Here is a 137,533-nt window from a genome sequence, read left to right on the forward strand (position 1 = left end):
GGGATTACAGGCGTGAGCCACTGTGTGCAGCCATATTCTTTCATTTTTAATGTAGACCCTACTGACTCAAATAGCAAGGCATAAGAGACTTAGAAAATCACCATGTCATTTGTCTAAGGAAATGTTCTACCCCATCTATCATGTTCCAAAAATCAAATAAATAATTTTATTTCTTGAGTTCAGAAAGAAAACATTAGTAATGATTTTCACAGTTGTCTATTAGTTTTTCCATTTCCCAGTTTGGGGTTACGCAACCACCAACACCATTGTGTTTGTCTCCAGACCCCTGAATTTGCACATGCAATCCTTTAGTTGCTTAACTGCCCAAGTGAAAAGAACAACTGGTCATTTACAAGCACAAATTTGTGAGTAGGAAGAGAGATTTCACCAAAATTAGGAATGCAAATATGTAAAGTAAAATTGAAAACTGACCTCAGTGATCACAAATGACTAGTTAGAAGTAGCTGCTGCTTCAGTCAATGGATAGCCTCTCTATCACCTAATCTCCCAACCACTTCTGCCTACTCCCTAGCATGGGCCCTTCACTTCTGCTGTCTCTAACATCTGATGGTGGCCCAGATGCACAGGATACTGGCGGAGAGCTCATTTGCAGCCGTAGCCTCAGGCTCCCAGAAAACTTTGTTTTTAACTTTTTAATAGCATAGTTACATTCTGTCTTGCATCTTAGCAGTTTGTAAAAAGCTCTCTCTCTCTCCTTCTAGATAATAAACCCCTTGAAATTAGAATCCATCTTATATTTGTCTATTTCCTACAACACTTACCTGGCTCATAATCAAAGTTTACTATTCTTTTAATTTGAATTACATCAAGTTACAGCTTAATCTGGGCTCAACCCCTACAACTGAGGCCATCTTCAGATGGTGCTTCCAGCAAAGAAGCTGTGGGATGCCCATGTTGCATTCATTAGATTAGGCACGTCAGGGTAGCTAATTCCTCTCCCATAATCCCTCCACTTCTGTCTGCCTTTTCACTAAAGATGCTGATGTCATTGAATCTTGCCTGTAGAGTTTCACATCCTAGAAGAGGAACTCAAGAAGGAAAGGGAAATCTGTCCTGCCCTCAGCCCTAGCTTCCTTTTTTCCTTACTTAGTTTCCATGTTGGTCATGCGGCAGCCATAGGAGGATGTGTTGGGGTTCTCACTCTGAGGCTTTTGAAAACACAGGAAAGCTGTCCTAAACTTCTGGGTCTCCTTTTTTGTCTCTCCTAGCCCCACTCCGATTCATAAACCAAAAAGATCATCCTGCTCATTTTAATTCTTCAGGAAATTGGAGCCTAAAGCCAGACAGATCTTTTAGATTTTTCTACTGTAGATTTAACACATCACAATAATATCTGTGAAGAAACCATAATCCTGACTTTACAACAAAGGAAGAGAAGGAATTGCAGGAAATGTCCTGGTGTGGTAGAAAGAACCATCCATCAGCCTGGGCAACACGGCAAAACTCCATCTTTTTATAAAGTAAAGAACAAAAGTAGCCAAGCGTAGTGGCATGTGCCTGTAGTCCCAGCTACTTGGGCGGCTGAGGTGGGAGGATTGCTTGAGCCCAGAAGGGAGGTTGTAGAAAGCTGAGATCCACCACTGCACTCCAGCCTGGGCAACAGAGCGAGCAAGACCCTGTCTGGAGTAGGAAGGGGGTGGGGGGAGAGAGAGAAAGAAAGAAAGAATTCATCCAAGTAGGAATCAGAAGATCTTGCTTTTGAGCTCTGGCTCTTTTCCTTTTCACCTGGCTGACCCTGGACAAACCAGGTTATGCCCCTCTGGATCTCATTCCTCAGTAAAGGATGAGCAGCCTCAATTAGGATACCTCTAACATCTTTCCCAGGCCTGGAAGTAGGAGTCACTAACATGGCAGGTTGATGCTATTATAATAGAGCCACTGTTTTCAATCTGCTAGAGATATGGTTTTCAGCCCAAGCATTTACCATCTGCCTCTTTTGAGTCTTGGCTGGCAATCCATCAACTGTGCTAGATATAAGATCTTCTCCAGTGAATTAAGTGATATTTCTTCCATTTTTCCATTTAGAAGAGGCACAAAAGTACATATCCCATCCTAATAAAACAGACTTCCATTTTTTAATAAAATGTGACTAGCAGCACAATCCTTTCCTAGCATACCACCTGGCATTCTCTCTCCAGGTGTTTACTGTGGGCGGGAGGCTAGCAAGACCTAAGCTTCCTCTTCTATTTTAGAGTTGACTAAAGGAAATAATGGCTCTAAGTAAAGAAAAAGCCCTAATTTCCAGCTCTAGTTGGGGTGTAGGGTTCTGCTGTTTGGCAAGATGTTCTAATGAGCTTCTCACAGCAGGAGTTAGAGTATTATCTACAGGAGAAACGAACTGAAAGTGTTCTGCATAAAAAATGTAAAAGCCTAGCTCCCTTGTGGGCATAGGAATTTGACAAATACTCCCAGTTGTGTTTAGAAAAAAAAAGATTTCTTGCCCTTGATTTAGACTATTCAGTCTCTGAGAATTGTTGCTTTTTCTTTGTGCATGCTTGCACATGTGTGTTTGCAGAGTTTATGTGTGGGAAGGGAGGGGTGGGTCGGGAGAGGGAGGTGAAGGAGATGTTCCATATTCACCCATCCAAAGGGAGAATGAGAAACTTCTACACATCTCAGCAGTGAAGAAACCTTGAGGGGACCTTTCCTGAACGGCTGGAGCTTGCCGTTGACTGTCCTGATAAAGTGCCCGTGGGGCTATTCTTGATCAAATAACTCATACCTTCGGAAATGCTGTTGTGGTCTCATTAGACTACCTGGTCAGACAAAAGGAGGGAAGCATCTGGTACTGATTTTAATATAATTTCCCCCTTTGGCAGAGTTTCATTCCTGAAGTCAGTTGGTAAGGAACTAAGAAGGAAAACAGAGTTGTAAATTTCTTAGGTGGCTTTATTGTTCCTCTTTCTATCACTTTCTAGACCTGAGGGTAAAAGAATGGGATAGGGTTCTTCTTAAAAGGAGAGCAGCAGAGAAGCAGTACTAAAAAAATTGAAGACTAGGACATTCTCAAGCAGGGGAGACGAGAAGTCTTGGTAACACCGGAGCAAGGTTGAGAAGGGCAGTGTGCCTACAGAGGAACCCATCAACTGTTTCCATTGTTTGCTGATTTTACTTTGCTCGACTAGAAAATGCATTTTCAGTGGGAATGTTATCAGATCCAAGGCGGCAAATACTGGTTCTTGGGAGATGAACAAAATTTTAGATATTATAGTGGTTTGTGGCCCTCCAAATGGCCACAGTAAATAAACAAATATATGGTGTATCTGTGGAGTTTAAATTTCATGAGCCGAGTAAAGGTTGGGGTGGTGTGCAATTAGGAAGAAAAAATGTCCAAAGGTCTCCTCTGGGGGAAGGGTAATAAGGAAAAAGGTTGAGGAACAGTGTTCCAGAACAATTATGTTTAGCTTCAGTTTCACATTATTTACTCCTGCTTGTAATTCCCTCTTGTTCTCTATTCTTTCAATTGAAAACATGTAAGTTTTGTGATTGAGCAGGTGTGGGGGAGTTAGGCCTCCTACACATTAGCTCCCAGCTGGGAGCTCCCCGAGAGGCCTGGGATCCAAGTGGAGACAGGCAGTGAAGGAACCAAGAGCCCAAGGCAGAGATGAAGGCTGTGAGGGGATCCACCGCCACCAAGGCAATTCAGAAACTGACAGGAGGCCAGTTCCCTCTGTGGGTCTTACACTGTGGTGCCTGGACCACCACCACCAGCAGCAGCAGCGGCAGCACTGGGAACTTGTCAGAAATGCAAATTCTCAGGTCCCACCCCAGACCCACTGAATCAGAAACCCCGGGGGTGGGGCCCAGCCTCCAGGTGAGTCTGATCCTCCCACAAATTTGAGAGTCATCGGTTTGGAAGCAAAGCAGGTGATCCAAAGAAATGAGGAGCCACCCTTTGCGAGAAAGTAGGAAAAAGCAAGCAGAGGTTCAGTAAGCTAAAACTTTCCACTCTCTAGTTTTTAAATCATCTTTTGAAAATTTTCTTTTAGACCTTAGCAATATAAATATTGCTCATTTCCACCAGGGAGGAAAACAACTCTGCAGTCAAACTTGCTGAGCACAAAGTGAAAGGAAGTCTGCAATCCATTGGCTTATTAAGGCCATGTAAGTAATCAAGGCAGACAAGTCAAGGACAACAAATCTCAGGTTTGTCTTGGCTGATTCTGCCAACTTCACTGATCACTTAAAACAAAAAATCAGCAATCACTTTATTTTGTGTTGTGTAAGCATAGTAGAAATGTTCATAAAGTATTCCTAATGTGTGCCAGAAAGACTGTTACTTAGTTTCCTATGTAAGAAAGCTAAGTTGTCTATTCAGGATCACACTGTCACTGAGGAACAAGATCTAAGCTCTCAGGTGCTGACCCTAAACTTTCAAATGATCGAGGTCAACTTTTTCTTTTTAATTTTCTCCTTCCTTATGAACTACAGCAATTTGATTTTAACTTTATTTTTTTCTATTTATGAAGCATTAGCAATTATTTGCCCTGAAAACATTTTTAATAAGAAGAAAACAAAGGTTGAATGCAAACAATTTGGTAACAACTTACTTCAGTTTGGTCCTTCTGTATGTTGGGCTGCTGCCAGGTGTATGAACTTGCAAAACCCTAGATTAAAACCCAGGCTCTCCACAGTGCTTTTTTGCAGAGTTAATTGCTGTCAGAGGCATTATTAATGATAGACTTTAGAAGAAACACCAAATAACAGTGACTTTCCAGTAACTTCAGTACTAGTTCTGCCCCTAGGTTACCCTATGAAGCTAGATTCTAGTGAAAATACACCAACAATTCTTTTCCTGACCAAATCCATAACTAAGTCTCTAGAAAAGTTTGCTTGCTGTGATTTATATTTTCAATATAATAATTATGCCTCCATGCTATTCCTGGTTTATATCTAAAGTGACTTTGCACCAAGTGTTTTGACTACTCTGGCAAGGAGAGTAGTCAAAAGTTAAAGTTAACCTGTTTAATGTTAACCTAACCTTAGTTATCTCGATTAACCTTAAATGATTAACATTTAAGGTTAATCTTAGCTATCTCATAAGAAAGTAAGTCCCCACTTCCTTATGATTTAAATAATCCAAAAAACATTTTTAAAACAGTATTGGCCTCCTTCTCTTACTGGACCCATTAACGTATCACATTTACAGTAACTCTTGTCTGTGTTCCTCAAAAGCCTGTGCTGGTCTTGATCACAAGTCAAATTTCAGGTCCTATGAGTTCTTGACGATGTAGTTATTTGAAAGCTCATAGCATCTTTCTCCTTCTGGTGGGCTTTTAAATCATATCTCTTTGTAGATTTGTACAGAGAGGTCTGTTTCAAACCAACACCCTCCCAACCCCCAGATGCAGGCTGAACTGAGATCTAATGAGAAGGCATTCCTACAGAAGAAAGGAACTGCTCTCAAGATATGCACAGCCTCCGTGTTTTTTTTTTTTTCTTTTTGCAACTGAATGTTTTATGAAGTTCTTTAATTGCCTTTTTTTTTAAACAAGCCAGAGAGGGAGACACTAAGTGTCCTATTATATTATCAAGTGAGTACAGATGTAAGGAAAGTCGTTTTTTCAATTGTTTTTGTTATTTGTAACACTGAACTAGAAAACTAATTCTCACTTAGTGGCAGGTGTAATCCTTCTTAAAGACATTTCTTAAAGATCTCCAAGCTTTCTCTGAAAGCGTACATTTTATTCAAACTATGAAGTACTACCCAGTAGAGCCTCTCTGGGTATTCCAAAACACTAGATGTTCCAAAAGAGCCTTCTCTTAGTACAAACTGTAGGTAAACTAATGAAACCACTTCATAAAAGCAAGCCTAAGCCACGGATACTAAGGGCTAATGTTTATTGAGCCCTTATTATTTGCCAGGCACAGAACTAAATGTTTTACATATATTTATTTGGACTTCATTAAGAATCTGATGACCTAGGCACTCTCATCATTCTCATTTTACAAATGAGGAAAGTGAGGCCCAAAAAGTTGAGTTACATACCCAAGGTCACCCTGCTGGTGAGTGGTCAGGTCAGTTAACAAGAGATCTCATATACAGCTTGAAAAGATCTTCCCCAGGCCCCTGCCCAACACCCAACACCCTCACTCTTTTCTTCTTCTTCTTTTTTTTTTTTTGAAACAGAGTTTCACTCTTGTTGCTCAGGCTGGAGTACAATGATGTGATCTCGGCTCACCACAACCTCTGCCACTCAGGTTCAAGTGATTCTCCTGCCTCAGCTTCCTGAGTAGCTGAGAGTACAGGCATGTGCCAATACACCCAGCTAATTTTGTATTTTTAGTAGAGACAGGATTTCTCCATGTTGGTCAACTGGTCTCAAACTCCTGACCTCAGATGATCCACCCATCTCAGCCTCCCAAAGTGCTGGGATTATAGGCATGAGCCACAGCGCCCAGCCCACCCTTACTCTTTTATCCCACTGCCTCCCACTCATCCTTCTTCCCACTTGCCTCTTTATGCATTTTATACTGTGGGGCTGGTTAAGCTAGAGCTCTGGTTACCTTCAAATTCCTTTCTTTCCCTACACCCTGTCTTAACCTAGCCACAGCCCTGCCTCTGTGCATATCTTGAGTCACACAAAAACCCTGAACATCTGACACGCATTGGTCACGCTTCCTCTCACTAGGGACTCATTTCATGCTGTGCTTAGAGATGCATGCAAGAACATTATCTTCTGCTGCAAGCAGCAGCCCCTAGGAGATACATGTGCTCTCTGCTGATGGCTACATTTGGGGAAGCAGAGGCACTCGAACACAGCAGGAACAACTTAATTTCTCAACTGCTTACATTAAAGATGAGACCAAGGATGAACATATGTGAACTTTTTCAACCTGATGATTCATCTATCATGCTGCCCCTCCTCCCAAGACTTTCTCTCCCTGAGGACCTCTTGGTGAGAAGTTGCTCACCCCAAATCCAAACCAAAGTGGACTGGCAGAGCCCTGCCAGAACACCAAGCAAAGTTTCTATTAAAGGCAGGTGGCTAGTGCTCCTTCCTCTTTCTCCTTATCTGAGATGATTAGGAGTCCAGGTGCAGGGGGCCTGACCCATGTGTCCTACCTTGAGGACCCTACAGTGTTAGTTAGTTATCATTAATCTGCAGAATAAAAAAGAAGAGTCTGTCCACAAACCGCAAACAATACCCTGTCCTCCCCACCCCACCAAATACTTGTGTTAAGAGCAACTGGAGGCAGCAATTGTTCTATTCAACATTTGTCTAGTTGAGACCATCTTTGGATCTGCTTTATCTCTGCCAGAGTTCAAATCCATGGGAGTTTTAGGAGATCCAACAATAAAACTGGAGCAAGTTTATATTTGCCACATACAACTTGGATCATATCAAGGTTATTATCCAAAACCTATCTGAAGAATGTTTCATAAAACATCCAGGAATTTGACAGCTTGTTAAGGGAAAGCTTTCATATGTAAGAATAAACACAAAGCCAGACTCCTGGTATGGCTAAACTGTGGCAAAGATAATTTCCCTCTCATCCCATAGTCAACACAGGTTTATGGTGAGAGCCAGAGACAAAGACTCCTGTCCTCATGAGACTTTCCAATGGCTTATTTTGGGAGATTCTTGGATACCAGCTATTTACTTTCAAAAAGTTCAGTGGGAATTATTTTAATGTAAGAAATACTCATGACAGCCGGTTCGGGGGCAACTTTTCCAAACATGCTGTAACAAAATTGGCACTTTTAGCTAAATCACACCCTGTTCTTCAGACATTTGACTCAGATTTTTCTTTACTACAGTAAACCTGCAGTTGGATCATGGAAGCTTGCAGGGACTAGCCATGCCAGTCCTACCTTAAAGACAGAGTTCCAGGCTGGAGTGCATTTTCTAGAACAAATTCTTTAAATATTTTCATTCAATGAGAAAAGTAATGACAGCTTCTAATAATCCACCTGAATATTTTAGTAGAAGCTTTTCTAGGTGTTTGTGTTGGAATAACTTAATGGAACTAATAGATTTAGGAAATGCCATAACTCCTAATTAAGTCCAGGATACTGCCTCAAATTCTGAATGACTGAATATTTTGGGCAGTTTATGCCTCATCCTTCATGTAATCCAACAAACATCTCTTCCTTCTGTGCCAAGCACTCTTCTAAAAACTTTACTAATACTACATTTTTTACTTAAGATCTTCTTTAGAAAACTTTCCAAATTTTATAAATTGTATACATTTTTTGATGCTGCTATTTCTATAGATGTCTTCTGGAAGTTGTGCCTGGAAGAATATTTTCTTACTACACCACTGGAATGAGTGTTACCAAAAAAGTCTCTGTACATTCTGCATGCCTTGATTAAATGTATTAATTTTCCATCAGATCACTATTCCTGTGTTTAAAATAAAAATGAATATGGTCTTTGAATGTTTATTCTTCTACTACTAACTCTTCCACTTTCAAAAACTCCCAGTTACTAAAAGTTGCATATTTCTCAGATTCTGTTATATATGATTGCAATGGCAGTTAAGTGATTGAAAGACATTTTCCCTAAAGTTTTAAGTCCTTTTCTATGCAAAGTTTCAACAACAAAAAAAATTTTTAATAGAGACAGGGTCTCACCATGTTGCCCAGGCTAGTCTCAAACTCCTGAACTCAGGCAGTCTACCTGCCTCAGCCTCCCAAGTGCTGGGATTACAGGCATGAGAGCCACCACACCCCACCCGTTTCAAAGAAATAATGAAAGTTAGGCAGCACAACAGAAACAAAGAATTCCTCTTCCATGTCAGAAAGACTCAGGATCAAATCTTCTAGTTAGAGCCCTAGCTCTAACTAGCTGTGTGACCTTGAGCAAATTTTCTAGACCTTAGTTTTCTAGACCTTAGTTTTCTCATGAGCAAAATGAAAATATTAACACCATCCTCAAAGTTACTGTGAGAATGAATTAAAATAATACTTGTATCCTGCTTAATCCAGTGCCAGCACATAGTAAGCTCTGAATAAGTGGTTGTGAGACTTATTACCAACACAAGGGAGGACCAATGAGACTACACAAGAGACAGTGCTGGGAAATCTCACATATGCTACCTCATTTAATCCTTCACCATCCTGAGAGGAAAGGAAAATTCTTTCCATTTTTATTGATTAGGAATGTAAGGATCAGAGAGGCTAAGTAACTTACTTAAGGTCATATAGCAAAGGGACAGGGCTGGAATTTGCAGCCAGGTCTGCCTGATTCTAAAGTTCATTTTCACATGGAAGTTCATCCTTTCCAAATTTCTTTTACTATTTCATGCAAAATATAGATTTCTATTTTCAAGTTTGTGTTCTTTAATACATAGCTGCATGAAACTGCTTCTTTTATCTTATATTATCATAAATAGCAAATATATCTTCTGCCATATTTAGTTCTTTCTTCATTCAATTTGAGATAAACATATTTTGCTGAAAGGTTTTATTGGCATTTGGAAGAAACTCAAAGTCTGTACTTAATTAAGATCTATAAACAGAAGCCAGATCAAATCACAGAATAAAGAGATTCCCAGTGCTGGGTGTGGATTGTCTTGATCTAAATTTGGATTTTAATCATTGTAACCTATCTTTATACATTCCTTCCTTCATTCAATAAATATTTATTGAATGCTGTATGAGTTAGTCATAGAGCCTGCCTTCAAGGAGCTTGGGGTTCAACAGGAAAGAGAAGATATATGAAAAGACCTGTAATTCCAGGCAATAAATGGTAGGTACTAGAAGAAAAATCAGGAGAAAATGCTGGGGAGTCTCAAGGATGACTGTTACTTCCTACTAGGGAGCAAAGGATCAACGAAGGCTTTAGGGGAAAAATGGCCTCCTCTATTACTGCTCCATCTAAGTGCTATTCTTGAATTTGTTTTAAAATGCAGCAGGTCCCCAGATAATGTTGTCTCATTCAATATTGTTTGGTCGTAACGTTGATGAAAAAAACTGACTCTGCACCAGGGCCCCTGTCTGTGTGGTGTTCATATGTTCTCCCCATGTCTGTGTGGGTTTTCTCTGGGTACTCCTCCTGTTTCCTCCCATATCCCAGGATGTGCACATCAGGTGAACTGGTGCATATAAACGGTCCTCATGTGAATGAGTGTTAGAGTGTGTGTGAATGTACCCTGTGATGGGATTTTTATAAAATGAAAATCTAAAAAGTCTACAATAATCACACAAATGCACAACAATAAATGATACAGCACAAAATTACTTAGCAAGCCCACCAGATTTGTTCTTGTTTTATTTTTGAACCATATTGGTGGGAGAAAATGCTCCTTACGATTTGCACTTTGCAAACATTTATTCTTTGATTTAACCCACCCACTACCTCTATGACTACCACCTCTCAGTGATTCATCAATATTGGGTAGTTATCTTGTTTCTATTAATCTTCCTTAAATGTATATATAGCTCACATTTATTTCAGTGTTTAATATTAGGAGTGTTTGGGGTCTTAAGTCTGGTGATGTTTCTGTGACCAGAAATATGCCATAGAAACTTAACTCTTTCTTTAAAAATGTTATTTTTATACATTTAGGGAGTACAGATGTAGATTTCTTATATGTATATAATGCACAATGGTGAAGTCTGGGCTTTTAGCACATTTTCAACCCTCATCCCTCTCCCACCCTTTTACCTTTTGGGGTCTCTAGTGTCTGTTATTCCACTCTGTATGTCCATGTGCACCCACTGTTTAGCTTCCACGTGCAAGTGAGAACATGTGGTATATGACCTTCTGTTTCATTTCACTTAGGATAATGGCCTCTGGTTCCACCCATGTTGCTGCAAAAGACATGATTTCATTCTTTCTTTGTAACTAAGTATTCCATGGTATATATACATCATGTCTTTATCCAGTCCTCCATTGTTGATTCCCTATCTTTGCTATTGTGAATAGTGCTACAATAAACATGCGAATGCAGGTACCTTTTTGATGTAATGATTTATTATGATTGATCCCCTTTGGGAATATACCCAGTAGTGGAATTGCTGACTGCAATGGTAGTTCCATTTTTAGGAATGTAAGTCTTGTTTATAGGTCAATTACCCTATGACAAAATTGGTTTTCTTACACATTGTTTCTCAGTTTCCAAGAACCTATGAAGACTTGCTGTGTAATATACAAAGGGGTGAGTAGTTGGGGCCATAAATGAAACAGGACTGGCCATGAGTTGATCATGTGAAAGCTGAGTGATGGAAGTACATACAAATTCATTACACTAGTATGTCTGCTTTAGGATATGTTTGAAATTTTGCATTACAAAAAGTTAAAATATTCGACAAGCTAACTTACCTGTAGGAATTCCACAAGTGATTTACATGTACACATGTAAGTGGCCACGGAATGTATGATAATGGTTTGGGCCTGGAGGGACATTAGTGACCACCAGAGTGAAATGAACTGAATCTCCCTGCCTCCCCTTCCATACACACAAGCCTACTCAACAAGATCTCTTTAATGTAAAGCCACAAGTCAGAAAGGGTGAACACAGGGTAATAACCCAGGGACTTGCCTAGTAGCAATGTCTACCTCTGGGCAAGGACTGAGCACATATCCTAATGAAAACAATTCCTGTGTGTTTGAAAGAAAATTGAACTCGGTACAAGCAATAACGTTTAGAGGCTTCAGGGGATCTGCAGACATGGACTCATAGAGCAGCAGCCTATCATTCCTATCACTCATGGAGATTTTACACATAGGCCCGGGAAACCACGTGATGTCAATATTTGTCTCATGTGGATGAGATAAAAGCATTCAATACTGCATCGACCCAAGAGTTCTCACTGGCTCTATGTGCTAATGTTCAGGTATATTATGTACTGATTCCTGCTCAATGCAATATAATTTTGTTATTATGCATGTCACTTAATTCACATACTCAGCCATACCAAGAAGGGAGAAGAAAGGGTAAAGGATAGAGCTGATAGAGCTCAGACACCTGGCAGCATTCCATAAAAACTGGGCAGATTCATGAAATATTACAGTGAGGGAGGTGCTCAAAATACTTTTTGCATGCTTTTGAAGATGAGAGAGCATATCTGTCTTAGATATTCTGCCCGAATATTTCACTAGCATCAGGATGTTTTGAGGAGGCAGTGACATCATGACTCCAATCCCAAATTAAAATTGCAGCAGGCAAAATTAGAGTGTCACATGCTACTTTAATTCTGTGCTGCGGTACTTCAGCGGCTTCTCATTTGAAAATGTATAATTAGTTTTAAATTATCATGTATCATTTCATGGTTAAATTAGATTATCAGCTAGAACTTCAAGAGGGATTGGAATTCTACATGGAAACAAGATTTTAATCCCTATTTATGATCATTTTGGACAACTTTGTTTCCTAAACCCTCAGATCAGCTATTTTCCTGGATGACCCTAAGGCACTGAGAAATATCTGAATGGAAGAGATCAGTGCTATTTCTTAACAGCATGTTTGCAAGAAACATGCTTTTTCTGTGTCAGAAACCTAGCTATTCAGTAGGGATATATTCTTCCAAGAACTTCTCAAAGTAGTTCTTTAAGAAAATGTAATTCACGTGACCCCTTTCTTCTCAATTACACTCAGCTGCATGTGTGTGTGAGTGTGCGTATGTGTGTTTTCTATACCTTATTTCAATAACAGAGGAGGAAGCTCTTAAGGCACCTCTGCCTTACATACTATGAGTCAAAATGACTTGGAAACTCCCTGGCTACACTGGGATCAGTTGTTCGACTTTCAGTTTTGTCAACTTTTAATAATTCTAAGCTGCCATGCTCCTAATATTCGTCTTTCTAAAGAGAAACAGTTGTTTTGTTTATATATGTAATCGGTATGATAATTATCTAAATTTGTTCCTACCAACCTTGTTTGATCTCTGTAGTGTCAGCTGATAAAATCCATCCATTTTGTAGGGCCAAACATCTTTTAGATCTCAGGTCACAGGTCATTTCCTGGGGGAGAATCAGAAGACTTTAAAGAGGTTGCAAAGCCTGGACTTCCTCACAGAAATCAGCCACACAGGATAATCTTACAACCTTCAGTTCTAATTTCTACCAGCTGTGTGACTGTTTGATTGGTATCCATCTATTCCATAAGACTATATAAATTCCATGAGAGTAGGGCCTTGGTCAGTTTTGCCATTATATTCTCAGTGCCTGGGACAAAGAAGGCCGTCAATTAATATTTGTAGAATGAATAAATGAATGTAAAAATATATAAATGTGTCCATGAATAAGTGAGTGAATTAAAGAAACTTCTCAAAGAGGTTTTATCAGTAACACTTTAGAACTGCACTGTTCAATATAGTAGCCACGAGTCATATGTGATGATTTAAATTTAACCTTAAATTAATTAAAATTCATAAAAACTAAAAATGCAGTTCCTCAGTCGCATGAACCACATTTCAAATGCTCAATAGTCACACATTGAGCATTTGTGTTGTAGTATATTATAAAAATGCTATATATTCTAGAATGTAGTATAATTCTAGAATTATAGAATGTATAGAATGTATGTAATATACATTCTAGTATTATAGAATGTATATAATTCTAGTATTATAGAATGCTCACACATTGACCATTTGTGTTGTAGTATATTATAGAAATGCTGTATATTCTAGAATGTAGTATAATTCTAGTAAATGTAGTATATTGTAGAAATGCTGTATATTCTGCACTGTCAAATGTGGTAGCCAACAAGGGTGGCTACCACATCTGACAGTGCAGAATATACAGCATTTCCATCACTGTAGAAAATTCTATTAGCACAACTCAAGCAATTCTAAAATTCTAGCCCAAAGACAGCATTTTATTTTTCCAAAATGAGTCAGATCATTATTATTAGTGCCACTGATAATATTAATTGTGCAACTTAAACCTCTTTCCTCTAAAAAAATTCCCCCTTGATGACTGAACTTAAACCAAATATTTCACCACTTTTTCCTCCAAAATATATAACAAATAATTTGTCCACTTTGATTTGTAGGGGTCTATATATAGTTTTATATACTTTCCTGAGTACTCAACAGAATCCTGGAAATTGGAAATATATACTTTTCTAAAAGTGCATGGTTTACACAGGCCAGGCCTCTATGCACACTATACCTTGGATAAAAATGGGAAACATATAATGTGCTCTAGAAGCCATCATTAGTGTATGAGGAATTGGGATTTGTATTAATTTACCTATTTATGTTAAGTGCATGATTGCACACATTCTGGAATTGTAATTATGTGTTAAACTGATATAGTCTTCCAAATGAATAATATTCAATATGTTTGGTGAGGTCCTTTAATTTCAACAATCAAGTTTTTTAAAATAAATCGAAGACTCTAGTTGTAGTCATCTTATTCTGTAAACTATAAACAAGTATTTGGTTTGTGAAAGCAAAGATTAGAACATTGCCAGGGGTTAGGAAAACAAAATTATAACTTCTATACTTAATTTAAAGCAATAATTTAATTTAAATACCCATACAAGCAAAAGCATCTTTAATTATACAAATTTCAGAGGATAAGAGAATGGTGAAGCTGTGAAGGAATGGGGCAGATGCTCAGATTCAGGTACACAAACCGGGAAACTGAGCACACCAGGAGAAATTTGCAAATGTAAATTTCTATGAGGCTTCTCTTAAATAGAGCAAGGTTTTATGTCTCCTTTCAGCAAGCTAGACTCTATAATCCCATTTATCTCCATATCGTCATAAAAAAAAGAAGATTCCACTTGATAAATTCAGTTACCTTAAGTACACCAAGGTGTATTAAATTATGCCACAAATTTTTGTCAATTTCTTTACTATAAAATACCAAATCCAGCTTTTGCTTGTCAACATAGCTAAAACATTATCATTTATCATATTCTAGTACCTTCAGGTTTTCATACCACATGTGTTCCAAACTTAGGAACTCAAATATTTCCCTAATACCACACTTTAAAACTTCAAGCCCTACAAATTGAGAAGTACACAATTAACCCCTTTTCAAGTGTATTTGCAGGGATTGCACCTGTGCCTTCTTATGAACAAATCCTAAGATTTCTATCTCACTCTTTTGGATCTTAGCCTTTATGTCTCAGGATTTTTCACTTACAAAATGTATGTCACATCTGACAAAGGTGAAATTGTATGGTTTCATTACTTGGCCTTTTTAGTAATTCAGGTCTTGCTTCTTAGAAGGTAAACCTAGCAGTTGTCAGAATGCCACACAAGTTCATCCATAAAGAACTTGAAGGAATGGGCTGAGAGGGGAGGGGTCAGATGAGTAGAAAACAGAATTGGGAAGATTCATGCCCCTTGTCTTTGATTTCCATGTGGAAATTCAGGATCAGCCAATTCCTTTGAAATCTGTCCTCCTAGAAATCATGACTCTGCAGGAATTGGAAGCTCACATGCCTTCCAGATTGAGGCACGTAGCATCAGTAAGTGAAGGAAGGCTGGGAGAGAGATAAGGAGAGATGATTAGAAACTGTGATAAGCCCCCTCTGAAAACATTTAGATTTTCTCTTTTTTTTTTAAGTTTTAAAAGACTGCACAAGCCCACTCAGTACAATCTGTAGAGCTGCCAATTTGGAGTTTCTGCTTTAGGAGACAACTCGACGTTAAGGCAAGGGCAAGAGAACTACTGGCTGTAATAATTTAAGAAACTTTTTGTTCCAGTAAAAGTCACAGGCCATGCTTTAAAAGGGCCCAGGAGTCTATTTGGAGCAAGTTTTTCATGTTTTAATTAAAATTATATCAAATTTTGAGCCAACTTTAAATTTTCCTCAACTTTTCTCCATCTCTCTTCCCAAATACTTCTACCTTTTGTTGGCTTGAGCAAGGCTACTTTGTCAAACACTGCCTCATACCAAGTTCTTTCTGACCACTGGTATTACTGCAAACCATAGAGGGCAGATTTATAATTTGCCCAGATTTTGTGTGAAACTATAATAACAAAAAAAGGAACGCTGAGATCTGATGCAAGTTTTGAAGGTGCTATATTTCTGAAGATAATCTTCCTACAGGAGGTTTTCCTATTCTTAATGGAAACAGATTGTTTGAAATGGTTGGGTTTACATTACTCTAGTGTAAACTGGCACTGTGTTTAATCCTGTGTAATTTGGGGCAAGTAAATAATCTCTCTAATTTCCTTGTGTTTTAATGTGAATGATGACAGTCACAAGATTGCTGTAAGCATCATGTGGGCTAAAGCACATAAAAGTACATTATATGTTAGCTACTAAGTACTCAATAAATATCTATTTTATTGTTACACATCTCACAATCATTCACCAATTATCCTGAACATTGATGATACCACAGCAATGAAATTGAGAAATTTGGTAATGGTGCTTAGGTAGAAGAGTATCATGAGAGGAAATGGATTGAAAGCAAAGCATAAATGACAACATTTATTGCGTGCTTACTATGTGTCAGACTGTGATTAGTGCTTCCTTTGCGTATATTAAATCTCATTTACTTCTCACAACATCCCCATGAGCTATGAACTCTGAATAACTACATTTTTTAAATGATTTGCATGGTAATTTTTACTCCTTCAATCAGTTAAGGATTCTGGGATCTCCAGAATCCTTTCTTCCATGTGATTCTGGGGTTGATTTTGCCAAAAGTAGAATCTGCAGGAGATTTGGAAAACAAACTAAAGCAGCAGCCATTTCTTTCTGAAGACTGTCATCATTCAATAAAGCAGTGGTCAGATATAGAGGTGCCAGGGGGCTCTAGGTGTCTGCTCTCTTCCACTCCATGTCCTGCCATTCTGGGGAGCCTCTGGCACCTTATAATGAATGTGAACTTTCTGTGCAACAGCTCCCCATGGATTTCTCCACCAGCTCCCTATTCGCAGTCCCATTTCAGCAGCTGGACATGTCTGCCTTCTCAGATGAAATGATGCGTGGCCCCTCTGATCTTCCAGCTCCCTGTTCAGACCCTCTCTTCTCCAGTGCCTCCCACAGTAGTGGCTCTGTTTCTCTGGTTGAACCCTGATTGATAACATGCTAAGATGAAGTAGCTTACCCAAGATCACTCAGTTAGTTTGAATGGCAGAACCAGCACTGGAAGCCTTAATCAGCTTCCAGAGCCCATGCTCTTCATAACCACAAAGGCAGCATTTCCTGAAGGAGAGAGGAGGAAGAAGGACTTAAAGAACAAAGAAAAGAGAGAAAGCCCGAAGACTATAGAGAAAAAGGGAAGAAGCAGAAAACAAAAAGGCAAGGAGGATAGAGAAGGCCAGAGGGAGGACTAGATGATAAGCAATGGGGAGTGGGAGAAAAGTGAAAATGAATAAAAAATAAAGGGAGGTAGGATAGTATATTCCCAGCTCTACTTGCTCTGCCAATGCTTCCCTTTAGCACAAAGTGGGGAATTTTAAGCCTGGCTAATACATGCCACAGGACTGCAGAGTTCTAGTGCTCAGGTGTTGGGGAAGCAAATGCCCTTTTGGAATAACTCTTCTCTTAGGAACTAAATCTAAATTTTCATAAAAGTTTGGGTTGTTTTTTTTTAACAGCAGATCTAATGATTTCTCTAAGTATTCACTCTTTTTTTTTTTAGCCATTTTTAATCTGTTTTTTACAACCTTTCATAAGCCAGTGATAAATAATGACTTGCAAAGCGGCAATCTTTACTACAGATTTTACCCCTCAGTTGAGAAATCAAATATTTTTAGGCAACAGAACAATGGCTAATAGCTTAATTATATATCATAATGTTCAACTGGGGTCATTATCAATTTAAGTCTGCTCAACAAAAGAGATGTGGCAAATTTTGCACGTAATTCCAAGATAGAGGTGTGAAATCTCATTTTCCCATGTGATTATTTGGTTTAACCTACATATTTACGATGTATATTAGAGCTGCCAGGGAGACATAGAAATTAAAAACAAACAAACAAAAAACTCTTGTTGAGTTTTATTTTCTACTTTGGGGCAGCTAACTTTTAAAATATCCTGCCCCGGGCACAGGAAGTGCTCCTCAGATGTCCTGATGTACATGGAGGCAAGAGGACTTTATGCCTGACTTTAAGGACAAATCATCTTACCACTGTCATCCCACATGACTGTCCATGCACTGCTTCTGACTTGCATTTTAAGCACTGGTCAATTTGCTTTTGGCAAGAGTGTGCTAGAACAGGTTTTATGAGAGGACAGTGATAGAAGATGTGACAATCTTGTCCCAAAATGTCCCTTCTCTCCTTAAGGCCTTGTCTCTTGTTGAAGCTTCAAGATGCCCCAGTCCCTGACCAAAGGATCAAGCCATATTAGAGGGAGAAGGGGGCACCAAACTTGCTCTTACAATGGGTTACCTTCTTCCTGTCCCAAGATAGGGTTGGGTAGGGCAGGCTTGGCTCAATATATTATTTAAAAGGCAGTTATTTTAAAAGACTCTCATCTAAATTTACTCCACTAAATGGCAGTGAATTTTTTCCCTTAAGAGGCTAACTCCAGGCTCAGAATGGTATCAGAAGGTAAAAGTTGGATTTTTTATTATGATTATAAATAATATAGTGATAAATTATAATTATTATATTATATATGTTACATGTATAATATATATATTATAGATAATATATACTATTACCTATAACTATATATTTTTATAATATATAAATATATATTTTATTGATTATATAAAACAAATATATTTTTATGATATGTAAGATATGTAACATATATCATTATATTATATAAATTATAACAAATAATTGTTAATTATTTATTATCACTGTGAATCAGAGAAGCAATGTTAGTTACCCAAGACATCTAAGGCTGGGCCTGGGGAATCCCCTCAAGCCCACTCCCTCAGCCATCACCACATGTAACTGTGCACATAGAGCACTAATACCCTCAGCTTTTGTCTTACTTTGTAAATACCTTCCTGCACTCCATTCCCTACTGGTTCTCAGTCCTGCCAGATTCTGGCCTCCTGGTTTATTCTCCTCTCTGTTGCCTTGGACATGACTGAGGTTACTGCTTCTGGAACCCATGCTTTCACTACCCTGCTCTGCCAGAAGGCTCTCTCTGACTAGTGATGGCTGGGGTGAATTCTGTTAGGATTCTTATCCTCTGTCCCCAGAATAATGAAGGCTCCTCAAGCTTCAAACCAACTTCAGAACCACTTGGGGCAGAGATGACACATGTCAGCCACTACTGCTTCTTTAGCACTGACTTCACACCATCCCCTAGCTATGAAAGGGAATCCAGATTTGCAAATAACCTGTAATTATTATGCAGGTGCATTACTATAGCAATGGGTCTGGGTATTTTAGCTGCCTTAGATTATCCCCTAAGGAAGCATTTTACCCTTTGTTGCAATCAGCCTTCTCACACTGGGTTCCAGCCTTCTGCCATCAGTTGAGATTTTGGTTTCTGTGAGAAGCTGGGTTGAATAGTGTGTCTTCAAGACAAGAAGTGGTTTGTCAAGGCAAACCACAAGTCACAAATGGATATTATCTATACATTTTCTTCTGGACCATCAACATATTTACTGAGCTTCTCTTTACCTACTCCTTAAGTATCTAACAGCTTTGTCCTCAGATTTGCCCCACACTGTGATTCTTCCATTTGCCCTACAGTAGTCAAGATTCTTGGATGCAGACAACTGAAATGGATTTTGTCTGAAGCAGATAAGGAATCTGTTGGCAGACTAATAGGTAGCTCCTAGAATTGATGAGAAGCCTGAAGAACCAGCAGCAAGAAATGATCCAGAACCAAGAGAGATTAACAGATCAGAATAGCCAAATCTACATGTCTGTCAGGGTACACTGGACTGCTGTCACTGACAACCTCTCCCCTACTTGCACAAGACATAGAAATGACACTGGAAGCCCTGTGGACACTGTTGTCACTAGACACTGGATGCTGCTGCCACTTTCACTTCTGCCAAAATGAGTTATTTCTCGGCCTTGCTTCTCCAGTCTAGAGTTCTTAGTGGTCTAGATCACTTGGCATGCCCTTATTGCCATGAATATGGAAACTGAGTCATTGGTTTTGCACTTTAGTGATGGAAAGTGGGTCCTATAGAAAGGGGTTCGACATTGAACACTAAAAACAAAACTATTATATACCTCTACTCAGACATTCTATTTTGGCCCAACGTTAAGCCCCAGAAGACTGCAGACTACAATTTTGTATTATGTATCAGGTTTGGGCATTCCATATTCCATGAAGCTCCAACCTGTGCCCATCCTGCTTTTCAGAGTTTACAACTCTAGCTAGACATTTATAGCTTGTAATGACTTTGTCCCAGTAGGCATCCCAAATTAAGACTATTTTAGTTCCTGTTTAAAATTATCAGGTCAAATTCTGCCCCTAATATACACTTAATTTATATTGAGTTATTTGAGTATTTTGTATGATTACTCAAGGGTTGAGAAATTATTTTCTTTTGTGTTTTAGAGTTTGAATAATAGTAATATATTTATTAAAGGCCTATTATGTATAGACATTATAATTGTTACTATAATCTTGTATGATCACTCATTTTCACAAATGAGGAAACTGAGGCTCAGTGAGGTTGTTTGCCCACAGAACTAGTAAAGCCAATTATATTCTGATTCCTCAGCCTGTCTTTTCCCCACTGTGCCATGCTACCTCACCAGAAAAACTAAGAGTTCTATAGATGCATTATTCCATATGCAGGTAGAGTTAAAATTATGCCTACCAATTTTGCTTCAGATTTTAGATGTGTGCTTACTGTTTCTTGCCTGACAATTTGCTTTCTATACTTGCCTGACAGAGAAGGTAGCAGATGCACCGTGTGAGCAGAAGAAAAACAAAATGTGTCCTCATGCCAAAGTCAAAATTAACTCTAACAAGAGGGAAAAGTTGAAGAAGGCAATTTGCTTTGTGATAGAATTTACTTTAAATCATCCATGTTTCTACAATATTTTACAAATCGTAGACACTATTGGGAATCTACCTTTTAAAAAATTGTTTAATGAAAAGGTTTGCAATTTTTTTCAGAGCAATACTTTAACACTTCTTACTTATTTGTTTACATTTTTTCTTTCCCTACTTGACTCTGTGATCCATGGAGACCATATATCTTATTCATCTTTTTATCGCTAGCACCAATAAAAAGTAGGAACTCAAAATTTAATGATTTAGTGAAGGAAGGAAGGAATAATAAGCAAATTATTATCAAGGCAATAATAGTATAAAGGAGGTTGGGCAGACAAGGCTAAGATCTTTTCTCTCCTAACCACAGAGTTCTTTCTAGTCCTCTATCAATCTCCTTAACAGGACAGGAGTCCCTTTCCTGAAGTGTAAAAGGTTCTTTTTTTTTTTTTAGATGGGGTCTCACTCTTGTTGCCCAGGCTAGAGTGCAATGGTGTGATCTTGGCTCACTGCAACCTCCACCTACTGGGTTCAAGTGATTCTCCTACCTCAGCCTCCCTAATAGAGGGGATTACAGGCATGCGCCACTACATCTGGCTAATTTTTTGTATTTTTAGTAGAGATGGGGTTTCTCCAAGTTGGTCAGGCTGGTCTCGAACTCCCAACCTCAGATGATCTGCTCACCTCAGCCTCCCAAAGTGCTGGGATTACAGGCATGAGCCACCATGCCCAGCTTATAAAGGGTTCTTAGAAGGAGGCAGATTCAAATTCAGCCAACACCCACTGAGCACCTGCTGTGTGTCAGGAGCTTTTCATGTACATTACCTTATGTGAAACATCTAATAAGCTCCAAGCTATTATTATCTCCACTTTTCAAATGAAAATGTTTGGACTGAGAGAGGTTAAATGCTTTGCCCAGGGTTACACAGCTAATTAAGGGCAGGGCTGGAAGTGAAATCTGGTCTCAATGAAAGCTCAGCCCTCATTCTACGCCTGCCCTGCTCCGTCCCCATAGTTTATCAACCCATGTACAGTCACGTGTTATTTAACAACCCAAATACCTTCTGAGAAATACATCGTCAGGCAATTTTGCCATTGTGTGAACATCATAGAGTGTGCTTACACAAAACTAGATGGTATAGTTTACTATGCACCTAGGCCATATGGGATAGCCTATTGCTCCTAGGCTACAAATCTTTACAGCATGCTACAGCCTACTGAATTGGTAGGCAATTGTAACGCCATGGTAAGTATTTGTGTATCTAAACATAGAAATGATACAGCAAAGCCGGGCATGGTGGCTCAAGCCTGTAATCCCAGCACTTTGGGAGGCCGAGGTGGGTGGATCACGAGGTCAAGAGATTGAGACCATCCTGAACATGGTGAAACCCCATCTCTACTAAAAATACAAAAAATTAGCTGGGCATGGTGGTGCGTGCCTATAATCCCAGCTACTCAGGAGGCTGAGGCAGGAGAATTGCCTGAACCCAGGAGGCAGAGGTTGCGGTGAGCCGAGATCGCGCCATTACACTCCAGCCTGGGTAACAAGAGCGAAACGCCGTCTCAAAAAAAAAAAAAAAAAAGAAATGATACAGTAAAAATACAATATTATAATCTTATGGGACCACCATCATATATGCAGCTTGTTGTGGACCAAAATATTGTTATGTGGTGTATAACTGTATCATATTTCAGTAGAATTTTTGGCACATTTTTTTCACAGCTTAACAGCCCTGCAATAGAGATGAGTTTTATAAATAATAGTCTCTTAAATTATATGAAATATGGTCAGGGTTTCCCCCAAGACATATTAAGTCCACCATCCCTATTCTATACCATTACCTCTGACCAGGAGTTAGTGTTGGAGACCTCCATTCAGTTTGTACTGTTAAAAGGAATCAGGAATGTCCTGTAATACTTTTTTTTTTTTGAGACAAAAATCTCGCTTTGTCGCCCAGGCTAGAGTGCAGTGGTGCGATTTTGGCACACTGCAAACTCCACCTCCTGGGTTCAAGCGATTCTCCTGCCTCAGCCTCCTGAGTAGCTGGGACTACAGGCGCATGTTACCATGCCTGGCTAATTTTTTGTATTTTTAGTAGAGACAGGATTTCACTGTGTTAGTCAAGATGGTCTCCATATCCTGACCTCGTGATCCACCCACCTCAGCCTCCCAAAGTGCTGGGATTACAGATGTGAGGCACCGCGCCTGGCCTGACCTGTAATAATTTAAAGACTGTTGGGAAGATATCTCTGATTTTTAAAATATTCTTTTTTTTTTTTTTTTTTTCAGATAACTACCAGAATCCTGTAGCTTAGTGTATAGTCATTTAATTGGTCTATTTCTTCTTAGTCCCCCAATGGAGATCACTTCAGAGGCAAAGAGAATTTTGATTGGTAGTTAGATGCAGATCAATTAGGGCACTGAAGCCATTTGAGAGGGCAATGGAGTACTTTGGAAAATATAAAAGGTGCCTCAAAAGAAGGTTAAACAAGAAAGGATTGGGTCAAGGAGTGGAATTTAAAATGGTAGTAAGCATTTTAAGAAGGTAAATAAATATATCCTAAACACAGACTAACTTACATTTAAAAAATTATTCATAAAGAGATCATGGCCACTAGGATGGTGACATTAAGAACAAAGGGAAGCTCTAATTTCACATTTATGAGTTAACCAAATGCCCAAGGTAAAGTGAAACAGTCCATAAATTATATTTTAACATCAAAATAATTTTAAGTCAATGATTATTACACTGTCCTAAGAAAAAGCCTTTTCTGCATATTATCAACCAAAAACATTCTCAAAGTTGACTATTTAGGTTATGACTAACAAGTATCCAAAAGGCAAGACATCTGCATTTGACCCTGGGTCACTGGGTCCAGTTCCTGTCTCATCTAGGAAGACTTCTCAGTTCAGCAAAAGTTTTGTCCCAACCCAGAAGCCACGGGCCAATTTCCAGGTCAATACCAAGACATTTGTATAACTAGTTCCAGGCCAAGCAGTCACAGTGATAGAATAATAGCCTCTCATTTGCTGACCTGAAAAGTCTGTATCCCAGTTTACTGAACAGGCCAATATGGTGCCTACCATATTGACAGCTCCTATCTAATGGGACTCCAACCTACAGCTCCTGATAGGAAGAAGAAGCCCCAAGGTTTCCTCAAAGATAACCATGGCCAAAGATGGCCATATTGTGTATTTCAGGACCCAACTCCATGGTTGTTACTAATTGGACCAGGGGAAGGTACCTGAAAGAAAGTGCATTTAGATTCCCCAGTAGCCTATGAAGTAGTCTGGTTCAAGAGCACTTTCTGATTTAGTATCCAAATTGTACTTACTGTGTTGTTTCTGTTTGCAAGATATGTAAAATACAAGGATGCAGGAAAAGACAACTGGCGATTGGAAGCAGAAGCAGAAGTAGACACAGAAAGGAGCAGATCTAAATGGAGAAGCTAAGTTACTTTAGTGTTGGAGCAGTAAATCAACAATGATCATAAATAAACTTCCAGTTCTGTTTTCTGAGACAGTTGGCTGCGTTTCCTGTTTTTCCTGAGATACATTATTTATGCAGATTATCCTGAGATCTCCTGAACCCCAGTGCATCAGTTAGAAATGCCTAATTTTGTGGTGGTAATAAGTAACATGAATATTTCAGAGTTTAATACAACAAAAGGTTATTTCATTTTTGCAGAAAAATCTGCTCCAGGTCTGGGACAGTGTCAAGGGTATACATCCTTCAATATTTCTAGCTGGGAACTGCTCACTGGCTCTTAAATACTTCTTCCTACATGTAATATATTACTTCTACTCTCAGCCAATTGGCTGGAGCTCATCATATGGTTCACCCGATTGCAAGGGAACTAAGAAATGTGATTTCCAAATGAGAAGAAGAAAACTGGATATATGGGTGAATCAGTGGGATGACTTGCTACCATCCTTTTAACTCTTCACTGGGACCTTATGTTAATCATTTTAGCTCCTCTTACACGTCAGTGAAACCCATCAGGTAGTATTACATTCATGTGATTTACTCACCTTTAATTCAGTCTCAGACACACCTAGACACACCCTTGCCACTAGCAAATTTGATGCCTCATGATAAATAAAATTTATAGCAAGCAGGGACTTGCATTGTTGAGTAGATTATTTCAGCTGCATTTTTTTTCCTTCTAAAATAAGAATAGGAGCAGAGAATGATGGATTTCTGCCATGTGGGGGAAAAAAGATAAAGAGAGCTATTGAGATAATCTCAGTGGGACCAAACTACTATAACTTATTTCTTTGAAAGTTATTATAGGAGGGTGAATTCAATCTAAAAAGGAGAAAAGGAGGAAGGAAGCTAAAATTTACTGAGTATCTACTATGTGCCATCACTTTACACAGCTATTATCTCATTTATTTACCACCAAGCAGTATCTTGGGCTAGAGAGTGCTGTTTTTCAGTTAATTAAACTGAGACATGAAGAAATTATATGATTTGCCCAAAATCACACAACTAGTACATGGTGCTCCAAGAATTCAACCCAGGTTTCTAAATCCAGACCTCCAAATCCATGCTTCTCATAATTTCGTGAAGCATGAAAAGCAGCAAACCTAAAATACACCCTAGGAGAGATGACCCAGATTTTCTGGGGCCATTCCAAAAAGAAATAATGTTCAGGAAGGACTGAGCTGATTTTAGGAAAGCCCCCGAAGCTTTTGAAGATGGCAATCTCTCATGCATTCATTTATGCTTTCATTTATTCAAACAGATTTAATGAGTCAGGATAAAAAGGAAATAAGGATAAAAAGACAAGATTGAAGTCCCTTTTCTCGAGTTTGCTCACTATATTTAGGCCTAGACCCATGAGTAAACAGACAATTATGATACAGAGAGATAAGAGCTGTAATAGGCGTAAACAAGTGCCGTTAAGGGTCCTAACCCAGTGCTGCTATTCAGTTCCCTAGGAAACAGACCCAGAGGGATATTTGTGTGCAGGAGGCTTGCTTTCAGAATTAGCACCCATACGGTGAAGTGAAAACAGCTGAATTGGGCAAAAGGAGAAGTTGGATTATGATGTAGTTGCCACAAAGACTTCAGCCTTTCTATGGGAGAATTATGGAGCTAGGATGGCCTACAGAGTTGTCCCAACTGGGGCAATGGGACCAGGTTTATCAAAGTAGAAACTTATGAATCAACTAATCATTGTATTCATTCCTGGGCTGGCTCTAGGAAGGAAAGCATGACCCTAACCCAGGCGTCCCCAAACTTTTTACACAGGGGGCCAGTTCACTGTCCCTCGGACCATTGGAGGGCCGCCACATACTGTGCTCCTCTCACTGACCACCAATGAAAGAGGTGCCCCTTCCTGAAGTGCAGCGGGGGCCGGATAAATGGCCTCAGGGGGCCGCATGCGGCCCGCAGGCAGTAGTTTGGGGACGCCTGTTAACCTCTCTTCAACCAAGGGCAATCTCCAGAATAAAATGTTGCCAAGATCTATCCATTAGCAACACTCCCAGCAGTTAGTGAAATCTGTGCTTCAGTCCTGAGGAGACAGAGGAATGCAAGCAGCACACCATAGCATCCACTACACCCAGCTTCAAGGAAGATCTCCTGGAGAAGATGGCCTTGGAGCTGAGTCCTAAGGGACTAGAAGGAGTTGTACCTGCCTTTGCCAGGTACAAAGACGTGGCCAGGTCTGAAGAAAGTATATCCAGGGAGGTTTATTATGCCTGTGGAAGCACATAATGCGTAAAGGAAAGTAGCAAGTGCTGAGGTTAGAGAGATGAGTAGAGGCCAGATCCTGCAGAACGATGGCATGCTCTGCTAAGAAGTTTGGGTTTTTTTTCTTGAAGCCAAAGGGAAGGCATTCAAAAACTATTCAGAAAGTGACATAATTGGATTTGCTTTGTAGAAAGATCATATTGGCAGCAAGTGGAGATTATGTGTGATGAGGATAAAACTGAAGGAAGATAAGCAGACTCATTAGGAGGCTGTGACAGTAATCCCGGAAAAAAAGAATACTACTTGAGCTGACAAGTAGCAGTAATGCTGAGAATGGATGGATAGAAGAGAACAGATTTCAGGGATATTAAGGGGGTAAAACTGAGAAAACTTAAGAAATCAGTGACATGTTATGGGTAGGAAAACTTAGACTTAAGACATAGGATAGTTCCAACCATTTTTGTTGATACAAATCTGGAGGGAAAGATGTTAAGTTCAGTTTTGAACACCTTGTCTGTGGAACATTCATGTAAAGATTTCTAGCAACCCTTTCCTGAATCTCAGGAGAGAAATCAGAGTTGGATAAAAAGTCAGAGTCAATAGTAGGTAGAAGCCACAGAAATGGATGAGATCATTGGAGGAGCATATACTTTAGAGCGTACAAAGACACAGGAGAAAAAAAATATTTAAGGTGGAAAGGAGTCCACAAAAAACTGCTAGAAATGTAGGTAGAAAATCAAAAAAGAGGAAAATAAGAAGTGAAGAGAGAGTATCACAAAGTACCAAGTGTAGATGAATGCTACTGAAAAATAAAGGAAGACATTTTCCCAGAGTATTGAGGAAGTAGAGGGTCATGTGTGACCTTGGCAAGGAATGTTTCAATGACATAAAGAAGACAGGTCAAAATAAAGAGAACACAGAAAACATAGATGAACCTTGAAGACATTCTGCTAAGTGAAACAAGCCAGTCACAAAAGGACAAACTACATGATTCCACTTATAAGAGCCATTTAAACTTCTCAAATTCAGAGACCGAAAGTAGAATGGTGGTTGCCAGAGGCTGGGTAGAGTCAGAATAGAGAGTTATTGTTTAATGAGTAGAGGGTTTCCACATGGGAAGATGAAAAGGATCTGTAAATGGATTGTGGTGATGGTTGTAGAACAGTGTGAAAGTACTTAATGCCACAGAACTGTACACTTAAAAATGGTTAAAATGGAAAGCTTTATGTTATGTACATTTTAGTACAATAAGAGAGATACTAAAGAAATGAATGAGAGATGAGAAAATGGAAGGACTGAATGTAGCCACATCTCAAGAAACTTGAGTGGGAAGAGAAGGAGAAACAGGGTAATAGCTAAAGAAGAGGGTAGGATTAAGGGGTGCCTTTTTGGGAGACAGCCAGTAGAGAGGGAGCTATCAAAGGTACAGCAAAGAGAGATGCAGAGTACTGTGGACTGAGCAAGACAAAATGATGGTGAAACAGGTCCTTGAGAGCTGCCTCTGAATCCCGTTTTAGTGAACACTGAGGGAAGTAGGATGACATAGTGGAAGCATGACCATAAACAATGGCAAAGATCTTGCTCTGCCTAGATGAACTTAAATTGGGAATATTTAGGAAACCACTAATGTTCTCTTTAAGTTTAAAAACAACATCCAGCTTGTTGTGAATGTTTTAAACCCCAATAATGGCCCACACAAGTCACAGATAAAACTGATCAATTACATAAAGTAGTGCCTCATATACAATGAATACAATGAACAATATTATCATTGCTTCCATTGCAATATATGTAAGTTTTTATTTTCCAATTACATGTTAGATAATGTTTTATTTAAGAAAAGGAAAAGATATTTCTAAATTTTGAAGCTCACTATCAAATTTCAAGAGAAGAGGCCAGACGCAGTGGCTCATGCATATAATCCCAGAACTTTGGGAGGCTGAGGTGGGTGGATCACCTGAGGTCTGGCGTTCAAAACCAGCCTGGCCAACATGGTGAAACCCCATCTCTACTAAAAATACAAAAATTAGCTGGGCGTGGTGGCACATGCCTGTAATCCCAGCTACTAGAGGGGCCTGAGGCAGGATTGAACCCAGGATATGGAGGTTGCAGTGAGCTGAGTTTGCACAACTGCACATCACCTGGTGCGACAGAGAGAGACTCTGCCTCAAACAAAAAAATTTTCAAGAGAAGAATACTGTCTAAATGTGGCATTCTTTTTTTTTTTTTTTTAAGATGGAGTCTCACTCTGTCACCCAGGCTAGAGTGCAATGGTGCCATCTCGACTCACTGCAACCTCCACCTCCAGAGTTCAAGTGATTCTCCTGCCTCAGCCTCCTGAGTAGCTGGAATTACAGGCACCCAACACCACACCCAGCTAATTTTTGCATTTTTTGTAGAGACAGGGTTTCACCATGTTGGCCAGGATAGTCTCGATCTCCTGACCTCGTGATCTACCCATGAGGGTAAATCAGCCTCCTAACGTGCTGGGATTACAGGCATGAGCCCCTGGGCCCAGCTGAGAGGTGGCATTCTTAATTAAATACTTTTCTACTTAAATTTGAACTTACTACATGTTATTTTTATGGCATATTATTTAAAATACCTACAAGAAAAATATATACAAATTGTGGAATCCTTTGAGTCAAAGAGAAAAGTAGTTAAATAAAAGAATGAATTATTTTTTTCCAGAGTGAGAAAAGAGGGTAGGAGTTTCTTTAGAAGCACCATATCTAATTCATGTATTTTAGGTCTGTCTAAATGGTCCTTACAAATTATCATTACACACATAAAAAATAATTCTCAAATACTGTACTGTATTTTCTTCTGTCTAGACATAAAAGTTTGTGAATTACAAATATAGGAATCTTTAACATATCTATTCATGAACATGCACATACACTCAAAGTGCCTGTGGAAGATTTGGCTGTTAGTTATGGTTAAATGAATTTGCATAATTTCTTAGTTATATAAAGATACAAGACCAAGAAATCAGATACAAACAGAAATGCTCTCAATTTCAGAGCCCTGACATGAACTGAGTGTTGGGCTTTCTGTGGCAACCTTTAGAATATACAGATGGTCACAAGAGATCTCCTGTTTTGGATACATGTGTCATCTCATCATTAAAGAAAACCTTCAGAGTCATAACATGAGTCCATAATAATAATACGAATATACACACAATCTGTGCAACTATAGAGTATACATTAATCCTAGAGAATAGGTACATTTAAAAATCTTGATGTTATATATAAGAAGTATGTCACAATGGCCACAAAACATATGTAATCCAAGTATGACACAAAAGCAAGTATGTTTTAGAAGTCACCTATATTGTACCCAAAGAATAGGCATTAAGATGTTAAGGATATGCCACATTAAAAATGAAAGATGGCATTATCCTGTGAAATCTTAAACATATGAACCAATTAAAAGTTGTAAGAAAAAAAGAAAAGAAATTAAAAGATTGGTCTTTTCTAAGAGGATGTCAAGCAAGTGAAGATAAGGTCTCCTTTCAACATTTTCTTTAATTAGCAAGAAATAGGGATGTTCTGTATTTACACTGTTACTGTATTTACACTGTTACTGCTAAAATGCTTCATTTTCTTTAAAAGAACAGAAAACAGAACATTATGTTCTTTTAATAAGTCTACTATCTGAGCATCATTGAAGTGTGCAAAGTACTTTCTAGGCCAATTACTCAACTGTTGCTTTGACAAGGCCTGTCACACCAATTCAATATTCAAATAATTATTTTCTCTCTCTTTTTTTTTTTTTGGAGACAGGGTCGCATTCTGTCACCCAGGCTGGTGTGCAGTGGCGTAATCTCAGCTAACTTCATCCTCCATCTCCTGGGCTCAAGCAATCCTCCCACCTTAGCCTCCCAAGTAGCTGGGACTACAAGCACATGCCACCACACCCAGCTCATTTATTTATTTATTTATTTATTATTTTTTAATAGAGATGGGGTTTTGCCACATTGCGCAGGCTGATCTCAAACTCCTAGGCTTAAGAAATTTGCCGGCCGGGCACGGTGGCTCAAGCCTGTAATCCCAGCACTTTGGGAGGCCGAGGTGGGTGGATCACGAGGTCAACAGATTGAGACCGTCCTGGTCAACATGGTGAAACCCCGTCTCTACTAAAAATACAAAAAATCAGCTGGGCATAGTGGTGTGTGCCTGTAACCCCAGCTACTCAGGAGGTTGAAGCAGGAGAATTGCCTGAACCCAGGAGGCGGAGGTTGCAGTGAGCCGAGATCATGCCATTGCACTCCAGCCTGGGCAATAAAAGCGAAACTCCGTCTCAAAAAAAAAAAAAAAAAGAAAGAAAGAAATCTGCCCACCTCAGCCTCCCAAAGTGCTGGGATTACAGGCATGAGCCACCATGTTTGGCCTAAATAATTTTTCAGAAAATATAATTATAAGCCTGGCATGGTGGTTCACACCTATAATCCCAGCACTTTGGGAGGCCTAGGTGGGCAGATCACCTGAGGTCTGGAGTTCGAGATCAGCCTGGCTAACATAGTGAAACCCCATCTATAGTAAAAATAACAAATTAGCCAGACGCAATGGCACACACCTGTAATCCCAGCTACTCGGGAGGCTGAGGCTGGAGAATAGCTTGAACCCAGGAGGCCAAGGTTGCAGTGAGCCGAGATCGAATCACTGCACTCCAGACAAGGTGACAGAGTGAAATTCCATCTCAAAAAAAAAAAAAGCCAGGCGAGGTGTCTCATGCCTGCAATCCCAGCACTTTGGGTAGCTAAGGCAGGCAGATCACAAGATCAAGAGATCAAGATCATCCTGGCCAACATAGTGAAACCCTGTCTCTACTAAAAATACAAAAAATTAATTGGGCATGGTGGTACGTGCATGTATTCCCAGCTATTCAAGAGGCTGAGACAGAAAAATCACTTGAACCTGGGAGGCAGAGGTTGCAGTGAGCTGAGATCATGCCACTGTACCACAGCCTGGTGACAGAGAGAGACTCGGTCTAAAAAAGAATATGTGTATATATATATATATATATATATATATATATATATATATTCATAGTAAATGTTTTAAAAGGAGAAATATATTCTACATTGTTGAAATACTGTCCTAGTAATGATGATAAATTTTTTCTAACTTACATATTAATCAGTATATATGTGCTATATATATGAAGTCTTAAGTTGGAAGAAAGAACTTTCAGAGTAGTTTTGGCACAATGAAGCTTCAAAAATAGGTCTCTCTGTGGTTTTATAAAGCCAAACCATAGCTCATAAAATTTCTGAAGCCAATGAGAAGACCTATCCAAAATCAATTATTCTTTGTTACTTAAATATTCTAAATTTTTTGGAACCCACCTTCGGAAACTCTCTGGTATTACATTTGGAATCAAAGGAAAAGTAAGATTTTCCTAAAATTGTCAGATTATTACCCACAATGGTGTCCAAATATTTTCAAACAAAAATGAAGGTGAATGGTTTAACATGGTTTCAAAATGTAATATTAAAATTTCAACTGTCTTGAAAAATCTGGAAAAGTAGTTGCAGCTACATACCCTCCATCTATCCACCAGGTAAGTGTCTAGGAAGAAAATAATGTTTTTCTTTCTCTTGTACTTTAAACTACACTCATTTCTTTGATTTCTTTTTTTTAACTCCCCACAGTTAGCAAATTAAGCTTGGTCAAAACTAAGCCTATTGCCTAATTACTTTTCTGTCATCAACATAAAGTGCCACTTTCCAGTGCACATATATTCAGATCTAAATTAATTATCTCCAACACAAAATTTTATTGCAATACAATTAAAATATCCAGTATCAAATGGCTTTTTTTGTTTGAATGTTGTCTGTCTATGATCATTAACCAATTGAAAAATGCTTACTATTTTTAAATTGTTAATTTTTTTTAGCGAGGCACAGTGACTCACACCTGTAATCCCAACACTTTGGGAGGCTGAGGCAGGCAGATCACCTGACATCAGAAGTTCAGGACCAGCTTGACCAATATGGTGAAACCCCATCTCTACTAATACAAAAATTAGCTGGATATGATGGGTCCTACCTGTAGTCCCAGCTACTGGATAGGCTGAGGTGAGAGAATCTCTCAAACCCAGAAGGCAGAGGTTGCTGTGGGCCAAGATCAGGCCACTGCACTCCAGCCTGGGTGACAGAACGAGACTCTGTCTCAAAAAAAAAAAAAGAAAGAAAACTTTGTCATTAAAAATATGTCAAACTCCTAAGCAGGACATAGGACTTTAAAGTCAATGGAAGTCAATACAAGTAACTGCAACCAATGAAAACATGATTTTCTTACATTTCTAGGAAAATGTTCCATAAATTTTTTTCCCAAAAATTTCCATGAATAGTCTAGATTAATAATATTTGAGTTATCTGAAAGCTACCAGATAATCAATAATTGACTAATTTTTAAATATAGAAATCAAATATGTTTTTATATATTATATATTATTGAATGTAGTTTATCTTTTTTGTTCCTTTATAGCTTAGAGGACAGAAAGTGTATCATGATTATCATTATGGGACCAATCTCAATACAGCACTATAGATGGGGAAAGTGTAGGAAATGGAGTTAAACATGCATTAAGATGTAACATATATACTATCCTTTTAAGTAAATGATTTGTTTACTTGGCTGAATACCTGAATTTTAGTTTAGAGGTTTTCTGAAGAACATCTCGTGTCCTTTCTTTCTCATCAAAGTATACTACAAGGGAAAATCCAATTATTTCACCTTTATAATAATTTTTGAATTCCTGATAAATTATAGTATCTTAAAATTTGTAGAAACATTTAAAAAATATTGTATGATTCATCATTAACACATAATCTAAGTTGATAATAAAGGGTTGGGACTACTTTTGTTTTATTTTTTATTTCTTCTAAGAAAACATGAAACAAGGAGGGACTATTTTTTATTGGGCCCTGTAACACAAAATAGCATAAACCTTTATTTAATATGTCTATTTGTACTGTTTCCCTACATTGAAAACTTTATCTGGTATCATTAGAAAAGAGATATTCCACATTAGAAGAATTTTTTAGGTACTTAAAACTCATCACTTTAAATCTACAGATTAGTTTTATTTTAACCATATCTATTTTTAGACTTTAAAAATATACCATACATTACCCTGTTTTCTTAAACAGAGACTAATCAACAGAATGCAGTTTTTTCTTAATTAGAGTCTTAATTTTACATATTCATTATAGTGTCATTTTTATATTCGACCATTTATGCATTCAACAAAGCCCTCAATGACTAGCGTAGTACATTCAGGACCGTTTCCTTCTATACGAAGTGGCTCACACTGAAATGTTTTTTAAGCACCTGTGTTTGTAGTTTTTCATTAGAGCAGTGAGGTATAGTGAGAAAAAATTAAGCTTTGGTGTCAAACAGACCTGTATTCAAACTCCAGGTCCACTGTTTACTAATCGTGCAATTTGGGGAAATGTATTTGACTTTTTGAAGCCTGAATTTCTTCATCTAAACAATGAGGATGGTAACTTGCAGAATGGTTGTAAAGAGTAAACAAAGTAATAACTGTAAAGGTTCCAGTGCTCCCCTATCTTCAGCTCCCATCACTGCTGTTTTGCTCTTCATAGTTCTTGCTCCTGCTGCCAGTTCACAATTCTCTCTCTCTCCTTTTTTTTTTTTTTTTTTGAGACGGATTCTCACTCTGTCACCCAGGCTAGTGTGTAGTGGCACCATCTCAGCTCACTGTAACCTCTGCCTGCCAGGTTCAGGCAATTCTCCTGCCTCAGCCTCCTCAGTAGCTGGGACTACAGGTGCATGCCACCATGGCCAGCTAAATTTTTATATTTTTAGTAGAGACAGGGTTTCAACATGCTGGCCAGGCTGATCTCGAACTCCTGACCTCATGATCCACATACCTCAGCCTCCCAAAGTGCTGGGATTACAGGCATGAGCCACTGCGCCCGGCTGCAGTTCTTTTACTGTTCCCTGTTGCTTCTCTACTGTGAAAACAGGAACCTTCACTGCCCTGTTCATCACTGTATCCATAGCCCCTGCTGTTTGCCAGTAACACCTGAAAGTATAGACACCAGTAGAAAATTTGTGTTTGAACCCTGACTCTACTACTTTCTACTATGTGAATTTGGCCAAAACAGTTAACCTCTCTCCACCTCAGTTTCCTCATATGTAAAATGAGGGTAATCATAACACTTACCTCAGAGGATTAAATCAGTTGCTTGTGGAATTATTCCTCACACATAGTTAACACACAATAGATGTTAGAATCTATAATCAATGGAAAATTTTTATTGTTCCTAATCTTCTATGGCCTGAGGAGTGAAATAATCAGGTTTATTTAAATGAGTTTAAAACAATAAATTTTTCTATTAATCAGGTTTTTTTTTTTTCTAGTTTGTTCTGTTTTGTTTTGAGATAAAGCCTCCCTCTGTTGCCCAAGTGGGTGTGCAGCTTGGGCTCACTGCATCCTTGCCCTCCCAGGCTCCAGCAGTTCTCCCACCTCAGCCTCCCAACTAGGTGGGACTACGGGCATGTGCCACTGCACTCAGCTAATTTTTATTTTTTTTATTTTTTTTTTATTTTTTGGAGGCAGGATCTTACCACATTTTTAAAGAGAGCAGGCTGATCTGGAACTCCTAGGCTCAAGCAGTCCTCCCACCTGGCCTCCTAAACTGTTGGAATTAGAGGCATAAATCCCCATGCCTGGCTCTTTTTCTTTTTTTCTTACGATATGATTGGACTCCATTTTTTCTGTTCCACGTATATAGATTTGCAGTTTTCTTCTAAGCCAACCAGTTTGCCTGTGTTCCCATGTACAAATGTTTGCCTTTTATTCAGATAGCCAACTATATCAATAGCCAAGTCCACAGTTCACCATATCAGTAAAGCAGTGATATTTATAAATCTTAACACCTAACTCATTTAATAATCTAATAAAACTGTCAAATATTTACATTGTATATTCCATTTCTTTGTGTCAATTATCACCTATTTATCTTCAACTACTAGCCCAGTCTAATCCTCTAGCTGAATAATCTGTTGGAATTTGGAAATGGAGAATAAAAGATGAGGGTAAATCGCTCTTGTTGAGTAATGAATAGCAACAACTTGTTTAGGATAGCAAAATTATCTCATAAATCTTATATAGTCATGGTTCTAATTGAACAATTAAATCTAGATATTGAATAAACAAACATTTTAACTGAACTTCAAATTACAAAAGGGCTTATTTTCTTATTTTGTATCAGTCTCACTGCTTTATACCTATAGAACAAGGTTTCTACTATTCCTTTTTATGCTTATTTATCGATATATGACTATTGATTCTGACATTAGTAGCATTCTAACGGCAGTGTTTTCTCTCTGTTGTGTCAAAAGTCACACATAGGCATGTGTATCTGTGCTGTAATTCTCTTCAGTTCCCTGGACATTTTTGGTTACCCAAGCAATCTAAGGGACTGCTTGAACTACACACTTGTCAGGGTTGGTTGGCCAGGATTTAGGTGTAGCATGCTAGAGACTAAAAATTCTAAAACTTTCCCACACAGTGCAAGACAGCTTGGGGGTGGGGTTATTCTTGGCAGTATCAGACCTTCCCAGAAGGCATTTGGCATTTGCTTAGTGATTGCAACATAACAGACATTTTTCCAAGGGGAAAGGTGAGATGCAATAATGACTGCCAGCTAAACACCATTCCCAAATCTTAACATTACATGCAATCACTAATCTGGCCCTTTGTTACCTCTCAAAGCTGTACATGGGGATCTGTCTTCAGAGTAATTTGACACGTTCTGATTTTATTATTAAGTATAAACCAACAATGATCTGCAACCCCTAGCCCACTCTAATACTCCAGATGAATATAGGAATTTGGAAATGGAGAGTAAAAGATGAGGGTAGATAGTTATGGCTGAGGAATAAACAGCAACAAGTTGCTCAAGATAGTAAAATAGTGTCAAGTGGTAATATATGGTTGTAATGGAAGAATGAAATTTAGAAATTGAATAAATAAAACTTCAAGCTTAACCTGAAATTATAAAAGGGCTTAGTTTCTTGTTTTATATTAATCCTACTACTTTTATGAACAAAACAAGTTTTTAACTGAATTCTGTTTTGTTCTTATCAATCAGTAAAACTACTTCTGAATGACAGGCTTTCTTGGATGTCTAGTGTTCTAAGAAATAAAAATTACTTCTCAAAAATTTCCTAAATGTTAAGTCTGGTCAGTGAGAAACTAAAACGTAGGTATCTATCATAGTAATGATAATCTGATTAGCCAAGTTGCTTTCTTTAAAAATATATACTGGTGGCCTTTTCAATACCTTTTCTCCCCCACATCAACGGATTTCTTAAGCTGTCTTCACATAGTCTTTAAAATTCTCATATCCCGATAGAAACCAGTGAGTGCAAGCAAAATATCCAATAAGCAAAGGAAGACCCAGGCTATGGCTTAGGGCATGCTGTTAAAAGTTCTCAGGGTAAGAGCATCTTAGGAGCAGGGATTATAGGAGAGTTTTACAGGAATTCTGGTTTGAGGTTAGGAAAGAGACTCGAATCTGTCAGCATAGAGATATAAGCGTTGTAGTCAAGGATCCCAAGATAGCGCTAGGATAGCTCTACAACTTGACTCCAAGAATTATCTTAGGTTGCATATCTGACCTAGAGGGAAATTTTAAGGGTTAATGTGGAACAAAAGTCTGGTGACTTATTTTCTGTTATCATCATCAAAGAGAATAGTAGTAAAGGTTAGAGGTTGGAAAAGATTTGTTATGCTAATATTTGGAGAATATGACCTTTACCTTACGCATTTCTTATAGTATCCTTGATAAAGTTCTTTAGTCCAGCTCTTGCTTAGTAAGTCAAACACAGAGCAAAAATATATGACTACAATTTATAAAGATCTTGGGGGGATATAAAATCTATTTTCAAATGTAAATCACAGATACTTAGGGTTTTTTTTAATAGAAATTTGATATTGATAAGTTAATTATTCAGACTTTGTTCTCAAAGGTGCACAACCAGGTTGATACAATTTCCTTTACTCATATTCTGGAATCACTTGGTCTGTTCTTACTAGGGCTTTCCATGCATATGCCTTCAAGTTGAGGTCAGGACTATTTTCCCTTTCATTGGTGAGGCAAAGTCATTTCTATTTATGCCCCACCTCTACCCCTCAGCAACCAGGTAAAACTGATTCTTGCAGTCATTGACATCTGCATTAGGCATGTCTCTCATTTTGCATTCATTGGAATATCTTAGAACTGCATCCTTTATCTTTATTGAGTATACAACTATCAGTATCCTCTTTCTTTCAAGTCAGGTTTTTAGTTTAAAACTTTTATATTTCTCTTTCTAGAACTCATGTCATTTCTACCTCTATATATCATATTTTTCCTCATATTGGCAGGAATCTTTGTTAGTAAAAATGTTAGCATATCTAAAACCCAATTTATTTGCATTTTCTCCTGTCACAATGGCCTATGGTTACCCTTGCATCCACACATATTTTGGGGCAGGATATCCCATCAAGCCCAAGTCTCCTAGAATATAGCCTCATGAAGTTTACTGAAGGCAGGAAGCTTATTCTTCTTTTTAGTTTCCAAAGTTCAAGATAATAGAAGTAGATGATAACCTTGTTTTAAATCTATGAATGTACACAGATACTTCTTGACTTCTGATAGGGTTATGTCCTGATAAACCCATTGTAGTTTGAAAATGTAAGTCAAAAATGCATTTAATACACCTAACTTACTAAACATCATAGCTTAGCCTAGCCTACCTTAATTGTGCTCAGAACACTTACATTAGCCTACAGTGGGACAAAATCATCTAACACAAAGCCTGTCTTGTAATAAAGTGTTGACTATTTCCTTGATTTATTGAATACTATACTGAAAATAAAGAACAATGGTTGTATGAGTACTCACCATTAACACACACAGCTGAAAGAACACTGGGCCTCAAGAATGAAGTATATGGCCAGGTGCAGTGGCTCATGCCATAATCCCAGCACTTTGGGAGGCTGAGGAGGGCGGATCACGAGGTCAAAAGATCAAGACCACGGTGAAACCCTGACTACTAAAAAATACAAAAATTAGCTGGACATGGTGGCACATGCCTGTAGTCCCAGCTACTTGGGAGGCTGAGGCAGGAGAATTGCTTGAACCTGGGAGGCAGATGTTGCAGTGAGCCAAGATCATGCCAATGTACTCCAGCCTGGCACCTGACAATACAACAAGACTCTGTCTTAAAAAAAAGTGAAATATTGAACTAAAATTAATTGCTGGATGATGAGGAAGCTACAGCAACAGGCTCATTGATTTCTCTCTCTTCTGATGAGGCTGGAGAATCACTGGTAGAAGGCACTGGGGCATAGACACTTGTTGATATTAAATTCAAAGTATGGTCTCTACTGAATGTATATATCTTTCATACCACCATAAAGTTAAAAAATCATGTGTCAAGCCATCATAAGTCAGGGACCATCTGTACATATGTAGATATACATATGTATAGTTGCTCCTCGTTATTCATGAATTCAGTACTCGTGAATTTGCCTGATCACTAAAAGGTATTCATAACCTCAAAATCAATACTTTTGTGTTCATGCATGGACACTCACAGAGTGGCCAAAACTTCAAGTTACCTGATGCATATGTTCCCAGATGAGGTCAAACAGGGCAGTGCTCTGCTTACTTGTTTCAGCTCTCATACTGTAAATAAACATCTTTCTTGCAGTCTATTTAGTGCCATGTTTTTTGCTTTTGGTTGGTAATTTCACTGTTTAAAATGACTCTCAAGTCTAATGATAAAGTGCTGCCAAGTGTCCCTAATCACAAAAAGGCCGTGATGTGCCTTATAGAGAAAATACATGTGTTAAATAAGCTTCATTCAGTCATGAGTTACAGTGCAGTCAGCTGTGAGTTCAACATTAGTTGATCAACAATACCTATTAAATATGGTGCCTTTAAACAGAAACATATATGAAACAAGGTTATGTATTGATCAGTTGACTAAGATGTTGTGACCAGAGGCTCACAGAAACTTAACCTTTGCTTCCCCTTGTAGGAATTTTTCCTTATTTATCAATTCAGTGTTCACAGTGACTTTATACAACATAACTATTGCAAATAGTAAGATTCAACTGTGTTTGTGTGTGTGTGTGAATATTTTCATACAGTAAAATTACCACAACTGAATATCTCACTAAGCAGCATATTATGGTTTAAAATAAGCCCTCCAAAACCCTATAAATCAATCTAGCAAAATTATATACACATTTACCCTTTAATACAACAGTCATATTTCTAGAAATCTATCCCAAAATTACACTGGCAAATAAAAGAACATTAATAACTATGAATCTTCTAATAGAAATGCCCAACACCACCTTTCAGTCTTGTCAAAATTGAACTCAAATCTGATTATGCATCTGGATCTAACACACCACTTTACAGAAGATTCAAGGGACAGAAGAACATGTGAACATATGCAGATGCAATCAACAGAATCTAGACCAAAAATTCTACTGGAAAAATGACCTGTTTTTTTTCAACAACCAATAACCCTCTACATCTCTACACACACACACACACACACACACACACACACACACAGAGTTTGTGTAGAGGGGTGACTCATAGATTAAAAGAGACTTGGTTTGGCGTGGTGGCTCATACCTGTAATCCCAGCATTTGGGAGGCTGAGGTGGGCAGATCTCCTGGGGTCAGGAGTTTGAGACTAGCCTGACTAACATGGCGAAACCCTATCTCTAAAAAAGATACAAAAATAAGCCAGGCATGGTGGTGGGCACCTGTAATCCCAACTACTTGGGAAGCTGAGGCAGGAGAATCACTTGAACCTGGGAGGAGGAGGTTGCAGTGACCTGAGATCACACCATTGCACTCCAGCCTGGGCAACAGAGGGAGACTCCATCTTAAATAAATAAATAAATAAATAAATAAATAAGAGACTTAAGGACTATTGGCAAAGGTATGCAGCTAAACATAAGATACATAGTTAAACATAAACCTATCCTTTGACCAAGTAATTCCATTCCTAGAAATTTATCAAAGATTAATTTCTTAATCTTTGATAAATTATGTATCTACAAAAGACTTTTGTAAGAATGTTCATTGCAGCTTTATTCTCAACTAAAAAAACTAAAATTAACTAAATGTTCATCAACAGGAGAAAGAATAAATGTAATAGTGATAGCAATGAAAAGGAACAAACTAATCCAATGACATGAATAAATCTCACAGACATACAGTGAGAAAAAGCTGGATATAAAAGAGTATAAAGTGGTAGAACAGTCACTAATCTAAGGTTAAACAAAATCAAAACACTAGTTGCCTCTGAAATAGTAAGAGACATGAGAGAAACTTCTGGAGAGATGAAAATGTCCTGTGTTTATTATAGCGTTGTGGGTTATATTGGTATATCCATTTGCCAAAGTTGTACAACTAATACACATGCTATCTCAGAAAAAGTTAAAAACAACAGTTGAGTTGGGGAGTGGGTGAAAGCTTAGATGATAGAAGAACAACAGACAATTGATCATTGTTGAAGCTAGATACAGAGTACATATTCTGTTTGCTTTGTATATGTTTGAAATTTTCTATAATGCAAAGTTGTTTTGTTTCTTTTTTTAAAAAAAATGAGATATAAGAGATATATCAACCAATGTCATGTATATTCTTTATTTGGATCTCAATTTTTAAAACCTATCTGGGTATTTGGGAATATTGAGAAAATATTTGGGGTTTTTACTTTTAGGCGTGATAGTATTATTGTGCTTATGCTTTTAAAAAAAAAGATATCCCCCTTTTTAGAATCACATATAAAAATACAAAATAAATTTTAGGGCATCTGGGATTTGTATCAAAATAAACCAGTGGGTGTGGTGGAGGTAGAGATAAAACAAGATTGACAAAGAATTCAAAGTTTGTGTGTTTTGAAAGTTTTTGTAACAAAAAGATTTTAAAATTGTGCCTTAAAAAAAAAAATTCTCCCATCAGTTGAAAAACTCCAGGCTGGCTAAGTCTAGCCAAAGGGATGGAACTGTACCTATGCTAATACTATATGATACTGATTTTATCTGAGAAGAGACAAGACACAGAGCAGAAGCCTGAGCTGGTAACACTAGAAAGGGGCATGGGGTGACTCAGGTCGGGAGGCTGGAGCCTGGGTGCTTTGTATGTTGATGCAGTAGGGTGGAGTTGTGAAGAAATATCCCTGAGAGGTAACTGTGGAGGCAGAAGGAGCAGCAGCGGGAAACACAGGATGATCAAGACAAATCGTGAAACCACTTGGAGGGATTACGTGACAAAATATTAAAACCAGTACCATTCGGGAAAGCTAGTTCTGAGGAATCAGTCTCCAAAAAGGCAGAAATCAAATAGGACAGTTTAATTGGTTGCTGGGTGTGGTGGCTTACCTGTAATCCCAGCACTTTGGGAGGCCGAGGTAAGCAGATCACGAGGTCAGGAGTTTGAGTCTCGCCTGGCTAATATGGTGAAACCTCATCTCTACTAAAAAAACAAAAATTAGCCAGGCATCGTGGTGGGGTGCCTGTAGTTCCAGCTACTCAGGAAGCTGAGGCAGGAGAATTGCTTGAACCTGGGAGGCGGAGGTTGTAGTGAGCCAAGACTGCGCCACTGCACTCTAGCCTGGGCAACAGAGAGAGAGACTGTCCCCCCACCCCAAAAAAAAAGAAAGAAAAAAGAAAGTTTAATTGGCAAAATCCAGGATTCCTGTACTCAGGTCTATGGAGAGATTTAAAACAAAAACTGGGGCATTTAGGGCATTACTTGCTACTTTCATTTCTAAAGAAACTTGGAGAACTAGAGGAAACTAACAAGAAAGGATTGGATTATGTGGACACTGAGCTGGAGGGACGAAATAGGGAGAATTAAACTGAGCTTTATGAACTTATATTCTTTTACTTTACCAAATTTAAATATAGTTGTTGCCCTAAGCTCTGTCCCCCACCTGTTTCAGATCTCCAGGATTCTCTTAACAATGTTATAAGAGTTTCTATACTACCAATCTTGAGATGGGGATGCCTAACCAACAGTATGTTTTTTTTTTTTTAATTAAACACTTATAACGTAGCATTTTAGAAAGTCAGATGTGTTCTTACAAGTCTCCCTAAAATACTTTTAGAAAAAGAATAATGTTGGTGGTTATGGCAAAGTGTCTGAAATCTTCAAAAATGAATGGAAAATATGTTCCTGCATCATGGCAGACTGAACTAATGGAAGCCACCTTTTCTGACACAAATATGTAGAAATGCTGGGATGCTGGGTAAATATAACCACTAAAGCAACAATGAAATACATAACTGGGCTTGAGAAAAAGAGAAATTCCTGTTGTCAGAAAAAAAACAATGCTGGGAATGGAAGAGTGGGATAGGGAGAGGTTCACAGCCAGAAGGCTGAATATATATGCCTTGGCAGCCGGGAGCCAGGGTTTTAATGCCCACATAGGGACAAGACATGTGCTCTTACATCTTCAGTGCAGGGGCTACAACTGGGATTTCTGCTAATTCCAGGACATAAAGTCCTATAAAAGCTACACGGTCAGTGAGAAGGAGCCAGAAAAGTTTAGTCTATCAGACTGAACAAGTAGCAAGCAGTTTGTTGTCTGTCCTGAGCTCTAGAGAGAGAGAAAATATTCTCCTGGGAGAAATCTAAACCGAAAGTTGCATAATTGGTAAGTAATTGGTGGTATAGGGTCTAAATTTCCATTGCCTTTGTGGTTAGAGAATCCAAAGTTGAGAAACCTACGTAAAAACTAGTCCAGGTAGGAGAAAATATTATACACACACACACATACATTTGATGAATGACTGGTAACTAGAATATATAAAGAATACCTGTAAATCAATAAGAAAAAAAGACTATAAAATTTTTAAATGGGCAAAATTTAATTTAAACAGCCCTTCAAAGACAGGATTTCCAAATGACCAATATTCTTATATAAAGTTACTCAACTGCATGAACCATCAAGGAAATACAAATTAAAACTGCAATGTCAGGGGCGGGCACAGTGGCTCATGCCTGTAATCCCAACACTTTGGGAGGCTGAGGTGGGAAGATCACTTGAGCCCAGGAGTTTGAGACCAGGCTTGGCAACATAGGAAGACCCTGTCTCTACAAAAAATTAAAAACTTATCTGTGTATAGTAGCACAAGCCTGTGGTCCCAGCAACACAGGAGGCTGAAGTGAGAGGATTGCCTGAGCTTGGGAGGCCACTTCATTCCAGCCTGGGCACACAGCAGGACGCTGTCTCCAATAAACAAATAGGAAACTACAATGGGATACTACATACTTACTAAAATGAAACCAACAGAAAATAAAATGTTGGTAAGACTGTAAATGCATAAATATAAGTAAGAACTGACTGTAAAAAGGAATAAAAAGTTGCTTCTCCTCTATACTAATGAATAACTATAATATGTAATGCCTAGCTACAAGACCAGAAACCTCCAATGATTCTTCCTTTCTCTTTCCTTCACCTCTTATATCCAATCAACAATCAAGTCCTATTCATTTTATCTCTTGAGACATCTTTGGTATCTGCCCCCTTCTTCTTTTGATTCCCCAGTTACTTGGTTTGTCCATCATCTCTCACCTGCATTACTGCATATTCTCTTAGCTAGTCACTCTGTCAAATACTAGTATGATTTTATATCACACCTCTGCTTAAAATCTTTCAACAGTTCCTCATTGCCAAACCCTTTGTCATGGCATGGCATATAAGACTTCTATGATCTGGTCTCAGAAACTTCCCAACCTGACCCATGTCACACTCTATGATCTGGCCACACTAAACTGCTTGTAGTTCTTTAAATGGGTTGTTACTTCACTCTTCCCATGTCTTTTTTGACATTGCAAGCCTGCTGAAATGTCTTCGTTCAGCTTGTGAGCACCTACTCATTTTTTAGGATTCAGCTCAATTGCCACCTCCTCTTTGAAATGCTTTTCTGACTTTATTCTCATGTAAAATTGGTTATTCCCTTCTCTACATTTCCCCTTTCCTAAATCTCAAAAAGCTCAGGATGGGCCAGGAATGGTCTTCACACCTGGACAAGGCAGAGGCAGACAGATCACGAGGTCAGGAGTCAGAGAACAGACTGGCCAACATGGTGAAATCCCATCTCTACTAAAAATACAAAAATGAGCTAGGCACAGTGACAGGTGCCTGTAATCCCAGCTACTCAGGAGGCTGAGGCAGAAGAATTTCTTGAACCTGGGAGGCGGAGGTTGCAGTAAGCCAAGATAGCACCACTGCAGCCTGGGTGACAGAGCAAGACTGTCTCAGGAGAGAGAGAAAAAAAAAAGCTTAGGACCAAGACTAATTAATCTTTGTATCCATAGTCTGGCACCATAGTATGTGCTCAGTAAGTATTCCATAAACGAATACATGAAATTTCAGATATAAAAATTTAAGTAATTAGTCCATCAGCAAATACATCAACTTTAGGGATGAAAACACAATCTAACTTCTCTTTATGGGTTTTCCACTTCTCTCAATTCACAGTATTATTTAAAATTCCAGGCCAGGTATGGTGGCTCACACCTGTAATCCCAGCACTTTGGGAGACTGAGGCAGGTGGATCACCTGAGGTTAGGAGTTCAAGACCAGCCTGACCAACATGGAGAAACCCCGTCTTTACTAAAAATACAAAATTAGCTGGGTGTGGTGGCATATGCCTATAATCCCAGCTACCCGGGAGGCTGAGGCAGGAGAATCGCTTGAACCTGGGAGGTGGAGGTTGGAGTGAGATGAGATCGCACCATTGCACTCCAGCCTGAGCAACAAGATCAAAACTCCTTCTCAAAAAAAATAATATAAAATAAAATTCCAAAGTAACTGCTTGTGTACATGTTGGTTGTATTAATACTGAGAATTTATAGGCTGCCTTCTTTGGTGTACAAGCAGACTACTTTAAAACACTGAAATTTTAACTGGCTTGTCTCTGACATTTTCCAAATATATCTAAAATGTCAGAGCCAGCATTTGGGGCCTACAAATCTTTTGAGTGAAAGCCCAGGCCTTCAAATTACGTGCCATTCACAGGTTTAAAATAGGAACATGTTCTATGTTGACTATGAGCTATTTGGAGACTTTGAGAACATTAGTAGAGAATAATTTTATTTTTGGGAGAAATATTGGAGGTAAGAATTCTGAAATAACCTACTTATAATCTGAATATTAAACACACTCACATATGCACACACACATACAAAACTTTATCACTCTCAAATCCAAGAATGTCAGTAAGAGTCCAATAGGCAGTCTAGAGTCAGTATAAACTATGAGAAATTTGGACTAAACATCTGAAGATATGTTCATTTGAAGTGGATGAAATATTTGCAGTGAAAGGAGAAAATACAAGTTTGCAGCAGTTTCTTCAAGTTATAAGAAAAAATGTGTATCTAATTTCCTCTTCATCATTTACTAGCAAATTATATTTATTTCCTGTTGTTTTAGGAAATGAGATCAATATTGTGATTTTTCCTTATGTTTATATCCCAAACACTGTTTTCATGTCTGTTTGAGGGAAGAGTAGAAATACAGTTTTAGTTGATTTTGGTATAGTCAGATGGTACAGGAAACTTGAATTTTACTGAGCAATATCCACAGATCAAAAACTTTTTAGAATTTAAGAGATCCAAAAAGCCTTATCCCACAGGACTTACTTTCTTACTGAAATGACTAGATAGTTGAATATACGAAACTGAAAACGGCAGATAAGCAACTGCAGATAGCCCCCGTGGTCAAAGAAATGAGATACCAAATTAGATACGTAGACTGAGCATATGGTAATTGGAGGTATACTCATTTTTCCTGAGTGAACTGTCCTGAATTCAAAGAATTGTAGATTTTGAAGAAATGAACAGAACTGTATGGTGGAGGTAAAGTCACAATTTCACAAAAGCATCTACAGATTTTGATATATAAACGAATGCCACCATGATTTTCTACACCTGACTTTGGAGAACAAACCTGAGCATATGTCTAAACTGTAGGCCAACTACCTTATTATTGTGGTTTGGTTTCAAAGTACTACATATTGACTGAGCATTTGCTGTATTCCAAGGGTAGGCCAAGCACTTTACATGTATTTTCTCCTTCAGGAAAAACTAATTAAACTAATAGTAAATGATGCCCATATGAAAGATACTGCATCCCTGGAATTTTAGTGACAAATACAGGAACCTCAGAACTATGTTGAAATTGCCAGCAACACGTGGGTCTACCTGATTCTGAGAAATATGCTCTATTTCATGAAACTTCTATAGGCTTGTAAGTCTGATTAGGTTCAGCTACACATAACACAATACAAAATAGCAATGTCTTTAAACAAGATGGAAATTTGTTTCTTGCCTGGGTGTGGTGGCTCATGCCTGTAATCCCAGCATGAGCCACCACATGCTGGGAGGCTAAGGTGGGAAGACTGTTTGAGCCCATGAGTTTAAGACCAGCCTGGACAATTTAGCAAGACCCTGTCTCTATTTTCTTGTATATAAAAATTTTTAAAAAAATAAAAACAAAAGAAGTTTGTTTCTCACTTAAAAGAAGTCAGAAGGTAGAGTCCAGAGCTGGTATGTCTGCTTCACGGTCACTAGGAACACAGATTTCTTTCATATTTCTGCTTCTCCATTCCAGCTTTTTAAGATTTCATTTTATCTCCACTATTGACTTACTGGCCATATCTGTTTTTTGTTTTTTTTTTTTAATTTTTGACAACTGCTCTAAGGTTTAGATTATGCATTTATAACTCATCACAATTTACCTTCAAATAATAGTATCATACTTTGTGCGTCACATAAGACCTTTCTATATAATTTCACTTCTTCCTTCCACCCTTTGAGTTATTGTTATTAAACTTTACATGTTTATAGACTTCAGCTGGAATTTTGTCCTTTATATATAAATGCTGACAGAAATCTTTAATTATGAACCTGATAAAACAGTCTTGTCATTTTTATTTTAAAGTCAGTTACCTTTCAAAAAAAATTTTAAGTGTGGGGAAAAGTTTTTTATAATTATTCATATATTTACCATTTCTGGCACTCTTCATTCTTTAATATATATCCAAGTTTCCACGTGATATTCTTTTTTTTATGCTTAAGAAGTTGCTTTAACATTTCTTGCAGTGCAGTTCGGCTGGTGACATCCTCACAGCTTTTGTCATCTTAAACTTCATTTTTGGAAAATATTTTCTCTAAATATAGGATTCTGTGTGTCAGGGTGTTTAGTTTATTTGGTTTTTTGTTTTGAGACAAGGTCTCACACTGTCACCTAGGCTGGAGTGCAGTGGCACATTCACAGCTCACTTGCAGCCTCAACCCCCTGGGCTCAAGTGATCCTCCCACTTCAGCCTTGGGAGTAGCTGGGACTACTGGCATATGCCACCATGCCCAGCTAATTTTTGTAATTTTTTTGTAGAGATGGGGTTTCACAACATTGGCCAGGCTTGTCTCGAACTCCTGGGTTCAAGAGATCCACCCACCTTGGCCTCCCAAAGTGCTGGGATTATAGGTGTGAACCACTGTGCTCAGAAGGTTTTTTCTTTCAGCACTTTGGAAATGGCTTTCCATGGTCTTCTGACTTGCACAGTTTCTGATTAGAAGTCTACTGATATTTTGTGTTTGTTCCTCTATACATATTATGCCTTTTCCTCTGGCTGCTTTCAATATTTTCATATTACTGGTTTCCAACAATTTAATAGTGATGTCTTTTGTAGTGTTTTTTGGGAATGTGTGTTTACCCTGCTTAGGGCTCACTGAGCTTCTTGAATCTGTGGGTTTATAATTTTCATCAAATGTGAAAATATTTTCAGCTATATTATTTCAAATAATTTTTTCTGTCACCCCTCTGACCCATCTCTCATCTGGAACTCCAATTACACAAACATTAGATCACTTGGTATTATCTCATAAAGCACTGAGGCTCTGTTTTGGGGGGTATTTTTTTAGTTTTTTTTTTCTTTCTGTGCTTTCTTTTGGCTACATTCTACTGCTATGTCTTCAAGTGCACTAATCTTTTCTTCTGAGTATCTCTAATTTGCTCTGTGTCTAATCTGCATCTGAGTGTTAATCCTATCTAGTGAAATTATTTCAGAAGTTGTCATTTTAATTCTAGAAATTCCAATCTTTATATCTTTCATTTCTCTCTTTCAGCATACTGAGCATACTTATCATAATTGTTTTAATGTTGTTGACTGCTAATTCTATCACCTCTGTCATTTGCGGCTTTATGTTGACTGACTCTCCTCCTGGTTGTAAATTACATTTTCCTGCTTCTTTGTTATCTCCTAGTTCTCTTGCTACTTCCCAGGCATTTTCACAATCTTCCTGCCTACACCTTAAGTGCTGATGTTCTCTAAGGTGCTATTACTGACTCTTCTTTTACTGCTGTGCATACTCTCCATGGGTGATCTCATCCATTGCCATAATTTCAACAGCCATTTATATGATGGTATATTCCAATTATATCTTCTACTACTCAAATCTGTCTCCAGAGCCCAAGAGTCATATACATAACTGATCACTAGTCCATAAGCACACAATCCAGAAATCTGTGATCCATCCTTCGCTTCCTCCTTGTCGTAGACACTGTGGCCCACTTCTCAGACTCCATGCTTTTTCTGTAAAATCAACTCAATTTTCACTGGGATATACGCACCTCCTCATCACAGCTTTGGGAGAAGCTGACTTCTGTGGCTCCAAGGTAGACACATGTTTTCATCCTAAGACAATTATACTTGTGCCATCTCCTGGCAGCCATTTTTGGTTTATATATGGACATGTGACTAAATCACTGAGGCTTCTGGGAAAGGAGCTTTCTTTCCTTTACAAAAGCGCTTCCAAAGGTGATTCTTTTTCCTATCTCTTCTGGACCCAAAAAACGAAACTTAAAAGATACAGGAGTTGTTAGCAACCATCATCTGATGATAAAGCTAATACTAAAGAAGAAAAAAACAATTAAAATGAGAAAAAATGCCTTTAATGACATCTCTGAGTTGTTGAATCAGTCACCCTTATAGCCTGCCTTTTTCCTGAACTTTCTAGCCAGATGGTTATAAATCTCCTTTATTGGTTAAGCCAGTTAGAACTGGGTTTTCTGCTGCTTTCAACTACAAGCATCATAATTCAAAACTTTCCTTTTCCCTTCACCCCAAACATAGGCAATTAGTCACTATGTTCTATTCCCTTGAATAGTGTCTGATTACCCTCAGTTTTCTCTTCTGCTGCTGCCAGGTCTTGGCTCAGTCTCTCATTGTTTTTTTCCCCTGTAATACTGTAACTGGCCCCATACATACCATACTCCACATAGTGATCTTTCTAAAATGCATTTCTTATCAAAATTTCATCTGCTTACAATCCTTGTGTGGCTCCCATTGTTTCTAGGAAACAGTCCATGTTCCTTAGCATATTGCACAAAATCCTTCATTACCCTAAGCTGTCTCCCTTACCTTTTTCAGTGTCTCCTCTGGCCACTCGCTCAACTCTATTCAACTACCAGCAATGCTGAACTATTTGCTGAACCAAAATACGTTTTGGTCTCACATCTCTAGGTCTATGTACTTGCTGCTCTCTCCAACACCATCCCCAATGTTCTCACCCACCTCTCTCTTCTCCTCCCCTACCAAAATACACAAACACGCTAATTCCTAGTTATCTTAAGTGATCTTTGAAGCATTTTCTAATTTTGCCCAAATCTGGGAGTAGCTGTGCACTTTCCTATTATAGTACTTCTCATATTAGGTCTATTTACCTGTCTCCTCCTTTGCATAGTAAACATTTTGAAATTAAGAATGTTTCTTTTACATTCTTGTATCTCTACTTCTGGGGCTCGTTACAGTGTCTAGCACAAGTAGACACCCAACAAGCATTTTTCTGAATGAGTGTATAATTATATAATCTGATATAAGAATTTCTGATCTTGAGACTCTATCTGAAAACCCTGCTCCAAATGTGTGTCTGATTCCTAAGTATTAATCTTTTTCTTCCAGGGTGTGGGGTTCTAGGTAGGCGGAGAAGGAAAACAAAAGAGCTCAGGACGCATTGCCTTCAGCACTCCGGAGAGCCAGTCTTGTGTTCTGCCTTTCTTCACCCTCCTCCCTACCACCTATCCATCCACACCTCGGTGCCCAAGATGGGTGTAGACTTAGCTGACCAGCCCAGCAACATACTCATACCTTGGTTCAGACTTCACTTATTACCAAACTAAGGTTGGCCAATACATACAAACAATTTTCAACTTGTCTTCTGAACTTAGACTTTATGAAATTTGTATGCCTTAAAAATTGTAGGCCTTAAAATGAACAAATCCGGATTCTTTTATAGTAATCAAGTAAAACATAGAAATCTTAATTCTGCACTTTGCCTTTGCTAAAGTTAGACGTGTCTAATTGAGCAAAGTAATTAATTACAAGATTTTTTTGATAGTGGTGATATTCCTAAGTTTTATAACCTAATTGTTCAATTACTGAAAGCAACTACATTTTGACAAGTCTTAGGTTAAAGAAAACTGAATTTAGACAGAGAAGATTCAATTGAGGGAAGCAAGGGACAGAGGTATTTGTGACTTAGGGCTTGTGAAAGATAAATTAGGTAGCAGGCGACACTGAAATATCGACAGGAAGTCAGATCTCACTGGGCACTTATGAGTGGTGAGGCTAGGAGTGGGGTGGAGCGAAGCAGGAAGGACAGGCTAAGCGCTGGATCCACAGACAAGACCGCCCTTGTTCAGTCAACAGCAGCACTGAACACGTTCGCTAAGTGTGACCACAGTAATGGTGGGAGGGGCGGCCCAAACCTCGCCCTCGAGCATGCTCAGTGCAGAGCGAGCCTGGTCGGGTGCTGGACAACAATGCATCCCTTTTTTCTTCAGCCGGAGAACTACAATTCCCAAGAGCCCACTCGGCGCAGCGACACCGCCTCCCGCTGTGGCACTGCCCTGTCCCCTCCCTCAGTCCCCGCCTTCCGGCTAGTCCCCTCCCCTCCCTGAGAGTGTGTGTCAGTGACCCAGAGGCGGTGTGAGGCGGACGAACCGTCGGGGGGCGCCGCCGCCGCCTCCACCAGCAACAGCAGCGCCAGCCGAGCGGCGCAATCGAATTGGTCCCCAGCCCTCGGGAAGCGCACCACAAAGCAGCCCCCACACCTCTCCTGCGTTCGCGGCTCCTCAGCGCTGGGCTCTGCGGTCAACTTCCCCTCACAGGGCTCGGCCGGCTGGCGTGGAGGGCAGCAGCGGCGGAACAGTGGGCTGTCTGCTCGCGCTCTCCGCGCACAACACTTCGCCCTTTCCCCTCAGGTCTCGGGGGCCGCGCTGGGATTCCGGCCACCAGCAATTGTCCGGTGAGTGTGGCCATGGGGAGCCGCGGGATGGATGGCGGGGGAGCCGAGGGGCGCGGGGAGGGCGGGAGCGCAACTTCCTCGGCGGCTTCCCCCGGCGACCAGCCAGCCGGCTCTCCCCGCCCGCCTGCGCGCCCTCGCGGCGGCAGGGAGCGGAGTTTGCGGCGCCTCCATCCCGCGCCCTGGCAGGAGGAAGCGCCTTTGTCAAGAGCCGGCCCTGCGCGGCCTCCCCCTCCGCCTGGGAGCGGGGTGCGAGGCGGCCAACTCCGAGCCCGGCGCCTGGCGGGCCGCGCGCTCCGGCTGCGAGAGGAGAGCTCAGCGGGTGGCGGGGAGGAAAGGGAAATGGGAGAAACAAAAGGGGCGGTGGGTTTCCCTTTTGTTTGTGAGGATCTGATAACTTCTTTTTGTCCCTTACATAACGCAGACTTCCAAGTTTGTCATTCTTTTTATTATGATTGTTGTCATCATCTCTGCGCGTCTCTCACATTTCCTTTCATCTTTGGGTCTCAGAGCATTTTAAACAGGCTAATTAATTTCACCCCCGGACCCCCTAGGAAACAAGTGAATACGCCCGTTTCCCTAAGTGGGTAAACTGAGGTCGTGGAAAGCTCTCTAACTGAGGTATACGCTTGATCTTCGACCGCGCCTGGTGTCTGAGGATATGAAAGCATTTATGAGGAGGAACCCGTTCTCCAATGCCCCGTGGAAAAGTTAAAGATGCTCATTTTACTTGCAGGTTAACTGAAGTCCAAAAGAAGTCTATGTAATTGTTACGTGGTTCAAACCATAATTCTTACATAGTGTTTGAATCTTAAAACCATAAAAGACTTATTGAAAAATGCTCCGAGTAGGGAAATTAATGTAAATTATAAACTCACGTCACCATCTACTTTTATTTTTGTACGTGCAGGTCTCTTAGAGGCAAGAGAGCAAGAACGAAACAGAGGGCAGAGGTTTTTTTTTAAAAAAATGTCGAGTACATTTAACAGATTTTCATCACTACACACAAGGAAATGTGCCTTGGTTTTAACAGCACCGACTATATTCCTGTAGTTTAGTCATCAAACAGTATATCAACAAATATTATTGAGCACTTTATTCATAAGGTGCTGGTTGAGCTAAAAAATGAAGCTTTGTATATAAAAAAAAAGGTCATCTGTTTCGGTTCACAGACTCTACTTTTTCTTACTCTGCAAAATGTTACTTTGTTTTCATTGCACATAATCTTTTGTTTCAGAAATTGCATTGTCCCTTACTATGTTGAATATGTATTACTCTTATACTTAAGGAGATACGAATTCATTATTCAGTTTTCATAATAGGGTGAATTTAAAATTTTTGAATTGTGGAAAATGTTCACTTGATTCAATTCCGTTTCAGTTTTGCTGTTTATAGCCAACAGAAAATATTTTTTGAGTGGTCAGATTTACATGTCTCGAATCATAAAACGTTGTTCTTATTAACAGCATATGAATTCCTTATGGTTATTTTTCTCTTTTTTTGAGACAAGTCTTACCCAGACTGGAGTGCAGTGGTAGGATCTCAGCTCACTGCAACCTCCGCCTCCTTGGTTCAAGCATTTCTTTGCCTCAGCCTCCCGAGTAGCTGGGATTATAGGCACCCGCCACCACACCCAGCTAATTTTTGTATTTTTAGTAGAGACAGGGTTTCACCATCTTGGCCAAGGCTAATCTTGAACTCCTGACCTCGTGATTCACGTGCCTCAGCCTCCCAAAGCGCTGGGATTACAGGCATGAGCCACCGTGCCTGGCCTCCTTATGTTTTTTAATTTATACCAACAACCTCTTGTGGAGAAAAATCTTTAACTCTGAGGACCTTATTTATTTTGTGAGTTTTTATTTCCTCAGTACCAACTGGAAAGTACCAAAAAATTAAATCAAGCAGCACTTTTACTAGCTCTTTCCTCAGGTGAATAATGATCAGAACTGTATAACAGTGAATTTCACTTACTCTAAATTCTCTTAATTTTGTACTGTGTATTTGTCCTTACATTTTAGATTTTGGTGGTTGCATCAGAAAATGAAAATGAGATGTTCGTTATTTTGTTATTTTTTTCCCCCAAGCCTTCTAACCTGTTCCCTCTCTATGGTATGTTAAAAGAGATCTTGAGTTTAAAACAAATAATTGGAAAGTAAAACAGTTATATGTATAGAAAGTTGCATGTAGTGAAGTGGTATAATGTCTCATCTAGTGAACTTAACAGGTTTTAAAGAGAAAACTATCACCTAGCTTTTTATTAGCGTGGTAGAAGTGCTGTAATGTAATAGTAGTAGCATTTATTGACTTCTACAAAGTAAGCTGGAAATTTGCCTCAGTGGAATTTGCAGGGGGAGTAACTCCATCCTTTCCTTAAGATTGGCATTTAAATGTTCTTACTGTTGGTTATGTTGAACTTTTTCTTTCATATTTGCAAGCCAGATTTACCAGGGACATTTGTACTTTAAGGAAGCTACTAATACTGTTTTGACTTAAGTCACTGGAGTTTGCAGGCAGAAGTTAGTGTTGATTGGCAAAGTCTGGCTGTGTAAGTTTCATAATTTCTTTGAGACCCCTGAAAGGAAATAACTGAAAAGTATGGGATAGGAAGCTAGTCTAGTACTGCTGAATGCCACTGAGGCAAGTTTCAAAGGGGAAGCCCAAGGATGTTTCCATTTGATTTAGCTTCAGCCTCTTTCTGGGTTGTCAGAATGTCACTTTTGTATTTTAAGAATTCTGTCATTTCAGAATATGATTTATTAAGGTTTTCTAGTAGGTCAGGTGATAAGGACTATTTTATTATGCTTTGCGGACAACTAATGTTTTTAGACAGAACCTCCTGTAGCTGTTAAAGATTTTAAGCCAAAAGACTTAGAATTGAAAACTAACATATACATATAATTTTACCATAGTACATCAATGTAAACCTATCCTGTATTTATTAAGTTAGAAAGGCTTATGTGGATTATTTTATTATACAAATATATTTAACTGTATATATTAAAATTTCATAGTGACCAATATATGATAGCACTGAGGTGGCTTTAGGAGTTTCTTTGGGGGGAAAAAGGTGTTATTCCAAAAGTTACATTTATGTTTTTGAGGAGAATAAAGCAGATTTAAGAGCCAGTGGAAAACGGAAGAAAGTCAACAAAGTGAAGAAACCTGATGAAGATGTTTTTAAATAATATAATATGAAGATTCCTGGCAACATTTATATATAAAGGACAAAATTCTAGTTGAAGTCTATAAACAGTGAATTCCACTTAGCACTTTCTGTTTATAGATTTCTAGCCATCTTTTCCAGATTCCCTCTGAATATATTACACAGGAAACATAAATAGAAGTCATTCTTTCAAGGGACTTGGGTTCTTGGAGATTTTTTTTGCACTTGTGGTAGTGGGGGAGGGGAGGTACTTACTACATTTTCTTAGTTCAAGTGTGACCTCTGCCATAGAAAATTTCCCCAGACTAATGTGTGGCAACTTCAAGACAAGAAATATTGGTCACTGAAAGATCTGGATATGATTTCAAGTTCTGCTACTAGCCTTTTTTTTTTTTTTTTGGTATGTTGTCTTGAATAGATCACTTCTATTTTTTCTTCAAAGGTTGAAAATAACTGCCTAACATATTATGTTTAGTAGGTCCTAAATACTTTGCGTTGTTTAATGAATTTACAGGTAATAAAGAGAAGGCACAATGCTTCTTGAATGTCAGGGACTTTCTAATTTTTTTCTTTTTTGATAGAAAAAGTAATCAAAACATGAACATCTGATTGGAGTCCTTTTTTTTTTTTTTTTTTTTTTTTTTGAGGCGGATTCTTGCTCTGTTGCCAGGCTGGAGTGCAGTGGTGCAATCTCAGCCCACTGCAACTTCCACCTCCCGGGTTCAAGTTATTCTCCTGCCTCAGCCTCCGGAGCAGCTGGGACTACAGGCGTATGCCACCACAACCAGCTAATTTTTGCATTTTTAGTAGATCTGGGGTTTCACCATGTTGGCCAGGATCATCTTGATCTCTTGACCTTGTGATCCTCCCATCTCAGCCTCCCAAAATGCTGAGATTATAGATGTGAGTCACCGTACCCAGCCTGGAGTCTTTTTATTAGCATAGCTACCTTCAGAAATAAGCCTAGAGAAAAAGAGCTTCATCTGATAGTTTAACAGAAATGAATTGTAAATGACTCTAAGAAGAATTGACAGTTTTTTCAGAACGTTGTACCAGATGTTTCAGATTCTTTTTGCTACATAAAGTCCATTTCAGAGAAATGGCATTCTACATAGTACTCTTATATCACCCCTGTAATACTTTTACACCTCAAAATACCAGTTGCAGGAAAATAGAATGTGTTGCTGATGCCTATAAATAGGAAAATCCTGACATCTGTCTTCATCCTCCAGTTAATCTTGACTGTTCATGTAGTTTTTTAAAAAATTAATTCAATGCAAATGTAATTTTATCCTTTTCAGAGAATTTGTTGCTGATTTTTATTTTATAATGAACCTCTTGGGATGTTGCTAATTCTAAAAATATGTAATACCCCCCTTTTCCCACCATCTTCTGCAGTTTCTTTTTCTATTATTTTTTTGGCTACAGTTTTCTTTTTCCCCTAAACTGTCTAAAATAAACTAAGAAATGTTTAAGTATAGTTGACAAGAAACATGGTCAGTAATTTATCATGCAAATGTCCGCATACAAGGTGCAACGAAATCTGTTTTAGAGATAGAACACTTCTGAAGGGGGCTAAAGCAGGGACAGCAAATAAATTTCATTTGGGGAACCATATCTGATTGTTTAGTGGTGGCTGCTTAGAGTGCTGTGTTGAGAAAACTGGGAGTCCTTGTTCAGACTTAGCAGGAAAGAGTGCTGTGATTAGCAATTTCTGCTGTTGGTGAGCAGTGGACTTTTGGCATGGATGTCAAATACATTCAGTATTCATTGGATGCCTTTTACATGTCACAGGTCTAAATGCTGGTACCTCACAGACTAATCTCTACCTTCATGGTGTTTACATTCTACTAACAAGACACAAACCATAAAATAAAATACTTAGTGTTTTAAGATGGCTCACACCTGTAATCCTAGCTCTTTGGGAGGCTGACGTGGGAAGACCCCTCTTGCCCAGGAGTTCAAGACCAGCCTGGGTAACATGGTGAGATCCTGTCTCTACAAAGAAATTTTTTTAATTAGCTGGACATGGTCCCAGCTACTCAGGAAGCTGAGGTAGGAAGATCACTTAAGTATGGGAGGTTAAGGCTGCAGTGAGCCATGATTGCATCATTGCACTCCATCCTGGGCAGCAGAGTGAGACCCTGTCTCAAAAAAATAAAAAAAATTTAAAAAATAAATAAATAAAAATGACCTAGTTTCTTCAAAAAATTAATAGCAAGAAATAAGAGAGGGAGGGAAAACTTTAAGATTGAAGGAGACTTGAGAGGCTTATCAACCAAATGCAATGTATGAACCTTAGTTATATCCTGCTTTGAGCAAACTAACTGTAAAAAGACATTTATTCAAAATTGGGGAAATTTAGACTCTGGATATTTAATGAAAAGGATTTGTCAGTTTTTTCAGGTGTGAGAATGTACTTTTTTTTAAGTGTTCTTTTAGAGATGTATAATAAAGTGTTTACAACTTAAAATGTGATGTGTGGGTTTTTACTTTAAAATATTGAAAGGGAGAGGAGCATAGACAAAACAAGATTGCCCATATATTGAAAATTGCTGAAGGTAGATGCTCTATGGATACATGAGAGTTCTCACCTCCTCTTTATTTTTGTGGATATTTGAAATTTCCCCTAATAAACAGTTGTACACACAAACAGGAAAATAAAGCAGGGAAGGGGAAGGGGGAATAAATGTGATATGAGTATGGGGTGGGAGGAGGATGCAGGTTTTTTTATTTTTTATTTTTTATTTTTGAGATGGAGTTTCACTCTCATCACCCAGGCTGGAGTGCAATGGCGTGATCTTGGCTCACTGCAACCTCCACTCCTGGGTTTTCCTACCTCAGTCTTCCGAGTAGCTGGGATTATAAACATGCACTACCATGCCCAGAAAATTTTTGTATTTTTAGTAGAGACAGGGTTTCACCATGTTGGCCAGGTTGGTCTCGAACTCCTGACTTCAGGTGATCACCCACCTCAGCCTCCCAGAGTGCTGGGATTATAGGCATGAGCAACTACGCCTGGCCTGCCAAAACGCAGTTTTAAAGGGTAGTCAGAAAAGACTTCATTGAGAAGATGATAAATATTTGAGAAAGTGAGTAACGACCTGAAGGATATAACAGAGCAAGCCTTGTAGGTCATCTTGGAGCAAGACATTATACACAGAGGGAATAGTAAGTACAGTGGCCCTTAGGTGGGAGCGTGCCTAGACTGTAAGAAACTGCAAGAAGGGTGTGAGCCAGGCATAGTGGCTTGCACCTGTAGTCTCAGCTACTCAAGAGGCTGAGGTAGGAGGATCACGTGAGCCCAGGAGTTCCAGACCAGCCTGAGCAACATAACTAGATCTCGTCTCAAAACAAAACACAGCGTAACTAGATCAGGGTGAGCATGAGTAGTTAAAATCAGCATCAGCATGGTAAAGGAAGTGTAGAGGAGTCTCAATTGTGTAGGGCTGGTTGTCCATATTGCTTTAAAGTAAAAATATTTTATACACCTATCTAAGTCTTCTACTTTAGAGTAGTCACTGTGAAAGCTATACACTTATGCAACAATACTAACATTACTCAGTAGTTTTAGAAATTTTTTTGTCGTCTAAGCCAGTTTAAGAGCTGCACGTGAAAATAGCTCATTACTTTGTATTTTCTTCCTGTTTTTAAGGAAAAACGGGGTGATTATCCATGTGATATTTCATGTTATTTATCACATGTGACTCACAAAGGATCTTGACAGAAAGAAAATGAGAAGTAACAATGCTATTTCTAAAAATCAGAGCCACTCTGAGAAAGCAGTTATTGTTTGTAAAAGTCAGACCTACCCATAAACTAAAAAGGAATTTTAATAATGTTGTGGACAATTATAGCATCATTTGGAATAAGGGTATTTTACCTCTAAGAGTGACTAGTACGGAAGGCACCATACTCATTTGGATATTTAAGGTCTCATAAAACACGTGTGCGCGCGCACACACACACGTACACACAAGATCATATACAGTTCATAATACTAAGTATTCAAAACAGTCATTTCATGTTTCATTTATATCCTGCATTCAAGACTGAAGAGATGGTATTTAAAATGTAGTGAAATTGTGTAACTCTTGCTATGACATACACTTGGGGAACTAAAAGACTAACACGTGTTAAGAGATGAATCTGGCTCTTAAGTCTTATATTCATGATTCATTTCTCAGATTAGTAGTTGTTTTGAGAACATTCTGATTTACCATAAAGAACTGTTTTTAATCTTCATTATTAAAGGCATAGAAAAATTTGGATCTCATCTAAATGTTTAAATGCCCCCCAAAAACTTTGATAAATATGGATTGTAAAAATCTACTCTTAGGACAATATGTATGTAGGATTACTAATTTTGAACAATTACTATACTAGTTCATTCTTTAGAGGTACAGTTTTTCCAACCTGAGAAACTAAACTTATTTCAGTGATTTTTACTCTCCTGATAATATTGAGTAAAGAAAGGCATTCTTTTTTTAGTTATTTATATGCAATGGTGGGGGAGCACAATGTTTTTATTTGTATTTTTAAACAATCATATTTAAAACTTAATGGCATTAAGTAGAACTTACAAACTTTTATTACGTAGTAAATTACATAGTAACCACTAAGAATGTAAGTATATAACCATATAAGGAATACTTCAACAAAGCTTCCTATTTTAAACATTTTTCAGTAAATTGTTAGGAATCTAGTTATTTAATTCACTCAGAGTTTTTGTCCCTTTAATGTATATAGATGTATATATTTATGTGAATGTATAGATAGATAGCCAGACTCTTATCATATACTGCACATAATCAGGACTGAGCTGCTAGACCAGGTTATTTAATGTATTTTAAACACTAGTCTATTAACATAGAACAACTGAGCCTATATTTAATTCCTGGGCTTTCTATTAACTCTGAAAGTCTTTTAAAAGCTTTGATTCTTCTAAAAAAAAAAAAAGTAGCAATGGTTTTTCATAAAGGTTTTTGAAGTTCTGTGATGATGACCATACTGAAGTGTGACTTATTTTAGAAATACCTTTAATTCAGGCTGTTGATTTACTGGCAGGATGATTTTTTTTCATTTCCATTTTGTGGAATAAATAAATAACTTAATGATTGAAGAGAAAGAGGGGGAAGGCAGCAAAAGAAGGAAGGAAAGGAAAAAAAACTGTTCTCACAAAATCGTAAATATGACTATGGATAATTCTCTTAACTTGGATCTACTTAAGTGTCTGTGACCTAATGAGCTAAGCCTCAAATGTGTAAATTAAGTAGAGAATAGAAGTAATAATACAAGTTTCATTTGGAGAGAAGTTGCTTTGCAAAAGGGCATCTTACATTTCATGTTGAGTTAAACTTTATGATAAAATCTATACTTAATTTTGGAAATAATAATGAGTAAAAATCATTGAGAAATTATTTCAAAATTCAATATATTAAGCTTTGTAGATTTTTGCAGCAACAGGTTCAAGGTTATTCTTCTCAGCTTGTGCATTGCAAGATACTGTAATTTCCTGCCTGTCTCACTTTCATCTCTTTATTACTCTGCCAATAGTTCTCTTTATCATCCTTTGGCAGCTTTGTTTATGCCTATTGCTCTTCAACAGTGTTTTCTATGTTTGTCTGCCAGTTTTATACTTATAAAGTAGACTTGGAATGAACTAAGGGCATAAAGAAGTAACCTATGGAAGGCAAGTATAGTACTTTTCCTATTTGTGCCGTACTTCATCTTTTTAAACTTTCCTTGCCTATTTCTGATGTGTGTCTTGATAGAGATCTCTCATCAGACACTAAGAGACAACTACATGACCTGTAGGGTACAATACTTTCTAAACCCAATAATGTAGGAAACAGTTTGAGTTTAAACTGAAACTCCTTGAGTTAATCCTGCATCCATCCAGAACCTACATACCTAAACTAGCAAAGTTTGATAATAAAATTAACAGCCTAGTAGAATTTCAAAAGCTTTTTTCAGCTCTTGATGTTTATTGTCTTTTCCAAAAATGTCCAAAAACAATTGGGGACTTCATCATTACTGTAATAATAATTATATATGACCTTAGGGGGAAACTGTACTTCTGTTGAGCTTCTATTTGACAATCAAGAGGAAAAGATGAAAATATCAGTAATGTGGCAAAGAAGTTTTTAACTTCTTCCTTCCACAAGAATGAATTATGAAGTGACTGGCCCTGATATTTTTCTTGTAGTCCTCAACATATCATTTGGCTTAATCTTTAGAAGGCACAGTTTAATTTTATTTTTTAACAATAAATGAAAACAATGGAAGTTGCTTTGTTGGTTCTTCAAAACCTTAATGTTAAATTCCCGGTTCTTGGCAGATAGTATGGATAGTACTTCATGTTCCTCTGGGTTTATTTCAGGTTCTTAATGAACCGCATGTACTGGTAGCACTAAAAGCTGATTTGCTTTGATTTTAAACTACTATTAGCATGATGGATTTTTCTTTGAATTGTTTCTCACTCCCATTCTTTAAATTTACCATCAAAGGATAAAAACATCCAAATTACAAAACTAGTTAAGTTCATCATTCATGAGAAAATGTGTTAAATATGTATCTCTTGTAAAGTAGTGGCTGCTTCTAATTAGAAACCTGTCCTATAGACATACCTCTTGTATCAGAAAGCTTTTTAACTATGCTTACTGCTTTACTGTTATTTTCATTTAGAATAGGATGATTCACTTTCTGAAGTAGCCCTCTTTGTTCACCAAAGGAACTATGATGAATTTTGAGATGGGCTCTTAAACTGCTGAACATTGAGCAGATCTGTAACTTCAGTGAGAGCAGACATTTTTAAAAATTCATCACTAACATTTATTCAACAAAAATATCACATTTTGCTAAAGCTTTTTGGTTGTGTCTCTTTTAGAAATGACATGTTGATTTATTTCAATATAGTTCAGCTCTTAAGGACCAATTTTGTAAAGCTTTAGCCAGAATTTGTCTCCTAAAGCTGACTTTACAATGGCTTCCAAAAGGATTTGTTGAGTTTCAGCACTGAGTAGGCTGCTAATGATTCAGTAGGCCCCCTCATTTTCCTCCTACTCCTTAAATTGAAGGCTCCTTCATACCATCTAGGTACCCTGAGTCATCATGGCTAAACTCTAAAGAAGAATTGTTACATGGAAAAACTCTCGATGAAGTGAGAATGTCAGAAAGCAGTCTGAGTCAGAGATCATTCATTGATCACAGTGATACATTCCATAGGTTGTGGGCTTCATTTTAAATCTTTTAGTGTACTTCCATATATGTCCTTATTATAGGATTGTAAATCCTTTAATGCCCATAAAACCAGCTGAGGTGTTTATTCCCAGTTAATTTCTAATTGGTTAGGTTTTAATTATCTATTACATGAAAAGGATTTTGTATTTTTTATTGAATAAATAAAGAGGAGAGGCAGTATGATAGAGGATAAAAACCACTATATCAGAAGTTGGGGGTCTGAAGCTCTGGTTCATCTTCTCAATATGTGACCTTATATATTTCATTTAACCTCTTTGGGCCCTAGTTTCCTTATCTTTACAAGGTCAGTAACTCTGGCGCTCACACCCTCTTTGGAACCAACCCATTGCAGATTTAGCTAATAGCTGATCCCAAACCAGCTTCAGATAACTTTTTGATACAGCACTGTCAGAAACCATATATCTAATTGCCATTATGATTAAATCTGTTTGTCATCTCAACTATATTGGGTCTCTTCCAGCTCTAAGATTCTGTGACTTTAAATAATTTGCCTATAGAAAATCTTTCTTTTCTATCTGTACTATCTCTTCACATTGGGTGTTTAGGGTTGAAACTGTGTGAGCTTAAGAATTCTTTGTAGTCAGAGAGAGCATGTTTATATTTCATTTAGCGATCTTAAAAACAAATGATTGTAGAAAACTCAGGGGGCACTTAAAATTCCAAATGGAATGGAGACAAATAAAAATGGTGCTAATTTGATGGAAACTCGTTTTAACTTCTAAATGTTTATGGCACAGACCTCAAGTTAGTGAAATTTGAAGTGTTGTATTTGTCTGGAGGGCTCATAATGAAGACGTAGGAATCCTAGATTGAGAAATAAAGAGGCCTGAGTTCTAGCTTTGCAAACTGTTTTTTTAACCTGGTTAGTGTCTTCATCTATTGTAATGGTATCAGACCAGTGTTTCTCATTAATGTATTATACAGATTACCTAAGGATCATATAATGAATATGCTAATTCAGTAAGTCTGGCTGGGGCTTGAGATTCTGCATTATTTGCAGGTTTCTGGGTGTGCTACTGCTGTAGGCCGTGGACCACACTTATAAAAGTTCTCTGTAATCCCAGCACTTTGGGAGGCCGAGGCGGGTGGATCACGAGGTCGAGAGATCGAGACCATCCCGGTCAACATGGTGAAACCCCGTCTCTACTAAAAATACAAAAAATCAGCTGGGCATGGTGGCGCGTGCCTGTAATCCCAGCTACTCAGGAGGCTGAGACAGGAGAATTGCCTGAACCCAGGAGGCGGAGGTTGCGGTGAGCCGAGATCGTGCCATTGCACTCCAGCCTGGGTAACAAGAGTGAAACTCCGTCTCAAAAAAAAAAAAAAGTTCTAGGCCATTTCCAACACTCCTTCTGGTTTCAAGTGTCTTTAAATCATAACTTCTTCTTTCTCTCCAGCTCTTTCATATCACTATTAAACATGTACTTTTTGAAGCCTCATATTCCTAGACTCATTCCCTATTTTCTCAGTTTGAGAGCTCCATTAGTTTTGCTGTTTTTCTCTTTCCAGAATGAACTTGGTCATTCAAGTTAAACCTATGGTAGTATAATAGAAAGAGGCTCTGATAAGAAGAAAACTGTTAATTCAGATGCCTCCCTCACTGATTAGTAGCTCTGTTGTCTTGGACAGTTGATTCGGTTTACTTAATCTCAAGGTTCTGAGTACAAGCATCACCAGGGACTTAATAAATTCCTTATCCAAAATGCTTGGGGCAAAAAGTGTTTCGAATTTCAGTTTTTTTCAGATTGTGGAATATTTGCATTATACTTGGAAGAGCATGTTAGCACTTGAAAGTTTCAGATTTTGTAGCACTTTGGATTTCAGATTTATAGTTTAGGGATGTTCAACCTGTATCTTCCTGGTAAGGTTGTGAAAAGGAATAGAGATAATATATAAAGCTCTCAGCATGGTCAGGCATCAAGTAGGCACTCAGAATTGGAAACTATTTTTATTATTCTTACTGGCATCCTGACTTGGTCTAGTAGAAAGAGAAAAAGGAGTGGGAAAGATCTGTCGCCAACTCAGGACCTCTCTCTGTGTGCAAACTTAAATTTTCAACTGCTTATTAGACATGTTAACCCAAATTCTTCAAACTTAACACTGTGAAAAAGACTTCTATTTTCTTTTCATATCTGTTATGTCTCCTTCAATACTGGTAGAGATTACTGTTTCTGGCTGCACTCGGTGGCTCATGCCTGTAATCCCAGCACTTTGGGAGGCCGAGGTGGGTGGATCATTTGAGGTCAGGAGTTCCAGACCAGAGTGGCCAACATGGTGAAATCTTGTCTCTACTAAAAATACAAAAATTAGCTGGGCATGGTGGAATGTGTCTGTAATTTCAGCTACTTGGGAGGCCAAGGCAGGAGAATTGCTTGAACTTGGGAGGTGGAGGTTGCAGTGAGCCGAGATGGGACACTGCACTCTAACTTGGGCAATGGAGTGAGACTCCTTCTCGAAAAGAAAAAGAGATTACTGTTTCACTCTACGTGCCGGTTAGGAACCTGTCATTTCTGCCTTTATTTCTCAAATACAGTTGGCCTTCCATATCTATGGGATCCACACCTGAGGATTCAACCAAACATATGTCAAAAATATTTGGAAAAAAGCATAACAATAAAAAATAACAATACAACAATAAAATAATACAAGTAAAAAGTACTATATAGCAACTATTTTCATAGCACTTACATTTTATTAGGTATTGTAAGTCAGGGGGCCCCACCCCCAGGGCTTTGACCTATTCCTGTCTATGGGCTGTTAGGAACCAGGCCACACAGCAGGAGGTGAGTGGTGTGTGAGCAAGCATTACTGCCTGAGCTCTACCTCCTATCAGATCAGCAGGGCATTAGATCTCACAGGAGTGTGAACCCTTGTGAACTGCACATGCAAGGGATCTAGGGTGTGTTCTCCTTATGAGATTCTAACGAGTGCCTGATGATCTGAGGTGGAACAGTTTCATCCTGAAACCATTTCCCCACAACCACTCACCCCCAACCCCTGTCCGTGGAAAAATTGTCTTCCACAAAACTGATCCCTGGTGCCATAAAGATGGGGACTGCTGTTATAAGTAATCCAGAGATGACTTAAAGTATACCAGAGGATGTTTGCAAATACTGTGTTCCAGTAAAAATCCCATTTTATATAAGGGATTTGAGCAGCTGCAGATTTGAGTATTGGAGAGAAGTCCTAGAACCAGTCCCCTGCAGATACCAAGGATGACTCTGTATATTTGTTTCTAACTCTCCCCATGGATGTCTCAAAAGTACTTCCCATATCCATGCTCAGGGGCAAACCTATGGCAGCCTCAAGAATACCACACTACAGAAGTCTTCAAAATGATTTATTACCCTTAATAGAAATTAATTTCCAGCATTGTCCCTTTCCCAAAAAAATTCTCTTTAGCAGAAAACAGTTTGTATACTGAAGTAATAATTTCTAAATAATTGATAATAGAAATATTCAGGTAATTCAATAGGAATTTACTGTCAGAAGAACTCTTAACAGTAAACCTTTATAGATCTACTGCTATGTACTAGACATTTGTTTAATGTCCCATAACAATCCTTTGAGGTAGGTAATATTATATTAAAAGGTAATAGGGTTTAATGATTGCAAGTATAGGCTCTTAACCAGAACTTCTCGGGTTCCAATCCCAGATGTCAGCCCTTAGTAGTTGTTTGATCACAGGCAATTTACTGAACTGATCTGAGCCTCAGTTCCCTCCTATATAAAATCAAAATAATAATATCACTTCTCTCATAAGAACATTATTAGGAGTTAAAGAATTTTTAAAAGGCTCTTTGAAAAATACCTGGCATTTATTATGATAAGCACTGCATATATGTTAATTACTGTTATTTATTATCTTAGACTTTCAGGTCAAAAAACTGAGACTCAGTGAAGTTGGTTCAAGTTTCACAGCTATTAAATGATAGTGCTAGGAGTCAGACATCATTCTATTTTACTTCATCTCAAGTAATAATAATTTATCTTATCCTCTTGCATACAGCCTCCATATTAATGGTCTCATTGTGATGATAGGAGTAATATAATTCATTCTAGTGTCACATATGGTGCTTAAAATGCAGAATTTCGGCCCGGCGCAGTGGCTTACGCCTATAATCCCAGCACTTTGGGAGGCCGAGGCGGGTGCATCACGAGGTCAAGCGATCGAGACCATCCTGGTCAACATGGTGAAACCCCGTCTCTACTAAAAATACAGAAAATCAGCTGGGCATGGTGGTGCGTGCCTGTAATCCCAGCTACTCAGGAGGCTGAGGCCGGAGAATTGCCTGAACCCAGGAGGCAGAGGTTGTGGTGAGCCGAGATCGCGCCATTACACTCCAGCCTGGGTAACAAGAGCAAAACTCCGTCTCAAAAAAAAAAAAAAAAAAAGTAGAATTTCTAAAATATGCAGGTAAAAGCTCACTTTAATATGATCTGAGAAGCATAAGAATATATGTTTAATTCTATTTTATGTTTTTCTCCATTTCTGTTAACAGTCACCAAAATCCCTAGAAAGTGGAAGTACCAGTTTTACATTACTATATAGTGACTTCAGTTGTCGTGATTTACTTACTGTGTTAAATCTTCTTTTGCGAAACATTTTCAGAATGACTGAGGCTCATTAGCATGTTGTAACTACATAGTGTGCTTAAAATCAAGAACTTTTATGAATATGATTAACCATTACCTCTTGAAATTATGTAGTGATTTGCCTTTTAGTTTTTCTGTGAATTTTAATTTTATCAGCTGCTTTTTGAATAGAATCTTTGAGTTTAGTATTTTGGTGTCTTTGTATTAGATGCTGTATATAGTTGAATCTGCTTAATTTTATAAGCTTTAGACTGTGACACTCATTTAGGCCTTTAGTAAAAATAAAAAGCATATCTGATTACTATTTGAAGCTTCTATAGATGATCTGCTCACTCCCCAACCTCATTCTCCATTACTTATTATTTTCTTTTTTCCATTGTTAGTATTTTATTCCTTTGTGGAAAAAGAATTTTCTCTGTATTAAGACAGTATAAAGACAGAAGATAGAAAAATCTGTAGTCTTTGAGAAGAGGGCAGATTTGAAAAACCAGAATCATCTGTGATGAAAGGTCTGTTTTTACCTTGGTTTTGAAACTAGATTCTGTGACCTAATATATTTGCTTTTGGGGAAACAAACATACTTGAAATAGTTGTTATGTCAGTTAAGACACACTGTTGTGCCAGTAACAATTTAAACAGGCTTAAAGAGAAAAAAGGAAATGTATTGATTTGTGTACATTGGTACAGGATAGATGTGGCTGATAATGGCTCCACCCAAGCCTCTCATTAATGTCAAGACTCAATTTCTGTACATTTCTTAGTGCTGCTCCTTGGTGTTGGCTTTCTGATCCATCTGTACACAAGCAAAAGATAGCTTCAATTCCCCTAACACCTAAATCCACCCAGTGTCATGTATAGCTAGAAAGAATGACTATCTTTCTTAGAAGTCCCAGCAAAAGTTTCATTGCATTTCATTGACTCTGACTGGCTCACTCCCTCGTGGCCAGAATATGAAGCTCTGATTTTTGAGACTGAACCATAAGTCCAACCATCATGTTTGAGGGTATAGTCAACTCCAGAGATACATAAACTAAGAATAAAAGAGGAGTTTCCTCCAAAAAGGAAATGAAGATACCATTATATGAGAGAAAGGAGGAATAGTTGTTGGGCAGTGGAAAACAGATGCTCATAATGTTCAATAGAGCCTTTTCTATTTTAAGAGTTAGCAGTCAATTAGAAAAGAGAACTGTTCATGTTTTTTTTTTCTTATTTAGTATTTAGTGCTAATTTGGGATGTGAATTCACTTTCACATTGCTGTTTTAAAGAAATATATATAAGTGAGAATTGCAAGGACTTTTTGACCCCTGAGGGCTTTGAGAATGTCTCAAAATTTAAAATTTGGCACTGCTTTAACAAATTTAATATAATATCTTATTAATTTTCCCATTAGCTTTAGTAATGAAATTTGTTAATAGCGAGTTCTTTAATGTCTGAAGCAGATTGTGCATTTGGACCAAGAAATTCATAAAGAACCATGAAAATGAAGCTTCTCTCCTAGATACTCGGGGCCTCAGGGAGAGATAGGAGTAAAGGTTATGAAAGGCACTAATGGAGGCTTTATGTGTGATTTCTAAAACGGATTTTAGTCTGAAAATTCAAACCCAATTCTTACCAAAAAGGAAAACAAGTTACCCATTGTGTTTTACTCTTCCTTTTCAACACCGAAAATATGAAATGAAATTAAAAAATAATACATTATGGCCTCTGATATAATCATTTAGATAGCTTCTCCTGTTTCCTCTGTTATATTACTGTGTATATGAATGAGCACATCTATTCCCAAAAGGCTTTAACATTCTATAGTCTCAAGAAAATTTTATTTTTTTCTTTTAAATATCTTGAATAAATTCTATAGAAATATTTATGCCTTTTTATGCATCAAATTAAAATGAAGACTTCATAAAATCTAATTTAGCCAACTATTTTTAATGTTTTTCCCTTCATTCAATATTCAGTGCTGCAAAATGAGCAAGACAGTTTCTCCTTTGGAGGAGTGTTCAGCTTTAATAGAAGATAGCACAAGATCATATGTAACAGTAACACAAAACTGGATACAAAGCACATGAAAGAATTGCAGATAAACTATGGGAACTCAAAAAAGATTATACCCATTTTAGAATATAAGGAAAAACTTCCAGACTAGGAAAAGAATGTCAAATGGGTCTTGAAATATTATTAGGATTTTTAAAAAGTGAATAGTGATAATGTTAACCCTTTTTAGCTGAGCGTTTATTACATATTCAGTTTCATTTTTGTCAAAAATGTCTAATATATGAGCAGAGCATAGTGGCATGTGTCTGTAGTCCGAGCCACTCAGGTGGCTAAAATGGGAGTGACCCAGAAGTTTCAGACTAGCCCAGGCAACATAGCCAGATCCTATCTCGAAAAAAAAAAATCTTTTTTTGATAATATGTGATATAGAGAGGAACAGTCATGTCACTTTAAATTGGGGGAGAAGTTGGGAAAGAATCTAGAATTATGGTAGATTCAAAAGACACATGATTTGAAATTTCAGAATCAAAAGCTAGGTAGCTTATTGGGACACATCAAAGGAGAAGCTTTCTACTTCAGCCACTACGATAATTAGTCTTAGTATATGCTAGAGTTGCGAATCATTTCAAACAAAAATTATGTTGTGCCTCTGGAGAGGTAATGAGCAATTTGCATGAAAACTGAATAGTACATGCATTGCCTTAAAAGGTGCTACTTTAATCTTCTATCATTTAAGAAATTTCTGTGACTTTATATGGATCAGCAACACTAGCAATTGTAGACTATATTCTATTATACATATTCTAGAATCAGCAGTGTATTTATTTGTTTGGTGTTTATATATGTCTTAGCGTGTTTTATAAATAATAGGATGGTTTGTTTAAAGAACGCTTTTGAAGATACAATGTGACTTTAAATTAATGGTCTTAGAAAACTTATAGCCTCAATATGTACTGAAGAACAGTTTCATAATCACAAAGGAATAATATATTTCATGAATATTTAAGAATTTGTCTTTAAAGTCTTCTTTTTGAATAGGTATTAAGAGGAATTGGACAAAACTTGTTTGAATATGGTTTTAATTGCAGTTTATTGAGTTATATATAAAAGAGCCCAATTAGTTTAAGCAAATAAAATCTCTGAGTTTATGGTATTCTGAGCCTCGTATTTTTTCATTGAATGCCAGGGGTATATTAAAATGCCTTCATTTATATTTCTGTACAAAAGATTGTTCTGACAGTACATTTAAGTGATTTTTACAACTTACTGCTGTCTAAAAATTTCTCTTGACTTCACATTTTCTTCTGAATATCTTGATTTCTTTCCTCCACCCACACAATGTTGGAGGCAAGGGAAGCAAGAGTTGCAAAGTAATACAGTGAATTTGAGAACCCTAGCTTTTTTTCAAAACAAAATAAACCTTTATTATAAGATTGCTTTTTATTGATACCAAAAAGGGTGGCACTTTGGCAAATGTTCAATAAGGGTGTGAATAATACCTTTAGGATTGATTTAGCTAGAATGAATAAGAAACTTTGCTATTTGTCCTTGTAGATAGTTGGCTCAGTAAACATTGTGATGGTGACTGGCCAAATTTTCCATGGTGAAAGGTAAAACAAAACAACAACAAAAAACCCACCAAACTTATAGATCCAAATATCAGCAATTTTATGTCTATGTCAAGGTCTTCAGAGAAGGAGCAATATGTTAATTAGGATCTCATTTGAATTCCTATTGTGAAAAAATAATCATGTTAACTTACATGAAACCCAAGAGTTTGACAAATGTTACTATATGAAAATATTAATAGAGGAGATCCTTGCTGAGAATTTAAATTCATAGATATGTGTAGAAATTTAAACTTAGTATCGTATACTCTGCAGTAAACTCCAGTAAAGGCAAGTGGCATTATTAGGACAAAGATAACAGTAGAAGTAAAGTAAAAATGTTTTTAAAACCTAATGGATGTCACATTAATCAGACTCAGTCTGTAACTCTGGTTAGAAATGTAAAATTTTAGGAATTTTTGAGGTACTATAAGAAAGAAAAGAATCTGCTTTGGTGGTGGGATGTGGGGAGAAAGAAATGTTTGTGGCAATTAAAATGTATATAGTATAAGAAGTATATTTGCAATTCTAATCACTTAGTTCAAAAGCAGAAAAATATATCATGTAACTTTATTTACTTTTAATACTATTATTATTACATGCTTAAAAATAGAAAATCTTGAAAAAATTCAAGAGGGAAAAAGTGTTATTTCTAATTCCATTAGCTACTTTAAGATAGGAACATTTCTTATTAGTCTCCTGGCACAGAATCTGAACCATAATAGGCACTTCATAAGTGGGAGTAACCCAGGAGTTTCAGACTAGCTAACCTGAATTTTAGAAATATCAGGCTATAAAGCAGAATTATTTTTCTAGGCTTTAAAACTATACTATTCCTCCTTACCCCGGTAAAGTGTGTACCTTTGAATCTCAGTTTTGATGCAAATAGGTTCTCAGTTTTGAGTGTGAAGAAAACCGGTTGATAATTTTTATATATCAAATGTTGGCCAGAGCTGAAATTGCCTGAAAGGGAACTTGATTTAGCAGAATTCCTTCTTTTCAGGAAGAAGGAATTCCATTCTAAAGTCCAGAATATAGACTAAGTTATATGAATGGGAGGAGTCTGTTTTTATCTCAGATGGCTGATTGGAAAAAGAGTAGGTAAACTGGAGACGTGATTTCGCAAAAGGAAAAGATAGCCCTGTTCAGTGGTCAATCCTAACAGTGTGGTTAAAGGGGAGCTAAATTTCAGCTTTCGGGGGTCAGCTTAGACAACCACCTAGATTTTCCAAGTTAGTTCCAGTTTCAAGTACCGTAAACCTTTGACAGTGATCACAGTCAAGGTCTTGTTGGTAATAGAGGGTTGAGGAAAAAGTAAAAACAGCATTAAATGAATATATTTTTAACATAACAAAAGTCCCCAGAAGACATCCACTTCAAATTCAAGCCATATTCCTCAATGTTAAGAACCTTACTCTTCTCCATGACAGTGTGAGGAAAAATAAAATAAACTTTAAAAATAAGAAAACCTCACTCAACATTGTTTGAAAAACATAGCTGTGATGTTATGATCTACTAAAGCATGGTGGCCCAAGAACTTTCATACGGAATCATGCCTGTCTGAAATTTTAAACTTTTTATAGAGAAAATGAATCAGTATGTTGCCCAGGCTGGTCTCAAACTCCTGTGCTCAACCAGTCCTCCTGCCTAGGCCTCCCAAATTGCTGGGATTACAAGTGTAAACCACTTTGCCCAGCCTCAAATAAACTCTTAATGGCTTTGAATTTAATAGGTTTTATGCCTTCATTCTCCTTTATTTTGTTGTTGTTGTTGAATAAATATCAGCAAAAGTGTTAGATAACAACCTGAACTTTTGCAAATTAATATGCTTTAAGGGAATGTTTGTTCTGGTCTTCGTAGTCTATCCATCTTAGAGTATAAAGATATTTTTCTCTACCATAAAGATGTAAAGAGGAATTAATAATTGTCATACTTTTTGTTTACACCAAACTGAATTTTTTCAAGTACGGTTTTATATTTTGGTATACAGATATTAAAAATCATAATTGAATAATTTTGGGGGGTTTGTTCCAATCCACCCTACCCTACTCCAATCTCTGAGTAAACTCATACTTGATCTAATTTGTACTTGTTCTCAATATCTAAAAATAGAAAGACCATATCTAACATCTACAGAAATTCCTTCTGATTAATTTTGTCCAAGCTAGTTTTACATAGTTTAATAAGCATCCTCCAGCTTTATATACAGTTTTGTAGTTCTTTGACATAATTGCATTCCAGACATTTTCATACAACCCATTTTACTCAAGGAAAGAGCCACATTACTGATCTGTTGCACCCATCACTGTCTGGTGACTCCAAGGATCTCCTTCCTTAGGGAAAGAGCCTTCCTCCTGGGAAAAATTCAACCATAATATATGCAAATCCTTAGGGAGCCCACATGAGCCTCCTGTATTCATCAAGATAGATTTTCACAAACAGTAAAAAAGTACCAAGACAAATGAGGAGACTCAGTAACTAGAAAGATAACCAGGCTGTGTGTGTCTTTTAGGCCTTTCAATTTATAGTTTTCCTCATCTATCTTGTCTTAAAATATATGGCACATCTTTCTCTCTCCACCTGTAGATTGTTCTCTCATCTATCAGTTTATCTGTTCTGAAAGGTTTCTATTTGAGATGACTTCACAAGGGTCTCAAAAGTGAATTTTATGTATGCTACACAGCCTCTGTTTTGGGTCAGACTATTTCAATATTCCTCTCAAATTTGTCAAAAAAAGTAAGCTACCATAATGCAATAATAAACAGACTAAAAATGTGAATTTGATATAGTACATTATTTTTGTCCTAAACGTTGTTGCCAGACATCTTCTGGCACTGGTTGGTTGGTTGATTGATTTATTCATTCATGCAGTGTGGAATGGTAGAAAGAACACATGCTTGAATTTATATCGCAGCTCTAGCCACTTAGTTTCTAAATGACCTTGAACTAATTATTTAGTCTGGTTTCCTCATCTGTCACAGGACAATTGTAAAGATTAACATATGAAAGTTCCTAGTACCCACTATATACTTGTGTGTTTTCTTCCTCTTTCTGAAACCTAAGTTTAAAGGGTTTTCATTAACTTTAGGATAAAGTTCAGTCTCTATCCTGATTCTTAAGGCCCACTATTTCAGGCGCTCCTTTATCTTTCCAGATGCATCTCGGTTAGCTATTAAACATTGATTCAACACTTCCAAACAGTCACTGAGCTTACAAAGCCATGGTTCATGATTTCCACAAACTTACTCTATACTGATCTCCTAACCAAACTTCAGGGAACCTACTTATTTATCCTTTCCTGAGAACACAATATACTTTTTTCCCCTTGTCTTTATCTTTATGCAATTGTTTCTTCCACCTAAAATGGTTTTGTTTTTTTTTTTTTTTTCCCCCACTTATCAAAGTCTAGTCTGTCTCTCAAGGTCCAAATCAAGTATCTCTCCATGAAGCTTTATACTGTTCCTCTTCCTCCTAAGTAGTAACAGGGTTTTTTTTTGAAGTCTTAACAGCATTTATGGTCTTTTGCATTAATGTGGTATCTGTTCTGTACTGATTTGATTTATACCTTTTTAAATAAACATAAGTAAACAAATGTTTGATATAGGGAGCCATACCTTTTGCATTAGTTTGAATACTCCCGTAACTTCTGACCTTATAGTGAATGCTCAGTAATATTTGTTGGGTTAGTAATTGTATTGTTGGTGACTTTAGATGCACTAAATTAAAAGTAGGGAGACCAGCTGGGCATGGTTGGTCACGCCTGTAATTCCAGCACTTTAGGAGGCTGAGGTGGGCAGATCATGAGGTCAAGAGATTGAGACCATCCTGGCCAACATGGTGAAACCCCGTCTCTACTAAAAATACAAGAATTAGCTGGGCATGGTGGTGTGTGCCAATAGTCCCAGCTACTCAGGAGGCTGAGGCAGGAGAATTGCTTGAACCTGGAAGGTGGAGGTTGCAGTGAGCCAAGATTGTGCCATTGCATTCCATCTTGGCGACAGAGCGAGACGACTCCGTCTCAGAAAAAAAAAAAAAAAGGTAGGGAGATCACAGCCCTTGGTTTAAAAACTTCTCCAACATTGAAGCTAATTAAACTGCAAAGAAAGCTCACAATTGTTATTAATAAAAGAAATCATTAATTAGCATTTTATAGGAAGTACAGATTAAATATTCTTTAACCAAATGCTTGGGACCAGAAGTGTTTCGGATTTGGAATCTTTGCATTTATCTTGTGAGGTGTCTTGGGGATGGGACCCATAAAATTCATTTATGTTTCATATATATCTGATATATATATGTATATATATCATATATACAGCCTGAAGACAATTTCATACAATTTTTTAATTAATTTTGTTCATGAAAGTTTGTGTTAAGTACTTACATGTGGAATTTTCCACTTATGATGCCATATGTTGCTCAAAAATTTCAGATTTTGGAGCATTTTGTAATTTCAGATTAGGGTTGCTTAACCTATACTAATCTAGGTACTTCTATATTGTCTGGTAACCTAGATATATTAGTTATTAGAGAATTTTGACTTATAGCTATTTAACCAAATAGGACTATTAGCTAGCTAGAGGGACAGGCTAGATAATTAATTAAAGCATTAGGTATTTATATTAAATACCAGGCATTGGATTAAATACCAGATTTGTTGGTTTGGTAATGTCTTTGTCCTAATAGCAATCAAGTGAAATTATATTGGTCATGGGCTTATATTGAGCTATGTATTTGAATATTCAGCTTAATGTAATGCTGTTGCTGTGGTGTATCTTTCTGGCCCAGAGCTCCTAAAATGCCTAGAAATTTTTGAGTGATAGGATGTCTTTTATGATTTGTAACACCCTCCTTGCTGATCATAACTGAAAGGTAACTTAGGGTAGGTCCCCAAGATGGCTGGTCACCAGAAGAACCAAGAAATTAAGAGTTGGGACTTATGAGGGAAATTAAGAGGGTTTTATCCTCACCAGTGACCTCTGGGAAAGGGACAGAGGCCTGGAGAGTGAGTCGAATTTTTGGATTGGTGAACATATCAAGTTGCTGGGGGAATGGCATTCGTGGAGAGGGCATGGAAGCTCCACTGCCCTACTGTAGCCCCCGCATACCTTGCCCTGTACATCTCTTTCATTTGGCTGTTCCTGGGTTGCCTTCTTGGCAATAAACCGGTAAACATAAAAGGAGTGTTTTCTTGTGTTCTTCTGTGAGCTGTACCAGTAAATTATGGAACCTGAGGAGGGGGTTGTGGGAACCCCCAATTTATAGTTAGTTGGTCAGAAGTCAGGTAGTTTGAGACTTTTGATAGGCATATGAACTTGGGGGAGTCTTGTGGTACTGAGCCCTTTAACTTGTGAGATCTGACACTAACTAACTCCAGGTAGATGATAGTGTCAGAATTGAATTGATTTGTTAGATGCCAAGTCAGTGTCAGAATTGGAGAGTTGGTGGTTGATGCCAGAGAGAACACTCATTGAACATGATGCAAGATTATCAGCAAAAACATTAAAAAGCTCATGTTAGATTAAAACTAGTCTGAAACAGATTATGAGATTTAAAATTCCAAAAGTGTCAGTTTCATAATTTCTAGTACAAAAAGCAGTTCATTTGGGAAAGTTTTCAGTTTTACTTGTGAAAATTGATCTTGTAGAATGTTCAAAAGATTAGTTTTCCTCAGTTTCTCTGGCTCCAGAAATAGGAGTTAACAGTATCTAGAATTTTTTAAATTTAGGTAGGCTCTGAAGTTGCATAAGATCAGTAATGTATTTGAATTCTGGAGGCCTGTGCTAGCATTCAGTGATCCTTGAGTCTATAGTGGGGTTTTGTTTTTAATGGAATAGTGCTTTATTTGCTTGCTTATTTATTGTAACTGCTTTATCGAGGTATAATTTTTATAACCACGTATGTAAACACTTAAAGGGTAAACTTCAGGGTTTTTAGTATAGTCTCAGAGTTGTGCAGCAAATCAATTTTAGAACATTTTCATCACCCGAAAAAGAAATCTCATACCCTTTAGCTATCATTCCCCAATTTCCTGTTCTCTCCTCTTCCTATCTCCTCCCAGGCAACCACTAATCTACTTTCTGTCTCTGGATTTGCCTGTTCTGGACATTTCATATAAATGGAATCATACAGTATGTGATTCTTTGTGACTGACTTCTTTCACTTGCGAGGTTCATCCATGTTGTAGTATATATCAGTACTTCATTCCTTTATATTGCAAAATTATATTCCATTGTATGGATATACTACATTTTGTTTATCCATCATTGATGGACATTTGGGTTGTTTCTACTTTTGGGACTATTATAAATAATGCTGCTGTGAACATTCTTGCATAGTCTGTGTGTGGACATAGGTCTTCATTTCTCTTTGGTATTTACCTACGCATTGAATTCCTGAGTCACATAACTTAATGTTTAATCTGGAAGAACTGCCAGACTGTTTTCCAGAGTAACTACGCCATTTTACTTTCCCACTAGCCGTGATTAAGGACTCCAGCTTTTCCATATCCTTACCAATATTTGTCATTATCTGACTTTTTGATAATAGCCATCCTAGTGTGTTTGAAGTGGTCATTGTGGGTTTGATTTTTATTTCCCTAATGACTAATGAGCATCTTTTTATGTGCATACTGGCTATTTGTGTATCTTCTTTGGAGAAATAAATAAACAGTCAATTTAGGGAGGTAGTGCTCTATCTGGTGAGCAAAAAGAAACAAATCTCCATGGTATGCCTGTCATTAAATTTTTGTCTAATTTTCAGCTTTTTCTTTGTGGCATAAAATTAAAACAACATATACCCAAGAGTGGAGCTAAAGTTGAACACTTGGCTATCTCCTGTTAATAATACACAGTACAGGATAGGAGTTACTTGTTGGCTGACTGGTCTGTTCTTTAGTGCTTATGGTATTGCCTCCAAAATTAATGAAACAGACTCTAACATAGGGATCCAAGGATCAGTTACCTAGCTGCACTACTTAGCCCTATGACTGTCATCAAATAACTTACCCTCTCTGAATATACATTTTTCTCATCTATTATAAAATGAAATTGGAAGGAAAATTGAACAAATTGCACAGTATATTAAGGTCTTTCCATCTTTAAATTATAATTATAGAATACAGTAACAGTGATTATTTTTCTTCCTAAACCTTGTTGAAAAATCTTAGGCCTAATGTACATTTTTTCAAAAGGATTGGAGTTAGATGGATTTGACAAGCAAAAAAATGGGCGTATGTCAGTATTCAATAAAAATGTACTCTAGAATAGCAAATGCCATCTGTGTGAATTTGCAATGGGAGATAGAGGAACGTGTGACCTGAGTCACCAGTAAAGGAAGAAATAATTTAGGCACCTGCTGTGGGTGTGGCTAGAGGTAAAGGAATCTTGAGGAATGAGTCCTTGATTGCCGTCTTGGAAGTATTCAGAGATCATTAAAGAAGAAGGACGTTCTCAGAGATCTGTGTGTCCAAAGGTGAAACAAAATCTAGTAAGAAAAATAGGCCCATAAGAAAAGAAACATCTGAAAAGGCTGAGAAATTGTGAGGTAAGTATACTTCGTTTTGTTTTCTGGAGTTTTTTTTTTTTTTTTAAGTTTCAGAGAACTGAAAGTGTGTCATTTTCCCTGAGCTCAGCTGAAATAATTGCTAGAGGTACAGACATCGTAGAGGGCAATAAGGAAGTTTAAGACTTTTGTAAGCCAAGCAGGATATGGAAGAGTAGGGGAAAGGTCGTTGAGATTCAGGTTCATTTGCCAGTTTGGTAACTTTGATTGCCACCAAGAATGCTACATAAGATTTTGGTTATGTTTTGTTTTTGTATTTGACTGGCCTTCATGATCTTATTAAACATCACTGTAAATAAAGCATATATGAGAAGCAAAAATAAAGTTATCTTTTAAAAAATTTAGGTTTGAAAAACTTAGAAATTTAATTCTAACCTTTTTTTTCCTTATGAGTCTTTGTCCCATTATAAAAATAGCTTATTATAATACTCAGAAAATACGGAGATTTTTTCTTTAATGTCTTCTTTGAACTCTTTAAGAAAAAATATATTTCCTCAAGAGATTATTTGATATAAACACAGATCTTGAAATATATAAGGAATTTTTATACTCTTAATGTTCTGTTTTTAATCATTAAGATGGTAATGATGATACAAGAACTATTGCTATCTTACTTTTTCTAGGGTTAAGCAGGAAATATACTTCCAAAATTAAAAGAGTTGGTATATTGGTTCAAAGAATGGCAGGACCTCAGGTTTTGTTATGGAATCAAGTATAGGGCATTGAGAGTCAACTACGACTACATTTTATTTAGTATGAGTATTAAACCTGTCATGTCCGGCTTCTTGAGCAATTTCATCAGCCCAGAATCACACATGACAAGGCAGGATCATCAAATAGCAAATCCTAGAATATGCCCCGAACATTTTTACAGGTATGTTTCCTGGATTGAACAGGTGTCAGCATTGGATATAAGCAGCCAGATTTATTTCACTGCAAACTAAGTGGGCCTGCTGCCAGCACAAGGAGCAAAAGAAACAGACAGATTTACAGAAGAACCGCTTCAGGGGATGTGACAGTTATAGAATACTGAGAAACAACAGAAGTAAACTCGTAGCTGTGTGATAGAGGGTGGTTCCTTTTATGCCAAGTCACTAAGTTACTAGGTACTATTATAGTGATGTTCTTTTAAAAATGATAGCCCTACTGTGAACCAGAACTGTTCTCTTGTGGACACATGGTGAGAGGGCTTTGCAGATAAACTTAGGGCCACCAAAAGTATTTTTATACGGCTTTAAAAAAAATGTATTTATAGGTGGGACTTTGAATTATTACAATTAAGGTCACCAAGGACACTTACTGACTTTCCAGTTAGGTATTATTAGCAATGTATTATTCAGTATAACATAATTGAATTAAGTCTAAAATTGTCTAGATAGCCATTTACATAGATGGCTCTGAACTATGGGTATCTATAATTTTAGGGCTCTGCTGTAATCAGCAAAATAGTTAAACACTTGAAGGCTGCCAAAGAACTTTAATAAAAGAATTATCAAGCATTTAGACTCAAGTTGAACTTTAATGGATAGAAATTATAGATGATTTGCATGGGCAAATTATTGAACAAGTATGAACAGCATTTACTCTTGTGACTTAATATTAGCATTCTTTTAAATAATCTTAAATGTAATTAATCAGGTTCGCCTTTGGCTATTTGGAGGATTAGACTAACTCTATGTGTAACCATTCACCGTAAGAAAACACACTTCTTTTCTTGAGACAGCATATGGGGAAATGTGGAGTAGCAGGCAGTACTTTCTAGAATGGAATTTACAAGTGGGATAATCTGAGAGCAGCACATGTCAGTAAGTAGGTGCGTCTCATTAGCTATTTGATGAAGCTTGTCCAATCCCAGCTTACCTCTTGGTACGGCTATAGTTTCTCCACATTCATGAGCATCAAATGCATCTAATTTAAAGTGGTAAAGAATAAAGCTGTAAATAAACATTTGTGATCAATTGAAAATGTGATTGAATGTTCACCTGTTTTTATGCCTAGGATAATATAGTATTTTATAACCAGACCACAAAAATCATTTTCACTTAATAGTGCTAAAGGGGCTTGCTTTCTTTACATATGAATTGTATTTATTCTTGTGTTTTTTTAAATGGAGTGTTGCTTAACAGAGTACTATACTAAATCTGTAAAAATAGGTTTACTAATATGAAAAGGTGCTTCAGTATCACAGTTATACCTCTGACATTTATAGAATATTTATGTAGTTAATTCAGGTTGCCTTTTAAGAAATGGAATATCAATACTCTTTCTGGAAGTACTTTACTCTATAACTTGATATTAAGCCTGTGTTAAAAATTGCTCTGTGCTTCCTCTTACTTCCGTTTCTTCCCTTTTGGGCCACAGACTTCCTTAGGGAGGAGGTGAGGGAGAAGTGAATTCTCACTTCAGTCAATTGAATCTAGAATTATGTAGTGTTTACCTATTTTGCGTAACATAGGCCCACCCACACACATTATGAGGTGAAAGAACAGTGAGCAGACAGCTAGCTATTCCGTGTATGGTTCCAACTGTAACTGGCAGATGCTTTAATACTATCTGGATTTTATTTTTCCGTGAGAAGGTTCTCTGTATAGCTTGTGGTGTTAACGACGAAATAGAGAGGTAGGTGTTCTGTGCCTTCATTTTAAGTGTCACATTGTGAAGTCTTCAGGTTAAAGTAAGTTTGCAAAAGGAAAGATTTGAAGCAGAATTCATCAGATCTTTTCTATTTAACTTTTCACATTTATTTTTTCACATTCAGTTTTAGGAACTATGTTGTGTAGATTAAATTTCCTTCCATCTTAGGGAAGGAGTTAAATAAATCTCAAGCTCCAAGGCTTTTATGTTCTTAGAGAATATTTGCACTGTGAGTCTCATCTCCCATCAGCCTTAAAGAAAGCCTAAGAAATATCACTACAGTTGTCTGTTGCCTGTTGATTATTGATCAACAGAGAACTGAAAGCTGTTCATTTTTAATATTTTTGCAATCCAAGTTACAGTACTTAGGGGTTTTTTTAAACATGTTTTAGAACTTAATGTTCATTATTTACTTTTCAGTTACAAATTTGAGAATTATGTTGTTGATTTGTTGCCAGAATGGTGATGTCATCATTGTGCTTTAGTTAGCTGTTGACAGCTTATTCAGAAGCATAGTTTTTTAGTCATAAATCTTTTCCCAAGATCTTCTCAAGAAAGAGATCTGGACCTTTGAGACGACTACAATTTAATATGTAAATTGTATAATTAAGGTGCGGAAAATTATGAAGAATTTGTTTAAAATGGCAGTCAGCTGGGCGTGGTGGCTCATGCCTCTAATTCTAGCACTTTGGGAGGCCAAGGCGGGTGGATTACTTGAGGTTGGGAGTTTGAGACTGTCCTGACCAACATGGAGAAACCCTGTCTCTACTAAAAATACAAAAATTAGCTGGGTGTGGTGGCACATGCCTGTAATCCCAGCTACTCAGGAGGCTGAGGCAGGAGAATCGCTTGAACCTGGAAGGCGGAAGTTGTGGTGAGCAGAGACTGCACCATTGCACTCCAGCCTGGGCAACAAGAACGAAACTCTGTCTCAAAAAAAAAAAACATATATATTGACAGTCATGCTGTCAATATATAGGGATTTTAAGTAATGTTTCTACCTGAATATTCTGTTTGTTCTTCCTCTAATATGGTTGGAAGAGATTTAATAATTTTAGGTCTAATGATTGATTAGGGGGACTCTTTCTGCTAAAAAGTGAATACTTATTAGTTTCCCAGCAGTGTTTTTTTTTTTGAAACATTTTATTTTCACCAAAAGAAAAAGTATAATTGAAATTTTTTTCTTTCTATAGGAAATTCATGAAAAGCTTAGTCTGATTTCTAGAGTACAGACATGCTGCTCAGTAATGTATGATTGTTTGGGATCCAGTTTTCTAATCTATTTGTGAGGAGGCACTATTCATTCTCTTGTGTAGGTATAAAATGGATATTTAATGACAAGAGAAAAGTTGTAATTTTGGGGAGAAAGTTGATCATAATAATTTACCTAATTGGGGTATTTTTAGTGTGATAATAATCAAGAGTAGATAAAGAAGGAATTCATAGAAATATCCTAGCTGTATGTATTTATTGTTTTACTAATGAAAAGGCTTAAATAGGAATACCATACTGAGTGATTTAAAATATTCACTGTTTAAAAAAACAAAAAAAGATGTTCTTAGCCTCTCACACACGATGTGTCTAAATTGCTGCTATAAAATTTATGGGGGAAACATTATGATTTGGTTAAAGAAAGATTAGCTGCTACTTTTGAAAACTTTTCATGAACAAAAGAGAAAATTTAAACTCTTATAAGATGAAACTTTGATTTGTTAATGAGAATAGTAATAATTGTCATCTTCTAATAATGATTTCTCTCTATTAAGTAGTCAACTTTACTGTTAGAAACAATTTTGGAGACTTACTGTAATTTGAATTTTCAGCTACCTTTTTCTTTTTTCATTCCTTCTCAATGGAGCTTATAAAGGAATTTTGAAACTAAAGGATTTAAAGTTAGCTTCTCTAAAAGAACAGAGAGTATATGTTCTAACTCATTTGATTTAGATATATTTTCCCCTCCATGGATAATCAAAATTTATATAGCATTCAACCTTGAAACTAATTACAATGTTTCTTGAGGTCTTTGATTGTATTTCAGGATCTATTATGTATTAAGAGTGGTAGAAAACTAGAACTTTTCTGCATGGAATCACAAGTTAACTACAAAGAACAGATTATAAACTTTTTTTGAGATTCTGAGAAATAAGAATCTGAGAAGATAATTAAATATTAAGTGATGGGGCAGCATCACCATAAATCAACTAAGTATTTATTAAGACCAACTTTGTATGCCTAACTAAATACATAGTAGGTATTTAATAAATGCTTGATTTTTTAAAAAAATAATTTTAAGATACCCAAAAGTCTTTGACTTGTAGTCATTTGAAATTTTGCTGAGGCATAAGTTGAGTCCTGTGCTACGAGGTTGGTTTATTTAAAAAAAAAAAAAAGTGTATTTAGTGAGTGAACCAAACAGATGGCCCAACATCCAAATCTCAGTGCAGCTTTGTTTTCATTCAGTCCTCACAACAAATCCTATGAGGTGTGGGAAGCATTCTTATTATTTTATAGGGTGAGAAAATCATGTGCTACAGAGCTGATTTGTAAATCTGATAATTTGTGAAGGACTCCCCTATCAAGGGCCCAAGTTCTCAGTTGGCCTTAAGTACAATCATGGCTTAGTCCTTCATGAATGTCTCTTCTACTTTAAAGAAAACACAATCATAATGAAATAATTAGTGATAATTCAATAAAATGTATGATTTTCTGGCTTTTCAAGATTTATATTTTTCTTAAAGCTTTTTGACTGAAATGTGTCAGAATTACCCAGGGCTGCCTCTTGTTCTTATTCTTCCTCTTCCCAGCCCTCATTCCTCTTCCCTTTCATAAACTCTTAAGAGTAAGATTCATGTGAGTAGGTGGCAGAACTAAGTTCAAATAGTCTTAAAGATTTTGGTGTATAATATTAACTCAGAAGCTGTAATATAATTGCATATATAAAAAGTTTTCCAATAAAACCACCAAGAGCATTCAATAGTAAAATTGCTCCTTATATGTCACAAGTGTTTTTTTATTTTTATTTTTAAGAAAACACCATAAAGTATGGTTCTGCCAGATTCCTGCCAGCGTGTGGGTAGGTCACTTTGGTTAGGTATCACTCAGTGCAATGAGTGGTCACACCTGTGTAGTAACAACTGTCCCTGACAGTTTCACACAAGAGAAAGGCTATGAGACCTGGCAAGCACTATGACTTGGCAGGGCCTGTACAACATGGAACTCTCACACCTTTAAGCTGTGAGAAGGCTGATAGGAGGCAAATTTTGAATCTTGAATTCATTTTAAAAAATGCCTTATATTAAATATAAAGGGCTTTTTTGTTTTCTGTATTTGTTATCTTTTTAACTTCTTATTTTGAAATAGTACTAGCCTTAAAGAAAAATTGGAAAACTAATGCAGTAAGATCACATGTGCCCTTTACTCAGCTTCTTCTAATGTTAACAGCTTAATCCAGGCGTCCCCAAACTACGGCCCATGGGCCACATGCGGCCCCATGAGGCCATTTATCCAGCTCCCCGCTGCACTTCAGGAAGGGGCACCTCTTTCATTGGTGGTCAGTGAGAGGAGCACAGCATGTGGCGGCCCTCCAACGGTCTGAGGGACAGTGAACTGGCCCCCTGTGTAAAAAGTTTGGGGACGCCTGGCTTAATCAGTGTATATCAAAATCAGGAAATTAACATTGGTACAATACTATTAACTCAACTGCAGACCACATCTACATTTCATGAGTTTTTCCACTAATGTCCTTTTTCTGTTCCAGGATTAAATCTATGATCACCATGTCACATGTAGCTGCATCTTTATAATCTCTAATCAGTGATAGTTTCTCAGACTTTATCTTTCACGACCTTGACACTTTTAGTGAATACTCAGTTATTTTGTAGAATGTCTGTCAGCTTGGCTTTGGTGTTTTCTTGTGATTAGATTGAGGTTATCATTTTTTGGCAGCATACCACAGAAGTGATATGTCCTCAGTGCATAGTATCAGGGATACATGATATCAAAAATATCTTATTACAGGCAATGTTAACCTTAATCAGTTGTTCAGGATAATGTCTGCCAGATTTCTCCACCATTTACCCCTGTATAATTAATAAATACCTGGGAGGAGATACTTTGAGACTATTTGTTGCCTTAAAAAAAAATACAGGTAACATGGTCAGTGTTTTAATAAAAATAAGAACTAAGAGAAAACCCAGATTATTATATTTCTGAGAGTAGCTTAACTGTCCAAAATAATCATTAAGCAATATTCTTTTGGGAGGAACTCATAATCTACATAAGATTGATTATCATTTACTCCTGGAAATAGAATGATGACCATTTTCAATTTCACAGGTCACCATTGGTGATTGGGAGAAAATCCATTTTATTCATTTTTTTCCAAGTTTAAATTTTATCAAAGGGACTTTTAAACTCAGCTTTAAACAACTGATTGAGAATTACTGAGAAAATTTAAATGGTTATTCATTATAGAAGTCTGTTCTTAAAGTTGGCCCCTGTTAGGATAGTAGCCTCAGTTATGTAAGCTCTTACTTTATAATACTTTACAGTAGGGAAAGGAGTTGGGGGATTTTGTTTGTTTGATGTTTAGTTTCTGAATGTAAGTTTTTCTTATCCCAGTGTACAGGCATAACTTGGGAATATTGTGGGTTCAATTCCAGACCACTACAATAAAGCAAGTCCAAGTTGTTTGGTTTGCCACTGCATATAAAAGTTATATTTAAACTGTACTGTAGTCCATTAAGAGTGCTATAGCATATTGTTTAAAAAAAAAAAAAGTATGTACCTTAATTAAAAATACTTGATTGCTTAAAAAAAAAACAAGATGCTAACAATCATCTGAGCTTTCAGCAAGTTGTAATCTTTGCTGGTAGAAAGTCTTGACTCCATATTGATGGCTGCCAACTGTTCAGGGTGGTGGTTGCCAAAGGTTGGGATGGCTGTGGCAATTTCTTAGGACAATAATGAAGTTTGCCACATTGATTTCTTCCTTCCACAAAAATTCTCTGTAGTATGCAATGGTGTTTAATAGCATTTTACTCACAGTAGAACTTCTTTCAAAATTGGAGTCAATCCTTTCAAACCCTACTGCTGCTTTATCAACTAAGTTTATGTAATATTCTAATTCTTTGTTCATAGCACCTTCATCAGGCGTAGATTCCATCCAAGGAAACATTAATCTTCTTGTACATCTCCATTAGAGCTTTTGGGTGACTAGGTGCATTGTCAATGAACAGTCATATTTTAAAAGGAATATTTTCCTGAGCAATAGTCCTCAACAGTGGGCTTAAAATATTTAGTAAGCATATTGTAAACAGATGTACTGTCATCCAGGTTTTGTTTCCTTTATAGAGGAGAGACAGAGTAGATTTAGCATCATTCTTTAGGGACCTAGGATTTTCAGAATGGTAAATAAATAAGCATTGGCTTCACCTTAAAGTCAACAGCTCCATTAGCTCATAAGAGAGTCAGCCTGTCCTTTGAAAGTTTGAAACCAGGCATTGACGTCTCTCTAGCTATGAAATGCCATCTGGATGACATCTTCTTCAATAGAAGGAAGGCTATTTTGTCAGCATTGAAAATCTCTTATTTATTATAGCCACTTTCATCAATGACCTTCTGGATAACTTGCTCAGCTTCTCTATCAAGCACTTTCTCCTTCACCTTGCACTTTTGTGTTTTGGAGAGATGACTTCCTTCTGTAAACCTCATGAACCAGCCTTTGCTAGCTTCAGTCTTTTCTTCTACAGCTTTCTTACCTCTCTCAGCCTTCATAGAATTGAAGAGAGTTAGGGCCTTGCTCTGGATTAAGCTTTGGCTTAAGGGAATGTTGTGGCTGGTTTGATCTTCTATCCAGACCACTAAAACTTTCCCCATATCAGTTATAAGGCTGTTTCATTTTCTTACCGTTCATGTGTTCACTGGAGTAGCACTTTTAATTTCCTTCAAGAACTTTGCTTTACATTCACTGCTTGGCTAACTGGCAGAAGAGGCCTAGCTTTCAGCCTGTCTCAACTTTCAATGTGCCTTCCTCAGTAAGCCTAATCATTTCTAGCTTTTGATTTAAGGGGAGAGACATGGAGTTCTTCCTTTCACTTGATCAGTTAGAGACCACTGTAGGATAACTAATTGGCATAATTTCAATATTGTCTCTCAAGAAATAGGGAGGCTTAAGAAGAGCGAATGAGATGGGAGAAACAGCGAGTCAGTAGAGCAGTCGGAACCCACTCAGCTTTTATCAGTTAAGTTTACCCCCTCATATGGGCACAGTTTACGGCACCCCAAACAGTCACAACAGTTACACAAAAAATCACTGATCACAGACCACCATAACAGATATGATGAAAAAAGTTTAAAATATTGTAAGAATTACCAGAATGTGACACAGACATGAAGTGAACATATGCCTTCATAAAATTGGCACCAATAGACTCGCCTATGCAGGTTGCCACAAACTTTCAATTTGAAAAAAAAACACGGTGTCTGCGAAGCACAATAAAATAAAGCAAAGTGCAATAAAACCAGATGTGCCTGTACTTTAAAACTCAATTGTTTCAGCTGTTCCAGAGTGCTAGAGTTTGATTTGTAACCTTAGTTTTATTATCTGTAAAATGTGGGTTATAATAGTTCCTATCACTTAAGGTTGTCCCAGAGATTAAATCACTTAATACATGTAAAGTGCTTAGAACACTGCTTGGCACAAAGACAGAATTCAGTATTAGCCATTATGAAAAGGGACTACCAGTGTCAAATGCTGACTTTAGAAAATGATAGGATTTCCCATTAATATCCTTTTGTCCCATGTTTTTGTTCCAAATAACTGTCAAATCCCACTGAATTTGCTGCTTTATGCAGAATTTATTTGGGACTTCAATGGTTAAACCTAGAGGAATTTCTAGTCTTGCTTTCTGAAGAGCATTTTGTCATTTTAGGAACTTTGGTAATCTGAAATTGTTGAATAGGCCAAGAATGGGCAGAGACAATAAAACTGGGCTCTTAGTTGTGTCTTTAAAATATTTTTTCTAGGTGTAGGGAATTAAGTGATTATTTGTGGGTAAGGTTGCAAGACTGTATATAAATAACCCTCCTTCACAATCAGGGAGCATGTGAACCTGTCTGTTCTGAAGCTGTCTGGACTCACTTCTAATACGTAGTATGTTTTTCTTCCTGCTGGTACCAGGAATTTACCTTTGTACAATACCCTGATTTTTCCCCTTGGGTTCCTTTCTGTCCTCATGTTAAAAATAGGCATGCAACATCCACTTTATTTACTGACATGTTTATCATTGGTCACTACCAGAAAATGGGTTGACAAATATATTGAGCATTGAGGAAGTGACAAAGGTTCAAATAATCTCAAAAAGCACTAGTCATAGTTGAGTAGTTAATAATCTATGCTGAAGTGTAACTTTTTGGGTTTATTTTACACATTAATATTTTCTAGTCTTCTAAATGGTCCTATAATAGAGTCTTTTAGTCTGTTTAGGAATTAGCCCCATTCTGTCTTCTCTGGGGTGTGGAGTAATGACATCAGAAAACCTGGGCCACTTTACCTCTGGTAGCTTCAGTTTCTTCCTTTATAAAATGGGGACAAATGATTGTACTTTATAGCTGTAATAGAAATTAAATGGGTTAATGTATGTTGAGTTAATATGTGGATCCCAGTCCTAGCTCTGCCAGAGCTCTTTGGCCTTCAACCAGTCACTGCTTTTCTGACCTACTGAGTACCCTCCTCTATCTGGAAAATGGAGTTAAGACTTTCCTGCCCAATTCGCAGGGCTATGATGAGGGTCAAATAAAATAATCTTATGTGAAAGCATTTTGCTAATTACCATTCTATGAAAGTGCAAGATAGACTTTACCCCAACGTTGATTCAAATTGATACCCTCTTTTGACTTAAAAGAATTCTCCCATGCTTACCAAAACCTGCTTTTAATTTTTCTAAATATGAGTCCCTTAGTCCAGGAGATACTTATCTAGCCTCTAAAGATTTGCCTTTCTCTAAACATCAGGCTACCCAGCACTAGACTTATAATTACTTTTGTGGCCACTCCAGCTCTAGTCCCTTTCCTTCAACCGTCTGAGAGAGGTAGCCACAACTTTAAAATATTTTAAATGAACGGAAACAATAATTAATTGCCATCAAGGCAACATTCTCATTCTCACTCTCAGCCACTCCTGTCATTCTAGTAAAATACTAAAACTACAGCTACCTTGAAAGTCATGGCCTTTACTAACACAAGTCTTAGTATAAATAACCTTTTATTATCAGTATCAGTATAATGTTAGTAAGCAAATATTAAGTACCTTAATGTGCCAAGAAGTATGCCCAAAAAAGGGGAAATTTCCATCCTAGGAACAATGTTGTCCTCAATTCAAGATTAGAGCGGTGGTTCTCACAAGGTGGGGAGGGAGTAGTGGGGAGATAGGAAGTTGAGGCATTATAAAAGTCACAACTAGAATGTTCTACCAGCATCTAGGTAGAACAGAAAGGTCAGAGATACTGCTGAACCCCCTACAATGCACAAGCCAGTACCCCACAATATCAAAATGTCAGTAATGCTCAGGTTGAGAAACTCCAGTTTAAAGGAACAAATACTGTCCCTAGGAAAGATGTTAATTGCTTTTCCATCAGCATGAAAATAAGCTATCTCTGTAGGTGATAGACTATCAGCATGTTATTTGGCTTCTCTAAGAGAGGAGGCAGGGAATTTGCACAGATGTTGCCCTGTATTTTGGGAAGGGGAACATAGACTTCACTTCCTCCACTGCTGTGTTGAGAAGCTAAAAGACACTAGCAGAAAATTGTAACCTCCAACTACTACTACACACAATTGTTTCTCCTTTTATGTAAAAATACTTTGTGTTACTCCTGCTGGTTGTGAAAGAAGGAAGGTGATTAAATTTTCACTCTTATCAAGAAACTGCTATGAATTAAACTCCAGTCATCAGCTGAATTTGTTTCATAAAATGGTTCCACCACAAACATACTAAAGCAGTTCTTTCTGTTTGAGTCATCCTTTTGAAATCAACCACAGGGAAACTAGTATAGATGGAAATCTGTTTTATCTGAGATAATATATGCAGTCCACATTGTTTTTCCCCATAAAGAAATGTTATAACGTTTTCATGTTTTAAAACATTTTTCTTTCTCAGCACCCCATTATGCCTACCCACTTGCCCACCAAAATAGAAGTGCTCAGAAGATTGTGTAAACAATCTGCATAAGATTTGTTTTGTCCCTTGCTTAGTATTTGTTTTGTTTTTAGAGCAGAAATTTTGTACTTGTGTTTAGTAGGTAGTAAGCAAAGGCTGGGTGTGATGTAAATACTGAAAGAAAACATTTATTAGGCTGAGGGACAAAGATTGATTTTTCAGTTTTTCTTCTTTAGGTGAAACTGACATATTATAGAAAGTCTTTCCTTTGGGAAGACTTGATATGAAAATCATTGTATTTCATTGGCCCTTAAAGAAGAAATGACTGGAATGTTTAACAGTGAAATTAATACTACTGTTCCTAATAAATATATATATTTTATGACTATTCATGTTCTCCTAGCCCACACAGAAAATAACACTATTCCAGAATATACTTACTAAAAAAATTTTTTTAACTCTGGAAGGTTAGTTCTTGCTATTGAGAGCAACATGCTTTCAAGTATCAAGCAAAGTTTCAAAATGATAGATAAAATAGAAGACAGTTTTATTATCTTAGGAAGATTTTCTCTAGCATTGCTTTTAGTCTTAAGTAGAATTAATGGTGCTATTTCATGTTCTTGGTGCTAGATAACATTGGGATAGGGCTGAATACATGAAGTCAGACTAACTCAATTGAAGACCAACAAATGGAGCCAGTAATTGAGACATTAAGATGGTTTTTATGTACATACTCATTTGAAGTTCTCAAGTGCATGACTTCAGGAATTTTCTTTTTCTTTTCTTTTTTTTTTTTTTTTTTTTTTTTTTTTGAGACAGTTTCTCTGTCACCCAGGCTGGAATATTATAGCTCACTGCAGCCTTGAACTCCTGGATACAAGTGATCCTCCTGCGTCAGCTTTCTGAGTAGCTAGGACTATAGGTGCATGCCATGATATTTGGCTAATTTTTTCTGATTTTACTTTTTCTTTTTTTTTCTTTTGTAGAGATGGGAGGGTTACTATGTTGTGCAGGTTAGTCTCAAACTCCTGGCCTGAAGTGATCCTCTCACCTTAGCCTCCCAAAGTGCTGGAATTCTTGGCATGAGCCACCATGCCCAGCCTAGGAATTCATTTTGAAGAATTCTTTTACTCAGATTTTAAAATATAGAAAGAATATGTAAAGACAATGAGTATGAAACCACTGTCTAGGTACTGGGCTTTGTTAAAGATTATAAACCTTTAGGAAAATAATGAATCTTTCTTCAGTTATTTATTTTTTTTTTTTTTACAACAGTCACCTTTCAATATATATTAGAATTGCAATGAAAGGTTCCAGGAGAAATAGCTGTCATAGCACACTTTATTTGCAGTTTAATAATGCCAGTTTATATATTGATTGATTACATGCCATTTTTAAATTTTAAAAACTTCATCTTGGGTCAATTATGCATATAAATAACTCGTACTACTAAAGTGTTTTATTTTAGGTTTTAGATATCAAATAACAGAAGTAGAAGCCAAGATTGAATGTGTTCTTGTGATTGAAACTTTGATGTCACTGATAAAATATCTCCAAATCAGGCCTTCTAAGGGACCTAAGCAGAGTAAGACTATGTCTGATTGGAAATACATAGTTTTTCTTGGCTAATTTGACCAAGTGCTCTAGAAAATATATGGAGGGTATATGCCAGCCTTACTCTTGCTTTTTAGTTTCTTGTTTAAGCAAAAAATTGTTCCTTTTGCTATAGAGGCAATAGAACTAAATCTATAGTGTTATGCATGTTACTTGTAAAGTCTTATAAGTCAGGACCAGATGGTGGCTTATATTTTTTCCACCTCCCAAATTCCCTTTATTCTACTTTAGTCCCTTCATTTTTAGAGATGAGGAAACAGATTGCTTTGTTCAAAGACGGCTAGAACTAGAACACAGGCTAATACTTGCTAGCCATGAGATACACTAATGTCAGCCATATATGGGCATTTACACTTTCAGATGTTTGCCATATCTGTGCACTTACTAATGCTATTTAATACAATTTAAATTGGCTTCTTTAAATAAATAAGCTTACTTTTAAAGAAATTTTTTTGCTACTATAAATGGAAAACCATCATATCCTTTAAATAGTAACTCTAAATAGGAATTCAAATCAAAACAAAGCAATGTTATTAAAATTTAATTTAATTTAAAATTAATTTACATTTAATTACTTGTTATTAAATTTTTAGTTCTTGCTATTCTTGGTGAGAAATGTGTCAGAGCGTTGTTTTCATGTTTGTTGGCAGTACCTTAATTGTCTAAACAGAAAAGTACAGCTAATGCCTCTAGTTAAGCTTCTGTATAACTTTTTTTAATGAAATGCTTCTTAGAGGGGAAGTATATGTTCATATACTAAAGTATGATTTCGTGTATATCAGAAGATCTTATTATATGAAACCAAAAGTATTCTTTGGTTGATTTCATTGTCCTTGAAACTTGTTTTTAAATTGAAAGTTTTAGTTAGCATAGCATAAGTGTATTTTTCTAAAGGAATTTGATTGCCTCACAACTCAAATGTATCACAATTATGGTGAAATAGGAATATATTGATCTTTATAACCTTTTAAATACTGTAATGAATTAAAATCTTCAGCAAAAGCAAATATATCTAGAGAGACAAGAGGTGTTTTTAGTGTATCTGAATGATGGAAATGTTTTTCTTAAAATATTTCTGAAGCATTTTTTTAATAATTTAATTTTCTGAATTTACTGATAGAAGTTGTGTGTTAGTGTGAATGACTATTCTAAATGTGTATGTCACTTCCAAGGGATTACCAGGGGTCAAAATGACTTGTTTTATTCATTGACTTTTCCTTTGACATGTTCCTATTCATTGGGCTGCATACACTCTGTGTTGCCTTCTCACGAAAAGTGCCACTGCACAGGCTGTATTTCACTGTACTGTAGAAAAAGACAAGTAGACATTTTTCATCATGAGATTCCTATGAAACCTGTTGGTGGAGGTAGAAAACAGGGAGACTTTTATGGTCTAGCTATGAAGAGTTCTGCTGTGAAACCTTTTTAACAGGTCTATCAGGAACTAGGGAGAGAAATAAATACAGAAAATACTTGATCCAATTAAACTGCAGATGAAATAGACATGATAATATTTGGGGAATTATTGTGATTTTTCTGACTTATCAGAAGTGTTAGTTTTCTGTTTGTCATACTTGTGTCAAATACACACACACACACACACACACACACACACACACAGGCACACACACACAAATTTTTTTTTTTTTTTTTTTTTTTTGAGACAGAGTCTTCCTCTGTCCTCCAGGCCGGAATGCAGTGGCATGATCTTGGTTCACTGGAACCTCCACCTCCCAGGTTCAAGTGATCCTCCTGCCTCAGTTTTCCAAGTAGCTGGACTACAGATGCGCGCCACTACGCCCTACTAATTTTTGTATTTTTAGTAGAGATAGGGTTTCACCATGTTGGCCAGGCTGGTCTTGAACTCCTGACCTCAAGTGATCTTCCTACCTTGGCCTCCCGAAGTGCCGGGATTATAAGCATGAGTCACTGCACCCGGCCAAATTTATATTTTTTAATTAAACTTTTTACTTTGAGATAATTGTAGACTCACGTGCAATTGTAAAAAATAATAGAGATTCCTCATACCCTTTACCCAGCTTCCACCAAGTAACATCTTGCAAAACTATAGTAAAATATCACAACCAGAATTTTGATAATGATAAAGATACAGAATATTTTCATCGTCCTCCTATTGCCCTTTTGTAGCCACTCTTACATTTCCTCCTATTCTCACCCCATCCTTAACCCCTGGCATCCACTAATCTGTTTTCCATTCCTATAATTTTGTCATTTCAAGAATGTTACATAGATGGAATCATTCATGTAACCTTTTGAGACTAGTTTTACTTAACATAATTCTCTGGAGATTTATCTGTGTTTTTGCATTTATCAATAGTTTGTTTCTTTTTATTGCTGAGTACTATTCCATGGTAAGGATGTACAGTTTAATCATTCATTCAGTAAGAAGATCTGTGTTGTTTCCAGTTTGGATTATTACAAATAAAGTGGGCACAAACATTTATGTACAGGTTTTTGGATGCATATGTCTTTATTTCTCTGAGATAAATGCTCAGGAGTACAATATAATTTTCTGAACTATTTTCTTTACATACGTTTAGAACCACATCTAACTAACTATATTATAGTTTTCACTTTGACCATCAGATAAAATTTAGAAAATTCAAGAGCAGGAAGTTTTATTGTATTTATTCATATTTTTGCTAACATGTTTTACATCTTCTCTGATATTTTAAGGTTATTTTATTTATTTTCTGTTTAATTAATTTCCTTTAGCCATTCTTTTCTAGTGCGTCTGCTGGTAACAAATTCTCTTAATTTTTCCTCGTCTGAGAATGTCTTGACTTCCCTTCCATTTTTGTCAGCACCTGAAAAATATTATGCCACTGTCTTCCGGGTTCTATGGTTTCTGAAGAGAAATCCACTGTCAATCTAATTGTTTTTCTCTTATAAATACAGTCAGTGTTCTTTCTTCCAGGATGCTTTATTTTCCCCCCTTAAGACAGAGTCGTACTTTGTCACCCAGTGGCACAATCTTGGCTCACTGCAACCTCCGCCTCCCAGGTTCAAGCAGTTACTTCTGCTTTAGTCTCCCAAGTAGATGGGTAGGGCACACCACCACACCCAGCTAGTTTTTGTATTTTTAGTAGAGACAGGGTTTCACCATGTTGGCAAGGCTGGTCTTGAACTCCTAACCTCAAGTGATCCACCTGCCTCAGCCTCCCAAAGTGCTGGGATTACAGGTGTGAGCCACCACACCCAGCCTGTTTGAGGACTTTTTCAGCTTCACTCTTTCTTCTCTCTTTTTGGGTTCCAGTGACACACGTTAGATCTTTTCCTATAGTGTCACCAGTCCATAAGGCTGTTTTATTTGTTTCATTTTGTTTTTTCCTATTTTCTTTCTATTGTTCAGATCAAGTAATTTCCACTGTTCTATCTTCCAGTTCAGACTCTTTACTATGTCCACTCCATTCTGCTGTGGAGCCTCTCCACTGAACAGTTTATTTTGGTCAATGTGTTTTTGAGTTCTACAATTTGTTTGTTTCTTCTTTATATCCTCTGTTTCTTTGCTAAGACTTTTTATTTTTTTCACTTATCCCAAGCATATATTGTAATTGCTCATTGAAGCATTTTTATCATAGCTGCTTTTAAATCTTTGACAGGTAATTCTGTCATCTAAGTTTTGGCATCTGTTGATTATCTTTTGCATTGTTTTAATTCTTGTTCTTGCTAGGATGAGTGATTATCTATTAACACTAGATATTTTCACATTATGTTCCTAGACTCTGGATATTATCTAAACCTTCTGTTTCCACTGGGTTTTCTTGACACCACTTTGGCAAGGTAATAAGGGGTGCCTCCTCATTATTGCCGGGTGGACGTAGAAGTCAGGGGTCCTTACTCTGTCTCTACTGACACCTGAGGAAGAGGATCCTTCTTGTTATTGCTGGGTGAGGGGTGGAAGTCTAGGTTCCCCACATAGTATGCACTGACACCACTGGGGCAGGTGTGGGGGCATGCCTGGACATCAGGGTAAAAGTCTTGGCTCCCTACTTGACCTACTTTGACATTGCCCCAGTAGGGCATTGGAGATCCTCACTATGTTTTATAATGTGGAAGTCAAGGCTCCTCACTTTGCTCTTGGTGGGGGTGGGGTGGGGTGAAAGTGTTTTCTGGGTTTGGCTGGAGTGGAACAGTTGCTGTCAAAAGTTTTCCATCTTGCTAGGCTGTCCCTTTCTTGTTTCTTTGCCTAGAGAGAGCAAGTTTTTGTTGTGGCTCTTTTGGTCTGTGCCAGTTGGCATCGCCAGGTTGCTGCCTTCTTTAGCTCCAAGTCTGGGATATATTAGGCAAAAAGAAAACCCAGAGAATTTACACCACTGTGTCATATTCCATGGGTCCTAAGATCCCTTACTTAGTCTGCCTTCTCCACTTTTCAGTCTTCTTATGTTTTGTATATAATGTCTAGGGTTTTTAGTTATGCTTAGCAGAAATAAAAGGGGAAAAGTATATCTGTTCTATCCTTCTATAAGTGGAAGTCTTCAAATTTACATTTTTGACCCATTTAAACAGTTTTGTCAAATATATAATCATTATTGGGCAAAATGTCCATACAATGTATATACCATGTGATACTTTGCATAATATTGTGTTTAAGAGGACTGCTAGAAAATAACATCTTTATTTAAACTGAAATAAACTGCTCACATTATTAATGAAAGCTTTTTCCCTCTAGGAAATAATGCAAAAAGTGTCCCAAAGATCTTGACCAGTGAACAAAGATTTGAGAAAGACAGCCAAGCTCATGTTTTCTCCTGATCAAGAAAATCATCCATCTAAAGCACCAGTAAAATATGGGGAACTCATTGTCTTAGGGTAAGGTTTCTCCATTTTGATGAGCCACACCGTTGAATAATATACGCTAATTTTGGCATTTAGGTTAAAAGTGCTTTTTTTGTTTTAGAATTTATATCTTACCTGCTTCCAAAAAGAATTTAAAGCTACAGGTAATGTTACCAAATCAAGAAACGCTTTTAATTCTCATATTCATGCCATCTTTAAAAAGCACTCAAATACGACACAAGCTTTGTCTCAGAAAAGAGCAAAGTTTCTTAAAGATGAAAAGAAAAGGCTGGGCGCCATGACTCATGCCTGTAATCCCAGCACTTTGGGAGGCTGAGGTAGGCAAATTATCTGAGGCCAGGAGTTCGAGACCAACCTAGTCTACATGGTGAAACCCCATCTCTACTAAAAATACAAAAATTAGCTGAGTGTGGTGGTGGACACCTGCAATCCCAGCTACTCGGGAGGCTGAGGCAGGAGAATTGCTTGAACCTGGGAGGCAGAGGTTGTCCAGCCTGGGCGACAGAGTAAGACTCTCAGAGAAAAAAAAAATATGAAAAATGTATTTGTCCAATGTCACAGTTGTTCCATTGTCTTCCTTATCTCATGTTTTGCCTCAGGGGACGTTACCAAAAATTCCTTTTTCCTTCCCTGCTTTAGGTAATTTCATACTGTAGGTTCATTTATTCTTTTGCCCCTCTTAGTTATTGTTTTGTGCTGTACATTTTGGTTAAAGGAGTTATATAGGTATATGGTGACAGCCTAATGCCTCTGAATCACAGGACCTAGCTAGTTCTTAGCTCCTAAAGTAATTTCATCCATGTAACTCACAGAAATAGAATCTGAAGATTGAGGAAAAGTTGATTCTGTTATTCTAAATTATTTCAATTTATTCCTCTTAAACTTGCCATAACTATTCAAGTAGAGACACAGTATTAGCCTGTCTTAACTAGAGATCTCAGAAACTAGAAAATTGCTCATTTTAGGCCAGGTGCAGTGGTTCGCGCCTGTAATCCCAGCACTGTGGGAGGCTGAGGCAGGCAGATCACCTGAGGTCAACAGTTTGAGACCAGTCTGGCCAACATGGCGAAACCCCATCTTCACTAAAAATACAAAAATTAGCTGGGTATGGTGGCATGTGCTTGTAATCCAGCTACTCAGAGTCAGGAGAATCACTTGAACCCAGGAGATAGGGGTTGCATGAGCCAACCTGGACAACAGAGCAAGACTCTGTCTCAAAAAAAAAAAAGATAAAATAAAATTGCTAATAAAAAGCAACTCTAGATATTGCAGTATGTTTGAGAGTCAGGTTGTTAAGGTGAGAATGTGTTGTTTCATATGAGAGAGTAGGAGAAACTAGGGAAATCAGATGGAGTTACCGAGCTTGACCGGTGGTTAAGAATCCTAGAATCCAGTGTTTATCCCAGTGCTGCTCCCTGTATGACCCCGGGCAAGTTACTGAACTATCCTGAGCCTTTGTTTCCTCCTCTGTAAAATGACAATTAGACAAGATCATCTAAGGCCCTATGAGATTTAAAATGCTTTTCTCAAAAACAAAACTTTAAAAGATCATAAACTTAGCATAGTAACTACAGTATTACAACTTCAAATCACATAGACTTGAAGACAAACAGCTCTTAACTACCAAAAACTTTTCCAGGTTAAATTCTTCTGGCAGGAAATTTGAGAGTCATTTGAGGAACTAGTTTAAAATTTAGCTTATGGTTTTAAACTGCCAGTCTTAGCCCAGAAGTTCCTCAGTTAAGAGATAATCATTAGCCACAGTAATTGTCTCTGTGTCTGGTACTTGGTGTCTTAAAATGCAAATACTTTCTCTTCTCAACCTTCTAGAAGTGAAGCTGGAAAAGGTTTCATGGTGTTGCTACTTAGAAAAGAGCTTTGAACTACAGGAATGCAATGTGGGACTAAAGAGCCACATCCAGAAGTGGGATGAGTCATGCAACTCAGAGGACAGTAGTGAAGGGGCAATGAGGAATGGACAGTGGGGCTGGTGGCAACACAAAGCCTAGAATAGCTAAAATAATTTCTTAGCTAAGGTGCTGTACTTTGGACTTATAGCAAGGCTAGCAACATTATAAAGGGCTTTTTCCAATACAAAGTGTTTTATTTGAAAGAGTCAGTGTAATTTCTACATATGGCAGTCATTGAGTAAAGTCTCGTCTCAGCTTTAAAACATTCTTCTTGCCAGCCACAATTACAGGCCATTTTATAACCACTCCCTCCTCCAGCCTCAAAACTGTCCCTATTCCCTGCTTCATTTCCCCCTAGATTGACCAACTGCATATAGTAGATCATCAAACCAAAGATTTGTCAGCGGACAGGAGGCAAGGGGCAGGGGGCAGGGGACGTGGACAGTGAATGAGGAAAGATTATTGTTAAGCTACTGCTCTTGCTTCAGTGAAGCAGTAAAGAATGATTTAACCATATGACAGACATACTTAAATTCAAATTCTGGCTTTGCCAGTGTCACTTGTGTGACCTTCAGAAAATAACAGCCTGTTCCCTAACATGTAAAAATGGGGACAGTGATTTCAATCTGGTAGCATTTTTGCAAGGGTAGATTTAGTGAGGTGATGTATATGGGATAGAATTCAATAGTGTCTGGTTTACAGTAAACACCCAAATATTTTTATTTTGTTTTTAACTTTTTTCTTTTCTTTTCTTTTTTTTTTTTTTGAGACAGCATCTTGCTTTGTCACCCAGACTGGTATGCAGTGGCATGATCTCACTGCAACCTCTACCTCCTGGGTTCAAGTGATTCTCCTGCCTCAGCCTCCCGAGTAGCTGGGATTACAGGCATGCACCACCAAGCCCGGCTAATTTTGTATTTTTAGTAGAGACGGGGTTTCTCCATGTTGGTCAGGCTAGTATTGAACTCCCGACCTCAGGTGATCCACCCACCTGTCTGTGTGTGTGTGGGGGGGGTGTGGGTGTGTGTGTGGGTGTGTGTATACATGTTATGGAAAAATGGTCATAAGATCTGAACAACAAAAGTATGTTTACTGCTTAGCAAACATGTCCGTTGGACAGGTTCTGCTAATATAATGAGAGTGTATTTGTACATTCAGGTAGCTAAGACTTAGCAAGTCTAAAAATTCCTTACTTCAAAAGTTCAGCTATTTAAAGTGTTTGGTTCACAGTTAAAGGAGATTCTGTTTTAAACAATACATACTATACTTTATAAAGGTTGTATTAGCACATGCAAACAATTCACCTTAAAAAAAACAGAATGAGTCATAAGGAGTCAGACAGGCCATTAATCAGCTCTTAATTATCTTTCATAAAAGAGGGAAGGAAAAGAATAGAGATAACTCTGTATATAATCCAAAAGGTTCTCTGTGACTTGGAATGAAGCCAGAAAAAAAATCTCATTTTGTTTCACACACTGGCACCTGGTGTGGAGATCAACAGTTGCTCAAAGGAATTTGAAATAATTATAGTGTGCTAATAGATAATTAATTGGGAACTGATTCTGCAAGGCAGAGTAAAACATTTGTTTCATAATTGTGCAGTTCAAGAGATCACTTATATTTTTTTCCCCCCATCAGGTATAATGGGTCTCTCCCAAATGGCGATAGAGGAAGGAGGAAAAGTAGGTTTGCTTTGTTTAAAAGACCTAAGGCAAATGGGGTGAAGCCCAGCACTGTGCATATTGCTTGTACTCCTCAGGCTGCAAAGGTAAAAAATAAATTTTTTTTTTAAAAAGCTACATAAATTATCTTGGAGAAATCGAAAGACTTTTATGTGTTGTTTATATTCTCTAGCATTCCCCTCACATTTCTATTTCAGAAATTTCCTTTTGTTTGGATTGGAGAAGAGACTTTGGAGACATGGTATTTGAAGAGCTGCCATATGGAAGGGGAATTGGACTTTTTTTTTTTTTTTAATGACAAACCAGGATCAGTGGGTGGAAATTAGAAGGAACATTCTCTTTCCTTATTAAAAGAGGTGGGGTGGGGGACAGGGCTTTATCTAGTACTTAGAATTATGCAGCTGACTGCCCTGAGAAGTGGAAAGTTCCCACTCTATTACTGGAGGGGCCTCCCTGGGAGGAATGTGATGTATAATATGTGTATTCAGGTATTAGAAGCATGTGTGGATGAGGTAATTTTTAAACTAAGAGTCTTTACCTAAGATTCTATGTATTGTTTTTATTCATTTTTGGTTTATAACTTCTTATCTTTTAACATAGTGCCTTGCACAAAGTAGACCTCAATAATAATTAAATTGAATAAAAGCTATGAAAGCAATATCCAAGTGCATCTACAATATGACTTCTCAACCCCCTAGCCTATATCATGCTTCTAGCGTCTTTTTCTTCTTCTAACAAAATTTCCAGGAGCTGGACCACCATTTCAAGATACTTGGGCTTTTCCTAGAGTGACAGACAAGGAGGGAGAATTTCACATCTTTGTATTTTCTGTAAATTCTTCTGCTTCCAATTTTATAACACAGAATGAATTTGATACTGTAATGAGCAAATAAGAAAAATTACAAAGAGTTCTTTGACTCCTGGAAGTACCTGTGTCTTTAGCTAAGTAGCCTGAGGATGTACATTAGTATTATACCATCTGAAGCATATCTTTATAAGTTAAATAAATGAGAGACAGAAAAATTGGCATATGATCTGGTTTTAGGTTACGCTTCAGTGTCTGAAGATAATTGACATTTCAGCTTTGTTTTATACCCAGTTTGATTTGTGAAAGAATCCTTAGGCCTTGTAGGATTCCTCTGTTACTATTTGGGAGCCAGTTAGTGCAGAAAAGGGACAACTTCTTTTGGGGTATTTGTTTTTGCTCCTTTGGAGAGAAGGAATGTGCTAAGCAGGTGGCAAAAGTAAACCTCAGATTGAACCAATCTGAGGCGCTTCTTACAGTATCTCCCCCAGGAGTGCTCTTGTCATTTTGGGTGTGCCAGTTTTTTCTTATTCAGGACTTTCCTACATACTACAGGACATTTATGGGTCCTTCACCCACAAAATGCCATGTGATCTACAAATTCTCATAACAGCCAAAAAATGCACAAAATATGTTTAGATGCCCCTTAAACAGCTAATACTACCTCTGGTTGAAAATCACTATCAGGGAAAAGATTTCTAATCCCTACCTCTGTAATATCACATTCTGTACTTTTCTTCCTGTTGTTACTCTGCCATGCCCTCATGTTTTCATTGTTATCTCTTTTTCATCTTTCATCTTTACTAGGCAATAAGAACCTTAGGGATAATAGACTGACTCTTGGGTGGGCGTGGTGGCTCACACCTGTAATCCCAGCACTTGGGAGGCCAAGGTGGGCGGATCACTTGAGCTCAGGAGTTCAAGAAAAGCCTGGGCAACATGGTGAAACTCTATGTTCACCAAAAGTACAAAAAATTAGCCAAGCGTGATGGCATGCCCTCAGGTCCCAGCTACTTGGCAGGCCGAAGTGGGAGGATCACTTGAGCCCAGGAGGCAGAGGCTACAGTGAGCTGAGATCATGCCGCTGCGCTGCAGCCTAAATGACGGAGTGTGACCATCTCAATTAAAAAAAAAAAAATTGACTCTTTCCTCTTTAAATTTTGGAGGAATGTATTAGTGAGGTCATGATGAAAATTAATAGTTTAGTCTGGCAGTCATCTGGGGTGAGTGGTTAAAACCCTGTGTTCTAGTCCAGTGAGACTCGAACTTGACATAGTTTTTATTCTCGGTCTAAGAGTAGGTTTAACAGCTAAAAAAAACACACACAAAGATTACAACCTCAAAGCACACAAAAACCAATATTTTAAAATCTTGTTAGCTGCTAAGAATTACTTTTCAAAATACTGAGTAATTATTTCATTGAAAAGTCAGCTGTTTAGCTGAGTACTGTGACACATGCCTTGTAGTCCCAGTTACTTGGGTGGCAGAGACAGGAAGATCACTTGAGCACAGGAGTTTGAAGCTTTAGTATGCTGTTTTCCTGCCTGTAAATAGCCACTGCACTTCAGCCTCTGCAACATTGTGAGACCTGTTCTCTTAAAAATATATATGTGTGTATACATACATACATACATATATATATATATATATATATATATATGTATGTATGTAGGTTTAAAACCTGCAAAACAATTATTTAGTATTTATGAATACCTAAATGTGTAGAAATAAGTATGTAAAACATGCATGTAAATGATCTATACTGCATTTTTGAGGTTGGATACCTGTGTGGAGAAAAGGGAATTGAGAGAGACATGTAGGTAGCCTCAATTGTATCTGTAGCTTAATTCCTTTAAAAAAAATCAGAAGCAAAAGTGGCAGTATTAAGCTTTGATAAAGCTGAGTCATTAGTACAGTCTCTTTGTATATTTGGAATTTGGTATTTCTGTATTCTCTTTGTATATTTGGAAATTTGACAATCTTAATCTTAATTGTTGTTTTAAAGCTTTATCTATTACAGATTAGCTGCAAATTGAAACCAAGTGAAAACTTACGATGCCAAACTTCTAATTAAGAAAGGTTTTTTACTTTAGCTTCTTTGCTGTATATAATTATTCCCTTCTGTCTTTGTATCTGTTTTCTTTTTACGCAGCCCATTTCTACTTCCTTTGTGTGATGACTAGATTTTTCCCCTCCTTTGATATTATCTTCAACTCAAATACATAGAAAACACTTGAAAACAAAACTGAAAAGTTCTTGTTAACAATGTTTTTAGTTTGAGATAAGTCAGAAGTACAGTCATAAGCATAAGCATTACATTCCTTTCCTTTGGTAATGTTTAATCATTCTATGAATGTTTCTTTTGTTTTAAAAATTTTTTTTCCTTTATCTCCTGGGACCAAATCCCAAATGCATTTTTCTGTGTCTCATCCCACATATGGCAAACATTTGTCATCTCTAGAGTCACAAAATGGTTAGAAAAACCAGTTAACTTGGCTTATTAGTGAACTTTATAGCTCTCTAAATGACTTCAAAAATCAGACTCATCTTATTTTGCAAGATTTTGTACTTCTTATCAGAGCAGTACTATCATTTTCTGTTTTTATGTGGGATTCGGTTTTGATTATTTTTTAATTTAAAATACTTAATAAGGTAGTCTGGTGTTTGATAAAAGAAAATTATGGGCCAAGTGTAGTGGCTCACACCTGTAATCCTAGCACTTTGGGAGGCCAAGGTGGGCGGATTTTCTGAGCTCAGGAGTTTAAGACCAGGCTGGGCAACATAGTGAAACCCTGTCTGTACTAAAAATACAAAACAAATTAGCCAGGCATGCTGGTGTGTGCCTGTAGTCCCAGCTGCTTAGGAGGCTGAGGCAGGAGAATCATTTGAACCCAGGAGGCAGAGCCTGCAGTGAGCCAAGATCGTGCCGCTTGTACTCCAGCCTGGGCGACAGTGCGAGACTCCATCTCTAAAAAATAAAATAATGTTCTTACTGTTTAACTGCTTCTAAATATTCTTCGGTACCACATTCAACCTAAGAAACTGACAGGAGTTATTAACCGCTCTTCTAAATATCGGGGAAAATATATAAATATGTCATGTAAATAGTTTTCCCTTTTTTTAATGAAAAGATTTTCAGATTGGATTGATCTGCCTACTAATTTTTGCTATTAACTTTTTCATTCTTAGGCAATAAGCAACAAGGACCAGCATAGCATATCATATACTTTATCTCGGGCCCAGACTGTGGTGGTTGAATATACTCATGACAGCAACACTGATATGTTTCAGGTATTATAACGTCTGAAATTTTTTTCTTAAAAAAACAAAAAGCTAAAAATCTAGTCTTGGTAACTTTTGCTGAGGTCAGATAAAGGATTATCATATTTTTATATTGTATTTTATTAAAATATAGATTGATTGCTAAACCTCATAAGTAGAAGTCAGTCAAGCATGGTTGAGATGGGCTCTGGAATCAGAATTACTGAAAATATTACGTAGCCATTATATGCCTCAGTTTTTTCCTCTGTAAAGTGCAGATAATAGACTCTCCCTCATGACTATTAGGAGGTTTAAATGATCTAGTACACGTAGAGTACTCAGAGCTGCACCAGGCACTTAGTAAAAACACTTAGTGAATAGTAGCTATGATCCAAAAAAGAAAACAATAAATATTCTGTACGTATTTATGACTTTTTCTACCACTACCTCCCACCTTCCTCTCTAGGCAATAAACAGTTTAGGCAGTTGCTAACTATTTGTATTATATATGTGAAGTCAAACTTTTTTCCACAGCACATATTTGGTCAATGCTACTCATGCAATAACAGCATTTTTTGACTGGGTGCAGTGGCTCACGCCTATAATCCTAACACTTTGAGAAGCCGGAGGAGGGGGATCACAGGGATCATGGGGTCTGGAGGTCAAGACCATCCTGGCCAAGATGGTGAAACTCCGTCTCTATTACAAAAATCAATCAGGCATGGTGGAGGGCGCCTGTAATCCAACTATTCAGGAGGCTGAGGTAGGAGAAATCATTTGAACCCAGGAGGCAGAGGTTGCAGTGAGCCAAGTCAAGATCGCGCCACTGCACTCTACCCTGGGAGACAGAGCAAGACTCTGTCTCAAAAAAAAAAAAAAAAATATTTTTCTCTCACTTTTTGTACCAATCCAGTGCTGACATTTTTATAGGCTGAGAGATTCTAGGAGAGTCCATTCCAAAGATGTAAATAGAATTCTTGATCTTCTTCCTTAATATTGAGCTCTCTGAAGCCTTGGGCTTTTTAAAAACAAACTTAACGGTGGCTCAAGCCTGTAATCCCAGCACTTTGGGAGGTCGAGGCGGGTAGATCACGAGGTCAAGAGACCGAGACCATCCTGGTCAACATGGTGAAACCCCGTCTCTACTAAAAATACAAAAAATTAGCTGGGCATGGTGGCGTGTGCCTGTAATCCCAGCTACTCAGGAGGCTGGGGTAGGAGAATTGCTTGAAACCAGGAGGCGGAGGTTGCAGTGAGCCGAGATCGTGCCATTGCACTTCAGCCTGGGTAACAAGAGCAAAACTCCATCTCGAAAAAAAACTTAAGTAGAACATAAATTGCTTGATAACATTGCTTTTATAATTATTGTCCCTTTGACTTTTTTTTATTTTATTTTACAAGGCAAATAAAAGTGAAAAGGCCTGGAAATATATTTAATTTCAGTCAATAGCAAAATATTTCTTTGAAGTCACTCCCTCTGCCCAACCCTTTTAATGAGATGAGTTACTGAATTTATTTTCTCTAGTTAATATTAGAATGTGGACTTTTGTTTATGTTTTCCTCGCTTTTACCAAAAATAAATAACATCTTTAATGAAGATTAACATTTAGATCCAGCAAAAACCTAACGCAAAGCTTTAGGATGGTTTTTCACATTTTGTTTCACTGACAAACAGTAAAAGTGAATAAACTTAGCTTTTTTTAAAATCAAAATGCTCCTAGCCCTGTAGTCTCAGTTACTCAGGGAGCTCAGGTGGGGGATAGCTTGAGCCCAGCTTGGGCAACGTAGTGAGACCTCATGTCTTTTTGATTGACTGATATAGATAGATAGATAGATAGATAGATAGATAGATGTTCCCAAGATACTTGGTCACAGGCTAGAATTTCAGCTTCAGAAAGTACCTTATATTTATGTGTTTACCCCTTTTATAGATGAGGTTAACTGAAATCTTATGAGTTAAAGATGATAGAGTTACTTGGGAGCAAAACTGAAATTAAACCAGGTATCCTGAATTCTGAAACAGTGTCTTCACATCTAATGAAAGCCCTTAAATAAGTTTTAACGTTTCAAGTTTTGTCTTTTTCATAAAGTTCAGAATTTTTCCCAGTATCATAAACTGTTATGCCCTTTCTACAGGTATTATAGCTTTGGAAAATCCAAACATTTCTGCATCAAAAAGACTGTGATGTATCAGAAACTACCTTGATAAACTAGCCAGTCTTTGAGGAGTTGTATTAGAAACATTCTAGGATTGTCTGCCCTGCAACTGAACAAGAACATTTATTGTTCAAGTCACCAGATATTCCAACTCCAACTCGGTGCATCATTTGGCACTATAAAGTACATAAGGGAGACATTTATTATAAGCTGATTACATGCCTAGGTGCTATACTGACCCTCTAAATTTTAAGCACATTGATTAGGTTGAAGAAGGATGGAGAAAAGACTTTACACTGGTGCCTTTTTATATAGATCTTTTTATCAGGTTAAGTAGGATTTTTGCCAGCAACCAGTAGAAAAGCATTCTGGCAAAAGAAATGGCAAAGAAGTACAGAGTGTGGTAAAAGATTGGCTAACAAGCTACCTGTACCTAGTAGACAGAAACAGCAGGAAATTCGGCTGGATTGATAGATGGGAGGCAAATCTTGAGTCAGTTTCTATTATCAGAAATAATAAACCGCAAATTTTGGATAAGCTTTAAGGAACCATTGAGTTTTCTCTTGGGGGGTGAGGGAGAATGACAAAAGAGCTGTATTTTTAATGCTAATTATTAACATTAATCATATTTTGGCATCTAATCACATTCTTACTGGTTTTTTTTTCTTTATAGTTTTTTCCTTTTCATTGTCATTACAAATATTGCTTCAGTGTCTTAAATATTCTCTCCCAAGACCCAGTTGAAATGTCAGCCCTCTGGAACAGTCTCTTTCCAAATAAGTACTACTTCTGTTGATTCTGAATATTAATTCAATCCTTGGCCTACATCTTTTAGCTTTTAAAGAGCCTTTTTGTTTTGGGAAATATTTTTAATTTGAAAGATCTGACCATTTTATTTGGGTATCATTATCTTAAATTTAAGATATCTTTATGTTTAAGAATAAAGAAAAGGGATATCCAATCTTTTTTTTTTTTTTTTTTTTTTTTTTTTTTTTTTTTTTGAGACAGTCTTACTCCATTACCCAGGCTGGAGTGCAGTGGTGTGAGCAACCTCTCCCTCCTGTGTACAAGTAATTCTCCTGTCTCAGCCTCCCAAGTAGCTGGGACTACAGGCACCTGCCACCACACCCAACTGAATTTTGTATTTTCAGTAGAGATGGGGTTTTACCTTGTTGTTCAGGCTCAAACTCCTGACCTCAGGTGATCCACCCGCCTTGGCCTCCCAAAGTCCTGGGATTACAGGCATGAGCCACTGTTCCCAGCCAATATCCAATCTTATATTTGTTAAATAGTTTCCCTCTAAAACTATCCAATCTAAATATTAGGACTTTATACTTGATGATTGGACAAAAACACTAAAGAAGTTTATCTAGAAATGTGCTGATATGAGGAACTTGAGGCTAAAATATGTAAAGAATGACTTTTAAGAGTCTTTGTAGAGGGTCAATATTTTTTCTCAGTACCCACATTCTTCAATTTTACAATACTACTTTATAACAAATACATTCACGAACTGATAACTTCCAAATATTTGCTTTAAAGCCCTGTGACACTTGTCACTTTTGTCATCTACCCGCTGATTTCCTTTTATCAACTTTCAAAATGAAATTTACATATTTACTAGCTAGTACCTCTGAAGATGTTTTGAAATCTCTGACACCTCACCCATCCAGAACTCTTATCTGGGAGCCTTGTCTCTCTGAAATATACCCAAGAACCAGAAAGAATATATATATATATATAATAAATGCCACAAAGTTGATGCAATTAATTGCTTTCCTGTGCTCCCTAGAGAATCCCTTAGGCTCTCACTACACCTTTTGAAATTGTCTTCTCTGAAGTTGGTTATTTGATTTCTCAATCCATAGCAAAATAAGAGTAGCCAGTTAAAGGAGGGACTTGTTGATGGAAGCAAGCATGACCAAAAACAAAGAATGATAGCTGACAACCTGACAGAAAAGAAACAAGAAAATCTATGAAGTATACATAAGACCTCAAAGCAAGGCTATGCAAGCCCTTGACATAAGGATCAGCAGTCTTATACACCTCTTATAGCACCTGAAGACATCGCTGCATATCAGCTTAATATAAATGGTATTTATAGTGTAATGTTCTGCAGTCTTCTAAAAGATTTACTTATATACGTTCACTATATTCTGTTAAATAAGGTAGAATAAATAGAAATTCTATTTGACCCAGAAATCCCATTACTGGGTATGTATCCAAAGGATTATAAATCATTCTATTATAAAGACACATGCAGACGTATGTTCATTGCAGCACTGTTTATGATAGCAAAGACCTAGAACCAACTCATATGCCCATCAATGATAAACTGGACTAGGCAAATGTGGCACATATACACCATGGAATACTATGCAGCCATAAAAAATGATGAGTCAGTGTCCTTTGTAGGGACATGGATGAAACTGGAAACCGTCATTCTCAGCAAACTGACGCAAGAACAGAAAATTAAACACTGCACGTTCTCACTCATAGGCAGGTGTTGAACAATGAGAACACATGGACACAGGGAAAGGAGCATCACACAGTGGAGGGTGGGGGAAAGCAGTTTGAGGAGGGATAACATGGCAAGAAATGCCAGATATAGGTGATGGGGGGATGGAGGCAGCAAACCACATTGCCATGTATGTACCTATGCAACAAACCTGCATGATCTGCACATGTACCCCAGAACCTAAAATGCAAATAATACATATATATATAAAGAATATCTCTAAATATCTCTAAAGAGAAAAAACCTACATGATACACACATTTCCATCCAAAAGGGTTAAGATTAAAATCTGCAGTGATCTAGAAATCTCAGCCATTGCTAAAGTCTTCATTCCCTGAGTGGTTCATATATTGTTGTTAAGTTCCCCTTTAATTCCATGCTCTAAGTGATTACCTTCATCAGAGACAGTCTGACTGATTAGTTTTCAAGAGTATAGATGCCCCCAACGTTAAGTATGGTAAATTTCAACTTTAAGAATTTCAGAAGTTTAATATTTACTTCTCTGTGTGTGTGTGTGTGTGTGTGTGTGTGTGTGTGTGTGTGAGACAGAGTTTTGCTCTTGTTACCCAGGCTGGAGTGCAATGGCACGATCTCGGCTCACCGCAACCTCCGCCTCCTGAGTTCAAGCAATTCTCCTGCCTCAGCCTCCTGGGTAGCTGGGATTACAGGCACACGCCACCATGCCCAGCTAATTTTTTGTATTTTTAGTAGAGACGGAGTTTCACCATGTTGACCAGGATGGTCTCGATCTCTCAACCTCATGATCCACCCGCCTCGGCCTCCCAAAGTGCTGGGATTACAGGCATGAGCCACCACGCCCGGCTAATATTTACTTCTTATACTGCCTTCTTGAATGGATTTTCCACTGTGTTCTTTGAATGGATTTATAGATGTTTCTTTTTCCCTCAGATTGGCCGTTCAACTGAAAGCCCCATTGATTTTGTAGTAACTGACACAGTTCCTGGAAGTCAAAGTAATTCTGATACACAGTCAGTACAAAGCACTATATCAAGATTTGCCTGTAGAATAATATGTGAACGGAATCCTCCCTTTACAGCACGGATTTATGCTGCAGGATTTGACTCATCAAAAAACATCTTTCTTGGGGTAAAAAGCTTTTTTTCTAAATGATGCTTTCTTTTATACTAGCTTTTATTCCAAATTACAAGTAATTGGAAGCTTACAACTATTATTTCTGCTAGGAAAAGGCTGCCAAATGGAAGACATCAGATGGGCAGATGGATGGCTTAACCACTAATGGCGTTCTTGTAATGCATCCACGCAATGGGTTCACAGAAGACTCTAAGCCTGGAATATGGAGAGAAATATCAGTGTGTGGAAATGTATTTAGCCTGCGTGAAACCAGATCAGCTCAGCAGAGAGGAAAAATGGTAAATACTGAATTCTTAATTAGCTACAATAAACACATAGGATGAGTTGAACTGAACGTGTTACATCCATTAAAAAAAAACTCTTAAATCTATTGCCAACACAGAATATTAAGTCTATCAAACACTGACTACCAAATTCTATACTAGAGGAAAGTATCTTAATATTTCATTTAGTAAACTCTAAAAGTGTATTCTTCTGTCATGTCATGTTAATATATTTTAAAACCTAAGCTTTCTTAAACAGCACTCTCTGATCTTTTTTCTGTTGCCATCTGTATATATTTGACCATATTTACCTCATTTAAAATATTAGACTTATTGATTAGCCAGATGTTTTAATCATAAGTTGTCTTTATAAGGCTAAAAAGAAATATGTTAATGTTTGATATTTTATCATTGATTTTCAAACTTATCTTTTTCATAACTACTGTCAGTTTCTTGAATATTTAGTGAAAATCCTATAGGAAATATCATGTCTTAAGTAAGAAGTACTTAAAACCAAAACTCTTACGTAAAAATCCAAAACAGAGTGGTGAATATGTTTTTCAATTCTTTTGTTCTCTAGGTGGAAATTGAAACCAATCAATTACAAGATGGCTCATTAATCGACCTCTGTGGTGCAACATTGCTATGGCGTACTGCAGAAGGCCTTTCCCACACTCCTACAGTGAAGCATTTAGAAGCTTTAAGACAGGAAATCAATGCAGCACGACCTCAGTGCCCTGTAGGGTTCAACACACTAGCATTTCCTAGTATGAAGAGGAAAGATGTTGTAGATGAAAAACAACCATGGGTCTATCTAAACTGCGGCCATGTACATGGCTATCATAACTGGGGAAACAAAGAAGAACGTGACGGAAAAGATCGTGAATGTCCTATGTGTAGGTCTGTCGGTCCCTATGTTCCTCTGTGGCTTGGATGTGAAGCTGGATTTTATGTGGACGCCGGCCCTCCAACCCATGCGTTTAGCCCGTGTGGGCATGTGTGTTCAGAAAAGACAACTGCCTATTGGTCCCAGATCCCTCTTCCTCATGGTACTCATACTTTTCATGCAGCCTGTCCCTTTTGTGCACATCAGTTGGCTGGTGAACAAGGCTACATCAGACTTATTTTTCAAGGACCTCTAGACTAACAGACTATTGTCCTCCAAGACTACATTATAAATTTATAAGCTAAGTGAGTTGGGTTTTCAAACTTGTCCACATCACAGTTTTTCTGCTCTGGTCATTTGCATTAAGATGAAGAATTTTTTTAAACATTTATAATAAATAGTAGCAATTTCTGAGCAAAAATCTGGGAAACTCAAGCAGAGGAATTTCTGAAAGCACCAGTCTTCTGAATTCTGAGTTTTGAAAATATATTTTGAGGAGAAAAAGATATAGTCTAATTTGATGCCTTCCTTTTAGTGTTTTTGAATCACCCATCCTCAGTGCTGAAATTGTTTTGTATAACTGAGGGTACTGTTGGTTCAAACTATGTTAGTTTACAGTTTGTTGCAAACATTGTAAAATACAGCAACATGTATATTAACTTTTTTCTATTTATCTTTATTATAGAAAATACCTTAGAATGTTCTTGATAGAGTAGCATGGTAACGATGGCGGCACACCATTGGTGTGAATGGTAGCTTAGTGAGCACCTAGTTTAAGGATTTGCAAAGTTAGGAAGAAGGACCAGAGAGCCTCTCTCCCAACCCCAGTCTAAGTAATTTGGTAAATTAGAATACTTTGTAATTTGTAAGACCAAATTCATATTAATTACCATTGTGTGAAAGGTGTTTGTTTTTAACCACATTGAAGATAATCAGGAAAGACTTTTTCTTAATGTTTCTCTCAAGCGTAGTAATGTAACAAAAACTTAATGCTAAGAAACATTTTATATGCTCCTTTGAATATGCAATTTAATCTAGATTATCTATTTTTCTCCCATGATAACTAATCTGTTTGTAGTATCAGCAGCATTTGACAAGTTTATTTTTTGGATATAAACTGTGGTTCATCTGTTCACTGTTTCTAGAAAAAAGTCCTTCCCAAAAGAAAAAGTATAAATTAGCAAGAAGGGAGAGTGACATGATTTACTTTTAGAAAAATAAATGCTTAAGTAATTATTCTGTATTTGGCTTTATTCAGACATTAGGAAATCTAGAGATCTAAAGGGTTGAATGACAATAGTGCCCCCTTTTAGCAGACCAGCCTTAACTCTGGGTTTGAATCCTAAGGGATTGCCACAGTGAGACTCAAGTAAATGTTTGCTTGGCAAATGCAGCTGAGCACCAATGACTGCAGTGTGGAGTGACCACTGCATGGTCTGTTTGTTCTCTAATTCCAGTATGTCCTTTGCTTCTGGAAGCAAAAACAAGTTTCTTCTCTCCCCTCCTTCCCACCGTTTTCTCAAAGGCACCACAAGTATAGACAGTTGCACTACATCAAATCTTTTTTTGACACTTGTCGAAACCAGTACACTTTTAGATTAGACAGTCTTTTTTTTAATATTTTGATTTGTTTTCCTTTAGTTTGAAAAGTTGCATAATACTTAATTGACTGTAGCAAAGTTTTATATATGGTAGCATAGCTTTACTTTATCTTATTACAACACTGTTCTGAATTTTCTTTTAGTTTTTAAAAAAACAAAACTTGTCGCTTAGAAGCCATGAACTATTTTATTTTACTTCAGCTGTTGAAATTTCCTTGTTTTTAAAAATGATCATTTGGGTTCACTCAGGAAATGCATGTCAGGAAACTTGTATTATAAGTTTATTAGTTGTGATGTATCAGTAACTGCTGTTACCCCTTTTTCAAAGAAATGTAATTGATTTTAAAGTTTTCTAGATTGTCACATGCTTTGTGACTAATGCAAGGAAATCAAGTCCTGTGTTGTATTTGTTCTAGTCATTTCTATTCGGGCTATATATTGTAGCTTGATTTTTATTTGCAATTAATTTATTTAAACTAAGTAAATACTTTTCAAAATAGGTATTTGAATTTGTCTCTGTGAGTTCATTTTTGCATAATCGAGAATGAGAAACCAGAAGTGAAAATTGTGGACAACTCTATTCCACACTTCCAAAAATACTCATTTGAAATAGATGAAGAATTTGCATTTAATGTAACATTTTACAGTCTCTGGTTTTCTTTGTAAAGCATCTCTTATTAATAAAGGAACTTTGTTAGTGGTTGAATAATTGAGGACTTTTCTAAGTTAAGCCTTGCTAGGGAATTGGCACCTGTGAATGACATATTAGACTATTTAAATAGTCCCCTTGTAACCATAAAAATTTCACGCCCTTCGCAAAGTTGCCTGCGTTTTCTTCTAACAGGTGAGAAAAACCTGGCTCATTTTCTATCAAATTCAAGTTTTGAAAACTCAGGCAATTTAAATGATCAGTTGGGTGTTTGCTGTTGAAGTATTTTGAATATTAGATCTGTTATTTTGCCGTGCCTAATAGAACACTTTTACTTACTCATTTGCATTAAGGGATTGACAGTATGCTGGCCAGGGAGGGGAAAAAGTTGTATTTAGGTCTCCTAAATGCACTCTCAAGAAAAAATCTTTATGGCTGAACTCTTTTTATCAAAGCAGTCTTTATATTTAAATGCTACTTAATTTGTTCAAGGAATTAAATTTCCTTTTATCTAAAAAGTTAGGGTCATGAAGCAAGACATGAAAGGCGGCCATAGAGACACAGGAGTTTTTTTACTAGGTTATCTTCTTGCAGCCTTCCTTGCTTACTTCCCTCATGTAAAAGTCTTCCAGTACATGTAAAGCAGGGTAGGAATAAATAATAATGTAAGTATGTAATTACTTCTAACATTTGAATGTCCCACTTCACTCTTCCTTCGAGATACCTCAAGAACCATGAGTGACGTATAACCTTCTGACCCAGACTGAGGGCACTGGTCACAGTCCACTTATAATGTTATAAGATCAACATAACTCTTACCACTTTGGTCCTTCATTGCAATGGATCATCTTGTGCTACCCCCACTTTTTTTTAAGACAGCGTCGGCTGGGCGCAGTGGCTCACAGCTGTAATCCCAGCACTTTGGGAGGCCAAGGTGGGTGGATCATGAGGTCAGAAGTTCAAGACCAGCCTGACCAACGTGGTAAAACCCCATCTCTATTAAAAATACAAAAATTAGCCGGGTGTGTGGCATGCACCTGTAATCCCAGCTACTCAGGAGGCTGAGGCAGGAGAATCTCTTGAACCTAGGAGGCAGAGGTTGCAGTCATCTGTGATTGCATCACTGCACTCCAGCCTGGGCAACAGAGCGAGCCTCTGTTTAAAAAAAGAAAAAAAATGAGGGTCTTGCTCTGTTGCCCAGGCTGGAGTGCAGTGGTAGCATACAGTTCACCACAGCCTCAACCTACCAGGCTTAAGAAATTCTACCTCATCTCCTGAGTAGCTGGGACTACAGATACATAACACTATTCCCAGCTAATTTTTTTCATTTTCAATAGACATGTCTCACAGGTTTTCCCAGGCTGGTCTCAAACTCTACTGCACTTAAAGCAATCCTCATGCAGTAGCCTCCCAAAGTGCTGGGATTACAAGTGTGAGCCACTACATCCTGCTGTGCTACTCCACTTTAGAGTTAAACCTATGTTCCATTCTCTTTATTCTCTAAGCATTATCCTGTAGCAAATCAGAACAGCAAAATTCTACAACACTGAATTCTACTATTCTGTTTCTGTCACCCCCACTTTCAGAATTACTCTTATGTAAGTATTCTCTAATGTTTTGTCCTCAAATTTTATCTTTTTTAGACAGAGTCTTGCTCTGTCGCCCAAGCTGGAATGCAGTGGTGTGATCTTGACTCAATGCAACCTTTGCCTCCTGGCTTCAAGAAATTCTTCCTGCCTCTGCCTCCCAAGTAGCTGGGATTACAAGTGCCTCTCGCCACACCTGGCTAATTTTTGTATTTTTAGTAGAGACGGGGTTTTGCCATGTTGGCCAGGTTGGTCTCTAAATCCTGGACTCAAGTGATCCGCCCACCTTAGCCTCCTAAAGTGCTGGACTTACAGGTGTGAGCCACTATGCCCGGCCTCTACTCATTCTTTATATATATATATAAACCCCATCTTTATATATATATATAAAGATGGGGTTTCACCGTATTAGTCAGGCTGGTCTCAAACTCCTGACCTCAGGTGATCCGCCCACCTCAGCCTCCCAAAGTGCTGGGATTACAGGCGTGAGCCACCGCGCCCGACCTCTACTCATTCTTGAAACAGATTTTTGTAAACCCAGTGTGCACCAAGCCCTGTCCTAAACTGGGTGATGTAGCAGGGAAAAAAAAAAAAAAAAAAAAAAAAAAAAATTCCTGCCTTCATGGTGCCTGTAATCTAGTGAATAAGAGAAATGAGCAAGAAAAAGTAATAATATATATGTACAATATGATAGACAGTAAACTGTGCTGAGGGGGCAAATAAAGTTGAAAGAAGAGTTACAAAATCCTGTGCTGGGGCAGGAGGGGTAGTGTTTACAGTATCAAACAGGAAGGCCAGGGAAAGCCCCACTGGAAAGGTAGCATTTGAATAGAGTTCTAAAAGAGCTGAAAGAAGGGAGTGGCCACTTACGGGACATTTAGGCAGAGAGCCCTACAAGGCCATTGCAAGGGCCCTGAAATAGAAGCATGTCTGGGATATTTCTATAATAGAAAAGAGGCATGTGATGCCAAGTGGTGTGAATCAAGGAAGAGTAGCAGGTAAGGCCAAAGAAGTAAAATGACAGAATTTAAGTGGGAGATAGGGATGAAAATAGATTATGGAGGGCCCCTGGGATTTATGGCTTTTATTCTGAATGAGATTAGAAAATTGGAGGGTTTTGAGCAGGTGAGTGACTTGATGTGGCATATTTTAATAAGATCTGAATACACTCAAGGTAGGATCAGGGAGAACATTGCAGTAATCCTGGAGACAAATGGTGGTTTGGATTAGGTGGTGGCAGTGGAAGTGTTTTGAAAAGTGATAAGATTCTGAATGTGTTTTAAAGGCAGACCTAACAGCATTTGCTAGCAGATCAGCTACAGGGTTTGAAAGACAGAAAAGGGATCAAGGATAAGTCCACTCAATCAGCCTCAGCAACTCAAAGGATGGAATTGCCATTTGTTGAAGTAGACATTGTAGGAAGAACTGTTTAGGGGATGAGGTGCCCTGGTGGAGAAATCAGGAACTCAGTCCTGAATATTAGACTGAGGCACCTGTTAGAGAAGACATTTGCCAAAGGACAGATGTCTCCACTTTGAAGTCCTCAACCACTATGATTTCTCTATATACCGCAAGCTAGCTTAGAAACAAACAAAAAAGTATCCCTCCTGATTAATGGTGAATTTCCTTTCATTGAAACAGAGAATTGGGACACCTCTCCTGTTTCTCTCTTTGCTTTGGCTTCCCTCTGAGGAAGTTTTGTTTTCAACTGTAATTGCTCACGTAGCCAAAGCATTCTAATAATGTTTCTTCCTCCTTGCCATATACACCTTTTTCCTTGGCTCTTGCCTTTAAGAAAAAAAAAAAAAGTCTTCAGTTTTCTAAAATCTGAATATTTTGCTGCTTCAAATCCTTTTTGGCAGTGGCAGAGCACAAGTTGTGCTTTGTTTTTAAAGTTGTTGAAAAAATACTTGAGTGCTTATGGAAAACAGAATTCTTAAATCTGTACGTTCAGATTTTAATATCGAGTTTCCCTGAAGGAAATAGGCCTATATTTGATAATTATCAATCACCCACGTAATTTGATCTTATTACTGTTTTTTGGTTGATAATTATCAAATACAGGCCTATTAATCACCATAAAATATCATGTCCGTGGATTGTGTTAGATGATGTAACAGTAACGCTGGGTTCTTTAGGTTGACATTAAATTGTCAACTAAGCTCTGTGTGTGAATATTAAGCCACAGCATACAAGTGTTCCTCATAGCTAACATACGTGTTTGCTATGTGTAAAGTACTATTCTAAATGCATCCTACTAGGAATATTACTGATATTATTTTAAAAATCAAAACATCCCTGTGAGGAAAGAACTGTTAAATCCATTTTACAGTGGAAGCCACCCAAACCACCCATAGCAATGTAACTTGCCCAAGATTCACGTGGCTTGTAACTGGGGGACTCAGATTGAACTTTGGAAGTCTCACCCAGTTTGTGTGTACATAATCGCCACATTTTGCTGCTTCCCCATTTTAATGATGGAACACATTAAAGGAATTCTTTTGGGCATTGGTAAAGAAGTATGATTTCTGGCACATGATAGATGCTCAAAAACTATTTCTTGGATGATTGGAAAAAATAGAACTCTGGACCTTTAAGCTACTTAATACTGAGTAGAAGCATTAACAAAAATAGAAGAATAAAGGTTACATACAAGCTATTTATTTGATCAGAAAATATGCTTTCCTTGGCTGAAAAATAGGACGGGAAAAGGCAAAGATACTATAAAAAGAGGCACTAATTGGAAAGTTGAGAAGGCAACAAGAAGAAAATTGATGGTGCCAGAAAAGAACAAAATGATTACCCTAGAACAAGGAGAAGAAATATCATTGTCCAGACATTGAAATCTTTAAGAACCTATTTTGATGAAGAAAGGCACAATAGGCAGCCAATATTGAAAGGAAAAATTAAGATTTCCTGAAGTTGTATTCTGTCATATTACAGTGTAACTATTAATAATAATATAAACTAGAGAGGATCCTGGACATCAAGTTACAGATGAGTAAATGAAGGCCTAGATGAACTGATTACTGATTGGCAGATCTGGTATAAGAACTTCATCCCCCTGTGTCTATCCTCATACTTTTGATTAGCATAAACTTGAGTCACCAAGACTCAGTTATATTTCCATGTTTTCTCTGTTGAAGCAGAGGTAAGAACATTGCATTTTAAGTTTTTGTTTTTAAATTATAAGTGTCTGCAGAGAAAAACTCAATTCTTGTCATGTAAACAATGATTCTCAAATATAAGGAATAATCTGCTTCAGATTTCATTCAATTAAAAGGCTGCCTAATTTGAAAATGAAAGACAAAAACAGGGAAAAAGAATGAAGAGTTGTCCAGTAGTCCTTTGGTATTCTGTATAAATCATTATAAATCATTCAGCTAATATATGAGTGCTCATTCAATGACAGGCTCTTATTTTACTCCTCTATTTGTTATGGAGTTAGGACAGTTGTTTTGCATACCGTACCTCTGTGGGAATGCAGTGCATTCGGATACTGTTCACTTTCAATTGGCTTCTTTGTCAAATGACCTTTGGGAAATTAGTGAATTTGAAATGGAGATGGTAATGTGTCATTAAAATGTTAAAATTACTGTACTATCAAGCAATTCATAAAATCTTTCTCAATTCACAATATAGTTGAATAGTAACCTGAACCATAAGTGACCATAACGTTGTCTAAATCTGGGGCCAGGTGCCGTGGTTCACGCCTGCTATCCCAGCACTTGGGAGGCCGAGACTGGTAGATCACCTGAGGTAAGGAGTTCGAGACGAGCCTGGCCAACATGGCAAAACCCCATCTCTACTTAAAAAAATACGAAAATTAACTGGGTGATTACAGGTGTCAGGCACCTGTAATTCCAGCTACTTGGGAGGCTGAAGCAGAAGAATCACTTGAACCAGGAAGGTGGAGGTTGCAGTGAGCCAAGATCACATCACTGAACTTCAGCCTTGATGACAGAGCACAACTCCGTCTGAAAACAAATAAAAAGTTGTATAAATCTGGAATCGTGATGGGCAGGAGTTGAATTGGACTACGTGTACAGGGACAAGAGAATGAGAGGTTCACACAGGCTGTATGATATCTACAGCTAGGAAATCCCAAAGTAGGATGGGCTCAGGTGGCAGCTGCAGAGCAGTAGTGGGAGGGATCCCCCACTGTGGGTCTTCCATAAGTAGTTTTGCATAGGGGTTGGAGAAGAAAGAACAAGCAGTTTTGAAGATTGGTCTCTCTCCTCACCCCCATCTCTTTCTCTCTTCTCTCTCATAAACACACCCACCAAAGAAACACTCCAAATTTTGGAATAAGTATAGCTTCTCAAGGTAACTAGATTGAAAGAAACAGTGTTCACTTGAGTGTGTGAATTCTAACGTGTTTCTTAGTGTCATTTCTGTATTAGTCATACTGTGTGAATGCAAATGTTGATTCTATTTTTCATTGATTTTATTCAAGAACTCAACTGTGGCAGGAATCCCTGAATCAAGTATGCTATGCAAAGTTGGTATCTTGTTGCAGAGCTAATATAACTATGAAGTGATACTTGTCAGGATGAAATGAAAGTCAAAGATATGACTCTTAGGATGTCACCTTTTGCAGAGAAGCATTATAAGAACGTTTTTCTGCTTTGGTATATGCTATAGGATTTTTAAAGTTTGAGCGTTAACAATCAAGAGTTTGTTTGCAGCTGCTTTTGTGGTTTCATTATTGCTACTGACTTCAAATATAGCCATATTTATTTATGAAAGTGTTTTAATTCCTCTTTAAATACAAAAGGACCATTGAAAATGTTGTCTGGGTGGAATTTCACAAATAAAAGGAATTCTTCAGACAAGGCATGAGTCCAAGCCTTAATCCAGTCTGGCCTCAGATACCAGTCCTTAAATGTTTCTTTATCAAAGTAGGTAACAATGGGCAGTTATTCATTGTAAATAAATGAGAGACTGAGTGAGGGGAGTTAGAAAATATCAAGATAAGCAGTCTGCCCTTCGGAGAGGATTCAGTTGTGCTGAAGCCAGCATTTCCTATTATTTTGTAACATACTTTTAACTCGTTGGCTCTGTGGTCATGAATCTCATTACCCACTATTCTGTGGGAACAAAGTAATTCAACCCTTTGGCATCAATGAATTAATACTCCTTCTACCCTATTTTAGTTTCTTGGGTCTTTAGTGCTGGCCCTATGTATGGAATTAGACTTGTAACAGCAGATGGTCTCAGACTAACAAATTTAAAGTCTCTTTGTTTCAGGACTTCAGTAAGCTCTTTGAAATAAAACAAAATTAGAGCATCTTCTCATCTTTCTTTTCTTTTCTTTTTTTTTTTTTTTTGAGATGAAGTTTTGCTCTTGTTGCACAGGCTAGAGTGCAGTGGTGTGATCTCGGCTCACCAACCTCCACCTCCCAGGTTCAAGTGATTCTCCTGCCTCAGTCTCCAAAGTTGCTGGGATTATAGGCATGTGTCACTGCGCCCGTCTATTTTTGTATTTTTAGTAGAGACGGAGTTTCTCCATGTTGGTCAGGCTGGTCTTGAACTCCTGACCTCAGGTAATCCACCTGCCTCGGCCTCCAATAGTGCTAGGATTACAGGTGTGAACCGCTGCACCCAGCTGGAGTACCTCAAATAAATTCTAAAGTTACCTTCAGTCTCAGGAACTTTTTAGTCATTCAATGGCTAATGGAAAGGATAATCCAAATTATCTGTAGCTGAAACACTTTTGAAAGGGTTATAGTTTGGAGAGCAGAGTACAGAGCAATGACCCAACATATCAAATTCTCTAACAACAAATTCCAAGGAATTTGTTCCTATTAGCTTGTATTGGAACATAATTCTCTGCTGATCTGTGACACTAGTTCAAACATCTTTTTGATCTCCACAAATGTTTTATCATAATGGGAATTAAAATAGAAAGTTGATCTTCACCTTTTCATTCATTCCTTCATTATGATGGGTTAAGCCTGCTTATCAATGAAATTTCCCACAAAACAGGAAGAACATCAGTAAAATAATTGACATAACAAGGAGAAATAACACATTTTTACTCTGAGATTATATCAATTTGACCTTTGTCATTATTGTTATTATGACTGATATTTTGGACTAGTAATTAACCTGGATTTCCAGACATCCTTGGACTGATTTGTAAACACATCTGTAACCACAGGACCCAGCATCCACTAGAGAGGGTTTGTATACAAGAAGCTCAAACCTCATCAAGTGAAAATATTTCCAAAAAAATCTATTTTATTGCTTTGTTTCTTTAAAGTTTTCCTTTACGTGGAAAGGTAATAAAATATTATATTTCAATAACTAGGTATAATTAAACAAAAGGGAATCTTATGTAGTGACATCATTTTCCTAACTGGAAAAAACACATTGACTCTTAAGGTTCTTCTTTATGCGCTTCTGTTTGCCTGGTTATTTCCAGCTAACACAGCATTTCTAAAATGCCATCATTTGCTTTTTGTTTTCTGGTGTTGTGTCTAAGCAAACGAATATGGGTGCCAAGTAGATAAGGCTGTGTTTTTAATGGAATGCTAGATCATCAGTTCTTTTTGAAGTGGAGTTTGAGATAGTTGTTTTGTGAATAAATCTAAAATTTTATCCCCTTTGTAGACCAATTATTTTCTCCTGAAGAAAAACTATCCTATGACCAGCAATCTTGCAAACATATATTGGGGCTAATATTTACTGGAATGAATGGATAAAAGTGTGAATAATGCAATACATTATAATCAATTTGACTGGAAAAACAGCTCAGAGCAAAATTAATAATTTAAGATACCAAAATTCTTTTTCTCCCCCTTGGTATTTGTATTGGAATTTATATGCTCACTCATGACACCTTTCCATTAGCCATTACCAAAACCCTTTTTTAGTATCTTAAATTAGTAGTATGATTTGTACCTGGATGTTTGGAAGCAAAACTGTCAGATGTTATTTTGCTTCTTAAAGGACAGGGCAGCTTTGGTAATAGAGTAAGGGTCTCCCTCTCTTAAAGGGAGGTCTCTCCCAGAGAATAAAATACTTACAGGAGACAAAAGTTTGGCCCTTCATAAAACCTGAGGAGATTATGAAAAATGTCTTGCATATAGTCAGCGTGCAGTTAAATATTCATTGAATACTTGAGCAGATTAAAACTGGAGCCTTCATCCTTCATGTGATAAAGAACTATTTTTAATTTTCTAGCAACCTTGAGATCACTGGATAAAAGAACTTCACTCTTGAGTGGAGAAGGAGAGTGGGAAGAGTCTGGACTAACACTTGTGATAAGCCTTTTTCTCTCTCGTGGTCCTGTGGGACACCTGGGGAAAGCTCACCTTAAATTGGAAAGCAAGAGCTGATTTTAATTTGATCTTTTTTCTCTGCTTGAGCATCACAATTTAAAGTGCTCTGTTAAAATTAGTGATTTTAAAAAAAAAAAAAATTAAAGATATCTAAAGGGGAATTCTTTCTTTTCACTCACCATGAGAGTGATTGTTACACTGAATTAGTTGCCTGACTAAGCAGACATGTTTATCTACTAGGAAAGTGAAGCACGTATTAAAAACTACCTACTTTGGGTTCATTTATTCAATAAAAATATGTTGAGCTGAGAGGCTCTGGAAATACAAAGATGAATAAAATAGACATGATCCCTACCCTTCCAATGCTGCAAGTCTTATGGGAGGTAAATAAGCAATTATAATATGGTATAAGTGCTGTAACAGAAGGAAAGCTCTTTGGAGAACAGTTTGCAAGTTCCTCAAAAAACTGAAAATAGAACAACCAGACTATCCAGTAATCCCACCGCTGAGTACTCAGTTCCAAAAGAAAGGAAATGAGTATATTGAAGGATATCTGCACTCCCGTGTTTGCTGCAGCACTGTTCACAATATCCAAGATGTGGAAACAACTTCAGTGTCCACCAACAGGTTAATGGATAAAGAAAATGTGGTGCCCATACACAATGGAGAACTAACCTGCCATAAAAAAAGAATGAGCTCCCTTCATGTGCAACAACATGGATGGAACTGGAGGTCATTATGTTAAATGAAATAAGCCAGCCACAGAAAGACAAACTTTGCATGTTCTCACTTATTTGTGGGAGCTAAAAATCAAAACAGCTGGCTGGGCATGGTGGCTCACGCCTATAATCCCAGCAATTTGGGAGGCCAAGACGGGTAGATCAGCTGAGGTCAGGAGTTCAAGACCAGCCTGGCCAACATGGTAAAACCCCATCTTAACTAAAGAGGAAGAAGACCTTTGGGAGCACATAGAAGGGGCGCTGAACCAGATTCTGGAAATCAGAGAAGATGCTGTAGAAGGAAATGATAGGAAGCAGGGACTTGAAGGAAAAGGGAGATAGCTAAAGATGGGGGCAGGGTGGCAGGTGAGGACAGTGGGAAGAGGATTCCCAGCAGAAGGAAGGGCTTGGTTTGTACAGTGACTCAGCACCAATAGCAAGTAGTGCATACTTGAGAACGTGGAATTGAACGTGGCTAAATGGAGAGTAAAAGGAGGGGAGTGGCAAGAAAAGAGGCCAAAGACACAGGCAGGAGCCACAACAACAGTGCTTTTGTAAGCCAAGTCAAGATGTTGAGCTTTATCCTAGGGCCAGAAGGAATTAGATAATGGCATGATTAAATCTCCACGTTTCAGGGCAGGCACGGTGGCTCATGCCTGTAATCCCAGGACTGGGAAGCCGAGGTGGGTGGATCACCTGAGGTCAGGAGTTCAAGATCAGCCTGACCAACATGGTGAAACCTTGTCTCTATTAAAAATACAAAAATTATCCGGGCATGGTGGTGGGCACCTGTAATCCCAGCTACTCAGGAGTCTGAGGCAGGAAAATCGCTTGAACCTGGGAGGCAGAGGTTGCAGTGAGCCAAGATCACGCCACTGCACTCCAGCCTGGGTGACAAGATCGAAACTCTGTCTCAAATGAATAAAGAAATAAATAAATTTCCACGTTTGAAAGATCACTGTGGCTGTACTGTGGAGAATGGGTGTGGAAGACTGGAGGCAGAGAGACAGAAAGTTGTAGAATAGCCCAAGTGAGAGACGATAGGGAACTGCAATAAAGGAAGTAGCAGTAGGAATAGAGAGAGATAAATGGATCTGAAACATATAGAACATAAATAAAGGTAAACTTGGCAGGGCTTTATGACTGATTAGAAGAAAGTGGAGCCATGAGTGGCTTGGGCAAATAGATGGATGGTAGTTTTGATACAGAAGTTAAAAAGAAATTATTTAGGCAGATAGTGAGGGTAAGAAAATCCTAATCGGGCGCGGTGTCTCAAGCCTGTAATCCCAGCACTTTGGGAGGCTGAGGTGGGTAGATCATGAGGTCAAGAGATCAAGACCATCCTGGTCAACATGGTGAAACCCCGTCTCTACTAAAAATACAAAAAATCAGTTGGGCATGGTGGCACGTGCCTGTAATCCCAGCTACTCAGGAGGCTGAGGCAGGAGAATTGCCTGAACCCAGGAGGCGGAGGTTGTGGTGAGCCGAGATCGCACCATTGCACTCCAGCCTGGGTAACAAGAGCGAAACTCTGTCTCAAAAAAAAAAAATCCTCAATAAGGTTTTCCTTTTAATGAAAAGCAGCCCCCAAATCATTTTCTTCTAACAGAAAGCAGTCTGTAAAATCAAGCTGCTGACGTACAAAAGCAAGCTAGAAATTTGCACAGGTGAATGCCAATAGCTGTGCCAATAGGAAAAGTCTACCTGTGGGTTGGCATGTTCAACATGGTGGCTCCATCTTCCCTTTTTCTTGTTGATCACATTTACAGTAAGGAGCAGATGACAATGACATGGCACCAGCTGAGTAGAAACCTCATTTGCATAATAAGAGGATTAGGGTGAGGTGGTCAGCTTCCTCAAGTACCATAAGACGTCACACCTGGCCCAACCAATCTTTGGGCCTTGTAAATCAGACACAGCCTCCTTAAGCCTGTCTGTAAAACCCTGTGCACTCCACTGTGTGCTGGAAGACCCCCTTGAGTGCCTCTCTCTCTCACAGAGCTATTGTTTCTCTTTCTTTTGCTTCTTAAACCTCTGCTCCTAAACCCACTTCTTGTGTGTCCATGTACTTCACTTCCTTGGTATGAAATTAGGAACATCAGATATTTACACCAGATCAAGGACGATGTTTCAGTTTATTCACTGTATTATAACAACTGAAGAGCAGGCATATAAGGAAGGGGAGAAGGATGAATGCAGTTTGAGATCACTATGAGACATCCATGATGCTTTTCTGTTGACAGCTGGCTAACTAATGGTGCCATGGACACCATGGTAACCTCTGTGACCTGTACGGACACTCCAGATGAGTTCCTGGAACTAGAAAGTCTCAAATAACTGGAAGACCACAAAAAGGGGGAAGAATGATCAACCCCTGTAGCAACTAATTAAATTGAGACATTCTACTATTGTTCCTTATTCCCACCTCAACTGATAAGGCAGTTGGACTTTGTAACCGACCTTAGTCAACCTCATAACTCCAGACCGTAGGACCCCCTCCCAGCTTGCAAAAACCCCTCTAAACTGTAACTTTCCACTGCCTACCCCAAACCTATAAAACCAACTCCTATCCCACTGCCCTCCGCTGACTCTCTTTTCAGACTCAGCCCACTCACATCTGCGTGAATAAACAGCCTTGTTGCTTACACAAAGCCTGTTTAGGGGGTCTCTTCATTCAGAGTGCATGTTTAACAATTTTGCCTTACAGTACAGTTGACTTCCAATCAATTAGTTTGGAACAAACAAAACAGAACAATCAGTTTAGCAGATATGGATTTAGGGATCATCACCCTGAGCTCCTCCTACAAGTGAGATCACCTAGGAAGCCATGACTTAGACAGACTGAGATTAACATTTAAGGGGTAGGATGGAAGAAAAGAAACCCATAACAAAGACCAAGGGTAAGAACTGTCGGAAAGAAAAAGAGAAACCCAGAAGAGAACAATAGCACAGAAGCCAAGAGACAATAATTATTTAAGGAGCGATAGTTTGCAATGTCACATTACTGGGGAGCAAAGTAAGTTGAAGACTGAGAAATGCCCAATAGATTTAGCAACAAGGAAAGTTGGCGACCTTGACAACATTTTCATGGAGTGGTGGAAGCTGAAGCCATACTTCAGAGGTTTTAAGAAGATGCTTAAGGATGAAGAAGTGGACCCAGAAAAATTGACTAATTTGACTATGGTCATGAAGAAAAGAGGGAGAGGGTGAAAAGAAAGAGAGAAGGGGAAGAAAAGAAATAGGGGTAGAAGAAGAGCAGAGAGAAAGTGGAGCAGGAGGTGAGGTTGAAGGAAAGGGATGTTTTTCTTTGTTTTGCAGATGAGAGCTACTTGAGGCTGTTTGAAAGCTCAAAAGAAGGAGCCAGTGGAGTAGGTAAGGAAGATAATGGATACATGGTAGTCCCTGAGTAGGACGGAAGAGATAGGATCCATTGCACAGGGGAGAAATTAGCTTTAGGCTAGCTAATTTCATTGTAACTGGAGGAAAGGAAATAAATGGGTATGGATGCAGTGATCTTGGAGGTGAGCAGTTGAAGGGGGAAGTTTTTATCTAATGGTTCCTTATACGTTCCCTCTGAAATAAGCAGAGGTCAACTGCTGAGAAGTGGGACAAGGAGGAGTGAAAAGTTTGAGGAGCATGAAGGACGCTTGAAGTGGCTACCAGAGAGAATTGGAGAGACTGCTGGGCAGCACTGAGGGCCTGGTTGAGGTTGGTGAACATACCTGATAGTGGAACTGATCTACTTAGTCATGTGATTTGATCATCAGCATTTAGAACCCCCATATTGGGGTGTGAGACAGTTAGATATGCCCAATATTACCGTATTAGTTGTGTTTGCTACAAATGACAGAAAAGCCCAAGTAAGAGTTGCTTAAACAGGAAAGAGGTTAATTGCTCTCTTATGTAAAAAGTAGATGCGTAAGGCTAGAATGGAGGTCTATGATGTCAGGGATCCAGATTCTTTCTAGCTCCTTGCTTTGGCATCCTTGGCATTTGGCTTCCACGTCATGGTTCAATACAATTCTGTAGCTCCATTCATTTTGTTTACATTCAGCCGGAAAGAGGAAGTATCAGAAGAGGTGCATATATGAAACTGCCTTTGCAAAAATTATTAACAGTGAGAAAATTACGACAGTGAAAGAGATTTGGCCTAACTCAACTCCATCTTGCCTTTAACCTCCAAGCTGCCCTTGTTCATTCCTTGGCATGGAGCAAACTAACTTTGGTTAGTTATAGTTTAACTTTGAAATAAAGATGATAATGAAACCACCTTTGCAAAAATTATAACAGTGAGAAAATCATCACAGTAAAAGAGATCTGATCTAACCAATCCTCATCTTTTCTTTAATCTCCAAACTGTCCTTAATCATTCCTGGGCTTGAGCTAACCTAACTTTGGAAGACATTTAGTTTATAGTTTAAATGATAATAGCCCCTCCCCAAATCTAAACTGTCTTTGTACCGCTAATAAAAGACTACCAGGTTAGAAGGATAAGAGGAGCAAGAATTCTCCTAAGGTGTCTATGTAAACAATTACCAGCCATCATTCTGGAGATCATAAGATTTACAACTTCCTCAATTACTCCTGCAGATAACATCACTATTGTAGAACCTAAGATTGGTCTTTTGAGATGTCTTTTCAGGTATGTATTTCTGACCACAGTGGCTCCACTCAGACTCATCAAGCAGCCTTGTGGCCTCACACAAAAGCGAACTATTTTCCCTATTCCTATGACTGCACCGCAAACTAATCAGCAGCACCCATTCCCTGGCCCTCTGAAGTGTCCTTGAAAAACCCTAGCCTTGGAATTTTCAGGGAGGCTGATTTGAGTAATAATAAAACTCTGGTCTCCTGTTCAGCCAGCTCTGTATAAATTAAACTCTTTCTCTATTGCAACTCCCCTCTTTTATAATTGGCTCTATCTGGGCAGTGAGCAAGAAGAACCCATGAGGTAGTTACATATTGCCACTTCTACTTAAATCCACTGACCATAGCTTAGTCCCATGGCACATCTAGCCACAAGGGAAGCTGATAAATATAGTCTTTATCATGGATGACCATGTGTCCAGTTAAATTTTTGAGGTCCTATTTTTCAAGGGCAAGAGAAGGTAAGCCCCTGGGAGATACTAAGAGTCTGTCAACTGGCCAGGTGCAATGGCTCATGCCTGTAATCCCAGCACTTTGGGAGGCTGAGGCAGGCAGATCACTTGCGTAAAGCTTTTTAGGCTGACTGTACCATAGACTACACCATGGTAACTTCTGTGACCTGCATGTATACTCTAGATGAGTTCCTGGAACCAGAAAGTCTGAAGTAACTGGAAAACCACAAAAAGGGAAAGAATGATCAACCCCTGCAGCACTTGAGGGGTTGATTAACTTGAGACATTCTTCTATTGTTCCTTAGTCCCACCTCGACTGATAAGGCAGGTGACTTTGTCACCGACCTTGGCCAACCCTAGGACCCCCTCCCAGCTTGCAAAAACTGCCCTGAACTATAACTTCTGTAACTTTCCACTGCCTATTCCAAACCTATAAAACCAACTCCTATCCCACCACCCTCCACTGACTCTCTTTTCAAACTCAGCCCACTCGAACCCAGGTGAATAAACAGCCATGTTGCTCACACAAAGCCTGTTTAGAGAGTCTCTTCATTTGGAGTGTGCATTTAACAATACTAAGAGTCTGTCAACCTAAAGAAAGAAACTGAGGCAAAATTAATATAGGCCGAGAGTTTGTTTGGCCCAAGGTTGAGAACTGCAGCCTGGGAAACACTAGGAAGTACTCCAGAGAAAAAGGAGAGGCTCAAGGTGTTAAAGAAAAAAGGATGAATTAAATGAATTTATTTCTGTAAACCAATGAGAATTCCTGACCAAAAACTTTTGTAACTGCTCCCTTTCCTGAGGAAGGAGACCTCCTGAGAGAGGGGAAGTTACAAAAGTTTTTGGTCAGGAAATCTCATTGGTTTACAGAAATAACATTGATATGTGATTGGCTATACATTGTTGTACAATAGGGCATGAGTTATGGTGTCCAGCATACGGCATTACTAGGTTAATTTAGAGCTATTGCTGGAAACATTCCATTTAGAGTCCATACAGCAGGCAACTACAAAATGTTTACTAAGCTCAAGGGCACAGTAGAAGGGGAGATGGGATGTGACTGTCATTATATTTCAATGCCTCTCTGGTCCTGCTCATTTAAAGGAGGCTTGCATTCCTCAGATTAAGTTTATTTTCTTTCTCATTTCCCCTTTTTGATCAAAAATCTTTCTTCTTGAAAGCACTGATGATCAAAGTCTGAGTGTCAAAATGTTCCTCATTACTGGGAAGACTCATTCCCATATAGCCCCGTCTTACATCAGAGGTAAGGAGGACACACTTTAGGGAAGAAATCTAGAGCACCCAAGAGCTGAACTGGAATGGGATCACAGAGCGGCAAGAGGCCGCAGTTGAATCATTGATTTATATAGCTATTATCACTTGTTGACTCATCTTTAGTCTCTGGAATACTATGATTTTAACTTTCTCACAAGTAAAGCAATGAGAGATATATAGCATTAATAATTTGAATACTAGAAATATGCACAGAAGAACTACAATCAAAAAGAGAATTTGTATGCCAGAACAACAGCAACAAAAAGAACCTGTTCTACAAGGGAGCCAACTAAAAATGTCAAGAAGAATATTAAATCCAGGGTTTTTTTTTCGAGTCTTGCTGTAGCCAGAAAACAATTCCAAATTCAATCCAAATTTTAGGCAAACAATAAAAAGTCAAAAACAATGGGCAGGGCTAAACTCTTAAGAGTAGGCATACTGTTAAAATACAAATTTTCTCTCTCCAGTTCCCCCATTTTATCAAAGATAAATCATAGTAGGACCAATTTACTTGTAAAATAAGTTTTAGTCTTACTATACTTTGCTTATTTACACAAAATGCAGCAAAAATACTGATTGGCCATATAGTCTCCTTTTAAATTGGCTTTGCTGGAACATTTTCATAAAGAATTTCAGATTAGACTTTTAAAAACCTCTTGAGGCTATGAAGCCAAGCCAAGAATTCAACATCAGACTATGCCTGTAATACCTGTACAAATTAGGTGAGATCCTCTCTTCTCAAGGTCTCAAAATATCTTGAAGTTCCTGGGCCTGTCAGAGGTGAAATTCTTTACTTACCACACAGTCAGAAACCTTGTAAGAAAATTGTGTAGGCAAGGTACCAGGTCAGTCTTTTCCTAAGTCTATTGGCTTTCTAAAGTCAATTTCAATCCCTCAAAGACTGGTAATATCAAAAATATATCATTCCAGTCAATGCCTTCATAACATTACCAGTGTTGGCCAGGCACAGTGGCTCACACTTGTAATCCCAGCACTTCAGGAAGCTGAAGCAGGAAGATCATCTGAGGTCAGGAGTTTGAGACCAGCCTGGCCAATGTGATGAAACCCCATCTCTACTAAAAATACAAAAATTAGCCAATCACTGTGGCAGGCTAATCCCTGCTACTCAGGAGGCTGAGGCAGGAGGATCGCTTGAATCTGCAAGGCAGAAGTTTCAGTGAGCTGAGATGACCCCACTGCATTCCAGCCTGGGTGACAGAAAGGGACTCTGTCTCAAAAGGAAAAAACTATATTTTACCCAATTGCTGTTAGCCATAAATAACTAGAAAGCTATTATATTTTGACTATATCTTAACTCTGGAAAACAAAATATTAAAATAATTAACTTTTTTTTTTTAAGATGGAGTTTCATTGTTGCCCAGTCTAGAGTACAGTGGCATGATCTCAGCTCACTGCAACCTCTGCCTCCCAGGTCCAAACAATTCTCCTGCCTCAGCCTCCTGAGTAGCTGGGATTACAGGTGCCCACCACCATGCCCAGCTAATTTTTATATTTTTAGTAGAGACAGGTTTCACTGTGTTGGTCAGGCTGGTCTCAAACTCCTGACCTCAAATGATCCACCCAACTTGGCCTTCCAAAGTCCTGGGATTACAGGCGTGAGCCATCACATCCAGACATAATCAGCAGTGCTTTAAACAAAAAGACATAAAAATTAGTTCACTACTCCATCAATTCAGTCCCATGAAATTGAGTCTTGTTCTGCTTAATGTTGGGTTAGCAATCTTCTTCTATAACGCTAAATGAATTTGTTAGTGTTATATTAGAGTTCTGGAAGTTTTTACTTAGTCCAATGGTATGATTTCCAAATTATCAGAAACCTGTATTTAAGAGTACTTATCATAGTCCTATCCATTAATTTATTTAAAGAAGAAGCAAATTTGTTGTTGATTGTAAAATGCTTTTGAGAAGAATCAAAGTAAACCAATAACTGCCTGTGAAGGACAAGACTGAAAATAGCCACAGTTAAAGTCAAAATTGGTAAGAAATTGCCGGGCATGGTGGCTCAAGCCTGTAATCCCAGCACTTTGGGAGGCCAACGCGGGTGGATCACGAGGTCGAAAGATCGAGACCATCCTGATCAACATGGTGAAACCCCATCTCTACTAAAAATACAAAAAATTAGCTGGGCATGGTGGCGCGTGCCTGTAATCCCAGCTACTCTGGAGGCTGAGGCAGGAGAATTGCCTGAACCCAGGAGGTGGAGGTCGTGGTGAGCCGAGATCGCGCCATTGCACTCCAGCCTGGGTAACAAGAGCGAAACTCCGTCTCAAAAAAAAAAAAAAAATTTGTAAGAAATTTGGTTATTTCTGTGGCCTACAACAATTTAACATAATATTCAGAATTATGACTGACAACATATACCAAGACATATCAGATTTTTTTTGAAATTTCATACAATTTTGGAACACTTACTAACAATACATTTATATAAATAGAATTCAAAGAAAATTAAATACTATTTCTTATTTGACAATGCTTCTCATATGATTTTAACATACCAAATAAGCTTAATATGTTTCCCTTGAACTTCCAAGGGTCCTTTGTTCAATGCCCAAAAGTTAGTTGGAAGCCAAAAATACTTAACTTAGAATTTGAACTTTGATTTTGGGAAGTATGTCAAATATCGAAGGTTTAAAACAGTTTATATCAAATTAAGAAAGGTTAAAAACACTTGATCAAAAATAAGATCACAGGTCACTGTACAAGTCATTCATTTAGCCAAAGTGATAATTCAAAGATCTCAAAAAGCAACCACCTCTATTCTTTGATAAAAAAGAAGACTCAGTTTTCCAAATAATCAAAAGACCTACTAAAGACAGCATGAGACAAACAGAATTTGTCTTTCTCCCTCTTTCCAATTCCTTTTTTTTTTTTTTGCAGTTAACTCAAAGGCAAACAGAAAAACTTTTACCATCTGTTATTAATACTATGTTAAATCTAACACAAAAGAGAAAACAAAATTCTACCTTTACATCACTGTATTAAAGTTAAAGCTAATATTAATAAAATCTTTTAAACAAGCTGGGTGGGCACAGTGCCTGCCCCTCACCCAGCCCCACCCAATCCTCTCACTTTGGGAGGCTGAGGTGGGTGGATCATTTCAGCCCAGCAGTTTGAGACCAGCCTGGGAAACATGGTGAAACCCTATCTCTGCAAAATATGGAAAATTAACTGGGTGTGGTGGTACATGCCTGGAGTCCCAGCTACTCAGAAGGCTTAGGTGACAGGATTACCTGAACCCAGCGAGGTTGAGGCTGCAGTGAGCCATGATCACACCACTGCACTCCAGTCTAGGCAACAGAGTGAGACCCTGTCTCTAAAACAAACCAACTAACCTTGAAAACAGATCCATCCAATCTCTATCAGCTTTAACCATACAAGGTAATATAGCTCCATAAGCCTTTTACGACCTCTTATAACTTTTTCATTCTCTTTCTTTTCCAAATTTTCTGTATCTATTCAGTTTATCCATCTCATTTTTTCCTTCTTTTATTCCTCCAATTTAGTACAACATATAAGTAACCTCTTAAGTAGGCAAAATCACTTTCCCTTAACAAAAATGATTTCCTCATGTGTTTCTTATAACCTTTGGTATTAAAAACACATCTTACTTTTCTTCTATATTCTGTATGTAGAATTGTTTTTCTTCAGTTTTAGTTACCAAATATTAGTCAGAATTTTAACTCTTGGTAACCTTAATTTATAGTAAAAATCTAAAAAGCAAACAATTTTTAACTGTCAGATACCAACAATTTATGAATACACATTCAATAATACAGAATCATAGGCTTTCTAATGGAACAATTTTTTAATGTGGAACAGAACATTTTTACTAGTATATCTAAATACCTTTTGTTTCTCTGAAGTAAGTTAAAAGCATATAAGCTTAAACTCATGATTAGTAATTAATGTCTCAGCATTATATCTTATTGGCAGATGATTTAAATTATCATCTGCAATGAATAGCTATCATTTAGTTTAGCAAAATTCTCAGACTATAGCCCATAAAGATTTGCAAACCCTTTTAAGTAAACATTTTATAAAACATAATAATTATTAAAAGTTCATTTATAAAGTTCAACCTCATTTACATCTATTTTATTTATTTACTTTTAACAATAATTTTTTTAAAAATTTACAAGACACTGAACAATTCTATCCATCATCTCAAGTTAAATTTTCTATTCACCATTTTTATGGTTGGGCAAGAATCTTAAAGTTAAATACATATATATTTTGTTAACTCAGAAGACATAGTTGCTTTTTGTTTTTTGGGGTTTTTTTTTCGATGGAGTCTCACTCTGTCACCAGTTTGGAATGCAGTGGCATGATCTCGGCTCACTGCAAACTCTGCCTCCCAAGTTCAAACTATTCTCATGCCTCAGCCTCCCAAGTAGCTAGCACTACAGGCACATGCCACCACGCCCAGCTAATTTTTGTATTTTTAGTAGAGACAAGGTTTCACCACGTTGGTCAGGATGATCTCAATCTTTTTACCTCATGCTCTGCTGGCCTCAGCCTCCCAAAGTGCTGGGATTACAGATGTGAACCACTGCGCCCAGCCAATATAGTTATTTTTATTAAGCCAACAATATTAAGCTAGCCTTCTTTACCAAAAGAGTTACTCAAATCAATGTGAACTTTGGAAAGCATTTATTTGGGCTTATTAATTTATGAGTGCTCATTTATTTATAAGTGCATTTGTTATCATGTAGACCAGGCGTCCCCAAACTACGGCCCTTGGGCCACATGCGGCCCCCTGAGGCCATTTATCCAGCCCCCCGCTGCACTTCAGGAAGGGGCACCTCTTTCATTGGTGGTCAGTGAGAGGAGCACAGTATGTGGTGGCCCTCCAACAGTCTGAGGGATAGTGAACTGGCCCCCTGTGTAAAAAGTTTGGGGACGTGTGATGTAGACAATATACAAACACATAGAGGGGAATTGCTTGAGCCCAGGAGGTGAAGGTTGCAGTGAGCTGATATCATACCACTGCACTTTAGCCTGGGTGACAGAGAAGGGTGCTGTCTTAAAAAAAAATTAAATTTTGAAAAAGATTTTATAGCTTTGATTTTTAAAAGTTTTAAAAGGGTCTTTGGGCTGAACATCATAGTGGCTCATGCCTGTAATCCTAGCACTTTGGGAGGCAAAGGTGGGCTGATCACAGGGTCAGGAGATTGAGACCATCCTGGCTAACACCATGAAACCCCATCTCTACTAAAAATACAAAAAATTAGCCAGGCGTGATGGCGTGTGCCTGCAGTCCCAGCTACTCAGGAGGCTGAGACAGGAGGATCGCTTGAACCCAGGAGGTGGAGGTTGCAGTGAGCCGAGATCGTGCCACTGTACTCCAGCCTGGAGTTTTTTATCTTTTGAGACAGAGCGAGACTCTGTCTCAAAAACTAAAAAAACAAAAGTGTCTTCTTTCTCAAGTCTGTGTCACCATAGGATTTACTGGGTAGGTACAACAGAATAGGGCTAGAAAGTAAATGACATTGTCAAGAAGTTAGTTAAAAATAATAAATACATCATAGCTTGAGTAGGAATCTAAGACAGAAGAGAGTCAAAGATTAGGAAGGAGGCTGGGTAGTCTAGTCATTTTTGTTTAGGTGTCCATCCTGCCCCAGTATGGCTTATGTACCAAGGGAAAACAACCTCCAGTTTCAGACATGTGCCCTGATGGTTTAAGTCAGTGTTTCTTCATAGGGGTACTATTGGCATTTGGGGCAGGCCAATTTTTCATTCCACAGGACTGTCCTGTGCATTCCAAGAACTTTGAGGCTCCTGGTCTCCCCCTTCCCCACCGCACCTCCAGTAAAGGCCAGTGGAACTCCCAGTCATAGCAACATTTCCAAACACTCTGAAGGAGGCCGTGCTGTTCCCAGTTGAAAATCTCTGATCTAAATTAACCACTGTTGACAGACTCAATCTTTCCCCTCCTTCTCCTTCCATCCCTTCTTCTCCATTAGAGGCAGAGGTACCTCAAGCTGAGTTCTCTTTATTTGGTAACAATACAGACCTTCCTCATGTAGCAGAGTTTAAATGTACCCACTAATCATAATCTCAACTCATCATAACCTCAACTCTCTTGTCACTGTAATTGGCTCAAAAATGGGTAAGTTAGTTCAGAGCTAAGCAAATTAACACATGGCATTCCCCTAGTCACCAAGATTGGTTCGGGTTGTTCTAATTAATGAAACGTCAGGATTTTTGTTTGATGGTTAAAGACTCACTCCTTAGTCCCTCTGGATATAATGCAGAAGTATGCAGACTCAGTTGCTGCTGACCTCCAGCCTGTATAACCACTAGAGGGGCCAATTCCCTAATGAAGCTGACGTTGAGGGTGGTAGGGTGGAGAGACAGGAGAGACAGAAGAAACAAGGCCCTTGTATGTCTACCTGGCAGCTAACTCAAGGCATTTGCTACTGCTAAATTTTCAGTTACTTGAGTCAATAAATACCCTTAATGTTTAAACCAGTTATACTTGAGTTTCCTGCAGCCTGCGAATGAAAACATATACTTAATAAAAGAGGGAAGCAGAGGGAGGTTGAGTCGAGGGAATAAAATACAGGGAAGGATATAAATGAGAGTAAAGGATACAACAGATGAATGAAGAAGCTTATGTCTTGGGTATAAACTGATGAATACAGGAACAATAGGTATGCTGAGTTTGGCTGAATGCAAGATTTTACAAAAATTAGTCTGGTCTCTTAGACTGGGATTGGGGGTAATCAGAACAGTTCTAGCATTGTGCCATGATAACCCAATGAAATTTGTATTACTCCAATGTACAGAAGAAGAAACTTGAGACCCACCCAAGTACCTAAAACCAGTAGCTGGCAGAGGTAAGTTGTAGCAAGGTTGATTCCAGTACCTAACTTCTTTCCACTGCTTCCCCGTTGCTATGTGATACCAACGGGGTAGAAATAACCAGGATGAGAACAAAAAAACCCTTATTTATCCTTCCCGTATCACAATCCAGGATGGAAGGCAAGGCCAAACGGGTCAGAGGGATTGTTTCCCCCTGTTTTTGGTGGTACTGTGGAGTACCATGCACAAATGGGTCATGGGCTCACTGGAGAGGCAAGACAGGCAGCTTACAAACCCAACAGCTACACAAATGAAGGGAATAACCACGAGGTACACTGAGGAGAAGTGGCTCAAAGATTCCAGTAAGATGAAAACTGTTTAAGGTTAATTGCCAAGCACTGAATATTACATTCTGTGCATTTGCATTTTTTTCATTTCAGAAGCTTATTTTTCCTATTTTAATTTACTTTTGAATAATTAATGCATGCATGTTGAAAAAATGCAAATGGTACAGAAAACGTTCCATAAGAAATAGTTTTTTCTTCCTTCTCTGTCCCCCAGTTACTTTCCCTGGAGGTACCACTGTTGACAGACTCAATCTTTCCCCTCCTTCTCCTTCCACCCCCTCTATCCATTAGAGGTAGAGGTACCTCAAGCTGAGTTCTCTTTATTTGGTAACAATACAGACCTTCCTAATGTAGCAGGGTTTAAATGTACCCACTAAAAATCAGATTTACCAAAAAAAGTAACTTCAATGTCGATAATGATTTCTTTGTGGAAGGCCCCCATTCCTGATGTAGGTGGCAAAGACTTGATCTTGCCATTTAAAGGTAACTCAGTCTCTTTAGGTTTAAAAGTCTCTCTTGGAATATCACGCAGTCTTTCAAGGTTTCTTCCTGATCCAATGGCTCTCTCTCCTACTTCTCTTTAAGATGTCATTCGGAGCCGGGCGCGGTGGCTCAAGCCTGTAATCCCAGCACTTTGGGAGGCCGAGGCAGGTGGATCACGAGGTCAAGAGATCAAGACCATCCTGGTCAACATGGTGAAACCCCGTCTCTACTAAAAATACAAAAATTAGCTGGGCATGGTGGTGCGTGCCTGTAATCCCAGCTATTCAGGAGGCTGAGGCAGGAGAATTGCCTGAACCCAGGAGGCGGAAGTTGCGGTGAGCCGAGATGGCGCCATTGCACTTCTGCCTGGGTAACAAGAGCGAAACTCCGTCTCAAAAAAAAAAAAGAAAAAAGAAAAAAAAAAAAAACAGATGTCATTCAGGTCCTGAAAAAACTGGCAGAGGAAGTCTGTCTGCCATCCTCCAGGCTCTCCTGGTCTCCCTTGATGAAGAAATTATCTCCAGCTTTTGAGTCTAGAACCATTTCCTCTACTGACAGTCATGGCCCCTGCCATGGCTTCCAGTGGCGAGGACCATAAGCCTCACACCTTCTTGGCCCAGGGGCCAGGCCTCTTCCAGCCGTTTATCTTGTTAGCCTCTGTCATTCTGCCACTGGACCTCTTAAAGACCATGCACGGCCTCAAGGAAAAGAAATCACTATCTGAAGTGCCTAATCATACAGCACTTCTACTTCTCTGTAG

The 137,533-nt window shown here is 37.9% G+C and overlaps 1 protein-coding gene across 2 annotated transcripts; it reads left to right on the plus strand.

Annotated features, from left to right (window-relative positions):
• The first annotated feature begins 51,551 nt into the window (after positions 1-51,551).
• On the plus strand, positions 51,552-113,010 carry PELI1 (pellino E3 ubiquitin protein ligase 1). Of its 2 annotated transcripts, XM_003922694.4 has the most exons (7): positions 51,552-51,897; positions 96,178-96,317; positions 99,854-99,983; positions 103,892-103,993; positions 109,548-109,745; positions 109,841-110,029; positions 110,595-113,010. In XM_003922694.4, exons 2-7 carry the CDS (start codon positions 96,247-96,249, stop codon positions 111,159-111,161), a joined length of 1,257 nt encoding a protein of 418 aa, XP_003922743.1. In that variant the 5' UTR covers positions 51,552-51,897; positions 96,178-96,246; the 3' UTR covers positions 111,162-113,010. The 2 variants fall into 2 exon arrangements, with proteins under 2 accessions (XP_003922743.1, XP_074255256.1); XM_074399155.1 differs by lacking the exon at positions 103,892-103,993 and having other exon boundaries at positions 51,810-51,897.
• Positions 113,011-137,533: the final 24,523 nt, after the last annotated feature.

The sequence above is a fragment of the Saimiri boliviensis genome, chromosome 1 (assembly GCF_048565385.1).
Source record: "Saimiri boliviensis isolate mSaiBol1 chromosome 1, mSaiBol1.pri, whole genome shotgun sequence".
NCBI lineage: Eukaryota > Metazoa > Chordata > Mammalia > Primates > Cebidae > Saimiri > Saimiri boliviensis.

What these genes read in the sequence shown, in the direction of transcription:
- PELI1 (XM_003922694.4), top strand. Translation starts at nt 96,247, where the DNA reads ATGTTTTCTCCTGATCAAGAAAATCATCCATCTAAAGCACCAGTAAAA. An exon ending in GGGGAACTCATTGTCTTAGG is followed by an intron (nt 96,318 to 99,853) that starts GTAAGGTTTCTC and finishes TCCCCCCATCAG; the next exon opens with GTATAATGGGTCTCTCCCAA. An exon ending in CAAAAAACATCTTTCTTGGG is followed by an intron (nt 109,746 to 109,840) that starts GTAAAAAGCTTT and finishes TATTTCTGCTAG; the next exon opens with GAAAAGGCTGCCAAATGGAA.